General features: G+C 41.0%; 2 protein-coding genes across 2 annotated transcripts; one reads left to right on the forward strand and one right to left on the reverse strand.

The window, feature by feature from the left end:
* Window positions 1–5,392: 5,392 nt before the first annotated feature.
* KIAA1549L (KIAA1549 like) lies at window positions 5,393–117,913 on the forward strand. Its single transcript, XM_079310131.1, has 21 exons — window positions 5,393–5,492; window positions 47,617–47,949; window positions 51,089–51,223; window positions 53,350–53,462; window positions 54,811–55,030; window positions 57,013–57,146; window positions 59,094–59,256; window positions 61,918–61,977; window positions 64,108–64,259; window positions 65,716–65,887; window positions 69,010–69,173; window positions 74,405–74,595; window positions 78,226–78,353; window positions 86,375–86,550; window positions 88,064–88,281; window positions 92,687–92,816; window positions 98,484–98,837; window positions 105,115–105,212; window positions 105,975–106,120; window positions 110,438–110,586; window positions 114,464–117,913. The coding sequence occupies exons 2-21, from the start codon at window positions 47,775–47,777 to the stop codon at window positions 114,743–114,745; spliced, it is 3,360 nt and encodes a 1,119-aa protein (XP_079166257.1). The 5' UTR covers window positions 5,393–5,492; window positions 47,617–47,774; the 3' UTR covers window positions 114,746–117,913.
* Window positions 117,914–124,417: 6,504 nt separating this feature from the next.
* On the reverse strand, window positions 124,418–126,859 carry LOC306803979 (uncharacterized protein C11orf91 homolog; the record flags this gene model as incomplete). The annotated part of the gene is made up of 2 exons (XM_079310001.1): window positions 124,418–124,640; window positions 126,163–126,859. 2 exons carry the CDS (start codon window positions 126,857–126,859, stop codon window positions 124,573–124,575), a joined length of 765 nt encoding a protein of 254 aa, XP_079166127.1. The 3' UTR covers window positions 124,418–124,572.
* Window positions 126,860–144,179: the final 17,320 nt, after the last annotated feature.

Here is a 144,179-nt window from a genome sequence, read left to right on the forward strand (position 1 = left end):
TCTCTGTGCTAATCTCCCGGTGTACCTTAGAGCAATAAAGAGAGGAACCTGTCTTGGGGCTGCGCTTTGAGCCTGGATGCCTGAGCCCCATCCCAGCCAGAGAGAGAGTGATGGAGCAGAGCGGGGGAGCAGAGAAGATCTTTGCTGTGGTGCCAGCTTGGTCACCTCCTGCGGTAATACTCGAGCTTCTTTATTGTCAGAGCTGCTTCTGCACTTGCAGAAACGCTGCCAGCGCTGATGGGCGCTGTGGCTGATGCTTGGGATAACGAGGGACATCTTTGGAGATGTCCCGGCCCGGCAACTCTCAGGTCGGGACATCAGCCGGCAATGAAACGTTCCCACTGCGAGCAGAGAGGGAATTTAGCCTCGCCAGGTTTTTAGCGAGCGGGTTCACCTCAAAGGCAGTGCAGGGCTCCAAAATCACATCAGGGAGGTGACAGAGCCGCTGTCGCGCTGCTGCCATCTCCATCCCCGGCGGGCGAGCACCAAACCCGGCCCCGCTCCATCCCCGGGGGGCGAGCACCGAGCCCGGCCCCGCTCCCATCTCCATCCCCGGCGGGAGAGCACCGAGCCCGGCCCCGTTCTCATCTCCATCCCCGTTCCCATCTCCACCCCCGCTCCCATCTCCATCCCCATCCCCATCCCCGCTCCCTGCGGAGCCCGGGGAGCGGCGGAGGGTCCCCGCAGCCCCGGCAGCGCCGCCCCCGCTCCCGCCTCCCCGCGCTCGGAGGGCGGGGAGCGGGGCCGGGCGCTGGCAGCGCCCAGAGCCCTTTGTGGGCGAATCTCCGCTCCGAGCATCCCCGGCCGGGCGCCCCGAGCCTCGGGCAGCATGCGGGGCCCCCGCTCCGCCCCCTGGGCCGCCGCCCGCCCGCGGAGCCGGCGCTCCGGAGCGCGGCCGGGCTGGGGCAAGCGCTGCCCGCTGAGCGGGGCCGAGCGAGGATGCGGAGCGGGGCGCGCCCCGCGGGGCTGCGGGCGGCCAAAGGCGGCCCCGCCGAGCCCCCGCAGCGCGCCCGGGCCAGCGCCGGGGCCGTGCTGCCGCTGCTCGCCCTCGCCATCGCCCTGCTGGCCAGCCCTGCCCGCGCCGAGCCGGGTAAGACGCCGCCCTGCCCGCGGGGATGCGGGAGCATCGGGGGGACACCGGGAATGTGGTACCCGGGAGCGGGGAACGGCCCGGCACTTCTCTTTGTCTGCCGCATCCTTCCTCGCCGCTCCGTGCCAAGGGGGATGCTCGCGTTTTGTGCCCGCATTTCCTACGGGACGGGATAGTTGGGTTAGGTCTTGCTCCTTGCTTGTTTTTTTTTTTTTAGAGGATCAATTCTAGTGATTCTGTGTGTGTTTGTGTGTGCGGTGAGGAGGAGGGGAAGGTAAGGAGGGGTTAGGAGAGGGCAAGCTCTGCTGAGATCTCAAATGCAGCTGAACGCTCCGGCAATTTCTGGGCTGTGTTTTTTTTCCCCATCTCCCCGGACTTTGCGAGTCGGGCAGTGCCCTGTGCTCTCCAGGCTTCTCACAGCAGTGGATGTACTCGGTGACCTCAATGCAGAAATGGTTACTGTTGCTGGCAGTTATTGTATGTGCCAGATAGAGGTGCCAAATATAATTCTGAGGCTATGCTAAAAGAGGCTAAAATTCATATAGGGCTAGATTATTCCTATGGATTTAAGAAAGGGCTAGGGATGTGAGCCCACCTTTTGAAGCTGTTGACATGCATGTTCAGTAATTGTATGCAACTGATGCCAGTTTTACAGCCATAACATAATAAGGGTTTGTCTTCTGCAGGTTGTAGGTTGGTGGAACAGAGCCTCTTACTGCATTACTTGTGCTGGGCATGAACATACCACAGTCTGATTTACCTCTATAACACTAATGATCAGAGGAATGGCTGATTTTTTACCTTTGCTTGTCAAGTCAGCATGGATTTCACAGGACCTCTCTCACCACACCTGAATTATGTGTTCATTCACTTGGAGGTAGCCAGGCTCTCAGAACTCAGTTGCCAAAGCTGAGATATTTCTGACAATGCAACAAGACACCTCTTCATGCTCCAGGATGAGATTCAAGAGTAGGATGAAAAGTGTTAATATTCTGTTTCTTCCTTTGTGGTCCGCATGTATTTATGGCACAGCCATGATCTCATTTGCAAGTGAAGAAATCAAATAGAGTTAAAAAACATATTTGTAGGTATCTTATAGCCAACAGCTTGGAAAAGAGAAAAAGAGGTGAGAAGCAACAACAGCACCAAGTCAAAGGATATAATCACAGTGTACACAGCCCACACAGTGGAAAATACTGTCACTGATAGGCTTTGCCTGGGAATTTTAGATTATTGGGTAGTTATGGGGAGATACTAAACATAATTTGTTGTACTTGATAGCTTTGAGCTTTACAGCTGAAATTGCAAATAAAACTTTACTACTCCTGTGCTGTGCTGATCACTGGAAATGATTGCTGAGGTGCACAAATTGGATGTCAATTAACCTTAAAAGCTCTGCCTTCCAGAGGTGTAGAGCACATGCAGTGCTGCCTCCCTTTGGAGCCAGCAGCAAAACGTGGTGGAGCCAAATTTTCATTATTTTTCAATAATGTAATTTGTGTCTAAGAAAGAGCAGTCTAGGCCTGGATTTCTTTTAAGCAAATGTGCTTTTGCTCATTTTTGGTGATTACTAGAGGAATGTGTGTGATTAATAGAGCTGATCCACTGCCATGGAGTCCAAGTGGTGATACAGGATGAGTAAACACTGGGAACAGCACTTGCCACGCACCATTTTTACTACAGCTTCCTCCACTGGGCAATATTTGCCTCTCTGGGTAAATTGTATCTGCGCAGATGCACACACTCATGGATAAATGCTCCAGTCTTCTTCTGGGATTGTGGGCAACACGTGGCATTGCAGTGTGTGAAGATAAACAGGGAACCATGAGCATGGAGTGAAGAACCTGCTTTACTCTGGTGCTGCTACTTCAGAAGACAACTCAAAATTTTTCCTGATCCCTGAGATCAACCATATTTCCTTAGAGATCAACAGTTACATTGCCCACCATAACCAAGATTATAGAATGGTCAGTGCAGAAATTAGGTAAAACTGAGCAAATCTGTCATGAATGAAAATAAAGAAGCACCAGAAATCAAAGGAGGGGAAACTGAGGGTTTGGCTCAGGTAGAACTCATTTGTAACCCAGAGGTGTGAACTGTGGGCAGACATTTCTCCTGGGAGGAGAAGACAGACACAGTTTTGAAAGGCAGCTGCTGAAAGCTGCTCTGGTGTTGGTGGAGCATCTCTCAGCCAGACAATTCCTGTGTCACTGTTTGAGTAAAACAGAGGGAAGGGCACATTGCTGATGAGATTAATCTGCTAATCAGAGGGAGCCTGCAGAAATAAAGTTTCCAGAAACAATAAAATACATTTTCTACATTTTGAATCATCCTTTGTGCTGGCTTGTGCAGCCTGTTTGAATGATAGACTTGCCAGGGGAAAGGTCCATTTCTCCCTGTGTTGGCTGAACACCAGCACAGCGAGATCTCACCTTAATTAACAATGATTTCACAAACAATGAGGACACCTCCAGTGCTGTGGCTGCTTCTCACAGCTGGAGCTTTGGTTGAACAACTCAAGAGTGCTCCGTGCCAGCTGCTAAATTGTCAGTGCCACCTCCCACAGACCAGAGACCTGAGCACTGCCTCGGTGCCTCTCAGCTCCTGGAGCTCCCAAAAACCCCCAGAGCTGCATCTGGGAGTGAGCAGCTTGGTGTTCTCACTGCCAGAGGAGCTGCTGCAGGGCAGGAATCCTTCCCTATACAGCCCTGCATTGTGGAAGGGATGAGGATGTAGAAAAAGGCACCCTCCACCTCCTGTGGTTGCTCTCCACAATTACATTCCAGCATTTTGGAATAACAGTAGTTTCAGTGCTGCTCTTTCAGTGTTGCTAAATGCATGCAGAAATCTCAGGTACCCTGTGAAAGAACAGTGAAAAGTTCCAGTTCTGCCTCATTTTGGTCAAATCAGAACAGGGATGTGCAGCAAGGCTGGAAGAATGGGATACCAGGAGCACAAAGAAGGTGCTGCTTTGGTAGGATTTGAATTTTTGATGGATCCTCCAGCCAGGAGTTACCTTCCTCCACTGCATTCCTGAGTCTGAGCTGATCACAAATAATCAGCTGCCAGCAAATAACCTGGTTTTAATATCCATATGGACAGAGAATGCTCTGAATTCATCAGTACTGAAACCATTCTGATGAAGCTGTTCTCTGTAGATTAAGACAAGCAATAGCTCAGAGTAGGTTGAGGGGTATCCATGTTTATTTCTGTAGGGAATGCTGATGTCTGTTTAAGGCCTATGGTAAAATAACTTTTAAATCTTATTTTCTGACATGTTCACTCACTCACTGCATCCTCCTGGTCTTCACTGGGCTGTTTTTTTCACATCTTTCACACTTGCTTGAGGTCAGGCCAATGAACAAGAGAAGGGGGCTGTGAGTAATTTTCTGTTGATGTTCCCTTCTTAGTCATTTGGGAAAGGTTGTTTCTGTTGCAGTAAATATTGATAATGTTTGCAGATGAATTTAGGCTTTAATGTCCAAACATGTCAACATTTCATTGAAAAATAAATGAACATTTTGGTGCTTATTTACTGCTCTCTAAATCAACAAGGTGGGATAGCACTGAGGGGCTTTGGACAGGGCAATTCTCAGCTCAAACAGCACACAGAAAAAGTCACAGTGTTTATTTAATTACAAGTGAATAGATATGAACTAGATGCTAATCTAGAATATAGAATTGATTATACACTTTATTGTTTTATATAATATTTTATAATGCATAATTAATATGTATAATGTATTTAGGTAATGATTGCTTTTAAGAGGTATATACAGCACATACAGCAAAATGTAACACACATGTTTCTACTTGATCTGGAGGTTAAATCAGGTTTCTGCATTGTGGAAGCAGGAGGAAAAAAGGAAAAATGAAAGAATATTCAAAGATGAAAACAATAAAACCCCAGACTCATAGGACAGTGCCCATTTCTGTGTTTTCTCCACTGTGCATTGCTCTAGATATGAAACTGTCTCCAGCACCTTGTCTGTCATTTTAACACCTGTTAGCAACCTTTTTAGGGAAATGCTCCAGCTGATTCCTCCTGGCTCTGAATGGGAAGAATAACGTGGGAGAAATTACAGCAAAATCTGTGTCAGACTGTAAACACACAGTCAAAGTCTGGGCCTCCAATTTCCAGGTATTATCACCAGGTTTGGTGCATCAGCAGGGGAGCAGCTGCAGCTCCTCTTTTGCAATTTCTCCTGAATTGCCCTCATGTGTCTGCATTTCCCTCCCCATGGCTGCAAAGCCTCTGTGTTGACTGCAGAGGTTTTTTTTTTGCTCTCCAGGAAAGTCTTTGTGCATGAGGTCCCCACTGGGGTGTGATTTCCTGCAGATGGGTGGTGATAAAACCTTCCTGGAGGGAGCTGGTGCAAACTGCAATCCATCTGAATCCCAGGTAATAAAAAAACAAACCAGGTAGCAGAGCTGTCCTGCACCACTCTGCTGCTCAGTGATGTGATGATCTCACTGCAGTGTCTTCAGCTGGAAAGGTGGGAAAAGTCTTTAAACAAATTGGTGCCCTGTGTTTGAGAGGTATGGATTTGGTAAATTAAACCTGGTGTTATTCCTAGCTAGGCTAACACCAGGTTGATGCATAAATGCATGTCATTCACAAGGGGCTGCTTTTGCTAAGACAAGAAAAAGGCTCAGCATTCAGATGCATGGAAATAAAAATGTCAACCCCCCCCCCAGATTCCAAAGGAATGGGAAACAAAGATTGGTTTTCTCTGGTATTTCTTAAACAATGCAATAGCTGGCACCAGCAAAATATTTTGGCAACCAATGTAAAAATGGTAAAAAAAAGAATTGGAATATAGAGATTTGTCTGAGGAATCAGTTTTTTACCACATGGCTGTTCTTTGTTTTGGAAATAATGAAAATTATTTCACTTATATGATGTTCTTTTTCATTCAAGTTCTGAAAAACTGATTTAAAAGAGACTATTACAGACTTGACAAGTTCTTCCTTTGTGTAGTTTTCCTTTAATCTGATGAGTAGTTTTGGCAGATGAATGTGTCAGTAGTGAAAAATTGGAGTTTTATTGGGGTCATGGCTAATCAGAACAGTTTTCTGTCATTGTCTTCCATGAGAGGTCTTGAAGCTGAAATTCTTAGGACTAGTTTTCAAAAATTCTTAAAATTGATGGTTTTTGTTTTATTTAGCATATTCTGGTCTGGCCTTCCATGATACTGTAACTTTGGAAGTATTTTGTGACCTTGTGGTCTTGGCTGAATGTTTTGAAGACTGCTACAGGCTTGGCTGTTGTAGCTGTCCAGTGTTCTCTTGGTTTTTCTGAATTTCCTGGTGCTCATCAGCTCTGAAAGTCTCAAAACCTGATGTGTGGTTTTCTTTGTTTGTTTATTTGGCTGTTTTTAAAAAAAATTGTTTGTTTGTTTTTTTAGATTCACAAAAAGTAGACTTGGAAAAAAAACCAACTTGTCCACTGCTGTCTGTCAGTCCCTAAACAGACAAGAGCTCTTGTAGTGGGTACTACAGGGGTGTTTTCAGAGTTGCAGCCTCCTGAATTTATCAGTGTATTTCCCCATGCAAGGTTTGGCATCTAAAATGTTTGACTTTATTGGACTATTAGAGCTTGACCTCCAAATTGTCTACAGGCAGTGATCTCTTGCTGAATAAATGTGGGAGTGTTGATTAGATGTTTTATTAGATGTTCTTCGTGGCTCTCCTGCTGTTAAAACAAGCATTATGTTCTATGGGTACCTTTCTTTAGGCTGTTGAAACACCTCTGAAAAGATTATGGACTACTGTCACATAATTAACATGAATTATTGAGTTATTTTCTAAAGGAATTTCACCAGATTTTAACAAGACCCCTTTGTGTATTGAGTGAAGTAAAACATTTATATTTTACTGGGAGTCCATGCATAAAAGTGTTGTTGACCAGCTGGGGTTACTCCTGAGCACATGAAGATTTTCCTCCAGCAATCCCATATCCAAAAGAATGACCAAGTACAAGCTTAGAGAAGGGTTGGCCATAAGAAGGAGTAGAGAACATGGGAAAACCTTTTCTGGTAAAACATTTCCAGGCATTTAGGTGACAAAGGAGCCACTGGTGTCAAATTTGCCTTCTGAAAAACGTGAGCCACAAGTTTTCTTTGTTTTAGTGAGTGATGCACATGTGGCACAGCTGCTTTTGCTTTCAGTCTCAAATGGTTCCATCAAAGGTCCTTTCCCACATTTTTCTTCATCCTTGTGGGTCTTTGAGGTGTTTTCAGTCTGGTGTCCCTCTGTCCAAGCTGCTCTGGTGTTCCTGGTTCACCAGCAATGGCCATCAGCAGCAGTGTCAGATGTAATCCAAGTTTTTATTGTAGTGCTGGTCTTCCCAAATATAAAAGTTGAATTAAGGTTACCTCTGAAGTGCTGTCCATTGATCTGATTATTCACCTCTGCTTCCAAGACTTACTTTGTTTTGTTTTTTAGAACAAGCCTACTCTGCAGGCTGTGGTGTAATTGAGAGAAGCAAGATTAATGACCTTGCAGCTCAAGTGCTTCTCCTCCTTGTGGGAGTTGCTCAGTAGCCACAGCTCTCCACCACAGCTGCACATGGACACTCTGACCCTGTACAATATTTCCAGATGTGTGGTCTGGTGCTTGACTGCATCTGCTGGGGCTTCATTGTTCCTCACCTCCCCACTTGTCATCTCAGGAGGTTTGTCAGATAGTTTTGACTTCCTCCTGATAAAAATGTTGGCTGCAAGGCTGTGAATCAGTGCCCATGTGAGTCTATTAAAAGCACTGCTGCTCAATTTAATCATTTAAAGTCTGTTGCATAGGCACCCTATCAATTTTATGTTTTATTAATCAAAATGTGAGATTCAAAGTCAAATGTCTCGCTGAAATTTAAGAATACTAGATCAAAAATTTAGTCTGATAGAAATATAAAATGAATTTAAAGTGGCTCATTGTCCATAAAAATTCAATCCTGGGCATTAATTATTCCATCCTCTTTTTCTTCCATCATCAGTCAAATCCCTTCTCTGCTAATCCAGTCTATCATTGTCATCAATATCAAAATCTCTATTGGACAGTTCTCATTTGTCCTGTTTAAATGTCACAATACTGTGGAACAAAAGTAAATGCTGTTCTTTGTTTGATTTGTCTCCTAGCACTAGCAATAAGGAGACAATCAACAATTGAGGGGGGAAAACCCAACAAACCCTTATTCCAGGCCAGTCAGTGATGCTTCACTTTGCCTGTAGAATTCTTCTTTTGTGGTAGTTTTGGCTTCCTCTGCTTGGCAGCCTGGGCCTTGCTTCCCTAGGTAGGAGAAGGAAGGGAATCTTGATATTCACCTCCTTTTTGTCCTCTAAAGTCAGCCCCTGCAATTAATGGAACCCTTGAATGCTCCAAGGGAAGCACATCTAATGCTTATCTGAAATTACACTCCAGCCCTCCAACGTGCAGAGCATCATCCCTGCTGGAAAACCAACAGCTTGTTTGGAAAGAAAAAAAAAATCAGTGATGAATTAAAAGTAGTAGATAAAGGGAGCAGGACTGAGATAAACCTTGAATATTCCACACAGTATTATCAGATATTTCAATATAGCTAATATTTTCAGTTTAATTAATAGATAATTAAAATCACCCCAAAGAAATCATCTCACAGGAGTGCATTCTCACAGTGTGGTGTGTTTTCAGCAATATTAACTTTAGGCTACAATAAAGTAGCATATTGTGCAGAGTCTGTGTAGGACAGAGTTCTGCAGCTATTATTACAACTGTCCAATCAAAGAAGTCTCTCTGTATAATTTCTGCAATTATTTAACTGCTAATTTGATTCTAAAATTATCTTTCTAGGCAATTATTGCTGAAATCAATGCCATCTACTCGTGCAAGCAGAGCAAAATTCTTACCATTGTAGCCAGCCTAAATTCACTGAATTAATGGTGAATTGCTTGGTTAATTTCCATGGCTAATTAGGTCTAACCAGAATTATCTTGACTGTGAGGTCTGGGCTGGTCAGCGAAGGGATAAAAGGAATCCTGGGGACATCAGGGGGTGGGGACTGGGTCTCTGAGCAGTGAACTGGGTCTGAAATTTGGGCTGGTTCTCCACTATATTTGTAGGGACTCAGCTGGGAGAGGTTTTTCAGAAGGTTTTCTGGGTTTTGCTTGTTTGCTCTGCAATAACCAAAAAGGTGAAACTGCTACAGAGAGCATCAAGTATAGATGACACTGATGCTCTCCTAAAGTGCAGGCTTAAATAAACTCAATTTGCAATTTTAAAGTGCCCAGCAAGTTGTACTGCTCTTCTTGAGCCCTTCAGTGAGTGGGACAATGCAAATAAATAAAGATTTATCTGGAAGATAACTGTAGTGTGATATTTGAGTTATTTGTGCCTTCTTAAAATTGGTTTTCCCCCTTCAATAAAGGGCAGGTCTTTCCAGGAGATGTAATTGTTAGCCAGAAACAGAGTGTGAAGTCACCTGCATTGGTTAAACTGGTGTACCTGAGACATCTCTGCCTCTGCTCTGTGTGTGTGACATTTTCAGGAATGAAATGTGAACTATATTCCAGTTCAGAGTGATGCACAGTTATTGTTTTGATACTGTTGGTTTCTCTTTCCAGAAAGAGGAAAGAAATACAGTGATATGTTTATAAGTCTTCTCACTCTTTTTTACTTTTGTGTTTTGTTGGGTTTTTTCTTTTGTGCCTCTGCAAACAAAGATTTATTAGTCACAGACCTTCTTCCTCTTTTAGCAGACTTTTTAATATCAGAATAAGTCATTGTTTCTCTTCAATACTATTTAAACATGTGAAAAGTTACACAAAAATGATAGCAATTGCATAATGAAAATTTATGTCTTTTATTCCTCTATTTCTGAATGAAGAATTAGATCCATTCGAGTAACACTTAGAATTCTTTTGCTGTATCAGTACTTTTCCCAATGACAATATTGGCATTTGTTCTTGTAAATAACCAAAGGATTGTAACTTTAGCTCATGCCACAGTCTCCTTAGGGAAATGATTTTTTGTGACTATTAACATTGCACCTTTGATAATTTTCATGTCTAAAGGGGGAACTTAATCTCAATATGGATCACAGAAAGGTTTTCTGTTTAATACAAGTGGATTCTTAGGATTGAGGTGGCAATACAATTTGGGAAACTTAGAATAAATTGAGTTTTATGCAAGAATTCATTTTTTTATTCCTAAAATGTCTACTGACAGTGTTGATAGAGTGGCATTTAGATGAGGTTTCTGCTGTGGTTATTTTTAAGTACTTTCCAACCTGCACATATCCCATTGTGTGCTAAAAATTGTTCTTTGGAGTATTGGATAAACTGTCTGCTGGAGAAAACTCATAGTATTCAAGAGGGGAGAGACAGTGAGGTCTCTTAAGGAAATGTCTCCTGTGGGTGCCCCAGCAAGGAGTTTGTGCTCCTGATTTGTATTCTCTCAGCTGGAAAAGCAGGGGAAATTCTTCATCTTCTTGAGGAAACAGAGGGTTCACATCCCACAGTCCACACTGAGCCTGTCCCCACCAGGAGTGGTGCAGGGATCTTTGGGTTCATTGGGAGTTTTTCAGCTCTTTTCTGAGGTTTCCATGATAGGGATTGTGCTGCAAGTGCTGTGCCCTTGGTTTTGAGGGATTTCTGGGTAGCAGGTTGTCCTGGTGTGAAGGACAGGTGTCTGCCAATAAAGGCAGGAGCTTCTCTTTGAATGTAAACCCTCTCCCTCCAAATTATTATAAATTGAAATTAAGGGGCTCTCAGGCAAAGATATGGGAATACAAATAACAGTTCTTTAGTAGGAAAATTAAAATAAATGCAGTATTACACAGAACAATCCCAAACCCTGCCAGAGTCAGAATCCAAGCTGGCACAGTCAGTCAGTCAGGGTGGTGGCACAGTCCCATTCCATGGTGCTGCATCCTCCTGCAGTGGCAGATGTGGCTCAGCTGGAGCAGTGCTCCTGGAGAAGGGGCAGTTTCCTCTGAAGCTCCAGGGATGATGTGGAAGGGTCTGGTTTTCCTCTGGAATCCAGTGGAAAGAAGGTTCCTTGGTGTCCAAAATCTCAGTTTTTATCTGAGTAGGAAAGGCTTGGCTCCTGCCCTGGCTGGAGCATTTCCCAGTGGGATGATGGAATTTCATCAGCCATGCCCTGGGACTCAGTGGCCATGAACAGGAGATATCTCCTGGAGGGAGGATGGGCTGTGGGAAGATAAAGATGATTGCCCAGCTGGTATAAAGATGGCCCATTAGCAGATAATATGTGCCAGGAGATCAGGGGCACTGCCCCAGCTGGTTTCAGCAGATGGTGACAGAACACACATTTCTGGTCAATCCTGTATTGTCAAGACACAGGGGCTTCCTGCATTGACTCCAAGCTCTCTGTTCCTCAAGCACAGCATGGGCATGTCCAACACTCCTGATCCTCACTGGGGTGTGCAAGTGTCTGAAAGGTTTTAGTTAAACTCTGCCTGGGCCTCTCTGCACAGCTCCTGCTGGCAGAGCTGCCCAGAGATGGCATTATGTGCACTTATTCATGCCACCAGCTCCAGAGAATTAATGTGCTCTAATGAGCTCTGTGCTTGCCACACCGACAGCAGTATTTACATTCCTGAGCTCAGGCTTTTGCAATCCACACTGTTGCACTTTTTGCTTCCAAAATGTCATGAATTGCAGGAGCATCACCAGTGCAGAGTCAGTGATGCACTCATGGAGCTTGCTGTATTTAACCTTGTTTTTTCATGTGTTGGAACCCTGGGAATTTTGAACTTTCTGTGCTTTCTGGCACTGATCCCTCAAAAGAAGCCTTGGAGAGCGTTTCCAAAATTGAGTGATGGAGTTGAGATCACTGGTATGGGATTGAATAGAAGTGTGTGATATCACATGGTGAAGTGTTTGGAATTTGAGGTTTTAGAATATAGCAATAGGTATGGGACAAGATGGAGGTTTTGGGGCTTTGATTTTTCTTCCTTCTTGTTCTTCTTCTTGGGTTTAGGTGGTAGTTTTTAATTGCATAGAGGATGCTGCAGTGCAGGTCACAGGTGTTTGGTCATTGGGTCAAAAGTAAAAATAATGTCAGTGTTAGCTTTTAATTGGACCTTAAAAGGCCTTGCAATGAGCAAGATACAGCTCCTTTTTTTTCACTTTTAACTTGTTAGCTGGAAGTGCTCTAGAATTCACTGCACTGTAGATAAGAATTATTATAAAACTGAATCTGAACATGAAACTTTGTCCCTTGTGCTTTCAATCCCAACTCTGACTGAAGGCAGAGGAAAAAAAAGAAGATAAAATATGAGACTGTATTATGTATTAATGTATTTCTTGGGAAACAGTGGGCATGGGGTAGTTTCTAAATCCAGAGGAGAGGGCCCCAGTCTATTTTACTGTACATATTCCCTCACCTGTGGTTGCTTTTTCTGAGTTAATCTCAGATTAAAGCATCACATTTTCATCTTCACTCTTTTATGTCAGCCTGGGCTGACTCAGATCAGACAATCTGTGTGGTCCCAGTGCTGCATCCCTGCTCCAGGCTGACAGTGTTTGCCATCCCAGTGTGACAACACTCTTTGGGGAGCATTTGCAGCAAAGAGGCAGCTCAGATCTGAATGCATTTCTCCCCAGTGCCACCTGCCAGCCCTGACACCCTCTGAAGGCAGCAGGCCACCAACCTGCCACCAAACACCTCCACAACACCCTGAGAGGCTGCTCCTTTCCTGGCATCACAGCTCTCCATTTTGTCTTTGTGTTTGCTCTTTGCCTCAGTGCATTTCTAAATGGATGTTTTTATCTAATTGTTTTTAATAGTTGTTTCTTTCAGCCCAGCTGATTCATACACTTTCCCGAGCATTTAATTTGGTTTCTGCATTAATTCCATATCAGGCAGTAATTAGAATAGACAAAGAAAGAATAAGTAGGACTGAAGTTATGAAACAAAACCGCCATGTGAATTTATTGCCTGTGGTTCTTTGGGACCCAGTCATCTGCTACAACTCCTTTTAATAGCTCCCTCTGACTTTAATGTGATCAAAACAAATGTAGCATCTTGTTCTCGAGTTCCATTTGGATTCTGCTGCTCTGTGGTTGGCACAGAACCCACGGGAAGGGTGGAGCCCTGACCCTGAACTTGGGGTACCCAAAGCATCAGGGATGCAGGGCAGAGCCTGCCTGCAGCCCTGGGCTACAAGGTTCTCTTCCCTGCCTGGTGCTGCTGGCAGAAATCTTCTACAAACAACTGATTCTGACTTCTCTGGGATTTTGCAAATGCGTTGATTTTTGATAAAATTTGATAGTGCAAGAAACACGAGGTAACATTTGGAAATATTTTGGGGAACAAAACCAAAGCCCTGGATTTTACCTTTCTCCTCCCAGTCTGTTTGGAAGATTGACAAAGCACAACCTCTCTCAGTAACTTTTTAATCCTTTGGCCACTTTCCATCGAGTTTGTCAGAGATAGAGCTGTCTGCTGTCTCAGGTTCTTCCTGCTTTCATAACAGAGATGGAGGGGAGCTGATAACAAGTGCTGGGCTGTTATCTGCCATTTCCTGATGCTCCCAATGAACTCCCCCAGCATTCCTGTTTTATTGTGGCAGAGGGGCACTGATGTGTGCCCTGACACTGGCAAACAAATTTGAATTTGTCATGATGCTGGGTGAGGAGCCTGGAGCCACTTTTGGGTGTAGGGACAGTCTCCACTTCCCAGGAACCACCATAGGTGCAGCTGGGAAGATTCCTGGCACAGCTGTTGTTTCATTCCTCCAACAAGCAGTACCAAGAAATACAAATTGTTTCTTAAAAGGTCTGACCTATTTCTCCAGGCTTTTCTCATTTGAAACAAAACCCCTGTCAGCACTTGGTCTTGTTTACACAAACACATGTACACATGTAATAGTTCCTCTTTAACTCCATGAGCATCATCCTGCTGAGTGCTCCCTTGCAGTTCTGGGTCCTGCATTCATCACTGTGGCACTAATTTAAACTTTTCAGCACTTTTTTTACAGTGTGATTGTCAAAAAAATAACCCCAAACAAACTCCCTCATTGCATATTTCAAAAATACAAAATTATATTTTGTCTTCCAAGGCATCTTGCATTTAAGCTATCAAGTGTCAAGCACTGAAATTTCTCAAAATAAGCTTTTAATTTTTTTTTTCTTTTCCTCTGAGAGATTATTCAAGAATTGTTAGCTAACTGGTATCAAGTTTTTGGGTAATCCCATGAAGAGGTGATGCAAATGGTGCTCAGCCATTTCTTTGGGGAGAGAGAGAATAAAAAGAGTACATGCTGCAGTGGGGAGCTTTCAGATCAGTGATTACATTATCACAAAGTGTGATTTAAGCTTTTATGGTAAAACAAGATGAAATTAACATAAACTTTGGTTCAAAAATAGCAATATGTTCCAGTTGGAGCTTTCAGAAAATGCTCAGAAGTAAATAGCAAGTTGGGCTCTTGGAAGCTTCTCTTGCTCACCCCTGTTGCTGCCTCCTGGAATGAAAATAAAACCTGCTCCATCACTCCTTGGTAGCTGGGTCAGGGCTTGTGAAGGTGCTCCCATGGTTACAGGAGTGAAAAGGCAGGATCCCAGTAGGAAGCCATCCCTATTTTGAGTTTGCTGAACTCTTCCTGTGATTCTCTGGATGTGACAACCTAATGCAGCAACCTGTGTGGTTCCTCCTGTGTCCTGATATTCAGTGTTTTATCTACTGGAGCACTGCTCCTCGTTGGAGGGTGCAATATTACAGCTAAAATTGACATCAGGGCTTTCATCAGCCACGAGCTGAGTTTTACAGCATCCTATTTCTTATAATTTTCACCCTTTTTCCAATAAGAAAAAAAACCAAAACCAAGCCATTTTAAGTACCCAGGGGTTTCTAAAGGCTCAGTTTTAAGCCTAGGTAGCCCAGGCAGCAGGGCTCAGTAATTTTTAGTGAGTCAGTAGCACCAGAGCTGGCTGCTGAGAGCTACAGAGGCGTTTGGGTGCCTGCAGTTGCAGATGGGAGCCTGCAAGATCACTGGGGGAATTTAAACACTTTTTTAAAATTTTTTTTTTAAAAATTTCACTGCCTCTCCAAGGGGCTGGTGGCTTCTCAATGAGTAGGTGTGAGCTGGCAGCTCCTGCAAGTCTTACCAGGCACTTCCATGCCTGGTTTGTAAACCTGCCCCTGAGGCTCTTGTGATGAATTGTTCCAAGCCCTGCATTAGTTTCGTGTTTGTTTTGTCATGCGTGCAGGCACTGCCCTCTCTGGATTGTTTGCAAGGTGATGTATTGCAGGTCATCCTCTGCTCAAAGTCTCTTTACTTGCCTTTGGTGTTGAACATAAAGCACCAGCCCTTCGTGTTGCTAGCAGTTAAAGGATTAAAAATAGCTGGCACACATCTGTGTTAATTTTGCAGTTAACAGAGCTGCTGCAAGGTGCCTGGGCTATTCAGTGAGCAAAGGCTGCTGCTTACTCCTGACTCTGCCTTATGGCTCCCAAAATGCCCTTTTAAAGGTGAAAGAATCTCTGCCCTGTGCATGTGCTCACACGAGTTTCAGGCTCTTTTGTATGGGGTGTTTTGGTGGCTGTGCTAGACTGGAATATTAAGTAAATGTATTTCTGTGTGAATGTATGGCTTGCATGCAAATGTCTGTGCTTTTTTGAATTCCTGCTTTTTCCCCCATGTTTCTGCAAGACCAGCATGTGTTTATCTGAAGGTGTTATCTTTAGAGTTGCTGTTTTCATGAATATTTGATCCAATATAGGGTGCCCAGCTCCGTGATTTATGTTAATGAATTAACAATCGCTGCAATTTCAGAATATATGAAAGAAATGGAAACTAGCTCTCTCCCTGTATTTATTTCCTCCAATTTGTATTCCTGATTTGCATTTGAGCCACCCACACTGCTCCACAGAGGCTGGTGGAGCTGGGGAGGGCTCTGCAGTTTCCTCCTCACTGGTGCAGGTTTTTGGGGTGGTTCCCTGTGTCACTGCTCTGCCTGGAGCTCAGCAGTGGGTTGGTGGGACAGGGACATGGGGGCTGTGACATGTTTGTTACAGGAGATGGATGGGCACTCCTGCTCATCCTGCCTGGGCATCTCCATCACTGCCATCCCTGGCCTTTGCCTCATGAGGAATGAGCATTTTAAAATTCTTTAGCCTGAAAAAAAGATGAATGGAGTTTTTTTGCAGTCATGAATTACCATTCATGGAAGTGATCAAGGTGGTGACTAGAGACTCACTACTGGCTCTTTTCATTTATTTGTATTTATTTGCTGCATATCTCTCTAAGCCACTGGCTGCTGTACAAACACCAGGCTCAAAGGTCACCTCTCCCCAGCAGCTCAGGATGCTTCTGTCTGCTGATGGGCAAAACCTTCTGTGCTGCTTTGAGATTAATCTGGAGTAGTTTTCCTCCTCCATTCAACTTCCCAAATTATCTAGGGGTGCTTTATCCCATACAGTTCCTAGATCAGGTGCTCAGGAATGAAACATGGACATCTCCTGGCACCACAAAACTGGATTTTGCTCCCTCTCCCCAGACATGCATTCTTTGCTGATGAAAGCATTTACACATGAGAAAATGTCTGTCTTCCACTTTTCCCAGCTGAAAGTACAGCCAATTCACTTCAGGGAGCTACATGGGGCATTTTTTAATTAATCCTCCCCATAAATGTTGACATTGCATTACATGATTGGGATAATGGGTACTAAACTCAGTGGCTCAGGGTTGTTTTCCAATTATCATTTTGCAAACATAAAAGAGAGGGAGTAGAGTGAGGTTCTCCAAAAATGCCTTCTGTTATGCAAGGTAATATCTTTCAATCAAACCACTTCATTACCACCTTCTGGTTTTTGGCATTTGTAATTCTTAGGGAGCTACTGAATTCTACATGGTGATTGTAAAACATGAAGTTGAGGTAGGCTGCTACTTATCCTCAAATCTGCTGGATTAGGGTTTGCAGGATTTTCAAACATTTTAAATCTTGATAGTGAACAAGGTACATTGAGCAGAATCTGTCAGTCAGCAGTGAAAAGGAATCAGCACTTTATTATTTAGAGCACTGAAAGTAATTCAATGAAATTAACAGAAAAAGTCAATTATATCAAATTGCTATGGCAGATATTTGGACTGAAAGTGCAATGTAATATACTTATATCAAAATGGAAAAATCACATGTAGTGTAGGGCTGATCATTAATTTTTTTTGCATTTTTAATGAGCTCATTTCCAAATGAACCTAGTGATTTCACTGCAGTGTTGATTTTCCTCACCTGCAGTGCACTTACTGTGTTATTAATGTCATTTATGAGCAGTGCTACACTAATACCTCAAGGTGCACATTGGCAGTGCTCCTCTTATTAATGGTTTACTGCTGTTGATTCACACTTGGTAATTTTTTGTCACAGCACAGGATACCTCTTTTTGTACTCCCTTCTTTGAACCTCTCAGCTCATTTATCCTCTAAAGGGGCTCAGTGAGTGGAGGGAGAATGTGGAATGAGGCACCTGAAGCATCTTCCATGCAACTTCTCTCCAGCTACAGTGTGCTCATCATGGGGTAGTTTCTGCATTGCAAGCAGAATTCATTTGCTGTTAATTTATGGAAAATGGCTGAATGTTGATCATCAGGGTAAGAGAAGCCTCCATGTGAGTGTTTTTGTTGAATTGCTGCTGACAGCACTCCAGTGCTGCACCATGATCTACTCACTCTTATCTTTGCACGTTTAGCAGAGTTCCCTGTTCCAGCAATTAAATAAGTGAACTATTATTGTGCCATATATGTTGATAATTAAGAGATGAGGTGGCTGAATTTTAAGGTGCAAGTGTAACTACTACAATTTACACCTCATTAATTATAGCCAAAGTAAGGAGTTTTTAATAGTTGCTTGGATAAATCATCTTTTTTCTTGCTTGGGCAGTATTACCAGACTGTGGGATAAAATCACTTAATGACCTGCCCCTTTATGGTTATGTAATTGGAAAGAATTTTACCTCAATGAGCAACATCAGACCTGGGAACCCTTTGGTGGGGAGGGGAAGCTGCTGTTGGTTTTTATTGGTGTATAACCAGAGTAAATGCACTGGCACAGCAGTGATGCTGCAACGAGAGCACAGAAATCTGGAAATTGGGAAACATTGCTATTCAATACCTACAGAATAGTCTTTAATTTCATAGTCGCTTTTCTCACTTATTTTTAAAGCCTTTGGAAGTTTTTATCTGTTTCAGTAAATAATGGATTAAAAACTAGGAATGAAGCAGGGCTGTTATCAGCTGGAGGATTTGGAGGGTGATTTTTGCAGTGGAGAACAAATGCAGAAAGGGAAGGGGCTCCTGGGACAAGGCAGCTGCCATGGGCTTGGTGCTTTTGAGTGCAGAGAGTGAGCACAAGAGGGTTTGCTCACGATGCTCATGCAAAATGTTTCAAATCAAATTTGAGTTTACCCTTTTCCCTGAGCGTCTAGATTGAGAAATCTGGGGCCTGATTTAGAATATGTGTGTTGAGATGAGGGAGTTTTGACAATGCTGCCAAATTCTAACAGGTCTTTAGAATGAGTGAATTGTCATTTCTCAGAGGCTTGTATTGAGTAGATTTGGCTGGATAATCACAGGGACAGTAAATGACACATTTCTGTATTTCACACTCCTGCTCAGAAGAATTTGTATGCTTGTGTTTCTCAAAGAAGGAGCTGCAGGAATTTCTGTGAGGACAGAATAGCAAGTCTCATCCTGAATTTTCTTTTCTACAAAAAAAAAAAAAAAAAAAGAAACCATAATCTATTTTATTGAAAACCCACATCCCTTTAGGTCTGATTTAAAGATCATCTCTACATACAACCTCCTCTTGAATATTCCAGTTTAGAGAGCAGAAAGAAGTGAAAATAGGGCATTGTGGAAAGAATTCAGCTGCAGGAGTCCCTGCCAGGGATGCCTCTGACACAGCCCCTCCTGTCACATCCAGAGAGCCACAATCAAAGCTGCAGATGAGATCTGGGGACTGAACTCACCTGCACCAGTCCAGAACATCAGCACTGGGGGATTTCTTGCCTTCCCTCCTTTTTAAGTCTTCAGTGGGCTGTGATTTGTGGTGCTTTGTTAAGAGGGTTTCACAGTGTTAGCTCTGGTTTCAGAGGGAAATTCTCATTTTCCCCTAAAGGAGCTGCCAAGACAGGTACCTGGCAGGATGCAACCTGGCAAAACTACTTCACTGTTGGAATGGTGATTTACATATAAATATTTAAATATTTACAGCTATTTCTCCAGAGCTCCTTAGTATTGATAAAATGAACAAGTCTGATTAAGGAATGTCTGTTGAGTCTGTGGTGACTTAGAACAATGAACAGGGGAACAGTGAAATTTTCCTTTCTTGCTTGGAAATGCTCCTCATGTGGTTTTGTGGCAGGAGTGATTGGAGTTGGCACCAAAAACTTGCATCAGCCCTTTTTGAACCCCCCCATTAACTTGCAGCCAGAATTAAGTACCAATTGCTTTTATGATATTTTATTTTGATAATGTCTAGCTCATAGTGAACAATTCTCCAGTGGCAGTTTGCTGTGCTCAGATTAGATAATTTTGATTCATTATTGAAAGAAAAATGTGAACATCACCTGCAGCCCTTGCAGGGGGAGCAGTGGAGCTGCAGAATGTGCTGTGCAGTCCCAGCCCCTGTTAGTCTGAGTTTTGGAGTGAGTGGTAGCTGAACACTGCTCTTGACCTGGATTTCTGGGATGACAAACCCCAGGAGAACAAGCCTATGGAATTTTAGATGGGTGTAATTGGTAGGTTTTATAGAAATGAGACTTCCTTTTAAAATCTCTACAGCTCAGCAGAGAGCACTCTGTGAATTGCTACAGGGTCATTCAAGAGCTCCACTGAAATTTGTTGAATTTCATAGTATTTCACCATAAAAAAATTAGTTTATAACCTCAGCTTACTCATTGGCAGAAAAACCTCTTTTACTGTGAGGGTGGTCAAATATATCCAACAATATATTAGGAAGATATGAGTCAAATACAAGAAGCAAGGTTTCCACTGAAGGGATACACCTGTGGGAAACAGGCTGTGAAGTTGTGAGATCATGCAGATTTTTTTATAAACAGCATTATAAATTGCAATTTGAGTTTAGATGTCTCTGTTGCAGCTGTGAGAAATCAGGAGCCTTTGGCACAAAAAAATAAAATAAAAAAAAACCCTGAAGCACTGAATTGTTCCATTAAACTCTATGGGCATCCTAAATTAAGCAGGTCAGCTCATTTCAGACATAAATTTATAACACCACACCTGAAAGCCTTTGCAGAATTGGAGGTCACCCACCAAACAAAGTGACACAGGGTGTGGAATTTAAAAAATCACTGAATCAGTGCAGGAGCTAAGCTGGAAAATCAGGGTACCATGATGGGTATTCTGAATGTGGAGCAGGCTGCAGGTGTGTTTTTAGAACTCCTGGAGTGAAACAGAGATCTGAAACTGGGCATATCTGATTTTATTATGATGGGCCCAGCTTTTATCTGTGATTACACCAAAGAAAGGAAGAATTTTATAGTACAGCTCCAAATATCCTCAGTGTTTGCATTCAAATTCATCCATTCAACACCCTTCCTAATGGTTTAATTCAACTCGCCTTGCATCCTATGCAGTTCCATGGAAGCAAAATTTGGCCTTGCAGCTTCATTTTCACCATCCATACACATACAGGAATTATTCCACAGGGTTTCTAATTTACACTGGAAGCATCCCTGTGTGATTTGGCTGAGACCATTAGAAAGAAAGGTGGTGAAAAATTAAGTCTGAAACGAGCTGACCTGCTTAACTCTGATGTGCTATATTTATAAGCTGTGACAATTGAACAGTTAAATAAGACACAGTTTATTCTACCAATCACTAATGAGCTGTTTCCTGATTTCAGCATGGGTCCAGTATGGCACTTTAAAAACTAGCATCAGCAAAACTGGGCAGGGAGGGGAGGAGATGTCAGTGCTGCTGCCTGGCAGCAAATTGGCTCTGCTCAGTGAGTGATGCTGCTCACAGGATCCTGCCCACAGCCTGCTCTCAAAGGCCTCCAAAGGTTCAGTTTAGTGCAGAAATGGGCAGCTAAAGCACCTGTGTTTAGGGGTTTGGTTTTTTTTGTGTTTTGTTTTGTTTTTTTGTTGGGTTGTTGTTTCTGCTATTGCCAGCAGCAGCAGTGAGCTCACGTTGGTTTGTCAGTGCCACAGATCCTCCTGCTCTGGGTGCTCTCCCCCACACAGCAGTGGTCTGCTTAATCAAAATCTAATCTTTGCTGATTCAGCACACTTGGCCTGACTGAAGGCCTGCATTTCCTTTTTTCTTGGCTTCCACATCCCTTTCTGTCCTGCTGTTGTCCTTCGGATGTCAAGTGGTATCAAGGGTTCTGCTCTCCCAGCTCCAGGGGCCTCCCTCTGGTATCTTGCTCCCTGGTTTGACATCCCTCAAGAGGCAAATGCTTTTTGACAAGATAAAATATGCCAGCTGTAATTCTTAAATCAGCTGAAACATGGGATCAGTTGGTGTTCAGGAGCAAAATCACAAGAATGGGCAGAAGAACTCCAGCAGATGACAGAGGAAACATGAGACAATGTTGACCATCACATGCAATCCTGCAGCCTGATCAGGATGTCCTTTTCAAGCTGCACCAAGAACTTCTCCAGCTAGACTTGTTTTGAAGAGGCCTCATAATTCTCAGGTGGATAAGGCAACACAATACCTGAGATTCATCTCAAAGGGCTTTTCATGGGGAAAATTCCACAGAGATCAAGAAGAAGTAATGGAACAAACCCCAGCCATTGTGTATGACTGAAAGGTTGCAATTTCAGTTTAGAAATGAAGCTGAGCTATTTGCCAGTGAGAGGTGATGGCATTATTGCAGCCAGGCACAGTGTGCATTCCTTGCCCTACTCTGTCTCTTCCAAACACATCCCTGTGCTGCCACAGCCCCTCTGTGGGTCAGACCAGCCAATCTGCTGACTCTGGAAATGTCCCTTGGACTCCTAAGCTCAGACCATCACCAGAACTCTCCTTTTTCCCACTTTTCCCCCCTCAATCTTCCAATAGCTCCTTCACTTTCAGTCAGAGCTGAGTCACACCTGTCACTTGTTATTTGCTTGTTCCAAACCCCAGTGTTCTCAGATGAGCTGTGAGCAGCAGGGCTATGGGAAAAGCACAGAAAGTTTCAGTGCACTCAACAAAATGTTCTCTGAAAAGACTGGTCTGGCTTGTTAATTGTTTCATGCAGCCCAAAATGGCATTTTCCCCAGGTGACTCGCAGGTTATTGCACAGTATTTGCTGACTTAAATCTGAGTGTGGGGATGAGGGGCAATCAATTTATAGCTTATGGAGATCTTGAGAAATGCTTGTCTGTCTTTGCCTAGTGGTGGAAAAATCTTTTTTTCCACCTCAGCTATGTTTGGGTTGATATCTTCTGGCAGTAAATCAGTACAGAACCTCAAATCTCCTTCTCCAGGATATGTAAAAGTTGTGATTATTCCTCACTTTTTGTGAAATGTCCTATAGACACTAGTCTGATTCAGTTACTCTGAGAGCTTTATAGAGGATGTAGCAGCTACTCCTTACTGACAAAGAAAATCCTCATTTAATAATTTGATATTTCTCATAACATCCCTTCCCATTAGTGGATACATTTATACATTGATGCCAACTGTTTCTAGATTTTATTAAAAGTAAATAGCAAGGGAACCTGATGCATTCAAAGGAGAAATGGAAAAATATGGCACATAAACTGTAGGGTCATTGTGGATGAGCAGGGAACTCCTAAGAAATTCTGTGCTGCAAATGTTTTACATGAAAATTAAAAACTCCAGTGCTGGAAATGGAACAGGAAAAATGGATGAAACTTGGACCTGCAAGATCAACCTGAACTGTGTTTAGTAATCCCACAAAACCAGACTATAAAAACAGTGTGTTATAATCTTAGCTTATGTTGTTGGTTCTATTTAAATACTTGTACCATGGAATAACTCAGCTGTTAAGTTTCCTGGCCTTGTTTTATGTTTTATTTTATATTTGTTTTCATTGTGTTCTGCTCTGTGTGTCAATGGAGACACTCAGTGCATCCATTCAAAGCACTTGGAGTCCCAAGCTTTGTCTAGGTAGGAAAAAATATTGTTGTGTCCTATCTGCTGCCTTTTTTTTTGGGGAGATTAGCTTTACTAAAAATCCTTTGCCATTGAGAGAACCATTTCCTACACTTGCTGTGCTCATACCTCACGAGCTGACAGGAGCAGTGCATCTTCTGGAGGTTAACTCAGAAATTATGGGGAAACAGCATCCAACAGCAGACCCTGTTAAATCAGACATGAAAAAAATACAGATATGTATTTTAAAAATTCTTATATGCATATATGAAAAAAATACAAAATAAATTTGAATGTAATAGAGGGGGAGCCAATGGAACTGCTGTAAAGAAAAACACAAAGCTGCAGATACATTTCTGTTTGGACAGTGGGACAAATTCCCTGGATTTTCTGATCAAAAACCCCAGAGCTTCTCCTGCTGCCAACATATGATGAGAAAGATGTATTATTATTATTATTATTATTATTATTATTATTATTATTATTATTATTATTATTATTACTATTATTATGATGATGTCTGAGAGGGTGTTACCTAAAGCTGCTCCTGCACTTGTTGCCCATATTAGTAATTTTGATCATGTAGACAGGTTAGAAGAATGAATCAGTGTTTGGTAACAGAAGAAGCATTTTATTTATTGCTCCTAACTCCTGAGCCCTTTCTCAGCTTCCTTTGATCTCAGGGCTGCATTTTCCATGCTGTGACTAACAGGCTCCTCCATCCCACTGTGGAGACATGCCAGTGCACCACAGAATGCAGATTTCTGCCTGGGTGGTGATTATGTTCTAGCCTGGGGACAGGAGCAGAGCTATAAATCCTTTGGGGAAGCCTGACAAAATGTAACCAGTATCTAATCTTTGCATTACACAGCTGCTGATGGAGCTCTAGTGACACATCTACCAACTCACTTGCTGCTGCCCATTAGGCAACTTCCCACTCACCAGCTACTCTAGGTGTTAATCTGTGCTCCTGGGAAGCAGTAAAGCCTCTGGTAGCACAATTTTCTGCCTTTAATGCCTTCTATTGCTGTAGAATAATTTTTTTTTCCTGCACAGAATGGATAAATACAAATTTGATCTACCTATTACCAAGGTATTGTTTTGTGATGTACGTACAGCTGGAATTTTTCAGACAATATTTGCCTATGGGGAGTCCTTATGAGTAGAAAGGCAGCCAAAACCACCTCAGTGGTGTCATAAAACTTCCATCAATCCATGGACTGGGATTCCCTGGCTTTGCTTCCTTACTCACCACTTTGAAATAATGCCATGTAAGTGTTGTGGCAGAATGGCTGAAAGCACAGGTGAGTTATGGCTCTGAGCAGGAGAATCCTGCTGATCTTAGAGTTTCTGGGGTCCAGGTTAATTTCTTCTTATTGCCATCTGCAAGGCTGGATTGTGCTGAAAGGGCTGAAAATTCCCCCAGAATGGCTTACTCTATAAAAATATTTCCTTAGCCATGGGAAGAAGACATGAAGATCTGCATCTCCTTAGCAGGGATGTTCACTCCTCTTTATAGTAGCAACTCTCATTCAGTAAAAATTCCATTAGAGCAAACCCCCAAAAATAGACATTTCAGAGTTACATTGAAAATGAAAACTAAAAAGGGTTTGTTTCTTTATTTATTCAATATATATTTGTTTTAGGCCATAAAATAAATAATTGCAGTGCTGGTTGGATCTTGCATGCTGCAAAATTAATCCTTTTGTGCCTCCCAATACTAAATTTTTACTCTCTTTCATCCAGAGCATGGAATATTGCTGCCTCAGTCACAGCACCAAGGGCTCAACTAAAAAGTGATTTTTACAATTTCTGTGTGTTGCAGTTTCTATACCCTTTGGTTAAAAAGCAGTGAGGTTCATTACAGGAAGACCACTTCAAAGACCAAATTTACATTTTTTGACGATGGAAATGTTCTGAGCACAGACCTAGGCTGTTAATCCCATCAGGACAGACCTCCTATAACCTCCTGCAAGTTTTAGATGCTTTGGGCAGGTTCTTTTTTGGCTGATTTGGGAGCTTTGACTGCTTGCAGTGGGTTTATGACAGCAGCTCTAAATCTGTGTGTGATGAGAGTGAATTTCCCAGAAGATGTGTTTGCTTTGTGCCTTATTCATCACCATGAGCTGTTTTCCAGGGAACTGGAAGTGTTTGCTATACTAACTGATCATCTGGGTCACTCTGCTAAGCAGAAACCTTCTGGAATAAACAGATCACAATCTGGGTGTCGTGCTGCTGCATTTTTATGGTACAGTAACTTTGAGAACAAATTATTTTAAAGATTTCGGATTTTTTTTTTTTTCTCTTTCTCATTTGGTGTGTCCCCCTGTCCCAGCCCTGATGGGCAGATCCCTCTCCTAATGAACCCCCACTCCTCTCAGCTCTGAAATACCTCACTCTTCCACCTTAGGTGCAGGTTTGCCATGAGGATGTCTGGCATCCTTTATTCATCCCTGAATTCACTGAACTTCTGTAAACATTAAAATAATTCCAATGAGACCACTGCCTCTCACATGGTCACTCTTTACCCCTCCTGCAAGTGGGGGCACAAAATCATGAAGAGATTAAACACTGTCCAGAGGCTCACACAAGGAATTATTGTCCAAAATCCATTCCAGATTTGCAGGAATCCCTCACACCATTCCCTTGGGTGCTGAGTATGCAGGATACACGAAATGAAAGTACCTTTGATCTCTTGATTTAACTGCTACACATGCTTAATTAAAGCCTGTTTGTATTTCCTAGAAAAGGTATCAGAGTTTTGCTTTGTGAGTCTCAGATTTGAAGGAGCTGGTACAAGAGGCTGTTGCAGTGCTGAAGCCTCCTGTGGCTTTGATGCAGGAAAGTGAATTTCTAAGACATTTAGAAAACACCTTTTGAAGTGGAATATAATTGCAGCACTTGCACTTTTAGCTGGTAACATGCAGGTGAGTATCTGCTTGCTCTGACTATCAAAATGTTGCCCTGAAAATCTCCATCTCACCTCATTTCCCCTCATCTGAGGGGAAAATCTGAGTCTCTTCACATTCTGATTTAGCCTGTATTTCTCTAATGAATATTTTAAGAGTTTTATTTTTTTGGTATTGTGTCTGCATTTTGTGAAAATGTCTGCTTCCCTCTGAGAAAGACTAAGAGTTTGTTGGTTTTTTTTTAAGAGTTTCTCACGTGCTCTGTCACCTGCTTTTTAAAGGTGCATCCAATTCAACCCTTTCATTTAACAATAAATCTATCATCCAGTCAGGGAGCACTCTAGTTCTTTTTCAGCTTGCTGTTTTAAGCCTAAATCTTTATTTTAATGTCACTGTTGTCCTCAGAGTGAGATTGATTTTAGGGCTTTGCTGTCACAGGAATGTTACTTCAGCTTATGCTGGGAAAGGATTTGGATAAAATGTGTGGATGATAATTTCTGATCCCACTACACAAGTTCTTTTCTCACACTTTCCCTGCCTGCACACCCCACCATGTGCTCCCCATCTCCTTCTGGCCAACCTGTCCCACCTCCTTTCCCCCTGCCCTGGCTCAGGAAAATTCCCTTTTCCTGGAAAATAGAAAAGGGATCACAACCTCACTGGCCATGCCATCAGTGCTGCTCAAGTACCACAGCCAGGATTGGCTCCAAAGGAATCCCCCTTTCCTCTTTTCCAAGCATTTAAATAAATTCCAAAGAGAAATCACAATTTATTCTCTTAAAATTAACACTTTCCAAGCAAGGTGATCACAAGTAGCAGCATCATTAAAGCACTAAATAACTGCACCAGCACACTTGTTTCCATGAAGAATATGCACTTCTTAAAGTGGTTATGAAACAATATTGAAGTGGACAGGTCTTTTCTTGGCACACTTTAACCACCAGTGGATTTATACTGATTTATGACAGATAAAACCTGCAGCTTTGACCCTGCTTTGATCCCACCTCTCCTGATACCAGTGTGTGGAGCAGAGGTAGCTCCACATTTAATTTAACAATTATTTAATAATGTGCTGCTGGCTTGAATTCTGCTTGCTTACTTCACAGGCATTGAAATGAAAGAATTGCTTGGGCATGTGAAAGTCTTTTGAAGAGAGGGATGCCAATCACACCTGCTGGTTTAAGGCTCACTGGTATCAAAAATGAAGCACACACCTCAAGCCAGACTCTTCTAGGAAAACACTGATTTCTGTAACTGTGGGCAGGCCAGAAATATGATTATTCAGAGGCACATCAAAACCCACTCTGGAAATTAATAGCATTTCCTAAAAATATGCCATTTGTCTCACTTTCTTCTGCAAAGAAATCATCTCTTAACCATGAACATTTCTGCTAAATGAGATATTTGTTGCATTCAACAAGAACAAAGGCAAACACAAATACTAATGATTTTTTAAATCACTTGGCTTAGCTATTTTTAACCCCTTGCAATCAATAGCTGACTTTTCCCTAATTCAGCAGAAATGTTTGCACCTTCCCATGTAGCACCAGCTTCACTGGAAATAACTGTGGGGAATATTGCACCCCATATTTACAATTTTCAAGGTTTTTTTTTTTTTTTTTTTTTTTTTTTTTTTTTTTTTTTTAAGGATACAAACCCTAGTATCATTTTCAATAAGAGTCTGGAGTTTTGTAATTCACAGACCAAGTGTGAAATTTATTTTTCTTAGCTGTCTGTACAGATCTGGTAAGGGTGAGTTTGTACATCCCTTCCCTGTGCCTTTGGCTTATTAGGGGTCAGGGTTTGTACATATTCTGCTGATGCTTTTGTCCATAAAATATGTGGAAAACCTCTGATGGGGATAAAAGGATGGAGGGTGATAAGGATAATATAGATTAAATATTTTATTGGGAACAATTTGCAGAATTCCTGTTTTAGATGCACAGATCTTTCTGCATCTTTTAGGTCTGAAAGGAAAGCAGCAGCTGCTAAATGTATGAATAGAGGTGCTCATAGTATAGAGAGGTATGAATTAGAACATGTTTGTGGATCTTATGAGAAAGGGGTGGATTGCTCTTTAAGGCATGAAAAATGTGCAGGGTTGAGTCCTTTCAGTTTCCTGAGACCATGTACTCACAGATATGTCAGTTATATTTTTGTTCACATTTTCCTGTGTAAAAGAAATTATTATTTAGTGTCTGTTTTGGACTCTGACACCCCAAGAGCAACAGGCTTAGAAAAATCAGGTTCTTGGGATTCCAACTTCATATCCAAAAGCAGTGAGAAGATGAATTTTAGAATTAATTTTCATGTACCTCAGATTTTTTATGTTTTCCATTTTTTGTTTTCATTTAGGGAATGGATGAGACAATTTTGTTAGGGGTAGCATCCTCAGTGATAAACAGGAACTCATAAGTGAAATGTGGTGCAAATGTGGCAAATGTATGGTGTGAAGGGGATGATTAAAAAAACCCCATGAACTGATATCTTAATTCCTGATTGCTATCCAGTCCCTCTGCTGAATGAGGCAAGGATTTGGAGGAAAGGGTCTGCAATCAAAGGCTGTTGTAAGAGGAACATTTTCTAATTTTGGAACACTCGACTTTCCAATTTGAGGAACATTCACCACTCTGTGTTTTTCTTTGGGAATTATCATTACAGGATGTGTAAGAAAATAAAGGAACATTTATGCATGAATTATGGAACCATTTCTATAAGGATACTGAAGCTTCACTCATTTTTTTTTTTTTACATATCTTAAATGTCACTGATTTTGTTGTTTATGAGGAACACAATATATTTTTGCTGTGTTTCAGTGATTTTTTTTTTAATGTTGAAATTAAACATGTTGCTGCTGTAGTCTAATGCTGGTATTACAAGTTCAGATTTGACTGGAGAGTGCTTTGCTCTCCTTCAGGCTTTCTCTATATCAAAATAACATCAGATGTATCTTTGTGAGAAGCCCTTCAGACTTATCAATACTTTTTATTTCCATTCATTTCATTTTAATCAAAATCCCTGGTTTTTAGTGTTTATAATTGTTTTGAAGCCACCAGATGAGATTTAAAGTCCTGTTTTTATCAGTGAGGGGAAGGCTGTTGCTAGCAATACATTGTGTTTCAAAATCTTGGGCTTTTCACTAAAAACCTGTCTTTGTGTGACCTCTGAGTCTGTCAGGCCATTAAATGAGTGGTAATGAGGAAAATCTCTATATTTCACCATTTGTAAGATTATCATCACATCATCCTTCCCCAATTAATTCTCCTTGAGTTGCTCACTCACCATCAGTTTTCCTCCATGCTGATCTCTCTGGCTGCTGTAGGTGAAACTCCTACTAGAAAGCTCCCACTTGTTTGGTATTTTCAGGATTTGGGTTGGAAAAAGCACGGAGTGAGCTCAAGCAGAATGTGTTGTGGGATGCAAATGTAAATATGTAAATCTGGAGGTGTTTTTGTGGTTACAGGGAGGTTGGTGTGAGAGTGGGGGTGTCTAGGGGCAAAGGGATGGCAGGAAAAAGAATGGAACACATCTCAGGACGTGCCATTAATTAATTAACTTGTGTGCAGTTTCTTCTGTTTTTACTCAGAGTCAGGATTAAAAACACAAAGGAGATGGATATTCTCGTGTTCAGGTTTGGTTGTTTATTAATCTTATCTAAAGTACAGAGTTCTGCCACACTCCCAGCTACCAGCTAAAAGTGAGCAAAATGGAGATGAAACTAGTTAATTAAAAGGTCTTTTAGAGCTAAACAGTCCAGTAGAGAATTAACACCTGCATAATTTATACTTTTGACCCAATAACTAAATTCCTGTGACTCTCAATGCAACATTGTCCAAGCAGAAATTACTGCCTGAAACAATGGAGAAGAAGGAAGAAAACAGAAAAAAGACACCTAAATTTCTCCATTTTGTCCCATACCTATTACTATAGTATACAAACCTCAAATTCCAAACTCTTCACCATGTGAAATCACACACTTTTATTTATCCACACACCTGTGATTTTAACTCCATCACTCAAATTTGGAAGCTTCTTCAAAATCTCAGGTCAAAAGCAGTGTTCTGCTGGGAGTCAGTGCCAGAAAGCTCAGAAATCCCAGATTTCAGAGACACACTGCAAGCAGGGAGCTCTTGGTCTAAAGATCTTCATCACACTCCTCTGGGCACCTGTGGGTTGGGGGGTGAACATGAGTGAAAAAAGTTTTGTTTTAAAATAAAATCATCTTGAAGATTTGCTCTGTTGATGTGTCATCCAGGTTTGTAATAATTATATCCTGAAGTCAAATCAGCATTCCACCTCACCTTATTTAGGAAGTTTGTCTACATTGGAATAACTACAAATTTAAAAGGTGAAGAAATAATATTTAAAAGAGCAAACTATGGTTTTTTTTTTTGTATTTAGCTCAATCAAGCATTAAACAGACCATTCCTGCCATGACTGAGAGCTCCAGGCTGTCTGAAATGTGAGTGATTCTGCCACACTCCAAACTCTCAGTGACATTGCAGCACTTCTGGGGTCATTGGTCTGAGCACAGAAAATATTTGAATTTCCCATTTTTTGTTTGAATTAGTGAAAACTCTTCCTGGCATTATGAAAAAAGACACCTGTGCTCTGTTCAGACTATATAACCCCTTCAGCTGAGGGTTTTTTGGGTTACTTTGGCCTTAAATTGTTGAGAAAAATGTAAACAATGTACAAGATGTATTTGTGCTTCAGAGAATAATGTTCTCAGGCCTTTGTGTGTGCACAGCAGTCACTCACTGTGCCCAAAATGAAATTACTTCTCTCCAGAAAAGCAGTTTCTGAAGTATTTCCTACATTCTTGTATTTTGCCAGTATGAGTGGCAGATGATTTTTAAAGTTGCTTTTAATTTGCTAAGGGTTCATGAAGATGTGTTAATGATGGTGGGAAAACAATCTGTCTTCTGCCTAATGGATGTGCTTTATGCCTGGTAAACTGAAAAGAAAGAACCAAGTTTTAATAATTTCAATTTTAATTTTTTTTTTGCATGCTTTACTTATTTTCTTGAGGAATTTGGGGTGGTTTTTCAGGACCTATCAATCTGCAGTTGTCTGTGGATCTGCAGTAATATGAGCAAGAAACACGTGAATTATGTTTGCTTTGGAATATGTTAAAAAATTGTACTGCCACTTAGGAGAAAATACAATGTTGTAATTGGTATATTTTGCTCTTTGATACAAGCAACACCCAACTTTGATGAGCAAACAAGGAATGGGAGGTGATAAATATAAATGTACTTTTCCTTCTCAGTACCTAGAGGTTTGACCTGTGAGTTTTCTTTTTGTCTTGAATCAGAGCAAAATTTTCCCCACGTGGTTCTGTGTAAAATAATTATTAATTTAAGGAGAAAAAAAAATTTGTTTGGTTAGGCAGGAAGGGAAATTGTTCTTCCCCTGCTGAATGGTCAGAAACTTGGTCTTAGTCATTTAAACCAACTCAGGACTTGGGCTCCAAATTCAAACTAAGAATCCAGGATGATGCAAGGTCATTTGGGGTCAGCAGAGTGAAAATAAATCCTCTCCTATTTGTGTTCCAGCTGTAACTCCTTTCATTTCAGTGAGATCCTCAGAGGCATTTCTTCATCTTGCTGGCATTTGAAGAATTTAGGAAAACTTGTATTTTATGCCCTCTCTATTGGTGCTATGATATTTTAATGAGCAGCCCCTGGGAATTGGGGCTGTGACATTAGTTCTGGGTGAATACTTTGTAAGAACTTGCCCCTCTCTGGGTGGAAAAGGTTGTTCTTGGCCCATTGGAAATGCAGCAGATTGGTTACATTTACTGACAGGAGAAAATATTTGTTTTCTCCCAGCCTTTTTGAAGAATGATCTGCTTTTATTTCTGGTGTACAAACACATCTGTTTTCATGGATTGTGGGTTTTTAATAAATTGTGTCTGGAATGAGCATCCCAGTCAGAGTTTAAATACAGAAATAAGTGTTTGCCCTTGTGTGGAGGAAGGAGGGAAGGTCTTTTTAAAATTTATTTTACTTCTCATTATCCTGCTATGGTCAGTAATAAATTCAGTTGATACCTCTAATTGTGGTGATATTTTGTGAGTGATCTCCCTTATCTCAACCCTTAGAGAGGCTTTAGTGGGTGCCTGGCCACATTCCTTGGTAGTTCCAAAGCAGGAGGTTTGTCACCTTTCAGGGTGACATCCATTATTTACATTAAGATTACTTATTCTCTAAGCAGGTCTAAAAAAAATGTTTTACTTGAAAATGAAATTTTATTTCCTGTATTTTCAGGAATATTTCCTTGGTTTTTTTATTGTTTTTGTTTTTTACTTAACATCAAAATGCTTTATTGGCTTAGAGAATTTACCTGCCTTTCATTTAATTTTAAATAGTTAAATTTAAAATTCTTTCTTATTTTCTTCACCTGGATTGGAATAATTCTCTGGGTTTTTTTCTGCCCTTATTTTAATTCCAGTACCAGTCAGAGCAGCAAGTGTAAATCAGGTGGATTTATTTCCACAAACTCAGTGTTAAATTTCATGTTCCTTAAAAATACTCACTTATTTACCCAAAGTAGCAACATACCCAAGACTTTTTTTTTTTTTTTTTTTTTTTTTTTTTTTTTAAGGGTAAAAACCCCCATAAAATCACCTTGAAAAGAAGAGCACAATACATAATTTTTATACCTATAATTTATTTTTAATTTACTTTCACTTTTTGAGAGGGCAAATCACAGAGGGCAGATGTCCAGGCTCTGCATGAAAATGTTGATTGCTGTGTGCCTGGCAGCTTGTAAATGCCAAAGTGCTTATTAGATGTTCATGAAATTATTTTCAGGCACTTCAGCTGATGAGTAGCTTGCAAACTGAACCTCTTTATTGAGAAATATGCATAGATATGTGTGTGTGTGTGTTTGTGCACTTATACAAAATCCAAAAAGAACTTCCAAAGCTCCTAGAACTGTGGCAAATCTCTGAGGATCCTTCACACTGGGTTAAAATGTTTATGTATTCTGTATTTCAGGACCTGAAGACCAAGCTACCATATAAATCTGTAATGCATAGAATTTTAAATTACTCTTCAGTGAACTCATTGTAGAGGGATGGTGTGAAGAAACCCCACAGGAATGGAATACTGCTAATTCCAGCTTGTATTTTCATTTTCTTAGAAATTAATGTGTCTCTGCTTAGCAACAAATGTACTTTAGGCCACATAGCTGAATTGCATATATCTGGGGGTCTTTTTGGGGACAGGAATGACAAATTTGACTGTCTTTGTAAACGATCCTTGAAATTTTTGGTCACTGGGTAATGAGCAGATTTACAGCTCAGGAAAACAGGTTGCTCTGTTTTGGTGACTGAGTCTGGAATTGAGTCCACCAAGTTTGTCAGTGTTGCTATAAAGAAATAAAACTGCTGAAGGGGAAAGTTTTGGGCAATTTCCCTCTGACAGGTCGCAAAACACAGTCACTTTTTCCCAGCTTGGTCCCTACAGCCTTGGGAATCAGGAAGGGAGGAAGGGTGGGCACAGAATTCAGTGATGCTTCTGTATAACCCCCTCCTTCCCACAGAGAGAATAAATATCTTCATGGAAAACACTGCACATCCCTTCTGAGGGAATGTGCTCATGAGTCAGGAGCTGTGGGTGAGCATGGAGATGGGATTTGCACATCTCTGGAGATGATTTACAGCAAGAGTGGGTTTGGTGGAAGTGTCCAAAGCACCACTCCAAACTTGTGCCTTGGGGAGGTTTGTGGCTCAGAGCAGCTTTCCTTGGCAAAGCTGGCTCTGAAACCCTTCCAGACAGAGCAGAGGAAGTAAAAAGGGAAAATCAGTGGCCACAGGAAAGTAATATTTGGGTGCTCAGTTAAAGAAGACACTCAATATTTTGGATAGAAACTTTGTCATGGTGCTTTGATTCACCTGGATGTTGATGAGTTTACCTAAGCAACTCTATCTGTATTATTCACTAATAATAAAAAATCAAGAGAAACATTATTAGTTATCTACCTAAAAATGCAATGTGGTTTTTTTTCCCCTCTTTTCTTTTTTAAAGAAATGGCTTTTCTGCAGAGAAGCCTGCTTGTTTAATTGTAGCCAAGCAGCAGGTCACTGATCACTGAACACACATTCCTCCCCTGCCTGTTTTTTTAAAGGAATGGTGTTATCTTCAGGATACTTGTTAAAATGGCATTTATAATTTATTTATTTATTTATTTATTTATTGTATTATATTTTGCAAGGAGGGAGCAACATTATTCTCAGCACTGGTTGCAAACCTTACCCCAAGATTTATTTGTCTCTGGCTTAAAAAAACCCCACATTTTCCTGTAGAAACAGTGGACCAGCAAGGACTAATTCATTAATTAAATCACTGGTGGCTCTTCCTCCAAATCCCTCAGCAGACATGGCTTGGCTCAGGCCAGCTCAGAATCACTGCAGAATGCCTGATCTCTTACAGAAGTCTAAATATACCAATTTATTTTTAACCTTGGAGCCCTTTGCCACATTGAGGGGAACCACTGGAAGGTATTTTTTGCCTCCCAAATGTTTTCACTTATCTGGCTGTGGTTTTTCTTGGATAGCTGGAATGCATTGCCTCAAGGCACATTGTGTGGTACCAAGAGTGACTAATGTGCATCCACAATTAAATAAAGTTCCTGAAGATTTATTTTTTCATAGGATAGTGCCAGGAGATCTCAAAGGCTTTGATGTTGACAGTTACAGTAATTGCACTGCTTCCATTCTGGTGTTCCTGGTAAATTGGATTTCCTGAATTTAGCAGAGGTTCAGTCTCCTGTTTTAACATGCTGTCTGTAATTTACTCAGTTTTGATCTACTGAGAATTAAATTTGGGATTGTTTTTGTCTGATCAGATTACTTGCAGATATATAGTTCACTTCCTTACTGATTCTTCACATATTTCATAGGTGCCTGAGAATGAAGGTGATTAACAGAATAGCTTACAAAAAAGCTCTCAAAAATGAGGGGAAAAAAGCTACAGACAGGAATTTAAAGTAAAATTACTTTATTTCTCATTGGAGTTCAGAAATTAAGACTTGCCTGTAGGATTATCCATTTCTTTTGCTTTTACAGCTGCTCTGACTGGGTGTGCTGCTGGGTGATTTCCCAGAAATTTCTCATTTGTGTTTTCCTTTTCTCAACAGCCTTGAGTCCCTGGGAAAACTGGGCACCAAAATAAAGAGAAAAAACAAAACAAGAAGAGTAACAATAATAATAAAATAGAAATAATTGGTGATTTCTGGCATATTTTTGTGGGATTTTAAAGAATACTCTGGATTTTCCAGAGCTCTCTGGATCTGAGTGCTGGAGCAGCAGGTGTGATTCATCCCTGCCCTGCTGCTCCTGCAGCTGCTTGCAGCTGTGAAAAGCAAGATCAAAATGCTGCCAGATCAACAGATGATTCTTGGAAGGGGTAGGTTTTAAAAACAGGAGCTGAGATATCTTAGGCACTTGCAGTCCCTTCCTTGAGATGTGATGGTATTAAGTGACCCCAGTTAAGATGAGCTTTACTAAAACTCAAGGGGTTCAGGGCAATGGGGATTAAATTTGCCATGTTTTGCAGTAGGTTGGAATGTATTTATGTAAATAACTAAAAAAAAAAAAAAAAAAGTTGAGTGAGAAGAAAGCTGGCTGTGTTCCCATTTAAAGAGTTCTCTCCTAAACAAATGGAGCCAATATTTGGGAATTGTGCTTTCATGGTGGAACACAGCAAGTCAGAGTTTAATCCCACCCTGGCTCACCCTGCAGTGTGAGCTCTCCTTCTAATCCACATTATTTCTTTGTGATGGGGATAAATGCATGGCATTAATTTTTTTAGCTCCTAGCTAAATTTTGCACTGCCAATGAGCCATCTTATTTCATAACAGTGCAGCCTCATTGTGATAGCTGCAAACTGAGGTCCTGTGATTGATGCTATTAAGCCATGTAATATATTGCCTTCTGTTGTCAAAATGTATTTTTGTTATTGTCAGCATTTTAATGTTCCCAGGCAGAGTTTTAAATAACTGGTGCAGCAAAAGAAGCTTTTGGTTGAGAAATATGGTGGCCCATGGTTTACAGGAAAGGGGGGTGTGACTGAAACATGTTTATGACTTTGAAATGACAATTCCTGAGATGACAAATATTTGCAGAAAATTGTTATTTAGTTTTTTAATTGGAATTCTGGGAACATTGCTTGTGCTCTTTTAAGCATCACCTGCTAATGAAAAAACAGTAGCCAGTGAAGAATGAAATTAATTGTTAGTCTTTTCTTAAGATTCAGCTTTTGGTAAAACCATGAAAATGAAATTAATGGGAAAGCCAACAAGACAAATCTCTAGACTATGACCAGAATTTCCAATCTCATTTCTGCACTTTTCTGCAAATAAAGCATTTGGCTCCAGCTGAAGGTAATTCAGAATGGCACCTGTCTTTAAGCCCAGATATTGGGGTGGGGGTCTAGTGTGTCCCTGTCTCTTTTGGGCTCATTTTGGGCTTTCCTTCTGCTGCTCAGCTCAGACCATGGATAATTGTGAAACCAGAAGCTGTCTTGATTTTTCAGCTGCTTTTCTCTGCTCTTTCAAGGCACTGTGCAAACCAGACTTTCTCTGTGGCTAACTTAACCCCAAGGAACTGTAATTCTTTATAAACTCATGATCCTGGGACTTTTGGAGAGTTACAGGAGGACAGGAAAGCAGACAGAGCTGCAATAGGTGTGGTGTGAGAGCTTCTGGGCAGGTGCCACAGCTCATGTTCATAATGGGGCTTGCAGGGAAAGAGAACAAGGAAAATGGCAAAGAAGCAACTGGGAGAATTTTAAAAATCATGAGGCAAATAAATATTTGGAAAAAAAAAAATTTAGGCACTTTTTTTTTTTTTTTTCCTGCGTGTGAAATTGTCATGAGCATCTTTCCATGTTCTGCATCCACACTGTAACTCTGTACTGCACTCACAGCTTTAGTTCATGCTCACCCATGAAGTCACCAGCTTTCTGTGCCACTGTCCTGGCTGATGACAACTTTTGGATGAAAATCCCCTCTCCTGAGTGTGGTGTGTCACCTCTGTGTCTGCACTCACACTTCCTGAGATGTTTTCCTGACATCCAGGCCAGGAAATCTGCTCAAAGAGTACCTGAGGTGGCACAAATCTGACTTGGGAAGTTTGCTGTGCCCTGGTTTGTGCCATATGCCACATGTCAGGAAGGTTGGGGGTTCACCTTCTTCACCTGATCTTCCTGGAGCATTGGATGGTCAGGGTTGCTTTTTGTAGCATCAGGTGCTTGGATCTTGATGCTGATCCCTTGACACCTGAGAAACTCTTAACTGAGTAAAATCAGTAATAAATGACTGCATGACCTGAAAATTTTAGCACCTTCTTCTTTCCTGCCTTTTCTCTTCATATATCTTTATTTGATTTTTAAGAAATATCCCCTATTCATTAGTTTCCCCTGGTTATCCCTGTCTCATTTGAATTAGCTCATTTAAATAACAATACCAGCATAGAGCAGATTAAAGGAAAACCTTCTTAAATACTATATAGTGCATGTGTTTGACAGTGTAGCAGTAAAGCTCCTAAAATCCTGGCTAGGCTGAGGGCTTGAAAATCCAGATATTCAGTTATACTGACATGAATGCAAAATGTTTCCACAGTGTGTGTACAAAGGAAAAGCCTGTCTGAGTATGGCATTGCCTTTCTCCTTTTGTTAGAAGTGACTGTGCATGTCCCTAAAGATTAACTGAGTGGCTGGAAAGAAATTAGGGTCTGTTTTTGTTGGAGGCTGTTTTTAGAAATAGCTCCCAGAAATTTTTGGAGAGCAGAGTCTCATGAAACTTTAGCAAAAAGAGCAGCAATCAAGAGGCAAGAAATATCGTGGCAGTGCCCAAAGTGGGTCACAGAGATGAGATTTTGGGGGTTTAGTTCTGAGTTAAGATGGAAGTGGGGAAGGTGGGGTTCAGCTGGGGATCCAGGGGGGGAGAATTTTCAGTTTCTGTCCTAGCAGAGCCATGCTGGCCATTCTGTGATGGAGCATGGGACTTCCATGAGCAAGCACAGCAGAAGACAGCCAAGAAAATCATGTTGCTGTGGAGGAAAAAATACATTTTATTTGGCTTTTTTTCAAACTTTCCAGAGGCAATCTTTTACTTACTATCTATTCAAGAGCCCCATATCTTTCTCCTGTACCTTGGATATTTAAACTGGGAGATCCACCAAGATCTGCAAGAAATGACATCATCTTTTCTTTCTAATAATGCCCTTTCTTCCAGGCAGTGTCATATTTTTGAGAAATCAGCTGGTCACTTGATAATCATTAACCATTTACAATTAAAAGTGACTTCAGCTATTAGTGCAGAATATTGTTGTCCCTGTAGAAGTGATCCTGCTTTTTAAAATTATTTTTTTGGGGCACCTGTCATTTCACAGGGAAGATGTTGTCCAGTGATTTGACAGAAAATGCTAATGCCTTTATCTTAGAGAGAAGAATCAACTTTTTCACACCACATCTCTGATTATTAGTGACATTTTTTGTGCTTGGGCAGCCAATGTGAGCACAGAGCTGTGGCCTTTGGGTGCACCCACCTGCTTTATCCCTGTGTTTGGGTCTTCCTCAGTTGAGGGTTTGCTGCTTAGATCCCTGAAAATTAAATTCAGACAGATCCATCACTTTTGCAGGAAAATAGGTGAGGAGCAGGTGCAGCACCTTGTCCTGGTGGTGGTTTGAGTGTTCATTGTTTCATTTTCATTTCTCATATATTTGCATCAGTTCAGGACTGAAAAGTGTGATTTGACTGGGCAGTTTTTGAACCTTTTTGCCACCAGTGACCAGGATCCCCCTTGCTGCTTTTAGCCTCTTGTCCTCTGTCCATGAGTGTGGCTGATTTTTTTTTTTTTTTTTTGTTATGGACAGCACAGAAAAATATTTGCATCAGTTTCCAAGAAGTGAGAAAGGGGAATGAGGCAACATATTGTCACAAATTTGAGCTATTGACACTTTTAAGCAGCAAAAGCCCTGAAAATAAGTACTAATGACTATGCAAGACATAGAAAATGGAAATAACTTTTAAACAATTTCATGATAGTTTGTAGCCTGAGCCAAGTCTTCATTTGCTGTAGAACAGACAAGGAGTTTAAAATTAATTTCCTGGTTGATATGCATAGTTCATGAATATGTAATGGATATTGCACTTGGTGCTGAGTGCACACAGCAGGTCACAGCAAAGTTGCAGAGTGATTTGCTGTTCAGAAGAATTTAATTGTTGCCTGTCATCCTGACTTGTCCTGGAAGTTGGAAGTTTGCTCCATAGGAAAGTGTTTTCCCCTTTTTTGAGCCATTTGTAAAAGGTAAGAATCAAAGGGCAATATTGAACTAAAAAAGAAAAAAAATCAGATTTTTATTTAAAAGAGATTTCCTTTAAATTGGTAATTTCCAAAGAGCCTATATGTAAGGAAGAACAAGGTGGTCTGTATAAGACCTTTTCTCTAGATTCTGTCCTCAATATTTCAATGTTTCAAGTCAATATTTGTCTAGTGGCTCATTGATATATTAAATATTTTAATCTTTCTGCATTTTGGGACTGTGTAATAGATTGCACTTTTTTTGGGTTCAGAAATTACATTGTATACCAGGATGGATAAACATTGGTTGTTTGGGGCAAATCTTGAAGAGAAAATAGAATTTGGATTTGATTATTTTTGTTGCATTTTTTTTTTAAAGGAATGGCTTTTGCTCCTTTCTTCAGTATGACCTGAAATCTTTCTAATCTAAAAATCAATGTAATTTAATTTTTTTTTAAGAGCAGAGATTTTTATACTTTGAAAGCATTGTCAGTGGGGCTATGTTGAGCAGTCTGATACTTCTGTGTGTGACCCACATTTCTTTCCTGGTCTTCACCTCTTTATCCTTCACCACAAGAGCTGGAAAGCAGCAAAAGATTGTGAATTTAAAAAAATAATAAAATTGTGGCTGTATTGATCCTGTGCACTTGGCACCTCTGAGATTGCATCTCTCCTTAGGGAGGATTAAATTCTCTCCTGTTTATCTGGCTGGAGCAGAATCCAAGCAGGATCTGCCTGCAGGGCAAGCACAGGGATGCCCAAGGCACATCCTCCCTGCCTGCCCTTGGTGGCTTGGCCTGAAATCATCACTGAAAATCACACAGAGTCCTCTCCCAGCCCTGTGTGTGTGTTTTACCTTCACAAACTGAAACTCCAGAGCTCTGAGACAAACTGAAATTAGTAAATATGAGGATGCAAACACTTGAGGATGCTGGTGCTGCCAACCTGTTTGTCAGCCTTGTTTTGGTGTCCTGGCTGCAGCTCCAGTTTTGGGCTGAGCTGCACATGGTCCATAAGGTCTTCCCTGCTCCTGGGTTGTGGCCTCAAATATTCTCTGAAGGATGTGCTTGGGTGGGTGAGCAGAAAGCTTTTTGGCTCAAGGGAACACACACAATTGCTCAACAAGCATGTCAGAATATATTGTATTATGTAATTTGGCCCACAGCTCAACCTTTTGCAGGCACTGTCGTTTCTTTAGGAAAGTTCTGCAAACAATAGTAGTTTTTTTATTTACTTTTGGAGGATAAATTAAATGGCTTTTAGCAGGAGCTCTCTGTGGTCTCCTCTTGTGTTGATTTTGCTGGGGAGTTTAAACTCGGAAATCCTTTATTAAAGGAGTTGTTTCTAGTTAGGAAAATACTCATTTTTGTTGCATATAATAATAGAGCTGTACTACTATTGCTATTATTGAGTACTCAGATACTGACAGTAGCAAAACTGCTACATGCTTCCTGTATTTTGCTGCCTAACTCCAGAAAATCACAGTTTGCAGCCCAAACTCTTCTCATACTTCTTAAGAATTTGATGCCACCCTTAGAGTCTATCCTAGCTCTGGAAATTTAAAATAAGTAAATAACATTAATGTAGTTTAAAATTAGTTAAATTTTCTTTTTTTCCCACAATCTCAAGAATTCAGAATTTTTATGTAAAAACTGAAAGATCAGCTCCTTATACAGTGTGTTTTACTTAAGATTTTTTTTGGGGGTGTTTCTTTTGTTTGTTGCATAAAGAGCCCTTCAAATATTGTAAAATTCAAAGTAAAAGCAGGAGAAATGGCAGCTTTGCTGTTGCAAGTTCCAAAATGACCTTGAGTTTTTTTGCTACATTGCTCATGAAATCATTTAGGCTGATGCAAGCAGTGTCTACAGAAACTTTCCTGAATAAACACAATTCCTTTGCAAAGGTTTCTGCAGATGTCTGTTTACAAATAAATACATAAGTGGCATGTTAAAGCAGCCTGTCAGGTTCACAAAGGTATTTATCCTGAAAGTGCTGCTGAAAAAGCTCCAAAAGATTAATTAAAATAATAGCAAATACATAAAATAATAACAAATACATAAATATACATATCATTCATTCACTTAAACTCTGTGACGAGCCAGATCAGCTCAGGCAGGGATGGCAAAGGGGGTGTTCAGCAGGCTCAAGGGCAGAGCCCCTGCAGCAAGTTCTGGTTTCTGAGTGATTAAGTGCAATTATCCCGTGGTGATGAACCCTCCTGTGCCAGGCTCTTCCCAGTGATCCCACCCAGCATCTGCTCCCTGCATCCTGCATGCTCAGGAGGCAGAGGATGCTGAGGATGCAGATAATGCAGAGTGTGCAGAGGATATAGATTATGCAGATGTTGCAGATGCTGCAGAGGATGCAGATGTTGCAGGTGCTGCAGAGGATGTAGATGATGCAGGGGATGCAGAGGATGCAGATGCTGCAGATGCTGGAGAGGATACAGATGATGCAGATATTGCAGATGCTTCAGATGTTGCAGAGGATGCAGATATTGCAGAGGTTGCAGAGGTTGCAGAGAATGAAGATGCTGCAGAGGATGCAGATGTTGCAGGTGATGCAGAGGATGCAGATGATGCACAGGATGTAGAGGATGAAGATTATGCAGATATTGAAGATTATACAGATGCTGCAGGGGATGCAGATGTTGCAGATATTGCAGAGGATGCAGATGTTGCATGTGCTGCAGTTACTGCAGATTATGTAGAGGATGAAGATGATGCAGATATTGCAGATGCTGCAGAGGATCCAGCTGATGCAGATATTGCAGATGCTGCAGTTCTGCAGAGGATACAGATGTTGCAGATGCTGTAGATACTGCAGAGGATACAGATGCTGCAGATATTGCAGATGCTGGAGAGGATGCAGATGTTGCAGATGTTGCAGGTGCTGCAGGCGCTGCAGATGCTGCCTCTGGGCTGGCTGCTGGCAGGTTTTCCCCCTGGCCCCCAGAGTGTGTTTTTCTCACCCTGGCTGCCCCTTTGTCTCTTGTCCTGCTCTTCAGCTCCCTCCCAGCTGCTGGAGCCTATCAAGGGCTCCCAGCAGAGCTGGCACTGGGAGCCCCAGGCCAGGCTGACACTGGGATGTGTCACAGCCTCCTGTCACCTCCCAGAGCAGGGCTGGTGACATTTGGGCTGGGAGAGCCAGGGAGGCAGGCTGTGCCAAAAGCAGGGGAAAAGTGAATTTTTGCTGCTGTCAGGTTGTTGTGGGTTTAGGTCTTCAAAGAACACAGCAGCTGTTGGTTGCTGTAAAGTTGTTTGCTGTAAAAGCACATCAGTCTCAACAGGCAAAGAGTCCCAAGTGTTAAAGTCTGTGCTAAAAACTTTTGCAATAAATTCCTGATTAAAGCAGGAGCAGCTCCCTGGAGCAAGAGTGTGAAGCTCTGGCCTGGTGCAGAGTCTCCAGAGGCAGGTGATCCCTGGCCTTTCTTCTGCTGTTCTTTTCTTCTTCTTCTTCTTCCTCTTCCATGTGGTGGAAGTGGTGATGATGATGATGGTGGTGGAGGAAGCTATCACTCCAATACACTGATTTTTATTTACAAATTTATTTAGTTATTTATTTATTATTTTTTATTTACAAATTACCCAATGAGCTGAAAACAGGAACCTGAAGCATTTCCTCTAAACCTATTTAGAACCTATAGAATTATTCTCTAATGCAAATGTTTATGTATAACTTGTGCACACAGCCTACCTGTTCTATCTGAAGAATGTAAGCAATATCCTTACTGTACTTTTATTCTGTCTAGAACTATGTTTTTGAGCTCTCACTGCAGCTTGTTTTTTACACTTTTACTATTTATGGCACTTAAAATGCATTCTTACTCACTTGAAACTAAGATTTATACTTCTACTTCATATCTATGCACCTGAATAATATTCCTACTTAAAATTAAAGCTTACACCTCTATTTCATGTCTGTGTGGCTTAATAGATTTTAATTTCTCTCAAGGCTTTAATTCACACCCTGCATACTGTTCTCAAATGTTTTTCTATTATTTGTTATAAAGTCCAAACTTTTGTTTGTTGAGAAGGAAACCTTGAGCAATGTGGTACCTCCTCACAGAGTTTTTCTCTCACAGTAAAACCCTTTCATTTCAACAGAATTCTGATGGTATTAGGACAAAATATTTTTATCCTGGTTGTCAAAAATAAATTAATAATAGTATTCAGTTTTAATTTTCTAAGATCATTTGAAAAAGGGGTTTTTTGGGATGTAATGGTGCTTTTTTACTGTCTGCCTCTTGTAGACATTGACAAATAGAGGCTAGGCTGTAAACAACGTCAGCTGTTGGTAAAATAATCTGAGTTAAAATTAATCAGGACAGAATTTTGAAAAGTCAAGACCTAATGTGGGAAAAGTTACAGCTGAAACAAATGTAAGAAGGTGTCTGAACCACTCATCTTTTCCTAGAATCTGCCTGAAAATAAGGATATTATTGAGATACCTGTGAAGAACAGGATTAATTCTCTGGTTTCTTTACCTTCTGCAGTTTTCTCTGTCTCTCCACCATCCATTCCTGCTGTAGTAACTGTGGGTTTGGCAGCTGCCAAAAACACCAGTGTTCTCCCTTCCAGTATGATCCTGGTGACTCCTCCAGGCAGATTCCTTGGGGATGAACACAAAACACACTGACCAGAAAAGAGGGCTCAGGACAGGTTGGATTGTTGGCAGGGCTAGAAAACATCAATTGTTTTGCAAAATGTGTGTAAATTAAGCTGCAAATGGAATGATGCCAAAAAGATGTAATGATCTCCTCAATGTATAATTGGGATAACATATGATGAAGGCAGAGTTTTTGCCATTCTGCACAGTGAGCAAAATTTTGGATATGCTACATAGCTATTTTTACAAATGCTTTGCTGAGCATTTGTATTTTCACTGGTAGTGTATTTCACATCCTTTGGCTCATGAAATCTGTGTTTTTGTGCCATTTCTCCCATTGTAAACTCTTAATGAATAATGAAATTAAAAAAAAAAAAGATAACATTAGGAAAACTCTGAAGTGGTGCTATCATCATACAGTGTAGGGTTAATGCTCTTTAATGGAAGCAAATTGCAGAACCCTGTGATTAGGGTGTGCATTTTTTTTCCACTGGTGTAATAGAGATTACTGTTAATTTCTGTTAATTCTGTTAATTTTCTTATTGTATCCCCTACCAGTCACATCTGACCTTTGATCACTCAATCTCTCATGGTAAAACAATAGTGAGAGGGAAGCATTGTACTTTTGAGAAGAAAAAAATTGCTTTTTTTGGATTTGTTAGTGGCAGTGTTTTAAAGAGGAGATGCAGGAGAATGTTTTCAGGAGAATGTTTGGGAGACATTATCAAAGGCTTTGCTGAAGTGTTTGTTTGCAAGTAATTGTGTTTCTCACAATCTGATTTTTTTTAATAAAGTGTCTTTGGAGTTACTCTCCCTTAGGGCTGATGGATTTAGAGCTGTATAAAATCCAGATTGTTTATGCAATATAATGTTTGGATTTCTACTGTGCTTTCTATGGCTACAATTAGTCTTATATAGGTATTATTGTATTCCTAAAATTTAGCCTTTACAACACTTAATAGGGGTTTTTTTTGGTTTTTTTTTTTTTTTGTTTTTTTTTTTTTTTTGTCTCAAAAATGAATAATTAAAGCAACTTGATTGGAAAATTGAAATTGTATCTTCAGTATGCTGCAGGTTATGAAAAGATACATACTTGAGATATAATGGGGAAGATGTCTTTGTCAGTCATGCAATAAAATTTCTGAACATCCTCTTTATCAGCTTTACTTTTCAGTGTTATTAATCCAGATTATCTGTGAATAATGCAACCAAAGTTGAGACAACAAAAATCTTCTGTTGTTGAAGATGCCTTTGTGTTGATATTTTGTATTGGCTCAGAAGTGGCAGGAGGATATTGTTAGAGTGTCTGAAGAAAAGAGAGAAGAGAAGAGAGAAGAGAGAAGAGAGAAGAGAAGAGAAGAGAAGAGAAGAGAAGAGAAGAGAAGAGAAGAGAAGAGAAGAGAAGAGAAGAGAAGAGAAGAGAAGAGAAGAGAAGAGAAAAGAGAAGAGAATAGAAGAGAAGAGAAGAGAAGAGAAGAGAAGAGAAGAGAAGAGAAGAGAAGAGAAGAGAAGAGAAGAGAAGAGAAGAGAAGAGAAGAGAAGAGAAGAGAAGAGAAGAGAAGAGAAGAGAAGAGCTTTTGGTAGGGAGCTGCAGTGGTTGATGCCATCTTAACAATTCTCAAGCAAAGAGTTTGTCCTTCAGTGAAAACCCCATGCACTGTGTGTGTCTGGTTACTACCAGGATGTTGAATTTGTGGCAGCTTGAAGCTGACAGTCAGTATCTTTCCATAGGCATAGAATAAAAGAAAATCTGCTGCAGTGGAATGCCAGCATCATAGCTAGGTTGCAGATTGTTGTGTAATTTTCTTAATGCTTCAGTAACTCGAGAGCTTTACTTCATTAACAGGCATGAACAGAGAAATTGGCAGTTTGTAGGGAATGGAAGCAACAAGAACTGAAGGACTGGAATGAAGCAGTGGCTAGAGGATATTTTTATTCAGTGTTTTATCTTCTTTGCACTATTTGAACTTTTCTTCACTTCTTGTCAACATCACTGCTTCTTCCAGGTTTATGTTGTCTCTGCTCATAATTGTTCTCATTAAACCAATGTGTGAAGAAATGCATGAGGAATGGTGCAATCTGTGAGAGGATTGATGTTGACAAGTTTTGCTGTTTTAGAAAAGGAGAAAACATTGGCTTGCTTAATTCCCCTTTAGGATTTGTGCTAGACTGGTTCTAGGACTAAGTGCTAGAAGAAATCCCACGTGAAGGGTTTGCAGTCACTTTTCATTTCTGAGGTGAAACAGGACAGTTAGAGGTTGGATAATGATGACTTCACCAGAGATATTTAAACTGCAGGTTGCCTAAAGCTTGGTTTTGCAAAGCACATCAGCTGGTTCTTAATTTCAAGCACATGCTTGAATCCATTCTAGCTGACCAAAATTCATCTCATCTTCTTTCCTACCTATTGTTAAAAATCTGCCAGATTCACAGGAAGGAAAAGCCACCAAAACCTTTTTCCACCATGGCTTAATAAAACTTTTAAATACAGGCACAAAATGGAAGATCTCTCACTGGTTTGGGTTTTCCTTTTTGGTTTTCTTGGGGGTTTTTTGTGTGGCTGGGGCCAATGTCCAGCCCATTTTATGTGTCTCAAGACCTGCTCTGCCTGCTCTCCCACACCATTGTGCTGAGTTGTTCAAGGGGCTGTGGAGGAGGTTGGCATCCCCTGAGTCTGATCCAGATGTGCTGCAGCTGGAGGGCAGGATTTGGCTCTGTGTTTTCCCTCCACTTGGCTATGCAAGACTGGCCTGGTACCAAGTGCCAGAGCTCAGTTTTGATCTATTGTCTTGATATGGGGGAAAGGGAAAAAAAACCAACACCCACCACCTTAAATTTTACTCTTGAGTGAATCCTAATCTTTAAATTAGTACAAATGTGAGTGTGCCCATTCTGTGATTTTAGAATAATTGTAGTCATTGCAAGAAAACAAAGCCTGAGGACACTGTGGTGTTGAATGCAGAGTAAACTGGTGCTTGAAATGATGTGTTGTGCATCTGCACATGTCAAAAAAAGAGAGATAATGTCCTAATTTGTTTTGGATCTTGCCCCCCTCTCCTCTTGTTCATCCCTGTTTTATTTTCCTCCTTTTGTGCCCATAATTGTGTGTTATTGGAGCTGGCAGGATGAGCACCTCCAGATGCATCCTGCAGGAACACAGCCAGGCTGACTATTCCCATGTCACACTGCCTGCCAGGGCACTGGAGCTTGCTTGTCAAAACCCATATCCTTTCTGCACTGCTCCCAAACCCATCTTCTCTCACAGTATTTTGTCACAGGGTGACTCATGATGACCTCAAGAATTGTCCCAGGCTGAAGAATGTGTCTTTTAGTTTGTTGAGGCATCCCTGGTAAAAGTAGAATTTTGGAATAGTGTGGCCTAGGCAGCTTTCCTTATTCTTCTGTCAGATGAAATGAACTGAAGGTTTAAAATCTATTGTGTTGAACCTTTTGCTGGGTTTCATGTTTGTGATTTTTTTTTGTAAACTTTCTGTGAATTTTTATGCACTATGAAGACAACAACAAAAAAATTCTGCTTGTTTTACCAAACTTGGTGCATTTTGTGTTGGGATTTGTAACAACAACTTTTCATTCTGGGGAAGAATATGCTCATTTCCCTTATTATTTTACAGGTATCAGGCAACAGCATATCAGTGATGCTCCTTCCACAGGAAGTTTTCCTAACTGGAGATCTATACTATCACCAACACGGCCTTCCACAGAAACTAAGACTCCCTCAGTGGCTGATATTTCTCTGGGGCAGACTTTGGAGAATGCAGACCTGCTGCAGATGATCAGGACAACACTGACTGGAGCACGTGCCAGGACTTTGGAGCAGATGCACCTGTCCCCCTCCCTGTACCAGGGCAGTGGCAGCAGTGCACCCCAGGATCCTGCAGAGCTCTCAGCTGAGTCCCCTCTGAGGCCATCCTCTCCAGATGCAGAGGACACAGCTGCTCTAACAGGTTTGCCCCAGCTTGGTATGTTTGCCACACTGCCCAGCACACCAGCAGGGACACATCTGGGCACAGCTGTGCCATCCCAGCCAGTGCCATTAGCAACCACCCTCCATTTCCAGAGAGAGCCCATGAGGATCAGACATGCTTGCTGCTCTTCCATCACCATCATTCTGCTCATTGGTTATTCAGTCACCTCATGCCATTAACTCTTCTAAACCAGCTGCACTGCCCATCCAAGTGCCTTTGCCTGCAGATCCTGAAGGTTTCTTCAGCACAGATTCAGCTAGCTCACAGGTTAGTGGAAGCAGGAATAGTGCTCTGAGCATGGTGCATTCCAGTGTGGTGAATCACAGGAGGGGCCCCAGCTCCTTTTTGGGGGCCATGCTTTTCACTGGATCAACAACAGTGCATTTCACAGAGTTGGTGGGAAAAGGGTTTCTTTAGGAAAGGACCTCTTTGTCATCTGTATATTCTGATATTCCTGGGTCAAAAATGCATCAGTCTCCCCCAGCAGTAACTTCCCAAAAGTTTGTCATGGTTCCTTAATGAGAGTATGTAAAATGTCTCTTCTGCTGGAGCCATTTAGGGCACTCACCTGTCAGCATCAGTTTTTCAGGATAAAGCAGAGGTTCCCACATCAGTCTCCCATGCTGTGGGTACATCTAATACTGCCAGTGAGTCACCCTCAGTCCTTCACAGCACTGACTAATGGCACTGCAGGCTCTAACCCTGCACCTTGCATGTCACCAGCCTCCAAGAGCCTGGCTGAGGTCTGCAGCCCAGCACAGAGCACATCCTCCCTTTCTCTGCCATTATCACACATCTCAGATGCAGAGCACGCCTGCAGCACAGTGCTGCCAGCACAGGAATTTAGAAACACAACAGATTTTCTCTTTAGAAATGCAACACACTCCTCTCCATCAAGCCCAAGGTCTCTCTGGCTAACTGAGACAAACGAGGTGTTTACTGGGGCAGCACACACAGCCAGCCCCAGTCCCAGGCTGCAAATCCCTCCTGCTGCTGCCTCTAAATCAGACTTTTTGCAGAAGGTCAGGCTGTTGGAACTCAGCAGGCAAACAGCATCAGACTCCCAGCTCCCTGCTCTCCCAAATCCTGGTGGCTTTCCTGTGGCATGGACAGCTCAACAGCCTTTCATAGAGGAGTGACAGCAAAGATGTCTGTGGACTTTTAATGCTAATAATGTTGTGCATCATGGAACTCAGAGTTTCTCCAGAAATCCAGATCTGGACACTCCTCATGGGATCAAGGACACAGACACTGTTTTGGAGATGGCCATGATGACTCTTGCTCTAGCTCCACTGCCATTAATTACTTCCACTGTACACCTTTCAAAACCTGAACCTGCTACCACAAATTCTTCTGCCACCACTGCTTTTGTGACTGCACATCCTCCACCTGGAGGTGCAGAAAGTTCAGATGTAGCTCTAAATGAAGACAGAAAGACAAAGTACCCACTCTTGTTACCCCCATGCAGAATATTAATCTCCAAGAGCTTTAAATCATTTAACCTCTGGTCAGATTTTGCATTCAGTTGATTAAAAGCCACTTGCCAATGTCATGCCTCCAGTGTGGAGTACCTCCCATCACTTGTTCCCATGACAGCAGTGATGGGCAGCCACAGTTCTGGCTCTTCCAGGATTTTGAATGCAGACTCTGAAAGCAATTTAGATCCTGTCAGCCTTCCTGAAGTTGTAACTTCAGCTTCTACGTGGACCAGTAAAGCATTTGCTGCCTGCAGCTGGCATTAGTATTCCTTTGGCAAAACCTCCAGTCCAAATGGAAATAAGGGAAGTTGCTCCAAGTACTTTTCCACTGGAAGATGAGCACCATGTACCATACTTGGTTGTGTCAGGTCTGCAAAACAAAATTAATACAAATCAGCAGCCACTCTTCTCCACCCCTTCAGCAAACTATACATACACATTGTATAGTCAAAACATTTCAAATTTACCCTTTGCTGAAAAGAGTAATTTTTCAGAATTTGATGTAGATGCATTTGCACTGAAAACATCTCCTGTTCAGTATTCATCCATTGCTACTGCACTGACAATGCCTCTGCAAAAAAAGCATGGACACATGGCTGAAAACATTGCTGATTTCTTCTGTGTTGGAGATGCTTCTATCAGCACACATGGGAAAAGCACCTCTCCATTTAAATGTGCCTCCTGTTAATGCTGCAGGTGCTTTCCCCAGCTCTCCAGAATCCCAAACAAGTGATTCTGGAAGGATTACTGCCCAAAACATTAGGCACAGCACCAGTGCTGGCTTTTCAGCTCACTGACAGCTTGAATGTCTCAAACAGCAGCAGTGTCACCCTCAGCACACTGCTAGCCCAGTCCCCCTGCCCTGTAGCCAAGCCTTCTGGCTCTACTCTCTTGAGTAGTTTTGTCTGTTCTGGAAGATTTCCAGAATTTGCAGACAGCCAGGTGGAATCCCTTGGTTATTTGGTTATGGCTGATAAATCCCCAGCCACGTTCAGTGAGGAGGAGTGGGACACAAGTGCTATGAGTCATAGTCTAGCTCCCAGTAAGATATCAAATAAAGCTTCCAGGGCATCCCATTGCAAACCCCTCCCACCAGTGCTCTGCAGTGCAGTCATCATAACTTCTGTCCATGCATCACCAACAGATAGAGTCTCCTTTTTTGCCAACAACCAACTTTACCCATTCTGTTCTTACAGTGTTATCTGGAGTATCTTCTGGTGCAATACCTACAGTAGAAACTTCAGAAGCAAAACCACTAACGAGAAAACCATCTCCAGCTTCACCAGTGCCAGCTTCTCCCTTCTTTTCTCTAGGCACTGCAAACACACCTTTGCCATCCGTGATGGCTTTAAGCACACAGACACTAACAAAAGACATCACTGCCACCCAAGTGACACCAGATGTGAGCTCAGCAGGAGCCCAGGCAGATGTTGCTTTTGCAATGAGGAACATGAGTGCCTCACCTCTGGACATGCCAGCTCTGCTCACAACCCGCAGGAGCAGCGCGCCCACACTCGCACCCACGAGGCAGATAGAAACAGCATCAGAGCCTGACACCCAGAGCCCCCCGAGCTCAGACATCACCCCAAGGCCACCCCCATACCCACTGACAATGACAGCAGCTTTGGCATCTATTACAGCATCAGCGAAAACAACTAGGCTTCCCCCTCCTGCAGCGGGACCCAGCCCTGCTCCTGCCGGCACCGCCTTCGCCAACATGACGGCAGCTCCCGCCCTGGACTGCAGGCTCTCTGCCAACATGATGGTGAAAACAGGTACGTGCAGCCTGGCCTGGGGGCTCTCCTGCTCTGGGGGGCTGTGACAACACACCCCAGTGCCAAGGGATGGGAGGCAGCAGTGGTGGATCTCAGCAGGATGGGTACGAGCAGCGGTGTTGGATGGAAACGGTGTTGGCTTTGCTTGTGGCTTGGCTTTCATGTGTCAAAGCAGCTAATAGTTAAAAAGATTATTTATTACAAAGCACATTTTATAGCAAAGCACATTGGTTTTAAAAGGCAATGGCAAAAAGCAATGGTAAAGCAGCTAGCAAAGCAATAAGTGAATGTCTAGAAGCCTTGGCAAAAGCTGGTGGCTAAAAGCTGAATGGCTAAAAGCAACAACTCTTTTTAATACATACTTTTACATGGAATTTTTCTAACAAGCTAAGGCACAAGCTCGGACCGCTGCTTTTTAACCTATTAGGATTTTAGTTTTTTATCACACCAGGTTACGTATAGAACTACGCATACAACCTATTTTGTTTTATGTGAAAAATGTAAATAATATTTTTACTACAGCTTTATCATGTTTAAGTCTTGTTTACAACCGTGTGCCTAACTCACTGGCTCCAACATCAAATGGAGTGGTGAGATGAGGTGCTGTGAAGCTCAGGGACAGCCCTGTAAGCCAGGGTGCTTTGGTGCCTGCTTTGCAGTGAGGAGTCAGTGCTGCTGAAGAGGACAGTGCAATAACCTGCCTTGGTCAATGCTCAATGCACAAAACCATCATTCTGTTCTAATATTACAATCACCCAATTCTATCATTGCAGGAGAAATAGGACTTTTGGACAGCAAATCAATATGATTATGCAGAATTATGTTTACTTTTTAGCCCTAATTATACATTCTAAGACTACTGTCCGTGCATTTCTTGATTAGTGCCTCTCTGCTGTTCACACACTGCATGAGCCCTTTCAGAATTTCACTGCCCACATTTATCTTGAGTCTTCTAATTTCTGTATTCTGTTTTTCAGCTTCTTCTTTCCTGATTTAGCACAATTTATGTTTCAGTGGTCTTGGAGGGTCTTAACAAGTTGCAGAAAAATACTTAAAAATGGCTTGTGCTGTGCACTTGTTATAAACATTGGTTTAAAATATGCAGAAAAACAACTAGGCAGCAAAATATGGACAAAACCAGCTAAATATGGTTTGGCTGGTGCACACAATACAGAGCAAGGCTTGGACTTGTTCAGAGATGTCACTGTGGCCCGAACTTGTTCAGTATTATAGCATCACACCTAATTCTATCATTACAGATCCATTTGAAAATTGCCCACTTCAAAATGGGAGGATTTTGAGTTTTCTGTGTGAACAGTGCCACTTCTGGCTCTGGCTGTTTTTTTTTTTTTTTTTTCATGGACAGCTTCTCCTCAGCTGTAAGAATTATAAACTCAAGGGGCCTGGAGAGGTGCCCTGCCCAGGTTTTTATGGGCTCCTTGTGGCAGCACGGTACAGGTGTGTGTGTGTGTCAAAGATCTAAAGAATAGGTACAGAAAAGAGTCTGTGACCTTGATACAGGCTACAGTGGAATAAGCAGCTTTTGGACCTAATGTGTGTTTGTTAGCTGCTGAATATCCCCATCAGTAGTGTGATGAGTACAACAGCTATTTCTAAAGATAGAAGTAGCTTGTGTAGAGTTTATGATTGAAAGGACTTGAGCACAGCTATAAAAGTCTGTCTGCAAATTGCAAGAGAAAAAGAAGAAGATAGCAATAGGTTTATTGAAGAAAGTATACAGATGCTTCCTAAATAGAAAATAATTATGACAGTGGAGCAGCAGATTTCTTTTAGATAGCTGTGGCCATGAGGATGTGGAGCCCTGGGAATGCTGTGCCAGCCTGTCCCCAGGCAGTGAGTAAGGCAGCAGGGCAAAGGCTTGCTGCTGCTGCTAAAGAAATTGCATTTGTTAGACCTTGCTCTGGAAACAATGGGCTATTGCCATGGGATGAATAGGGAATTCAGGAGCTGCTGATCCCCTCAGTTGTTGTCTTTGGAGCTGCTGCTAATCCAGGCTGCAGCTTTGATGATCCCTGCACAGCCAGCACGATGTAAAACAATTAAAGAAAGCAAACAGGAGCACGGTGATGTCTCAAACCACCCCTGTGGCTTCTGTTGCTCCACAGTTCTGTTTCTGAACACAAGGAGGATGATGATCAGCAATGCCTTCAGGGAGAGTGTGAGAAAAGGCCTCAACCAAGTGCTGAGACAAGCTTTCCACCAGAATGTCAGTGCTCAGGTAGGTGTGCCTGCCTTCTCCTGCTTGATTTCACCAAAACAGCTCTCCCACCAAAGAGCTGCAGCTCCAGGGCTGTCTGGATGCAGGAAGCCTCTTGGAAGGGAGCACTGAGATTTTCCTATGGAGAGCAGCCAGAGGTAGCACTCTGGTCTCTGAAAATATAAGGAATACTTCAAAATTTTTAGCAGTTAATTTGATGAAGAGAGAGATGCAAACTTCTTTTTTGGGAAAATGATTAGTGGCAGCAGTTTCCTGTTCCCCCTGCAGCTCAGGAGTGATTTCTGCTCAGGGTGCTGCTGTGCTCTCCTGGATCAATGGCAGGAGCATGGCTGGTAAATGGGGTGTCACTGCTGTCAGGTCCCTGCCCTGGAAACCCAGCACCTGACAGGTGCAATTTCACAGGGACAACAATCCAAGCAGGGAGAGAGCCTGTTTTATTGGAAATAAATGGAGGTGATGTGTTCTGCAGGTAAATTGCACAAACCTCTGCACTGCTGTGGGTGAGAGCAGGCTCGGGTGGGCTGCCAGAGATCTTTTCCTTGGGACACAGCTTCCCTCAGGGTGGGATTTGTGGGGGTCCAAGTTGCTAGGAGCCACACTAACCAAGCCTCTGGGAAGGAAAAAAGCAGTTTTTCTCAAAACAGAGGTTGTTTACTTTGGTCCTGGTGCTTTATTGGTGCAGGTGTCAGCTGGTTTGGGAATTGTGTGCTCCTTGGCAGCAGCAATAAAAACTGCCAGGTTTAGTCCCCTTCCCACCTTTTTGCAAACTTCTAACAGAGGAAACCAGCTCAAACTTAGTGAGGAGGACCAGTTCCAGGGGTTAAAACTGTTTTTGAAAATGCAGAATTTTGAGGTAAAACTGAGTTCATGTTTGGATTCACAGTGTGTCTATTCTTGAGTTTTGGTATTTCCACTCATATAGGTCCACTCACAGACTTGTGTGGGACAGTACAGGAGATATGAGATAGCTTGATTAAATATTGGAAACATGTCTTTCAAAAATTTATCTGCAAACCTGTAATGACAGAAACACACTTCAGGCATGGAGTAGGAGCTGGAAGTTCTCTGTGTTTTTCCATGCATATGTAAAATGTCCCAGTATCTGTGCATGAATGAAGGCCCAGCCTAACCTGAAGATTGGCAGCTCTGCACTCCTTCATTCTGCATGAGCTGAGCCTAAAACTCTCTGAGCAGTTTTGCTGATAGACACTAAGTGATCCCACAGGGTTTGTAGGGATTACAGGATTAAATCCCTGCAAGGCACACACACTCAAGCTGAAAAACCCCACCAAACAGTGGCTGAACTGCAAGTAAAATAACCCCAAACCTGCTTGCCTGTGTCTTTTAGGTTGAAGTGCTGGAGCAGTCCAGTAACCTCACTGTTGGGTACTATGTCACACGGGGCAGGCTGGTTTTCACCCCTGCTGCTGTCACAGAAAAGCTGCTGGCCTATGGCATTGGCAATGCCACTGCAGACATGAGGCAGCACGTGCCACACCTGCAGGCTCTGGTGGCCCTGGCCCTGCCCTGGCAGCCCCAGCCTGCCTACCACTTCCAGCTGAAGACAGGTGAGTGAGGGATGGGATAGCCTCTGTGGGATGGGATAGCCTGTCTGGGATGGGATAGCCTCTGTGGGATGGGATAGCCTGTCTGGGATGGGATAGCCTCTGTGGGATGGGATAGCCTCTGTGGGATGGGATAGCCTGTCTGGGATGGGATAGCCTGTCTGGGATGGGATAGCCTCTGTGGGATGGGATAGCCTGTCTGAGATGGGATAGGCTGTGTGGGATGGGATAGCCTGTGTGGGATGGGATAGCCTGTCTGGGATGGGATGGGATGGGATAGGCTGTGTGGGATGGGATAGGCTGTGTGGGATGGGATAGCCTGTCTGGGATGGGATGGGATAGGCTGTGTGGGATGGGATAGCCTGTGTGGGATGGGATAGCCTGTGTGGGATGGGATAGCCTGTCTGGGATGGGATGGGATAGGATAGGCTGTGTGGGATGGGATAGCCTGTGTGGGATGGGATAGCCTGTCTGAGATGGGATAGCCTGTGTGGGATGGGATAGCCTGTGTGGGATGGGATAGCCTGTCTGAGATGGGATAGCCTGTGTGGGATGGGATAGCCTGTGTGGGATGGGATAGCCTGTGTGGGATTGGATGGGATGGGATAGGCTGTGTGGGATGGGATAGCCTGTGTGGGATTGGATGGGATGGGATAGCCTGTCTGGGATGGGATAGCCTGTCTGGGATGGGATAGCCTGTCTGGGATGGGATAGCCTGACTGGAATACCCTGATGGTGCTGGAATAGCCTGATTGGGCTGGGATAGCCTGATTGGGCTGGGATACCGTGTTTGTGCTGGGATATCTGTCTGGGATGCCCTGATTGGGCTGGGATACCTGTCTGGGATGGGATACCTGTCTGGGATGCCCTGTCTGGGCTGGGTTACCTGTCTGGGATACCCTGATTGTGCTGGGATGTCCTGCCAGGGTGGGTGTGTGGCCATGGAGCCGTGCCCAGGGCTCTCTGGGGCAGTGGTGTGCAGCAGGGCAGGCTCTGCTTGGGTTCAGGTTCTGCTTTCCTGTGGGCACTTTCCCAGTGCCAGGGCCATGGACACTGCTCTGACAGTGATGCCTTGTAGTTTCAGCTTTTACACATTCCAAATATTTCTAATCCTGCAATTCTTCAGTGCACAACTCTAAACTCTATACAGAGTGTTAGCTACTGCTCTCCCAGTTTGCTCAGAACCAACAATTCCTCTCCAGGCCTGGGAATCAAGGACACCTCACTGCCTCAGGCCCCAGAAATGTAAACAAAAGAGAGTTGGGGGAGAGCAAACTTGGGGTAAATAACTTCATTACCTGAACCTGTAACTGGGAGATCAACCCCCAATATTCCCCCAAATTTATAAAAGCGCAGAAACCCCTGTCCTGGTGTCCATTTTTGGGGTATAGCCCCGGGGGGTTTTGTCTGCTCAAAATGTACCTGAAGACCCTGCAATAAATATAACTGCTTTTTATTCCCTTAATTCTGTCTGGCCTCTGTTTTTTAGGTAGTCCCAAAAAAGACATCAAGGGGAGGTGGCAGCAAACATCGGTACAGAGTAATTTCAGTGCTCTGAAATGATGTATTAAATGATAGAAAATATTTCTCACATGTGTTCTTACAATGTTTGTGTACACATACTTTTGGAAGTTAAGTACACTTTTCCTAGAGTGAAAATAAAACAGAATGATAATCAATTGATTATAATTTGCAGGACCAAATGACCTGCAGGATTTAGGATCATAACTTGTCTTTTAGAATGACTTTGCTTACTGCCTGGTGAGCAGTAAGCAGGCCCTACCATCTTATATATCATTGCAGTGGCAACCTCCATTTGTTTGTGGAAAGAATCACTTCTAATAATGCAATTTAATTCCTACATTTTGTCTTAATTAAGGCTAATTTAGTGCAGTTCCTGAAGTGGCATTATTTTCACCTGCTTAATGTGTAAATTGATCATTTTGTTCTTGGTGCTGCACATGCTAATGCCTTCCTTTTTCCAGAGCTGCAGTTTGTGGGTCAAACAGACAATATTCAGTCATGCAAATTTGTTCAGACCATGGAACAGAGGCTCCAGAGAGCATTTCAGGATGCTGAAAGAAAGGTCCTAAACACCAGCAACAACTTAACTGTTCAGGTACAGTGTTGGGTTCTTTCAGTGCCTGTTGGCAAACCCTCCTGGTTATTCTTTGCCATGTGTATGTTTTTATTCCAACACACTGTCACTCTGGAAGGAAGTTTGTGTTTTCATCTGCAGTAAGATTGTTTTATGCATTGCAGGAAAACTTGTAAGTGCATGATTTATAGAAGGCTGTTGCTTTTCATGAATTGGAGTTTTACTGTTTGCAGTTCAGTCATATAAATGAAATTCCAAGTATAAAAAACACAGTCTTCCAGATTTATGTCTTTACTGAACATGTTATTCTGACACATCAGTGGCTTTCAGTGAGGCTATTCAGGTATAAAGATGAAATAATGGAATAGATTTCCTTCTCCTGGTGTGCATATCAGTTTCATACTCACAGGCACAAATTCACCACTAAGAGTCTGATTTTCACACACCTTTTCAATAGCTGGACACTGAGGGGAATTTCATGGTGGCTAATTTGCTTGTGGTGGAAGTGGGAGATCTCACAAAGCACCTGAGCAATTTTGGAAGGAGCCCTAGAAGAAGGTGGTGGGTGTTTTTATGGCTATTGCCAATTTAGGAAGAGATAGGATGGAGATCCTGGAGGCAACATATAAGCTGGGAAGCAAGAGGCTCAGGGGTGTGATCTTCATGATCAATTTTTCTGAAGTTATACCAGCACCACACAAAAGACTAAATCTTACAAAACACTGCAGGAGGGCTTTAGATTAATTGAAAACTGGGGAACAGTTCTGGAGCAGACAGAGCCAGTTCAGAAAAGGCATTGCTGCCCTAGGAGAGTAGAGGGGAGGTGAGGAAAAGGCAGAAAAAGGAAAAGGAGAAATGAAATTGGCCTTGGCTCTCCAGCCATGAGTGCTGTAGTGAATCAGGAGTGGTCACTTGGAGGTTCCCATAACAGAACTACCCAAATTTAAATAAAAAGAAGCATCCTTTCACTCACTATGTGATAAAGATGTCCAGTTGTAACTGGAGAAAAAAACCCAAGGAAATGACAAAAAACATTTGGGCAAAGATACAGAATAAAAAGTCATCAACCCTTTTTAAACCCAGCCATGATCTATGGCTCTGACATAGCTGTGGGATAATCTTACACTGTTGAAAGCCATTTATTCCTCTTGTCCTGTGCTGATTGTCCAACCCTCTCTCCAGCCATTTGTAAGTAGATATCTTGGTCTGACCTTGGGCTATTCTGATTTTTTTTTTAATACAATGTTTTTTTCTTTCGACTTGGTGATCCAAACCATAAAAATGGGATATTTAAATAACATTCATGAATGCTGTCAGCCCTACCTATCAGTAGATAAATAACCCCATTGCCCTTGTCCCTGGGCATAAGTTTTCCAGGAAAACGTGGGGTTTTGTTCCTGTTGTTTCAGAATTTCATCCAGTACTTGCCAAATAGAATTGGTCCTCAAAATGTAATATTCAAATTTGGGGTCAGGAAGAGACAGGCACTGAGCTAGAGTGGGGAGGAGAGCAGGCATTCATATGATGTTAGGAACAGAAGGACATGATATCCCTTAATTTCATATGGAAAATGTGTGGGTATAGAAACCAACAGTAGGAAGGCAGCAGAGACAGCAGAACAATTTCTCTGCATCAAGCACTGAATGATTTTTCTGATAAGAATCCTCTCCTCATCCCACATTTCCTGGTAAAAACAGGGGAAAACATTTTCAATCCTGACTGCATCATTTCTGCCTCTGTCCTCAAGGAACCCTGCAAGTGCTAAAGCAGGGATTAAAGTATCACACAAGTAGAGTTGAATGAGATGCAGCAAATCCATTCTTCAGGTTAACATCTCCTCAGTTTCTTTGCACTGTCTTGGTGTTTTTCCTTTTTTCTTTTTATTTTTTTTCTTGTGTGTGTTTTTTTTTTTTTTTTTAATGAGCTGAACCACAACAACATATTATTTTTTTCCCCCCTCTGTTTCAGATTTTGAACACCTCCAATGTCTCCCAAGCTGTCACTCTGTTTTATGTAGTGAAAAATCAAAGCACAACTCTAAATGGCACTATTTCCAGCAACCTTCTTAATCAGCTGTCAGCTGAGCTGGTGGGTTTCTACCTCACCTACCCACCTCTCACCATTGCTGAATGTAAGTATGTGCTTCCCAGCATCAAGAACAGCCAGAATTTGGCTTTGTTGTCAGCCTCAGGGTAGATTTTCTAGCTACTTTTTAAACTGTATTTTGTTAAACAAAAAGGAGGGGAGGGGGGAATGAAATTATTATTTTTAACCCTGGGTTCAGTGTTAATCTTGGCTGCTGGCAAAAAACTAAGGAAAAACATATATACTCTGTCATTAATAAAAAAAAAATTCCCATGCCAGCTTTCAAACAAAATCATAGTTTTGTGAAAATCAAAGCACAAGAGGTCCCAAAGTCTTAATTTCAGGAGTGCTTAGCACAGCACTGAATGAAATTTAATTTCAGCCCTGTGCTTCAGTGACATCCTCAGCCCAGGGGCTGGGCTGGGCTCAGGCAGTGAGTGTGTGTTTGGGTAGTGGGTGAGCTCCATCTGTTCTTCTGTTTTAAAGAGATGTTGGTGCATTTTTTGGACTGTATCCTCAATTTGTGTGTGGTCTGAGTGCTTTGGCATCCATGGTTTTCTTGCACTCCAGTTGCTGTGAAAGCTCTGAGGTACAATTGTGGGCAGCCCATGTGGTGCTCTCTGACTCTGCATGCTAATTTATTTAAAATGATTAAAGGGACGAGGCACCTGATTATGGGGATTTCTGCTTAATCAGCTTGTTAATGTGATATGTGAAATTAAGCTTGATGAAGACTGAAGTTCTGTGTTTGCTGGGAGTGACAAGAGACAGGGACATGCTGGGTGCATCAGTGCAGAAGCAGACTCTTGGAAAGTGTGCACAGAGGAAAACAAAAACTATCTTTTTTTTTTTTTTTTTTTTTTTTTTTTTTTTTGTTGTTGTTGTTGTCAGTCCATTTTGTTTGCAAACAGCCCAACAGCAGAGAAATGACATGGTGCAATTCTTCATCTTGCTTTCTCTGGGGTCAGTGGTTTCTCTCTGCTGTGAGGCAGGAATCACAGCTGACTTAGGTGGCTGTGCAAACCTTTGGGAAAGGAGGTTTGTGTGCTGTTTTGAGGCATTGCCTATCAAATGATGATGTTTGGAAACAAATGGGTGGCACTGCCCTAAAGGTTCTTGCACTTTGTTGGTGCACTTTTGAATCAGAGTTTCCATCACAGGGTAAGAGACACATCTCAAGGTGGGCTTGTGTTACCATGAAGACTTTCCACAGGTAAGGGGAGGCAGAGAGAGATGCTGTTGATAGAGGATGTGGTCCTGGACCTAGAAGGGATGTGTCTCCCATTCCTCATCAGACAGGTTCTTTTTGATGGCTGCTGGCTGCCCTCTGCTTAGGACATGTCTTCATGGGCCATCCAGGAGCACAGGGGGAAAGCTGGAGGAAGTTTTGATGCTGGCTGTGCTCAGTTCAAGTCTTTGGCCTCCAAAATACTCCTGTTGCACAGGGAGAGGGCTGTGGTTCCTCTCACAAAGGCAGAGCAGGCATGTGCTTGGTAGTCAGGAGCTGTTCAAGCCATTCGTCACACAGCCAGTCTCTTGTGGTACTGCAGCTCTCTGCTGATCCCCACACATGATGAACAAACATGATAAAGCCTTTAGCTAGTGTTTCTTTAACAACTAATGGCTTATATTTCATTTTGGAGCTCTTGGTTTTACTCCCAGTGCAGCAGCTGTACTGCAGACTCATGGACTTAATGCACGCACAGTGTTTACAGCTCCAGACTGAAAATGTTTCCTTTGAAGGGTGTTTGATGCTGATTCACGTGGCAGTGGAGTTGTCTCAGTTTATCAAACAAATATTGAGGTTGTTCTCTGAGCATGTTATTTCCCAGTAGGCTCCAGTGGCTCCTCCAGAGCCTTTCCATGTCGTGGAAATGCAGAGCTCTGGGCACGCCGTGAAATCCTCCTCAAAAGCAGCTGCTGTGCATAATTAAATCCTTTACCATGTTTACTATTCTCAGCCACTTCGGGGTTTAAAAATCAAGGTGACTCAGTAGCAGCCTATCAATGTGCAGAGCATGGTGGTTTTCTGAATTAAGTTCCCAGCATTGATCCATTGAAGAAACTCTGAGCTGTGTAATGAATTAGCAGCACATTGAGCTTTACAGCCTGGTGCACTTTGGGGATGGAGGAGCTAACAAAAGGCATCACAACAGCAAATACCAGTTTGTCACAGATGCAGACACATATGGCAGTAATGCCTTGAACTGTGCACAGTCAGAGAGCACCACACTCCAAGGTGTGCTCACAGTTTTGTTAGTCTTGTTTGCAATCCATGTAGAATCTGGTCCTGGAATATTTTCATATTTTAGGCTAAAACTATGGTCTGGGCTATGTAAGGATTAATCACAGAATCATCACGGAGCCTGGTTTTCTGCAGGGGAGAAAGCAACAGAGATGAATACAGCACCTATTACTTATCCTTCTTGGTTCTGGGTATTCCTGGGCTTCATCCCAGACTCTGTCCCAGCCAGTATTTTGGCAACAGGAGATAGATGTTCTACTTTGTATGGCAGAGCTGCTTCTGCTTACACTTGGTGTTCTTTTTCAGACAGAAGAGAAATTGTCGCCCTGAAAATGATGCTCTGGATCTCCTCTTGGGCCATAGTTCAATTTTATTTATTGCTGTCTGGGTAGCCAGTTTTGGGATGCATAATGTGTAGGATGCTGAAATATTTTGACATAATTTAATCTTCTATTTTTAAAGCTTTGGAGTATCCAAACCTTGATGTCTCGGAATCAACTAGAGACTACTGGGTGATAACAGGTACTTTCTAATGTCCTTCCCTCCTCCAGGCACTCCAGGCAATAATTTTTAGTGCTCATTTATGTGAACACAGAAATTTTACACAGAAATAAGTGGCTGCCCAGTGAACCTGCCTGAACAGCTGGACAAATGTCCTTACAGTCACTCTGGGGCATAAGTGATTGCTCATCTTGAACAGTGACATCTCCAGGACCAGCATCCACCTCAGAATTTGGAGCACTTTGGTTGAAACAATTCTGAGAGCAGCATTATCTTCTGAGAGTTTTGTGACACAAATAGACCTTTTATTTTTTCTTCTCCTCTCTCTCTCTTTTTTTTCTTTTTTTTTTTTTTCTTTTTTCTTTTTCTTTTTTCTTTCTTTTTTTTTCCTTTTTTTTTTTTTTTTTTTTTCTTTTTTTTTTCTTCTTTTTTTAAACCCTGGGACACGGATTTAAATCTGAAACCAAAGAGGCAGGTAGACATAACTCAGGAGAAAGGTGAAGCTGTTACACCAAGGAACTTTATTGTGATTTGCTGACTGTCTGGGTGCAGGGATTTTTGCAATTTTCACTTGAAACTCTTAGGCTTCAAAATTCTCCTTTTATCAAGTCATTTCACAGGTGCAACATTTTCATGCACAATCATTTTGACTTCAGAACTGATAACTGGGCAAGAAAGAGACCCTTTCCCTCAGACATCTTTGAGTGATACCAAAGCCTTTCTAGTTGGTGTGTCTGTACCTGGAATTGTTTAATTCTCAGGAGAGCAAGAGCAAAGGGCTCTGCCATGAAATAGACTTGGTAGCAGTTCCATCTTTTCATAAATTTGAAATAAAACATAAGTTTATGCAGAGATTATGATCCTCTGAAGGGAGTGGTACAGCTCCTCCCAGTATGAACCCTGTGAACCTGATACTCCATTTCTCACCTCTGTGCACTTGCTGGGATGGATTATTATTGATATTACAATGGAAAAATCTGTTTTCAAAAAGATCCTGGTGGTCCCAAAAGACTTTTTCAAAATAATACTGAAAAAAAGCATACATATGTATCAATTGAATCAGCATGTCATATGACTTTTTTTGAACTTTAGAATCCAGTGTCTTTTAAATTCTGCATTCATGTATACTTCAGATGCCTTCATTCATACTTCAGAAATGTTTATTCAGGTTTCAGTGCTCTCAAACAGGGTATTTTGTTTGAGGCTGTACAAAGTCCAGACTTCAGAGTTCAAATCCTCAGGATAGAAACTGGTTAACAGGAACATCTGGCAATAAGCATAAACCCAGCAGCTCTCAAATAGGTTTGAATCTAATTTTTACATTGAAGATCATAAGAGTAGATGCTCCCCTGGGCCAGAAATGGTATTTTGATATTTTTACTCTGTGAAACATCACTGATATTATTTGAGATGAGAAAAGAAGTTGTACTGGTTTGAAAGCAAAACCAGTGAGAGACTCCAAGTAAAAAATACAATTCATTAGGAAAAAAAAATTTAAAAAATAAAAAAAAGAAAATTAAAATACATGCAGTACTACAAAAGAAAAACCACTGACAGTCAGAATACAACCTGACACCCTGCTAGTCAGGGTGGTGATAGTAGCGCACATGAAGTGCTCTTGTTGTAGCGGGGATCCCATAGAAAGGTCTGGTAGCTCTTGTCCTCTGGAAACCTGAGGGTAATGCCTGCTCTGGTGCTCCAAATCTCAGTTTTTATCTGGGTAGGAAAGGCTTGGCTCCTCCCCTGGCTGGAGCATCTCCCAGTGGGATGATGGAATTTTATCAGCCATGCACTGGGACTCAGTGGCCATGAACAGGAGATATCTCCTGGAGGGAGGATGGGCTGTGGGAAGATAAAGATGATTGCCCAGCTGGTTTAAAGATGGCCCATTAGCAGAGGGTATCTCCACAGAGATCAGGGTCACTGCCCCACCTGGTTTCAGCAGATGGTGACAGAATACAAATTTTGGGCACATCCTTACATTGTAACCTAGCACAGAAGTGTGTTATATCCCCACAGGGCTTTACTGAGAGGTGATAAGTGTCCAGGTATTTTTATTCTGAGTCAGCCTGCACCTCCCTGTCCCAAACTGCCCCACTCTACCTGCTTGTGCATGAAGGGCTGATACGTGTTTTTTCTCCTTTCCCATAGTCATCCAAGGGGTTGATATTGCCCTGCTGGGGCTGAACAACCAGAGCTTTGCCAGGCTGATGGAGCAGCGCCTGGCCCCGCTGTTCATGATGTCCCACCAGCAGGGAAGGCGATTCCGCCGCGCCACCACCGTGGGCAGCTACACCGTGCAGGTGCTCCAAGGACCTGTGCTCAAAGAAGGGCTCTGCTTGCACGTGCCCTGCTTCTGTTCCTGCAAAACACATGCCTAACTGAATTTCCTGGGCTGAAATTTCCTGTGTTTCTCATGGATGTCAAGGCAGGGAGGGCAGAATGCCTGGCATTGCTGATCGTGCCTTTTTCTCCATGTTGGCATGCCTGTCATCCTCGAGAAATCATCATTAGTTAATCAGTGTTCATAAATATTTTCTCTCTGGTTGCTATGAGGATTGGTGCAAAGTACATATTTTAGTGTATTCAGCATAATGAAGAGTTCCAAGTTTTTTGCTTCATGATAAAAGTTTCCTAGGTAACTCAAAGCTAGAACTCCTTTTTTTTCCTCCTTTTTGTTCAGAAAAAAGTGTGAGAAGCAGCCTTAATTTATACAGGGTTAGTCATCAAATCATGTGACCCCAGATCATGCTATGAAGTAGAGACTTCAGACCTGAGTAATTTATTAATCATCTTCCTCTTATTTTCAGCAGTTTACATTCAGTATTTTGAACTGATCGTGTTTTGTTTTCTCACCAATTAAGCCAACTATGGGCAGTTAAAAGATTTCTTCTTTAATCTCCAAAAATTAGTTATTTAAAAAAAATTTAAATTATGTTTTTCAATTATTGTTTGTTGTAAGGTATAAACCCAAGTTATTTTCTTTCCCATTTGCCCACAGTTCTTTGTATACAATACAGTTCTTTGTATTGAACTGTATACAATACAGTTCTTTGTATTGTTCCACTGAAATAATTTAAAAGAAGGAACACATCTTACTTGCCAAAAGTAAATTTTTTAAAATTTTACTCCATAACATAATGGAGAAGAATCACAAAACTCCTTTTTCTTCTAATCATTAAAAGTGTTTGGCACTCTCAGGAAATGTAGAGGTACAATGGAAAAATTCTGCCAGTGTTCTGCAGAGTGAAATGGAAAAAGCATGATTCCTTTGTTATCAACCTGGGACCAAAAAATAATGAGTATAGAAGTGAAATGTGAGGCTGTTTTTCAACTGCAATATTCCAGAAAAGTAGAGTTTTCAGTATTAGAACAGATTATAAGAATTCCCATTTACAGAGGACTGCAATGTCAAAAATTTTGATCCTTTCCTCCTTACTGCATGCTTTTCTTAGTGTAGAGTTTTACCTTAGGATTATGTTTGAATATTTTTAAAGAAAAATTTTAGTCAATTCTCTGACTGACTGATTTAATAGCCTGGGCTCTGAAGGGGAGAAGCTCTGATCCTATGAGAGTATTTGCATGGAGCTTATGCTTGTAGGAGCTCTTGAAGGAGTTCCCTGTGAGAACTGCCTCCAAATAGCTCCTGGCAAGTTTTTGCAGTGGTTTAACATGAACACACTTTATTTCTCTTTCTCTCCTTATTTATTTAATTTCATTTATTTATTTATTTATTTATTTATTTTATTTCCCCTGAAGATGGTAAAAATTCAACGTATTCCAGGACCCAAGGAGCCAGCTGAACTGACATATTACACTTTATACAACGGGAAGCCTTTGCTGGGCACTGCAGCTGCCAAAATTTTGAGTACAGTGGACTCCCAGAGGATGGCCTTGACACTGGGCTATGTCATCCAAGTTCAAGCTGATCGTAAGAGTCCTTTTAAAAATTCCATTCTTAATCCCTTTTTTATTCCATTAACTGAACACTAGGGAAAGTCAGAATTAATTCTGATGTTCACAAAACCATTACAACCTCAGACTGGGGCAAAATTGCTTTTTATATAACTTGGCCAAAAAAAGTAAAATGTGGTGGCTATTAAGATGTCCCTTATTTTTGTTTTGGTCAGAATAGTGTAGATTCCTTCTATCTCAAAGGGATTATTATTTTTTAAAATAATAATTTTTACCAAGAAAACTACCTGTTTGTTGGAGATATTGTTTTGACACAGATCAGAAAAGTGAAGTTGAAAAGAGCTACTTGTGCTTATGGGCAGTTTTCAGATTCAAGGTATGATAGTATCATTCAGGATAACGTGGCCAAAACCAATTCATTCTTGAAAAGTCAAGTGTTTTCAAATTTCTCTTTCAAGACCTTCATCAGGTACTGAATGATTGTGGACACAGGTTTATTTCATTTTATTTAAATTTTGATTTTACCATATACTTGGCCCATAGTGATAAACTTGGAGTGTTTTTTCATGCACTTAACAGCTCAGTCTACAAATCCATGCCTTTTGTTAACTGGAATTCTCCACTTTGCCAAAGTATTTCTTTAGAAGGAGTCAAAATTATATAGTGGACTTCTGCACTGGATCTCCTTATAGGTGAAACAGCACATAAAATGGTGCAATTATATCTGCATGGAGGAGCAGTGAAATTACTGAAATAATTATGTGAAATGGTGACAGGAAAAGAAGAGACCACTATAATTAGTAATGTATATATCATCCATAAACATGGGATTGAGTAAAAAGACTGAAATATATTATTTCCAGAGAATGTACCATGTACTGTCTGATCCTTGACTTGATCATGGTCTGCTACTAAATTTAACTCAGCTGAACCTGAGGATCTCCATTCCAGCATTTAAATTCCAAGTAATTTTGTTTTCCATGAGAATATTTCTTTAATGTGTTTTTTTGCTGAAGAAGATATAGATATAGCAGTTTCCTAGCTCTTTGTGCAGTGATGAGATTTATATTTATGCAGGTATTTAGGCAATTATGAAATCATCATCTAACTTTGCATTTCCATGGTCTGCTAAGCCTTGTTCATCTGTAGATTTTCATACCAGCCACATATGCATAGAACACTGTAAAAAGAGAATATAAAGAAATTGAAATTGTGACCTGAGGTACCTGAGATTTTGAAGGTGAAGTATTTGAAATGTAGGAAGTAATTCCATCTTTATACCTTATTATGGAAAAAAACCCCAATTTCTTTCCTTTTGGAAAGAAATTTATTTGCAGCCTGTTTTTGTATTGCCACAGAAAATTCTTTGTGTGGATTTCATTTTTTGCTCATTATAATTTCTGTTCTAGCAGAATGAAAAGTTCTGTCCCAGAATACTGTAAGAAAAGATATGTACCCTCAGGAGCTAATAGCTGGGTTAGATGAGACAGACAAATAATAACACAAAAAAAAAAAAGGATTTTTATGTGTTATGAGCCAGAAACTGAGTTACAACAGAATGAAAGGCTTGTTTCAAATTCCACTGAAGTCTTACTGAGTGGAATGAACCATGGGTTGACTTTAGGTCACATTGGAGACTGATAACTGAATTGAAGATGTAAATTAGGACTCCTAAATGTCTATCCTATTAGTTATAAGGTCATCATTTCCTCTGCATCCCTAAGAAGGAATGAATATAATTGTTCAACCATTGTTTGCTGCTTCCACAGCAGCAGTCTATAATTAAAGTTTCTGTTATTTGTTAAAATTCAGGTTCTTTTTCCTTCCCCACAGCCCTTTCATCCCTGAACTAAATGTCAAAGTCAATAATTAAAAATTCTGTGAGTCTGTTGAAAAGTGAACCCTGGAAGTCTCCAACCTTGCTTTTTGCAGTCTTGTGCTCAAGCTCTGATCCTAAAGATGCTGTTCCTACATCACCCCACAAACTTCACTTTCCAAAAAGTTGCAAATCAGCAAAGAAAACAGGCTCAGGCTCCAGCCAGGCTTTCATCTGGAGAGCTGGGAAGTTCCTAATGACAGAACAAGCTGGTTTGCATCTGAGGTCTGATCCTGGGAGATGCTGAGTGCCTCTGACAGCTCATAAGCTCAATGACATTTGAAAGCACCAGTCCCCCAGGAAATGGGAACTGCTCTGTGCTGGTGCTCTCACCATTGCCTGCCCACACCAGCAGCCAGTGCCAAGCAAAATAAACAGGGATATCATGGGGAAATCCACTAAATATTTCACAAATACAGCAAAGTTCAGCTTTATAGGGAGGTTGTCTGGTTGTTCTTCCAGCAAGGAACAAAATGAAGTGAGAGAAGTGGGAATGTGCCACAGGAGAGTCTCTTATGTGTGAACAAGCTGAAGGTTCATACTAAGAGAGATTATTCTGATGAAATGGAATCTAAAATGCTTTTGCATCACTGCATTTCTGAAATGTACCCTTTTCCTGTGCCATCATTAATATATCTGCAAGTAGCTCTTTCCAACCTTGTTATTTCCACTCCTTTAGAAATGATGAATTTTCTGACCTTAACTATGATAAATTCTTTCTAGAGCACAAGAGAAGCATCTTCTTATTGCCTTATTGATATAGACAATAATTATTTGAGCTAGTTTCATTGTTTTTTTAAAAAAGCTCTGCCAGTCAGCTCCTGCTGAGCCAGCCAAACTTTGACACCATGTATGTTCTTTTGACACACATGCTATGCTACTTTACTCTAGGCTGGGTTTGAGTTTGAAAAATAGTTAAGGATGCATTTCTTGCACCTTTGTTTGTTTATTGTGTAAATGAATCATTGGAGTGATATATTGCATTGACTTTGGAGTGGATGTTTGCTTTTGCATATAACCAGGTTATATAAAACTAAGAGAAGAGAGCCCAGGGATTTCTGAATTCAGTGTTGCTGATTTTCCCCCTTTTCTTTTTTCCTTAGTAAAGTAATACAGAAGGTATTGTTTTATACATCCTTGTATAGGAAGCTAGATCACTTACAGTGTTTTTACACTAATTTCTACTAATTTTTCCTCTAAATGGAGGCCACTGAAGGCTGGAAGCAGCAGGAAGTGAAGCTTACCAATGCCTTTTTCTGCAGCTGTGGTGAAGAACCCCCCAAACAACCTGTGGATCATTGCAGCTGTGCTGGCCCCCATTGCTGTGGTCACTGTCATCATCATCATCATCACTGCAGTGCTGTGCAGGAAGAACAAGAATGACTTCAAGCCAGACACCATGATGAACCTGCCCCAGAGAGCCAAGGTCAGTGGCCCAGCTCCAGACCCAAAACCCATTTCCCTGCTGGGGCTGTGACTCTTGCATAGATGCAGCTGATTGGGTTCAAACAATTATGTTTTTCTTAAAGTCCATATCAATTGCAAGATTTTTTTTTTCCCCAAATCAAATGCACTTCCAGGTTAATCTTCTGACAGAAACATGTCACAGAACTCTGTTTCATCTCCACAGTGCCCTCTCAGTGTTGCTATTCAATGGTTCTTGATCAGGTTCACCCAAAAATAGGAGTTTTTAGCCTATGGAGCCTGTGTGTAAGTCAGACTGTTCCTTTGCCCTTTTAGCTGGCTTTGTTCTTTCCCACTGGCATGAGATTGAGATGATGAATTTTTTCTTTGGTTTCTTAATGCTACAGACAGCAGGATTATTGAGATTTCAGCTCTGTTGCTTGTGCTGAAAAATGTATATTGGAAGAAGAGTTAAGGAAGGCATGATGCATTTGACAGCTCTTTTCTCCTTATCTTAGGTTTGTTGCAGATGGGTGCAGCTGGTGCCAGTTGGAAACCAGACATTTGTATCAAAAATGATGCAGAAAAGACATTTCCATTCTGGTGCCAGTTTGCTTGTCTATTTATCCATTATTATCCTTTCAGTGTTAAGACCAGACCTGCAAAAGTGAAACACACAATATCACAAACACAGACAAGAATTAATATCACTGCAGTGCTATGAGACTCCCCATTGAAGCCTCTAAAATGCAAATTATGCTTTACTTGGGGCTGTTGCAAGTGCTATGCACCATTTGATTAATTTTACTTATTATCTTGGTCCCAACTAAAGAAAAAATGATAAAAAACTTGTACATTCTTTTGACCTCCCCATCATTATGGGATGCTCTCCAGCTGAAGAAAGTTGCTATTAAAAAAAGAACAACCACCCTACTGCTGGTTGAGGCTAGAGCACAGGAAAAAACTTGAAAGTATTTTCATATTTTAATCCATAGTTTTCATTCCAAAAAGAAAGACAAAATTGGATTTTTACTGTTCCTGAGAAACCAGATTTAATCAGGCTGCAAGATACAGACTCAGGTTAAAGCCTGAGTGAGGTCAGGTCATATTTGCATCAGATGGGATCTGCAATTGCTGGAACAAAACAATTGGTGCTGAGCTGCCAGCACCCACACCAGATCCTTTCAGGAGCTTTTCCTGCAGGCTGGAGTGCAGAAAGTCCCTTCCAGAGTGCATTTCCCCTTTCTGGTTTATTTTGAGACTCCATAAAATTTAATTTAATTCATTACCTGAAAAGTGATGCTTTTCCAAATGAGAGCTGAGTGACTTTCCATCTAGTTTCACAGTGATGGCTCCATCAGAAAGGTTCTGCCAGGTCTAGTTCAGGATCTAAGCTGGTGTATGGACTGTGGAAAATAAATCCTGCAGGGGACTGGGACTGGTTTGGTCAATCCTGATTTCAGCATCTTTACTTAAAACAAGGCTAAGGAATATGTTTTGAGAAGAAAATGAAAAAAGAGTTTTATTATTAATTCCAGTGTTAGGGATAGTGGTAATTGCTTGAACTGTAATTGCTGTACTTCATGCAGTTTGGGAGCACATATCCATGCCATTTAAAATGAGTCTGTTGTATCTCATGGCTGAGAGTGCTGATTAATGCTGACTGTGCTGGAGGGGAGTCCCACTGGAGTGATTTGTTGAAGCAGCAGTTTCAGGGTTTGCTCTGTTCATCCGAGCTGTGCTGCAGCATCACCAGAGAGATCCTGTGATGCCTTTGGAGCACCAGCAGCAGGGAGGAGAGGAGGATCCCAGTCATCCCTGCCTGTTGGGATCCCTGGTGTGGCTTTTTTTTTGCTGTGTTTGGGCTGCAGAAGCCTTGCTCTAAGGGGGCTGATGCTGCATTCCTGCAGGAGGGAGTGGAGCTGCCACATCCAGCATCAAACATCTCTGGAACAGCAGCAGGAGCTGCTGCCTGAGCCTGGCAGTCAAGGCAAGACTTTGGTGTCCTGGCAGGCTGAAGGGTAAATAAATGAGCTTTGCAGAGTGACCTCTCAGTTACAAACTCGTGTTTACAGCATGTCTCTTAGGAATTGTGTTGCTGTTTCTAATTTCCTCAGCACTCAGGGACATCTAGATGCAGTCACAGGGAAAAGGAAAATTGAAAAATACCTTTTTCTTTATTTTGATTTTTTTTTCCAATTTTCTCTCTAGCTGTAAAGTGAAAGAAGTATAAATTCAAATGGGCGAAATTCTGATGGGATTGTATTTTAATGTTATTTTAATGCTGTTTTTATTTTAAGCAACTGTTTTTGCTTTGAGGTTTTGGATGGATGTTAACTTTTGACCCCCTTGCTTTCTAATTCACAGCATGCTTTTTAAAAGTCTAGAATCTCATTTGTCCCTTCACCTTTTTTTTTAAGACCATGAAAGAATAATTTTGCAGGTAAATAGAGATAAGATCTATAGTCTAAGACTCACAAGCAAAAGCAAGTGCTGCAGGCCATGGGAAAACAAACCTTATCAGTTTGATAAAGGGCACAGAGAAAAAGTCAGTGAAACTGTACTGACTATACAAATAGAGGGGAGAGGCCCTTTCCTTTCCTTTCCTTTCCTTTCCTTTCCTTTCCTTTCCTTTCCTTTCCTTTCCTTTCCTTTTCCTTTCCTTTCCTCCCTTTCCTTTCCTTTCCTTTCCCTTTCCCTTTCCCTTTCCCTTTCCCTTTCCCTTTCCCTTTCCCTTTCCCTTTTCCCTTTCCCTTTTCCCTTTCCCTTTCCCTTTCCCTTTCCCTTTCCCTTTCCCTTTCCCTTTCCCTTTCCCTTTCCCTTTCCCTTTCCCTTTCCCTTTCCCTTTCCCTTCCCTTTCCCTTTCCCTTTCCCTTTCCCTTTCCCTTTCCCTTTCCCTTTCCCTTTCCCTTTCCCTTTCCCTTTCCCTTTCCCTTTCCTTCTCCCCTCGTTTTTTTTACACCTTTACTGTCTTTTTCACAAAATTACAAGGGAAGAGAGTCCCAGGAACAACTCTCTATACTCAGCCTGCCCTCCACCAGGCAGTGTAATCACAGCTCTCTCTCTATCCATGCATTATTTCCAAAGCAATATTAGAATCTCAGCCCTTGTCAGTATTTTGGATCTATTGGACATTTACATTTGCAGTGTTTCAGGTTGTGATTTAGCCTTGCCAGTTCCCTCCAGGGGTGGCAGAGCCATCTGCTCCTGTGGGCTTTTACAGAGCAGGGATCCAAGAGCAAATTTTATTTAATGCAATATGTCTGCTGATGAGGATGACTTTCTCAGCTCTCCTTTTATTGCAGTTTGTTGCTGGACATGGTGGTAAGTAGAACTCTGATTAAAATAATCCTTCATTTTCTTCCTGTGGCAGATCTGAGCTGGGACACTGCAGAATTCTTTAGTAATTCTCATGTCCTGCTGTTTCTGGTTTGGTTTGGGTTTTGTTTGGAGAGGTTTTTGTTTGTTTGCTTGTTTTTTGGTTTTCATTTTTTTTGAAATAAGATATGAAGTTGAAACTTATTTTACTCTTTCAAAGGCATGGAGGGAGAAATAACTGATTTAATCATCTCTTCTCTCTTGTTACCTTTTTAAGAATATCTAAGGATGTCTTAATTGACACTTAATATTTACAATAAGGCTGAAAACCATTATTTTTGTCACCAATATTATTATGTAGGATGTTGTGCAGTATTTGTCCCTAGCTTTGTTTGCTGCCTGGCTGTGTTGTGGTACCCTGCTTGCCATGGAGGGGTGATGGTGAATTGGCATTTCCCTGACATATTGCAAGTTCCATGGGGGTGATTTGTGGAGTTGTCTGCTCTCCCTTATCAGCATTACCCTGCTCCTTAATGCACTGAAGCTTCTTATCAGAGGAATGAAGTGTGGGAACACATTAGGAACCATTAGCCTCAGTCTGAGCAGGAGTTTGGGAATGCCATGCAGGTCCACATAAAGGAAATGCATTTTTTTATGTTTCAAAAAGTGAAAAACAACCCCATTCTTTTCAGACTGAGATCACATGTGAAATGTATCTGAATTTAGAGCTGCAGCCCAGATTTAGTAAGGGGCACAACAAAAGAAAATGCTTTTCAGAGCTCATCCTTTTTCTGTGCCAACAGCAATTTTTTTTCTCCTGCTGATTTTCTTTTGGAGCTAAACTATTCAGTGATGACATGACAGGAACCTGGAGTGACCAATCAGTCATGAACTAATTCCAAAGTATTTCCCAAAGCACGAGTGAGGTTTAAAATCACCTCTTTCTCAACTTTGAAGTGTTTTCTGATCCTTTCTTAACATTTTGTCAATAAGCTTTTTACTTCAGAAAGAGCAACCTTCCTGTTTTTGGCAAGTTAGTTTTATTTAGTGTAGCAAGAACTCATTTTCCAGAGGTGGTCAGGAATTTCTTTGAGTGATTTATTTTTCTTTTTTTTTTTCTCCAACAGATAATGCAGGTTAGTTTTGTTCTGTGTTTCTTCTTCTTCTTCTTTTTTTTTTTAATTTATTTTTTTTTAATTCTGTTTTTCTTCCAATCAAAAATGCAGTTTGAAAAGTCAAGTTTTGTCTGAATGTTTAATTTTTCCATTGAGAGAATCCACCTTTCCTTGGCTGCTTTGCCCAGAAGGCATGTGTTAATTCTGCTGGGCAAGAATTGCCTGGCTGCAGGGCTCTGGTAAAATGCCACTTCCCAAGAGAAACAGGTGAAATCAGGAATATTCTTCCCAGTAGACAACTGGCAAGCCAGGGGAAATAAAATTTCACTGATCTGAAAAAGGTTTTTTTTCTGGAAAATGTTGCCCATGAAACTTTCTGATGTGTGCCATTTTCACTTTGGCTTGACTGGGAATAAATTACTCCCACCCTCTTTGGAAACACAAGGGTTTTGTCAGAGAAAGTTTTCTATATGGTTTTTTTTTTTTTTTTTTTTTTTTTACTCCTAATTTTTTCTTCCACATCCTCATTCTGTCACTGCCTGTCAAAGTAAATTCTGGGGGTGTTGCAGCAGGGTAAGAAAGGTTAGCCAAGATCAATTTTACTCTTACTAATCATGTTTAAAATGTGTGGAATGGAGGTCTCTTCAGAAAACTGGTTTCCTGTTGAGCATTCACATGTAATCTATGTATTTTTACCTGCCACTTAAGTAATTAAAAAAGTTAAGGAATAGTGAAAAATTTTACATTGGACTTGAGAATTTAGATGAAGTCTAATACAGGCTGGAAATTTCTGTTGTTTCTCCTGTGGTTTTTTTTGCAGCCAGTACAAGGCTTTGACTATGCCAAGCAGCACTTGGGTCAGCAGGGAGCAGAGGATGAGGTTCTACCTGTGACTCAGGAGACTGTCATCCTTCCACTTCCAGTCAGAGATGCTCCTGCCTCCCAGGACAGAGAAACCACCCAGGATGGGAGCACCATCAAAACTGCCAAATCCAATGAAACCAGGAAAAGGTATGGGCTGGGTCTGCTGCCTTTCCAGAGGGGTTTTCATATATGTGCTGCTGGTTGCTCTAAGGTTTGGCACCTGGGCTCTGTGTGTGGCAGATGGCTCCTCTCCATGATGGATCCTTGGCACAACACTGGTCTGTGCTGGATTTCTCTCACAATATGAGAGAAAAACAAGTGAAGTCCAATGAAATGTCAGACCTGCAGCATGAACACTGGTAATTCCTCAAGGAACCTAAGGACAGGTCCTCAGCCACTGTAAATTGCTGTCACTCCAGAATTGGACCCAATGCCCAGAAGGGGGAACTTTAAACACCCACCAAATTATGGAAGACCTCTAGATCCAAAGCATCTACAGCAGGATAAAACTTTTGAAGTGTAAGAATAGATTAGACAATGTCATTATCTAAGGTAAAGTGTCCCAGGTTTGCACTCTCTTCATATGAAGCCTCCAGGCTTGTAGGATCATGGATTCAAGATCCCCAGGGAGCTATATGGCTCCTCTTCTCTGCTGCAGGGTCCAACACCCCCCTAACTCAACTTTATCCACCTTATTTTAAAACCTTCCACTGGTGGGATGATCACAACCTCCTCCAGCAATCTGTTCTCTCCTGCCTTTCCTGTTAGGAAGTTTTACCTCATGTCTGCCCTCAACCACCAACAGAATAGCTGAAAATTTCTTGGTTTTGGTCCTTGCAGGTGAGGAAATGAGATTATCCCTTTATCCCAGCTGTTTTGAATGCTTTGAGGCCAGTTTTTCCTTGACCCACTCTCCTTGGTATTAGATGAGAGGGGAGCTGAGGATGGATACTGAAGGGAAGAGAGGAAAATAAACCTGTTAGGCAGACAGCCTGGATAGAGTTAACTATTGTTGTGTAGCTCCCAGGAATTACACAGAATGGATTTGATAACATACAAGAAAAGCAGCTGACTAATGCAGAGAAATTCTAGAAAAAAGTTCTAGAGAAAACCAAGTTTTTCTAGCTGAGCTGGTGCCTGGTTTGTCATATTCCTTTGGCTGTGTAGTAAATTCCCTGGGATGTGGAAGGAGCTGCCTGCAGGGTGTGCCAGTAGAGAAGAGCCAGCTGCAATTGGATGTAAACCATTAAAATTGAATGGATTCTGCCATTTAATGCCAGGGAAGTGTTGTCCATGCTACAAATTGAAGTGTGAGGGGTAGGTCCTACAGTGCATGTGAACCAAACAGCACCTGTGCCTTTAAAAGTGTTCCATCCTTTGGAAAAATGACAAATGGAAGATGACCATGGCACCCACAGTGGTTGCTGGTTCTGGGCAGGTCAGGTCTTTGCAGGGATTGTTGTTTAAAATATTCTGAAGCCTCTCCAAAGCCATGTGTAAATACACATAAAAATTGGAAACCAGCCCTGTTAATTAATCCTCTAACCAAAGTGATTAAGCACTTCACTCAGTCCTTTGACTGAATGCAGAAATCCCCCACTTAATTTGCACCATTTGAAACAAATGCTGATAAACAAACTTGATCCAGTAAAGTGTGCTGAACCTTGGTGCCCCTCTAAGCAAATAACTGAGTTAGTTTTCCCTCTTTCAGGGTGATTACTTGAGTAAGTGAGAACATGTAGAATTTCAGTATTTTCCATTCCCAGGAGCTGTGTCTGGAAATGGAATTTAATGGTTGCTGAAGATGAAGAAATATTTCTTGACCTTTCTGTGTTTGCTCTTTCATTCAGGGTACTTTACAGCCTGGAAAGGTCAATTCAAACCAGACAGCCATGAAGTGGCTGGTAACTGATCAGAGCATCTTTTCTGCTACCACCACTGAAAGAAACTTCTCAGTTAATAATGTGAGGGCCACTTAAAAATGAATATTTGGATGAATATTTGGATTAGTGTACCACAGAAATAGTTGATCACTTCTTTTCTGTGTTTCCAAGTTGAGCAAATTTTCTTCAGGTGTTGGTCTGTCCCTGGATGGATTTTTTTTTACTGGGCTGGGATTATTCATTTAGCAGTGACAGACATCTTTATAGGGAGGAATGCTGCTCCTCAAAAATTCTTATTTTCAGTGGAATTTCCCAAGGAAACCCACTGGCTGGACCAAGCTGGATTGTATGCTGGGTTCTTCTAGAGCCCTGTAGCTGGAAGGAGCCTGTCTCAAATTTTACATATTTCCACCTAGGCTATCTTCAAAATGGAATCCCCAAGAATTGCTTTTCTCGTATTTGTCCCTTGCTGTTCTGAGCAGGCAGGGTGGTCAGACCTGGAGGTAAATGAAGGTTTCAAGCTGATGATGCAGTACTGGCAATGATTTACAGGATGGTTTTGACAGTTGTTTTGTCTTATCATTTTCTGGTGATAAAATCACTGTGACAGCAATAGAATTTGATTTGATTCTTTTTCTCTGTAAATGGAAGCCTCTGTGGCTAGGCCCATTTTTTCCCCTCTAATGTAACCTCTCTACATCACCCTGTCACTGCCCATGACAACCCAGTGGTAGATTGCAGGTAGGTTTGTGCACAACTACATAGGTCTGTGGAGAGTTTTCATTCCCTTTGTGGCAAGACATGTGAAAAAAAAAAAAAAAAATGTGACTGTGCCTGGATGTGGCCTAGCACCAAATGTACAATTTTCTACTGTGGCCTGCATTAGGATTTGAGTAACATGTCCACCCCAAAGAGCAGAGAGGCTGTGGTGGGCCCATTCCTGTCCCTGCTCTTTGCTGGGAGGGAATGCACAGCAGCTCTGCTCTCCCTCCTCACCCTGGGCAGGGATAAGTTTCAGGACAAGGAATGCAATGGCTGATTAAAAAGAAGCATTTCCTGAGGGGTTTCAGCCTATGAGGGTGCTAGTTAAACCAGGGTATGTGCCAAAAGGAGAAAAGGAGAATTTTCTCATCAAGTTGTGTGTGTATATGTGCAAAGTGAGCAAGGGTATTTTGCATTGTGGCTGGCAACAGCTGACTGCAAATGAAGGCTAAATAATAAAGGAATCAGTTCAGCTATGCATCCTAAAACAAAGGTCTACTTTATTTTGTCTGGGTTAATGCCACTGAATTGACAATGGGGTTTTTTGTCCTTGGTGGTGGCACTTTTTATCATTGTGGGGCTTATACATGAGGAGCAGGTGCATCCTGAGCCACCAAGATGCCCATCAGTCCTGAACTAATCGATAAAATTGTGCTCACCTCCCATCACTCTGTGGTTGGATGCTGCTGGGAACCAGGGAAAAAGCAAGCCTTGAGTTTCTCAGGATGCACAAGGGCAAGAAATTATAACAATGATTAACACCTGCAGGGTGGGTGAGAGATGTGTGTCTCATGAAGTTTTGCACAAAGCATGATTTCAAAGAGGTGTTGCCTTCTTGGACACATGAGCCTTTTCTATTCTGTTTTGCACAAACTACCCTGTATAAATGTGGTGTTTCTTTAAAGAAAGCTCTCTCTTTTTGCACGAGGAACTATGTTCCATTATCCTTTCCTCCTCTCCTATAGCTGAAAATGCAACAGCAAAGCTCCTACCTTTGCTGTGCCGCTGTTTCTATTCTGTCTCTTTTTGGTACCAGAGTTGAAAACTCAGTGATGCAAACTGTGAAATGACCTTGAGGGGAAGTTTGGGAGGAGAAACTCATGTCCTGCCTTGTTGCTGTGGTTCCTTGCAGCCCATCCCCAAGCCAGAGTGGCTCCATCCTCAGCAATGGCTCGGGGAAGCCCAGCTCGGGCAGGAGCTCCCTGCAGAAAGTGATGGCACCTCAGAAAGCGGCGAAAGAAGAGGGCAGGAAGAGGAATGGTGAGAAATGTTCTCTGTGTCACACCCACACAGACAACAGGGACCTTGGAGCCAACTGCTGGTCCCCTCAGCAGCCCCTGGGCGCTCTGTGTGCAGCTCATTTTTGGGTTTTCTCCTTCCCCTTCACTGCTTCTCCAGATCCCATGAAACATCACCATCTTTGCTCTTTTTTGTTCTTCCTTTTTTTGTTCTTCCCTCCTTTTTTCTTTTTTTCTTGGAACACCAGTAAACTAACGAAGATGTGATGCTTCTTAGTAGGGTTTGCACCTTTTTCTGTTGTGTAGATCCCTAAGATATTAATTTCCTCTTCTGCTGCTGCCAAGCTGACCCAGGTCTAATGAAGATGAATTAATTAGATAAAAATTAATTTGAGAAAGTGTGAAACACCCAGTGCTTTGTCTTTCCTTGCATCGGTGGCACACCTGTTTGTCATTAACACCTGCTGTTAGCTTTTTCTGATGCACCTGGGATGTCACACTGGATATTTCTTATAAGACCTTGGTTAATGGTGGTGACCTTGTGACTTGAGATGGATCAGGAATATCTTATGAGAGAACTACCCAATCCCCTTTAGTTACTACCCAAAGTTACAGCTTTGTTCCCATAGCTATGTTTTCTTTATGAATAGAGAACTGGCTAACAGGTTCTAAGTTTCAAGGGGGTTAATCATTTTTTCACATGTAGCTCATTTTACAGGACAACAACATTTGTGTTTTCCACAGTTAAAAGCTGTAATTTATGAATTCTTCCTCCTTACCCATCCAGGAAAGTCAGTATTCAAACCAGTGCTGAGTGCTCTTTACATGGCTAGACAAAATAATGTAGTGAAGATATTTTTTGTCTTGTTAGGTTTTACATCTTCAAAGAAAATTGGTAAGAATTCAGTTTTGTTTGGTTTTTTTTTAAAGAATTGACTAGCCACCTTTCTTCTGATCCGGGCTGGAGTGCATTTCTAGAACATCCACATGCTACCTAAATAAGTCTCTGAATGTAGTGGAAGGAAATGGTGATTATTTTAAATCTTAATTTCATTAGAGTTTAGGAGGGACCTGTGCATGAGGCTGCAGAGCCCTCCTGGTAGAGGCTTCAGCTCCTTTTGGAGGAACTCTCTCCACTCCACTGCCATGGCACTAAAAAGGCTCACTTGGCCATCTGGCAAGGGTGGGAAAGGGAATAAATACCTTGTTCCCTAGTAAAGAGAGGGGAAGTTTTCAGCTGTAGGCATATCTTTATTGTATGTTTAGGAGAGTTTCCTCAAACAACCCTTTCAGAACAGCTTCTGAGAAGGAGAACATGGTTATGGCAGATGAAATGACCTCCCCTCATCAGATTTAATGGAGTTCAGTTTGGAGTTGTGTGATCCCAAATACCTGATGAAGTTGAAATTAAAACCCAAAACCTCAAGGTCCCCATCACTTCTCATCCCAGAACCCGCACTTTGCTCCCCTGTGTTGTGTTTACCAACGCTGCTGTCACCTCTGAAAATTTGTGCTTTCTGCAGGGTTTTACCTTCACCCAGAGTGTTTGGCACCCACAGAAGGTGCTGATTTTCCTTCCAGTCTCAGCAGGAAGCTGCTTTTCTCCCAGCTGTTTGCCTGAGCCTGCTCCAGCTCCCCAGCCTGGCTGCTGGCTCTCGCACACGCGCCTCGGCAAAAGCAGCAGCAGATTTTCTCCTCTGAGCAGCAGCATCTCCAGACTGGAATGAATCCCTTGATGGTCACATGTTGGATTTGGGGACTCCAAGTCAGAGTGGCTCATTAGTTGCCATAGCTACAGGCCAATTTTAGATTCTATTTCTTGCTGACATTTAGTTACAGGGAGGAATGGCAGCGCTGGATGTTACCTCAGTACGTAAATTCTGTATATCAAAATTGGCTCCACATGGAGTGTGTCAGGGCTGTGAGTGAACAATGTGAAAGCAGCACAGACTGACAGGCTTGGCTTCAGGACCTGATGCTTTAAAGGATCAGGAGAACTCTCCAGCTGAGCATTATTTCTACAGAAAACCCAACGTATCTGCTTTAGTCAAACAGTGATTAAGATTTTGCAAGATAACACCATGTTTTTTCTTGAAGAACACTTATTATTACACAATTAGAAAGTTTTCTTTCTATAAGGTGATTTCTACATTTGTTTACTTTAGGCACTCAAAAAAAAAAAAAAAAAGCAACATTTTTTAAAAAGTGCCCAGTTATGTAATGAATCAGCCAACAGAGGTACTGGCAGTTTCTGAGATGGGTTTGTAAGAAAATGTGGAAGAGAAGAACAGGATATTAGTAGCTCTGCCCTGGGCTGAACCCACCCAGACCTAGAGAACTAAACCAGCCCACAGTGCAACCTTTCCTTTCCCCAGCTCCTCACTAAATGAAGCCAATGAAATTCATATAGGTTGTTTTTCAACCATTAAGTGCTTGATCTTGCAACCTTCCCAATAACATCTTTGGAAGAGTGTGAGTGCTTGTTCCTTTTTTTTTTAAAGAAAACCAAAAGCTTTGATTTGCTATCAATTCTTAATGTAGCATGGGACTCCCCAATTTTTGGGCTAAGAACTTGTGTGGTTGAGCTCAGGTTTATACTTAAACCTCATCACCACAGGTGGAGATGCACAAGCAGCATTCCCAAAGAGTCAAACTTCTTTGTGTAAGAAACTTTCCCCAGCTGGACCAATTTCTCATTTTCCAATCATTTGGACATTATCTTTGAAAACAGATGTAACTTTTCAAAAGTCATTCAGTCAAGTGCCTCACTCCTTTTTAAAATATCAGTCTCTAAGACTATCATTTCCTTTGTCCAGGCAAGAGTTGTCTACAGGAGCAAAGTGACAGGGGAAAAAGCCTGTCTGTATTATTGGTTTAGCTAAAATCAAAGGGATTTTTGTAAGTCAGCCAAGCTTTGATACATTGCCTCCTTTATTCTACTAAAGCGTGGGCCACCACTTTTCACTCTGTCTGATGTGGCAGCTCAGCAGCAGAGCTGTTTTTCTGAATTTCTGAGCAGTTGTCTGTGGTGACTCAAAATAAAGTGAATTATGGCTACAGCAGCATTGCCTAGTGGCAGTGATGCAGCAGCTTGGACACAGAGTTAGTATGCATTCCCTCATCCTGAAGAATTATTTTCATTTGCTCCCCAAATGGGAGTTAATTAGGGATGTTGTCTAGCTCTTCACCTCCTCACAGCAAGCTCCTAGACTTTTTGAAGTAATTTACTATATTTAACCACAGGGGGGTAAAAACCCCCAAGAATAAACAAAATCCACCTGTTTAGCTGAAATCCTTTGTGTTGGCACCAGTTGCTATTTAACTTCCAGAAGTTTCACACACTGATTTCCTTTCCTCCCAAGATTTCAGCTTGTGTGACACAGACTAACTCTTCCCCTTACTGTTTCCATTTCTTCCACTTCCCTTTTTTTTTTGTTGTTATTTGCTTTAAATAGGGAGAGCACTGTGACCCTGCTAACATCCTGCTGGTGACTGTGAATCCTTTTTTTCTTCAGACTTACTCAATATAATTTCTTCTCTTTTTTTGGACCCTTTTTGGTTGCTGTTCTCATGACAAGAAAATACTGCATGCTGTGTTGCTAAGGCTGTGTTGCAGCAGATCCCTGAGGGATCTGGGATCTGCAAGTGGTCACACAATTAAATAATTCTTCATTCACCTTTGCCTTCCCCTCTGGATGACTTTTGCTGTGCCACTGATGCAGTCTGGCAGGAGTTTTCACCCAAGCAGTAGTGAAAAGAGCATGTAGATGTTCCTGCCCTCAGACCCAGTCTGGATGGCTGAGATTTTTCACTAATATGTCAGCACTGAAGAAGACAAATGTACAGTTTTATTGTGCAAACAGAAAACTCTTTCTGCAAAGGTTTTTAAAACCCCTGGGACACCATTTCCTTAAAGAATATTCTGTTGTAGGCTCTCATGTCTTTCCTGTCTTTTGTGTGTTCATCATCCCTGTCAGTTAAATAATTTTCTTTTAATTAGTGAACATACCTACTTATTACAGAAGTGCCAGCCAAGAAAAGGGGCAGGTGGATTCACTGGAAATATTATGAAATATGTGATCTCTTTTTGAGAGACTTTGATGTTTAGAAAGATGAGGCAGATGTGGTTGGAGAAGAAGACATAACCACACAGAGAGATCCTTGCTCCTGCTTATGAGGACAGGAAACCTTCACAAAAAAGGGAACAGAACAAGCAGCTAAGGAGCAAGTAGTCACCCTGTGCACACAGTTTCACTGGAAACCTGCAAATGCCACTTTGGAGATCTCAAAGGACCTGCCCAGGTCCCTGCTTCAGGATCCCAGGCAAACCCAGGCTGCAGCATCACCAAGATTTAGCAGAATTTTACACCTAAGGAAATACTGTCCAGGAGGAGCCATGAGCTGCTTCCATTGGTCTGTGAGCTGTCTGAAAATACAGTATTGGTGCTGTTTGTGGGAGGTTTAGCACTGCACTGTCTCAGAGCTGGGTGTGATTGTCACAGGGTGTGTGTGTACACAAGTGTGTAACACTGCAATATCTTACAGAGAGTGCTTCTGTCCAGGACAGGTTCAAATACTAATGTTGGCAAACTTGTATTTTACTTAGAGGCCTATAAATTCCTTCAGAAACAGATTTTTTTTTATTACTCAAAGCTCATATTTGTATCTTTCTGGAGATAATAATCTTACCAAAGCAATGACTTGGACGATATAGAAAAAAGTATATATTTTTTTCTTTATATAGAAATTCTTTCTAAAATGAAAATTAGTTCCCCATTATTAAATCATGTTCAGAAGTCAGGATTTCTGTTTGAAGTACTGATACCTGGGCTTTTTCCTAAGGAGCTATTTTAGGTAGGTGACATTGCAGGTATATTCTGAGGTATGGTTACAATTTTTGCCTTCCCTTCATGTAAGATAAATCTTCAAAAATGCTTCATTGAGTGATGTAAGAAAAGGCAGAGCATGTCCACCTGCTTGTAGGTGTTTTCCACGTTTTGGCTTTATGAGTTTTTTCCCTGTCTGAGGGCTTCCAAAATATTTCAAATGGTTGTTTCTGAGCAGGACAGCACAAATTTTTGTTTCAGGTGTCTGGCTGGAAGCTTGCCTGATTCACAGGCAATTTAAGTGTCCTTAATTTTTTTTTTTTTTTTTTTTTTTTTTTTTTTTTTTTTTTTTTTAGGTGAAAGTATTTTAGTCCTTTTTTTTTTCTTCATTCCAGCTGACAAAAAGCATCACTTTTTTTTTTTTTACTCTAAATCATTAACTAGATAAAAATAGAATAGCTCACGTGTCTAATTGTCTTTTAAGCATCCAGAGCTGCAGTCCCAGAGCCCCTTTTCCTTGGGACCAGCTGGTCACGGGTGGGCAGCACCACCTGCTGGCATTCCTGGCTGGAATGCATCAGTCTGAAAACAGAAATTTCAAACACCACTTTTAAACCATGCTGAGAACTACAACAAGCAACTTGTGAGTGACAAGTGCTGGGATGGACTGGCCCAGGGCAGGGATACACTGCAGAAACAAACACTCCAGGACTTCTCCAGAGTTTCTCTGAACTTCCTTTGGTTTGTTTTTCAGAGTTTGGAGGTTGTTGGGGCTCAGTCATGTCATAAAAGGTTGCTGGAAATTCTCTAGGAGCAAATGAAATTCCCAGTTCTTGCTACAGCTGTTATAGCAGTGTGCCAGTGGCTTCAGACCACAGACTCTGTCACCTTCCCTAAGTGGGGAAAAAACCTTTTAGATTATAAGTGAACAAATGGTAAGACAAGTGTAATAAAACCCCAAATTCCAAATCCAGTGCACTGCAGTGGGTGCAGGAGTTGTGTGCTCACCTTTGAGAGGGCTGATGCTGAGGGTGCTCTGTGGTGTTAGTGCTGCCCATCAGAATTAGCTCTCAGCTGTGGTTTCTGATTCTTTCCACCCTTAATTTTTCTTTCCTTTCATGAGTCCTAGAGGAATTCTGTTTCATTAAGAAAAGCTCTTGGTTTCTGCTCCTGAAAGGAGGTCTGAGGGGATACCCCATGCATCTGCAGGTAGCTGAGCTCTCTGTGGTTTCAAAATCCCTCCAGGGAAGAGCATCCACACTTCGCCTTTATTCTCACTGTAAGGAGAATTCCTCCCTGCTCACCTGTGCTCAGTGCCAGGTGAGGATCCCCTCATTCTCTGGTCCTGCTGTGCTGTCCTGGTGGTCCCTGGCAGTGGCTACCACCCAGCTGGGCTCATGAGCCACTCATTCTGCTGAGCAAACACCTCTGGAGAGTCTGAAGCCCAGGAGGGACAGGAGCATCCAACACTCACTAAAGCTTCTGCTGTGTTTGGACAGCTCTGTGGAGCTGCAGGGACAATATTTAATTGTTGCACAATGATTTAACCCCCATCTATTGCTCAAGTGGTGCCCACTCCAGCCACCCTGAGCACAGACAGGGATAATGAGCTTACTCAGTGGGTTCATAATTTATGTTACTGCTGTCAAATATTTCCTTAGCAAAGTCACTGGCTGTCTAAACTGCTGAGTTTATACAAGTCCATTGTAATTTGTGCAGTGATTAAATATTAAACCAGAGTGTATTTTCAGAGGAAATAAATTTGGAGCAGACCACTTTGTTCTTTAGCAGAGGATCTCTGCTCCTGTCAGTTAGGAGATGGAATAAGCATTCTTCCCTCTAATAGCATAATTATTCAAAAATGTTTGCAAGGATCTCTTTGTAGAATTTGTGCTCATGCTTTAGTGTCACTCTTTCATTTCAAAATGTGGGTTAGAGTTTTCAGATTCAACAGCTGACAAAGTGATGCAGGTTTGCAAAAAAGTTTGGAGGAGAAAGTGCCCAATTGCATGTGGAAGAGTTACCCATTTTTATAGAAATCGAAAACTAAAGATGCTTTGCCATGCCATTTAATTTTAAAGATTTACAGAAGCCTTTTTTCTGGCTCTTAATAAATTTTAACAGCTTAACTTCACAGAGACCTGAGGTACTGCTTACAAAGCAAGAAATTAACATAAGATTAGATACCATCAGTTTCTTAAGCATTTTTAACACACAGTAGAAAATGCTTTTATTTTAATAAATCATGATTTTTGCATTAATAAGTTTTGAAAAAGAAAACTACTTATTTTAGCAAATTTTGAGTCTTGCAGCATAAGACAGAAAAAAATAAAACCCTTGGGTTTGATCAGGTGTAGCTACAGGTGCCTTGGCACTTGGGCACTTGTGTGTGCATTTCCATGTGAAACCTAGGAAATCAGTCTCAATCTCATCATCTGAAGGTCCTGAGTTTGATCCTCACATGGGGCACCACTTTATTGCTTTTTAATCTTCTTTTTCTCTTCTTGATTGAATTGAATTGCACAGCAGATGGTATTTTGTGTTTGGACTCACATGCTTATTCTTACCTATGTTACACTTAGTGCTACAGCCTTTCTATCTAACAAGCTAAAAATGGTGAAATGGCAATGTATCTCTCTCATTACAAGGTCTTTTAAGACTTAACTTGTCCCATTAAGAACTAACACCTAATTTTTTTTACTTTTAACCCAATGACCAAACACCTGTGACCCGCAGTGCAACATTTTTTATCCAATCACAAAAGCACCACACAGACCCATGAAGAGGAAGGTGAAGAAGAAAGAAACCTCTGCCCCAAAACCTTCATCTTGCCCTCCATATACTGCTGTATTCTAAAACCTCAAATTCTATTTTCCCCATGTGATATTACACACTTCTAGTCAAACTACACACCAGTGATTCTACCACTCAATTTTGGAAGCATTCTCTAAGGGTTCAGGTTAATAGCAGTGTTCTTTTGGGGGGTCAGAGCCTGACAGCACAGAAAATTCAAAACTCCCAGTTTCCAGGGCTCTAACAACATCTACATTAACTTCCACTGTCATTTCCTGTGTCATTCTCCTTTTTTCCATGAACACACAAAGTGACCCAACGGGATGTTTTTCCCAGTGTCTCCCAGCACACCACCAACCCAAACTCCCCCTAGAGCAGGCAGGGATGTCAGTGTCCTTGTGCTGAGTGGTTTGCTGTTCTCTAGTGGCTGTGAGTGATGAAGAGGAAGGAGGGATCCTGTTTGATAATGCCAAGGCTGCTGCAGATCCCTTTGACACCTCCTCGGGCTCGGTGCAGCTCATCGCCGTCAAACCCGTGCCCCTGCCTGCTGCCCACGCTGCCTCAGAGAGGAGCCACCACTCTGCCATCACCAATGGGGAGGTAAGACCTGCCTGAGAGGCCTTCCAGGTGTTTTCTTGGCTGCAGCCACGAGTGGGATGATGTCAAGCCTGTTAGAGCTGAGGGCAGCTAGGGGTGTCTCACCTTTGTGCTGTATGAAGTTCCATCAGCGCTGTGGGCTCAGAAATCTGACAGTTTAAGATCTGCTCTTTCACAGTTCACCTGTGAATGCCTGCAGCCTTGGAAGAGGTGATTTTCTATATTCCTGCCCACCCAGTGTCCCTCTCTCCTATTTAAAAAAGCGAGTCATGAAGGCAGAAAGCAGAATAAGAGCTTTTCCTACATGAATTCTGTGGCTGGGGAGGAAAATATGTATAGATCGTCTGGGTGCCAAGCTGATCTTTCTATACTGGGCAATTATCTCAACTGATTGAGTGGAGTTTTTGTTTTGTTGGGGTTTTTTTGTTCTGTTTTTTTAAAATTTTGATTGAGTGAGAAGAGGTGCACTGTGACCACAGCCTTGCTCTGTGCTCCAGGTGCAGTTGTTTTGAAGGCAAAAATTGGGGTGGCACAAATGTCTGCTCCAGGTGCTGGCCAATTATCATACTTTGACTGCAATACTCATGTTTTGATGTAAACTTAATCAAGACTAATCCATTTACAAAGGACTGAAGCTTTTAGGAAGTTGTTGAACATGATGGGAACAAGACACAGAGGTGCCTTGTTTACAAACTCAAACTGCAACAGTCATTTAAACAGCTAAAACCAGTTTAAAAGCAGCAGGGAAGGCTGCTGCCAGCGACACTGAAAAAGACTGTCATCAGAGGCCCCTTGTGGGATTGGATTGTTGCAGCCTGTTGTGCTCCATTTCATACTTGTATTCTAAATCCTGATGTGCCATGGAGCTTCCAAGCTTGGGGAAAGGCTTATTTAGCTTTCAGCATCTTTTCTGTAAGGCAGCAGGATGGCACTGCTGGTGCTGTGTGCTGCCTTACACACACAATTCCTGTAGTGTGAGAAGACTGTGGAATTTGCCTCTGGAAGCACAAAGCTCAAGGAAATTCCTGATTTCCAATGAACTTGCAGCTTGAAGCAGGAGAGAAATTCTCTCAGTGCTTAGGAGAAACCGTGGGACTAAACTGTGCCAGGACAGACCAAAAATAAGAGATGTGTAAAGAAGCATATAAACAAAATAAACATTTGATGGCATTTCACTGGAGCTCTTCCCAGCCACCAGAGGTGACTTCTTTAGGGTTTTGTGCAGCCAGGGGTGATGTCCTGTACCCCAGCAGGGTTTCCAGGGGGGATCTGTGCCCGTGGGTCACAGCAGTTGGCTGACACCACCCGTGTTTTTCCCTCAGTGGGTGTCTCTGAGTCACTGTTGTAATGGCACACAGCTTTCTCAGGCTAAAATTATTTAACCATCTGCCAAGCCATAAAAATGCAGCGGCTCTGTTCACTTGCAGCTCCTTGCTGCTTGCAGATGGCACAGGGGGATGATCCTCTGCAGGTAGCCAGCCCACCAGCAGCCCTGAAACTTCTTCTTGCCTTTTAGGTGAACAAGGCTTTGAAGCAGAAGTCGGACATAGAGCACTACCGCAACAAGCTGCGCCTGAAAGCCAAGAGGAAAGGCTACTATGATTTCCCACAGGCTGAGAGCAACAAGGCACTGACAGACAGGAAGAGGATGTATGAGAAAAACCAGAAAGAGCTTGACCACATTTTGGATCCAGATGCAGATGTCTCGTCTCCATTTGCTGAGCCTAAGAACAGGTGAGGCTTTTTATTTGCAGTGCTTCGTCTGGGAGGTGAGTTGAGCCAGAGGGGCTGATTTAATGAGCCAAGTGTTTTTGGGTGCTCTCTGGTCCCTTCTTTATAAGGAAAAAGGTGCTGTGTGGTTAACACACAATTGGAAAGAAACAAAAATAAGGGAGGGGACTGTTGCAAGTTCTTGTGAGTCATTCTCAAAGGTAAACAGAAAAAGTGGTAGTAATGTTGTTGGTAATAGAGCAGGCTTTATGCAGGAAGTTAGCATCTGAATTGGTTTTTTTTTTTTTTCCAAAATACAGTGCTGTTGGTGTTTTGTCATTATTTTAAGCTGAGTGTCACTATTGCAGTGGTCATGAGCCAGCAGAGCCAGTGTGCTGTCCATGTAAGCCCTGCAGTGACAATATCTGTGTGTGCCTGTCATTGGTGAATTCCTGTGCCTTTAACAGAGAAATTCACCATTGGCTCATCTGTCACGTGCAGCTGGCACATTGTATAACACTGCCAATGTTTGATTAACACTTGCCTGTCTCCTGGCACAGGAGTAGCATCCAAAACCCTGTTTTAGCAATGAGGGGGCAGTGCAGGTGCTGGTTGTGCCTGAGCTGCTGCCGTGGGTGGATGCTCTCTGAAACACAAACTGGGACCTTGGAAAGAGGAGATCACACCAGTCCTGCCCCAGGAGCTGCACAGGGCACAGATTCCTCTTCCTTGGATGGTGTGAAGGGTGATAAGAGAGGGTGTTTGCACACCTTGCACAGGAGGGCTCTGGCTCTGTAATAAGGGACTGAAATCAGCTGATCCTCGAGAGAAAAAGGGACACTGAAGCACCTTTCCCTTGGAAATGGCCCTCAGGCCTGGAGGTGCAACCTTGCAGCTCATCTCCTGGAAAGCTCAGACCAAAACTTTCCTCTGAGGGTAAAGAGTCTGCAGTCAAAGCATGGCTGGAGACACAGGCACTGCACAGAGTGCAGCTGCAGCAATCACCCTCAGGGCACAGGATGAAAGAGGCTGTGATGGGAACTACAGGAGCACTGTGGGCTGAGCTGAGATCAGATGTGTGTCTGTAGGTCTAGGGCTCAGTGGCTGAGGGATGCTGCTCTGGAAGAGCTGTTTGCCAGAGCTGCACTGGTCAGTGAAGAGAAAAGGTGCTGACCCAGCTGTATCTTATATTCTGGATGTCCTGGGCACTATTTCCTTGTGCAGTTTTGCAGTTTGTTGTGCACTGAGAAGGTAAGAAATGGAGCTTTCCCACCATGTGCTCTGCACACTCTGTCCAGGAGGTACAGACAGAGCACTGGGAACCTTGGCTGAGGAATTAATTTAGTCCAGGGAGCTGGAAAGTTCCCCCAACCCATTGGTGTGGCTGTGACTGATTGAGGCATTCATTTGGATACTCATTAATGTCACAGATGTTGAAAACCTTCACCTGAAGCTTTAACACAACCACACTTTGGTTTTTTGTTGGATTTTTTTTTTTTTTTGTTCACGTGCCAGGGTGTGGGAAGATCCCAGACATTTTTTTCCTGAGTGTTTTCCAGTGTGTTGTGTAAATCTGTCACAGGCTATTTGGGACAGTGGTCCCTGGCATGATGGAAAGTGTTGGGAGGCAGGTAAACCCCTGATTTCAATGTGTAGCTACACCATAAAAGGCTGGACTTGTTAAATATATTATCTGTATCCCTACATGAGGAGAGACAACCACTTCTGATGCATTTTCTGTGAAGACACAGAACACTTAATGAACTCCACAGATGCTGCAGATGTTTAAAAACAAACCAGTTCTGAATTCTGTGCTAAAATTTCCATTTTAAGACTTGGAACTGAATTTGATATGCTGCAACACACATGACAATTATTGCCCTTATTTTTCTAAGAAAAATAAAATGGCTAAAATGCTATCCTATAAGATGGCTAAAATGTGTCCACTGCTGGAGGAAAACCTTGAAAAATACTGCAAGGTAATGTGGAATTTGGCTATTGATAGATGAATATATACAATTGCATTTATGTAATGAAACAATATTGTTTTAAAAGCAATCTGGTTAAGCATACAATTAAAAAAAATATTTCTTTTCTGATCTGAATCATTGTTACAACAATTAAAACTTGAAAAATTGCAATTTTTAAAATGACATCACTAAAAACAAAGCCAAAGATTTCAAAGTTTCTAGGGAAAAGGTCTATTCTACTCTTTCCTGTTTTGTATATATTCCTCTCACTTAAGTCACATTGTTACAGCACTTCCAAAACACATTAAAAAATAGGGATTGTTGATTACCCAAAGTTACCTTTATATTTTGAATTAATTTTAAATTGTATTTGAAAGTGATTTACAAAAACTTGCTGCTAAATGATTTGATTTTTTTCCAGAACAAAGAGCTTGTGCTCTAGGTACCTTTCATTCATCAGTCCCATAATTTTCATGTTTTAAAACATTCCAGCTGTGCTCCCAGAGGGCACCTAACCCATTTGAATGCCAGTTGTTCCTGTTCATACCTCCTTTCTCATTAGCAAAGCTCCTTTAAATGAGGTGATTGGCAATCTCAAGGTAATTTTTAAGAGCCTACTGATGATATGCACTATTCTTGGATTTTCTTTAATGGTTTGTAATCAGGTCAAGAATCTGCCTGTTTTACAGGGCTGTATATTTGAATCCCTTAGAAAATATATCACAATTGCCTCAACTAAGTATTTATGGATGCATTGTAAAACAGATGAAATTTTAGAGACCTTTGATGTAAGAAGATGAAGATTGTCAGATCTGATTACCCTGTGCATAACCCTGTTTTCTGGTAATATCAATGGTACAGTCAGAGAAAGATCCAGAGGAAGAAAGAATTTCTTCAATATTATTTTTGGAGGGGAAACTTATTCCAAAATCTCTGCTTGTGTTCTTGGGACTTTCAAACACGAGCATGGTGATTTGGGAGCAAAGGTCACACAGAAGTTTTGGAAAGTTGCCTTAAAACTAAATAAATGCCTGAGTAATTTTTAAAATCAGAAGCATAAAATTGATTTTTCCCCCCCTACCTTTTATCCTGTCTGATCATGTAAATGTCCTACTTTCTGGATTTCTGCAAATCAGTTTCGGCTGCTCTAATCTGTCAAGGCAAAAACTGCTGTTAACAAGATCTGGAATAACAGGAGAATTATTTATCAGTGAATTAATTTGGGCTGTCTTGTCTGTTCTTTTCATTGATGGCTCTTGGGACATTAAACCATGAAGTGACTTGAAAGTGACTTCAGACATAACAGTGCAACTTGTCGACTTCACTATGAGCATTGGCAGGTCCCCTGTGTAAAACACTCAGCACAGGGATGTGTTAGGTGACCTGATCTAATTTTAATATTCTGAATGGAGTAATTGCAGAAAAATAGCAAGGCTGGGCAGAGATAACTTTGTATCAGGCTCTAGCAGTGTAATTCTGTGTTAATAAATGAAGCTGGCATGCCATTATTTCATCTGGTCTCCTTCAGAACTTCTCTGGAGTGTGCAACAGAATGAGTAATGGCCAGACACAGTGTGAGAACAACTCATAGACTCTGCTGGTGTAGAATTTGCCTTCCTAAAAGATGCAGCTTGATGGAGCATGAAGCTCCTGTGCCAGCATTTGGCAAACCCTCCTGCAGATATTCACAGACACGCTCTGCATTTCACAGAGGGATGCTGCATTTGTTCTTTGTATAACCAGCAACAGAAATGGTTTTGCTGGGGAGATTACTGGGTATTTTGGATATTCAGTTTTATTCTGCTTTTCCATTGAGTTTGCTTCCCCTTGGTTTGGACTCCCAGCAATGGAAGCCCCAGTGCCCAGGGATGAGCAGCACTTTGTCTCAGTGGAGCAGCTGAATCCCAGGAATCACAGCTCCCTGAGAAAGCAGTGGACAGTCACCAATGTGGTTATTTAAAACCAGCATCTTGCAAGCAGCTTCCTCCCACTGCTGTGTTCTCCCTGTTCCCTTTGCTGGGGGTTTGGTTCAGTGGAGTGTTTTTCTGCTTCTCTCTCCTTGCTCAGGATCAGCAATCAAAATCTCTGCTTCCCATCTGTGTGTGTGGGAGATCTGTTATTTTTTTTTTATATGTTTTTTTAAATGGATTTGAATCATATCAGCTGAAGTTAAAAGGGTCCTGATATCTCCTTGGGACATATTTAATCTGATAAGCTCCTACCATCAATATCCATGTCTACCACATGACTTTTATTTTTCTTAAACCATAAAAAAATTTAATCATCTCTTAATAAGGTTACAGATTTCTAGTACTTCATATATGTAGAAGGAATATCCTGTAACAAAGTGGCATTTTCATTTCATCATAATTTCAGAATAAAGGTGAGTATTGACAGCTACTTCCTGTCATTAATTTTTTAAATTTAATGTAACTGTTTTCTCGTTTCATGCTTTCTAGGCAGCCACTGAAGAACTCAGTGTACAGAAGCAGGCAGTCCCTGAACAGCCCCAGCCCAGGGGAAACTGAGATGGATCTCCTGGTGACTCGGGAAAGGCCTCGACGAGGCATCCGGAACAGTGGATATGATGTGAGTTCACTGGGAAACTTTTCACCTCCCCCTAAACCCAGGGAGCTGCTGATAAACCACAGGACAGACTGCCATGGGATATTTGGTGTTACAGGGGTAAATGTGCACTCAGCATCCTGAAAAGCTCAGACTCTTTAATGTACTTTATCACTCTACATCATTTCACAGTCTGAAAAACCAAAACCCCCCAAAGTATTAAATCTTGAATTTAGATAATTCTTCTAAGAGTGTGGCTACTTGACAGTGAGCTTTTTTCATTGCAATTAAAATCCTCTGTCTGTTCTGAAGAACAGCCTGGAGCTGCTTTCTTGATGCAAAGAATGAACTTCTGGGATTTTCACCCAAGTCCCCATGTCAGATTTGTGGAAATCCCCCAGGGACAGGTGTTGTCCTCTTGCTCCCATCAGAACTGGGAGAGTTTTGTGCAGGTAAATGTCAAACCCAGCCAGAGGAGATGCTGCTTTATGGTCCAAGGAGTTGTCTTGTGCAGTCTGAACAAACACTGGGTGCAAGCTGACACTGTGTGAACCCAGGAGGAGAATTAAAAATAGCCCCACACTGGGGCAATGTTGAGTTTTTCAATCCTTTGTCATGTGCAAACTACTGTAGCTCAGCCAGCCCTGAAAATCAGTCCCTAGAGAGGGTCTAAACCATTCTGGAAAACAAGGAAGCTCACCTGTGGTTGCCCATCCTTTAAACATTCTGGGTGAAAAACATTTTTTTGGGGGGTGGTGCTTCATTGTCAGCCCTCTCTCTGCCAGAAATGTGATTTTAGCAAGGTGGAAGAAAGTACCAAAGTTGGGGGGATGTGTTCAGGAATGTTTAAACCTTTTAAAAAATTATTCAGGGCATTTTGTAGTTGTCAGATTTCTGAAATGATTCTCTGAGTTTGGACACTTTCCATCATTCAGGAGTCATGTGGGGCTGTGTGAGTGGGCTGGCTGGTACACTGCTTTCTGAGGAATTAGAAATACTATGCTAATAAAAACTGGTTTTTCACAGGGGATATTTCCCTGGAAATCAATGTTGAAAACATCCTGGGAGCAGGCACAGCAGCAGATTTTAAAAATATATTTCAATATATTGTGTATGCTATATATAAAACATATTTTAAAGTAAATTTGTTAAATACCTTAAAAGCAGATTAATGACATTATGCAGATTCTGAAGTGTCCACAGAGTAATTACAAACTCAGTGTGCACATCACAGAAAAAATTCCTTTTGCCTTGCCTTTGGCTTTACTGATGAGTTACATAAAATCCCACTGCAGATTCACTGCAGTGCACCTCTCCCAGCTCTGAATGCATTCCCCCTCTGAAAAACACAGAAATGCCACCAGCAAAATGGGGCAGGATATTGAGATTTAGCTGCCCAGGGTGGGCACTGATGGATGCAGCCATGGGATTCATGGATCTCACCAACTAAATCCTTCTGGGAATGGGTGAGAAAGGGTTGGTTTGATGCTTTGTGCCCTTTCTGTTTCATGCAGCAGCACCTGGTACCTGTTTTTGGCATCTGATTTGTCACTCTGAATGTTCTAGTCTTCTCAGACTGCTGCTAACCTCTTCCTCCCAGCATGTTATTCAGCATGCCAAAGAATAGTGAAGTTTGCATTTCGTAAGCAGTGCCAAAAAATTCGATTTATGAATCAAATAGTTGGTGTTGCCTTCCTGTGGTGAGATTTTTAAAGCTTAAAAAAAATTGTGGGGGGAGTGTGAGGTGTTACCAGGACACCCAGGTTATGTGTTGAGGTTTTTCTTCCCAACAATAATAATGCTTTTATTTTTAAAGAAAAGAGATTGAGATCTCCCAGATTATTTAAGAAAACTCCTTAAGAATTCCTCAGTCATGCACACAACCACAAGGCTTCCTTTCAATACCAAATTTCTAAGTGGTTTTCTAAAATGCTTCATTCATACTTTTCTAAAATTACTTCATTCTCTATAATTGCTTTTTCTGTAATATTTCTCTCAAACATGATTCTATTTCTCAAGGCTAAAAACTGGTAAGGATAAGAGGATAAAGATACAATATTCTATATTTGTCCATATGGAATATGTATATATTCTTTTGGAGTGTACATTCTACTGTTTGATGTTCTCAGTGTATTATTTGCCTTTAAAGTGCCTTTTATAAATGAATTATTATTGCACAGTACCTAGCTTTCAATTTTAAAGACTCCCAACAGGTTTTGCTATCATCACCTTCAACTAGGAATTAGATTAAGGAGACTTTATTAACATGTTTATTATTTTTAACAAGTTAGTGAATAACTGTGTGTAGAGTAAATGCCATAATGAAAGGCTCTAGAACCTCTAGACTGCAGTAATGAAATTTATACCAGAGCAGAAAATATTTAGGCTGTTTTTGGTATAAAAGGAAGTAAATAACCTTATAATACATGTCTAAGAAATCAGTATACAAAATAATTCATGGGCATAATTTTGTTGATATGGCTAAATTAATGCAAAGCTTATAGAATAATGTTCACATAACTGATAAAGCTGCAGCAGAAGAATTGTTCAAAGGTGTATAAAGCCAGCCTCTCACTGCAGGGTTTTTTTCCCTCTTCATGTTCCTCTAGCTTTTTCTATTACACAGGAACTGTGTATGATTTTATGTAATGGTTGCATTAAGGAGTAGTGGCCTCTATTTAGTTTCAGTTGATAGGATAGCAAATGGCACACCTCAGAAAGTGATAGGAAGAATTGAAATAGATTTTAAAATATGGGAAAAATAAATTATTATTACTCTCCTCCAAAATCTTCATGTCAGCTTTTACAATGATAAATTAAAGCTGCCTTAATGTTGGCTGGGAATATGCATTTTGTGTAAATTGATATATTTTAAACATTCTGTGGGGGTCTAATGGCTTCACCAGTGAGTTGTAGTAGAAAACCTGATTTATTTCAGTACTGGGTACTAATAGGTCTGTGTGGGATTCCACTCACATTTTTGCAGGCATGAGCAAATAGAAGAACCATGGTTATTAATCATCCAGTCAGGATATTATGATTTCAGAGGCTCTTTGGCTGCACTTACACAAACTACCTTTGCATTTTATAGTCAGCCCTTCTCAAATGTGTCTGATTTTTATTTATTGTAGCATCAAAAACAACAATGGAATCAAAAAGGAGGAATGAAATTAAGGAAGAGCATTTAGTTAAAGTTTTTTCATTTGAGATCATATGGTGTGGTTGCATTCTTCCTCCCACAATCTGATGTGTGTGCCACTTGGGAAACTTGAATTTGATTTTTTGGTTTTGACCTAGATATTATCTGTATAACCATGACTATGTAAATTATGGTTAAATTCTAATGTGCAAATGTTTAATTTTTATCTTAATTTTTATCTTTTTCAAAAGAGAAATACTTTGCCATATTTTCCTTAAATACAAAATATATCTATACTTACATCAGAGATAGAAAATTAATATTTTACTTATATTTATTATCAGTTTTCACTAGCAGTGTAACTTTTTTTCTGAGTGGATGATAACAGAAAAGGAAAACCAGTATGACATTTCTGTCTAAAAAGGAATAAATATATTTTATGATTGTCCTTTAGCTTGCAAAAGCTTGAGGGCACAGTCACTTATCTATTCAGGTGCAGAAAAACAGTGTTACAGGAAAAAAATTGCCACATTAGGAGCTGCAGAACCCTGAAATGATCAGAATAGTGCTGGGATTTTTAACAAAAACATCCTGTTGTATTCTTTTATTTATGGCTATTTTAAACACTAGCTCATGCTAGAATATAGAATATAGAATATATATATATATATAGAATATAGAATATAGAAGGAGGCACATATCTTATTGCTCATCCCAGTTATCCTGGCATAGTCAATGCATTTTAAAGAATTTTTAAAAATTAAAGAATTATAAAGAATCAGTTGATGGTTTAACACATATATTTAAAAAACTCTGGGCTGTAAAACTTATTTTAAAAAGTACAGGTGAAGTGTGGTATTCCACTTTCCACTTCTTGCAATGTGATGGGGTTTTTTATGAGTTTTCTGAGTTTCGGAGTTACAGCCAAAAAAATCAGGAAGGTGATTTCTGTTTGTACAGCAGGAATCACTGAGGAGTGACCCTTCAAGCCAAACACTGTCTTCTCTTTGGAGAATGTGCATCATTCCCTGTTCCCAGTTTAACTTTGCACAAACCTGCAGCTCCTCTTTGGGCTCTGGGTAAAACCCCTGAGCTGGCCCAGGGTGTTCTCTCCAAGGGGCAGGATTTGGGGTGACATTGTCAGAAAAACTCCTAAAATTTAGTTCTAGAATGCTGAAGCAGCACAAATGCTGTTGATGTACTAAAATATGAGTATTTATCTAATACTGATATCCAACTGTGACAGACAAAAAGCTCTCTAACAGTTTAGAGTTAGAAAGTGAATGTTTAATCCAGCTCCCAGCAGCTGCATGGGATAATCCCCTAAAACTGCGAAATCACAAGTGATTCCAAAGTCTATTTATTTACAGAAATTTTGAATGATTGCATATTCATAACACAAGCACCTCCCATTCTCCACTTCCTATGGTAATTAGCTTGAATGGCTATTTAGCATGAATGGTTTGTTTTCTCAATTGGGTCTGTGGTCTTTTTTATAGGGAGGGCTCATGAAAAGAGAAAGTAAGGTGAGTCTTCCTCACCCTGATCTTTAAACCTCAAAGGTGACAACACAAATGATCTCTGGGAGATCTCCAGTTTATTCCCTTCAGGACTTTTGAACTAGTTTCAAGATATAAAAGATTTAAGATTGTTTGTGTTTCTCTAGATCTATTTATCAGTTTTTCCTTTTCTCATTGCAAAACCCAGCTGAGCAAACACAGACATGATAAGCAATTGGTCTATAACTATCTCAAGTCCAGTTTCTTTTAACCAACAACTAACTCCTAATTATTCACAGCAATGCCTATATATATCTGCTTTAATTAATTCTAAGGAATATATCTGTTATAAATAACAAAAATATCAAGATTAATAAAGTATGATCAAAAAAGTGATCCCTCTGCAGCTTACGTTCTAAAGTTTCCTTATTATTTTCTTTACTTACGCAAACATGATTTATTTCACATTAATTACAAACCAACATGAATTATTTTGCAACACATATTACATGTCTTTTAATCTAAAACCCCTAACTTAGTGTCTTGTAAAGCCTTTGACTGTTGGGAAGGAAATAGAAAAAATCTTACGAGTGCCTAGCAAGTAGTTCTGAGATGATAGATGAAATAGAGATGTTAGCATATTTTGATATAGAGGGTGAAAACACTCATGTGAAGGTTCAAGGCCTCTTCCTTTGTTTAGATGATGCCAAATGCCACAAACACCAAAGAACCAACAGACATCCTGTCCCAAGCCAGGCAGGAAAGAAAGATAAGACAGATGTGCAAATATTAGAAAATCAGTACATTGTATTAAATTGGTTAATGGGAATTAGAATGTTCATCATAAAAGAATATTATATTGTATTGCAAATGGAAAATTGCTCTCTTGCTCTTACTCTCCATGCTCTACACTCTCTCTTACACCCGCACCCTTATAACAAACTACAAACCTAAAGAACAAAACCCAAAAAACCCCTAAACCTGTCCAGCAACCACCCAACCACCACCATACCCTCAATATCTCCCACATTTGACCTGTATTTCCCTTCCCAGACGGAGCCCGAGCTCATAGAAGAAACCAACGTGGACCGCGTGGCCGAGCCGCGCGGGTACGGCCGCGCCCGCCACGGCGCCAAGGGCCACTCGGAGACCTCCACGCTGAGCTCGCAGCCCTCCATCGACGAGGTGCGCCAGCAGATGCACATGCTGCTGGAGGAGGCCTTCAGCCTGGCCAGTGCTGGCCACGGGGGCCAGCCCAGGCAGCAGGACGCCTACGGCTCGGCCCCTCACCTGCCCTACTCGGAGGTGGTGACCAGCGCGCCGGGCACCATGAGCCGGCCGCGGGCGGGCGTGCAGTGGGTGCCCACCTACCGGCCAGAGGTGTACCAGTACAGCCTGCCACGGCCTGTAAGTGCTGCTGGAAGGTGATTCTGTTACCAGCCTCTTTTCTTTTTTTATTAAATAGTTTTGTTGATGTGTTTATCACGGTTAGATGCTTGCGGGGAATACGCATGTGTAGGTTATATATGGTTATACATCTGTGCTTGCTGTGAAAACAAAGTTCGCTTTCCTGGTAAAATTTAAAAAGTTTAGTAAAAGACAATAAGAGGCAAACAATAAAGCAAAAGGTTATAATGGCTGGGTGCTTGACACCTTAAATTCATCAGCCTGTTGCATGTTCATAGACCCATCAGACATTTTTAAACTTTTCTACAGATTATTTGCCATATTCCAAGAACCGCTTTACATTACTCCTTGAGTCCACCTTCTCAGAGCATGTGTGTTTCTTGGTTGTGGTTTTAATTTATTTTTTTTGTTATCAGTCTTAATTTGAGCTGTGGTCTAATTTTTGCAGATGGTCAGTGCTGGTAGCTGTGTATCAGTAGCATGTGTCTTCACTGGGTGTTACCCAAGAAGCAGGCAGTTCACTTACTATAAAGACACTTTATCAGCTTATGTCACTCCTAAAGAAAAACATATCTTGAAAACCATTTCATCACCACAAATACAGTATCCACCCTAACATTTGTGAAAAGCCAATACCATAATATGTATTTATAACATTGCCTAGACACCAGCCTTGACTTAGCACTTGGATGAGCAAGCCACACACACCATGAAAGACTCAGTGTCTATCTCAGCAGCAAGGTTGTCATTGTCTGAGCTGTACTAAGAATTAAACTTATAACTCCCTTTATCCTTCAATTTCTAGCCTCAAGCAGCAGCTAAGGCATCCTCACCTCACAGAAGTAATATGTGGATTAGGAACTTAAACCCAAGGGTGGAAATTGCTAATTTTGTAGGAATTTTGTAGGTGCCTAGACAGCAGTGGCGCTAGCACTGTGCACACCCTCATGTGTGAAACTGCCCCTGAATTCCCATACATGGTAATATGAAACTCAATCATATATATATTTTTAATGTCAGATAGAAATCTTAACCAGAGGTGATTACTTTCAGATAAGAAATAGTCCATCTAACAATACCACTGTGATAAATTATTCATTTTAAGGCCTTTTTTGGTCAGATTTTTTTTTTTTTTAAAGAATACATTTCAAATTGAGTCCCTAACAGTGGCTAGAATAAGAAGATGATGCAGAAAAATGTTCTCAGTTCAACATAACCATTACCATGACTTCCTTCCATGACAGTAAAAAATACGTTAAGGGATGCTGCTTCTGAACTATTCTGAACATAGCTGAAAGCCAGTGGCACTGCTTGCAAAGGTTCAGGTTGATGCTATTTAAATCATGCTAAAGGTTATTTCTGGCACTTTGAAATTGGTCTGATGAAATTGGTACGCCATATAATCATATTTTATGCTTAGAATTCAATTAAAAGCTTAAGAGACAGCTAATGGGGAGTCAAATTACCTCAAAACTTCAAAGAATCTCTCTAAAATGAAATTAAAAATATTTTATGGGGAGAGGTTTTTTTAAAAAAATATAATAGCCACTCATTTTATGGTGAATTATTCACTGTTGTATTTCTAAGACTTATTACTCTCCTAAATCATCAGCATTTTTGGCACCTCTTGCTTATCTTTCTGGCATTCTGAAGACAGAGTTAAATTCCCTGAAGATAGTTGATTGCCACAGATTAGGATAGGCACAGACTGCTGGGGGTTGGATATAGGCTGGTAATTCATAGTTTTATGCATATCAATTTCATGAATGTGCACTGTGCTTCAACCATCCCATTTGCTGGTTTGTTCTCATGGGGATGGAGGGTTGGAATTGAAAATATTCCCAACTTTGGGGATGTCCCTGAGATGATTGTTACCTCTGTAAGCCAAGAATTATTTATTTTTTGCCCTTTCTTAAAATTAAATTCTTAATGGCAATTAAAAGTCAATGTCAGCAATGCTGCTGCAATTCAAAACACTGAGCATTTTGAGAATGAAAATTTCATCTTTGAAGATTCATAGCATTTTATCTGCTTAGATGGAACAAGAGCAGAGAGGTCCAGAGCCATTCTAGCTCTGTGTCTCTTCAGATGTCCTCCAAATTGTGGATCTTTAATTTTTTGTATTTGACTTCTTGGCTAGTCCCACCATCAAACATTTGTGTATCTCTCCAGAGTGTGCATGTGTCTTTTTTTTTCCCTTTTCCATTTTCTTCTCCCTTTTGAGGCTTTCTGTGTGTTTTTGATTGGTTTGGTTGGGTTTTTTATAATACTGAAATTATCTGTAGCTGTTGTGAGGGAATGCCAAACCTGCCTGTTGGGTGACCTGTGAAAAGACAATTCCTCCACACTGGGCTCCCATGGTTTTTGAGCTTCCAAACCCATGATGAGTGACACTTGGCTGAGCCCTTGGCACCCAGCTGTGACTGGAGGATGGAGTTAAAGAGTTGAATGTGTGACACCAGCCTGACCATGAGCTTAGTGCCTTGCTTGATCACATTGCAACTTTGGAAATTTGCTCAGCTGAGTCAAGTGAGAGCTGGGACCAGAGAGGAAAACTCTCTCCATCACAAGGCTGGACCAGTTTCCATCTCTCCTCTTCAGTGCTCTGGAAAGAGGAGTGAGAGTATCAGAGCTCTGGGTCCCAGGGTGAGACCCAAAACAGGCACTGATGGCCAGCACTGACAGCCTGAGTGACTGGGACAGCATTCCCATCCTCAGGGCTCCCCTTTATTTAGCAGAGGTAAAATGGGAGTATTTTATCAAAATCCAGCCACTTTTCATTAACAGCTGCTTAGAATAAAAGAGGACAGCTGTAAATGCAAAGCCAAATTAAAAAACTTGCATTATTCCTGAATTGCAATTTAATAATCATTAAGTTTAGTTATTCAATGAGTTAACAAGGACACTGACCTTTTAATTCCTCTGGTGAGATGTAAGGAGATGGATATTTCTGTAATTAGAAGGCAACACAGAATACTTTCATCCAATACCAACCTGTAAGTGGAAGGTGGTAAAAATATTTTAATATTACAACCAGGGAAATGTAGCTTTAAAACTGACTGCAAAATTTCTGTTTGACTATAGTTATTGTGTGCAGACCTGGGATTGTTGCAAAGAGCCTAGATAATCTCTATGCTCCCTTCCAAACCTTCTGTGATTTTTATTTTCTAGATCCTGACAGGTCCTTGGGCTGTCATGGGATGTAGGACACAATGGTGCAGGTGTCTGCTGGTGGCTGGGCTTTATCCTCCAGAGGATTTATTGTCCTTGGCCCCATGGCTGCTAAAATGAACTTCCTACTTGTTAGAATAATTTATTGGTTTGCTTTTTGAATTGTCAGTGTTTTAGCTGCAGCAGACTCCTTCACTGGCATTTCTGTCTGGAAGGGGTCTGCACCCTGCTACCTGTGCAGTCTGTCCTGCATCTCAACTTCTGCCAGTGATGGTCACAGCCTTTGTATTATACATGTTCTCATTTTTCAAAAAATAGAGTTTGGAACCCATGCAGAATGTTTTCCATAAGATTTTTTTCTTTTGCTCTTTTTGGGCTTTTGTTTAGTTAGTTTTTCTTTGGTTGATTTTTTTTTTCCCTAAAACCCAACAGATCATTTTAAAAGGATAAATACATTTTGAAGTGTAAAACCAGGCAAATTTTTGAAATCAGCTGAGTTGGTTTTTTTTGACTGCTGTTTTCCTCCCTGACTCGTTTCACAATGGTGAAGTGACTTTAATTCTACAATCATTCCAGTTGGCCCAGAGCCTAAGGGTTTATAAAAAACCTTTAACATGCCTCTGTGGTAAAACTTGGATTTCATTTAGCTTCTGAACACTTTTTTTTTTTTCCCATTTAAATGTTGCCTGCAGGAAAACCCATTGGAGAAACTCTAGAAATTTCACTGGGTTCCCTCCCAGAGCAATGTTGGTGTGTGGCAGCTCAGGTCCCCTCTGGATGTTCCTCAGCATGGTGTAGCAGATCTTTTTACAGGATTTTTCACTCTGACAGGATTCTCTCTGCCCAGCCATTAGCAAAATATTGCCACTCACTCAAAATTGTGTAATTGTGTAAGCAGCAAAATGAAGGCTTAGATTTTCTATTTTACTTATTTCCCCCGAAATTTCCAGTGCAAGTCTCAGCATATTTGTGAAATGTGATCCCTTAAAATACCAAATACCTCCTTTGATGCCCATATTCCAGAGCACAACACACCAGAGCAAACCCAGAGCTGCCTCTGGGTCTCTGCCTACCCTGCTGAACAGGATCTGGAGTGGCTTTCCACTCCAAAACATCATCTCAGTGCTGTTCCTTAAAAATGGGGGAAAAAGATTTCAGCACAAAAAGGATTTTTTGCTTGCCACTGAGAGCAAGATATGGGATGAAAGAGCCAGGAGGGAGTGCTCAGTCAGCCTGTGAGGACACTGCCAGTGTTTGAGATGCAGATGAGGCATTGCAGACCATTTCACTTTTTTTTTTTTTTTTCATTCCCAGCACAATCAGGAGAAGTATAATTGGAATTTTCTTTGATGCAAATGGTATTTGTTTTTTTCCTTACTGTTCTTTCATTAAAAATCAGTGTTTTTAACCCCTGGCTAAGTAAACGTAGAAGAGTCTTTTTAGATTTTTTTTTTTCCCTCCCACTCAAATGTAGAAATTCTTTAAATATCATGGTAGAGTGGTGAAAGTAAATATTAGGAGACTTTGTAGGTGGCATGAAAGAAAAAATTATTTTAAGAAACATGCCTTTGAGGGTTTCTAACCTGTTTTAAAAGGGATAGCAGTGAGAGGACAGAGAAATATGCTGTGTCTGTACTGCTTTTCCCTTGGAGACACATCAAAAATCAGTTTGATAATTTACCTTTCCTTTTTTTTGACCTAGTTTTGCAGGTATTTGTGAACAAAGGTATTTGAAATATGGTCTAAATGTAATTCTAAAAGATGATTACTGAAAGACAGTGTTTTCTGATATATAGTGTGGGATTTATATTGCAAAAATTCTAACTTAAATGTGGGTGGAAAGTCTGAAATAATCATGTAAATCCTGTAGGCTCTTCCTCTGGGCAGGAGATGGAGTGTGACTCATCCTATGTGTTTTAATGTGTTTTTAACTTTCACTGCTGTTTGTGGGGGAGATTCTCTGGCTAATCCAGATGCTTCTTGTTTAGGGGGCCAAAGTTCCATCACTGGACTCCACTTGGTTTTTTTTGTTGTCTTTGTTGTTGGTTTTTTTTTGTTGTTGTTGTTGTTTTGGTTTGGTTTGGATTTTTTGTTGTTGTTTGGGTTTTTTTGTTTTTTTTTTTTCCAAAATGCCCTCGTCTTGATAGTGGTCAGCCTTTCCAAAATTTGTTATTTGTTATTCCTCTGATTTAATTTTTATTCCTGTGCATTGCTCTGAAGCATCATCATGAAAACCACAGCTGAAAAAAACCCCCACAACCTAACAATAAACCAAAAAACCAATAGGAAAACAAAAACCCTCAATAATGATGTGTTGAAGAAAAATTCAGTGAAGCATCTAGTGAGATATTCCTCTAAGTTTATTTGGAAAAATGGTGGCCTCTATAATAATCTATAGCAGTGCAAAGCATTTAGGAGGAAAATTTTGTCCAGCATGTCATTTCTTGGGTGCACATAATTACTCCTCCTTCACATGTATTGGTGATGAAATTCAGAATTACTGCAGGCAAGCTGCTTAATTTTGTGATTTTGTGGGTTGGATCAATCTGACTTTTCAGGACTGTTTGAGGCCTTTGTGGATGTGTTGGAAAATTACAGAATTTGGGGGTTTTGTGGGAAATTTCCTTTTCATCTCTTGAAGGCTGAAAGGTTGAAATATGGATTGCTGACTGAAGGCTTCACCATGGTACACACTGCTCTGAGGATTCTTTCTGAATCTTTGAAATACTTTTTTTCCTGCAGAAAGTGAAAATATTCAGGTCTTTTCCCCATGATCCAAAGCAGCTGTTGAGTCTCACATAATCACAGCAGATCTGCTTTGCCAGCAGATTACAAATGTCACAGAGACAGTGTTTAATACATTTTATTTTAATTAGACTTCATCTTGTCTCTGGGCTCATTTTCAGGTTTTCTTCTACATTCAAAAAGTCACCAAAGCACTGTAAATTCTCTAATAAATGCAATTACTGCTGAAGCCACAAAAAACTAACTTCCTGTTGTCTGGCACACAGAGAAAGGATTCAATTTCTGATTTTGTTTTGTTTTTTTCCAATTTTACTGAGATCTACTGTTGTTTCAGAAAAATATTTATTTTTCTCTTTTACAGGCTTATAGATTTTCTCAGCTTCCTGAGATGGTAATGGGTTCTCCTCCCCCTCCTGTCCCTCCCAGAACAGGTCCTGTGGCTGTTGCCTCTCTCAGGAGGTATTTATCTCTTATTTTATTTTAGGCATGATCTCTAAAACCCACTGTTGTAAGAAGAACCAGGGCAAACCCTGAGGGGGCACTTACAAGGCACTTAAAAAAACACATCAATGAAATTAGAAACATGCTGGTTTTATTTCATTTAAACACAAAACAAAATAACAATGAATTTCCTGTTAGCTAGCCTGTGTCAATAAAATTAGGAAATGCAGGCTCCTGTTTCTTTTAAAGCATCCTTTGCCCCAGCTCAGATAATGATGTACTGGATTGAGGCAGATAATTCACAGCATCATTCTCCTGCTTTCCTGTGTTGGAAGGGATATTGCTGCAAAATTTCTAAAGATATTAGCATTTCCCAAGTGCATTTAATGGTATTTACCACAGTAATCTCCTACTGCATGTATGATACCATGTCATGTACACTGTTGGGGCTGTTTGTGGATTGTGCTGGTTAATTATGGTGAATCTTTGGTGAATTATGGTAAATCTGTTGCATTTCACAGGAATTCGAAGCAGCAAGCAAAGCCCCTGTACAATGGTAATAACACACTCTGGTACAATAGCAACCAGAATTGCAAAATTCTCCAGACTTCCCCTGCTGTCCAGCTGTTCTCCAGACTCCTGTCATGCCAGAGCAAAGTTGGACTGATTGTTCCTCACTGTCTTGCCCTGCTGTGGCTCAGAGCTGTGTATGTGGCTACAAACCTCATCTGTAGGTCAAAATGACAAACATTTCTATTTTCTCTCTTCCCTAACGAGCAGGTCTACATCAGATATTGGCAGCAAAGTGAGAATACCTGAGTCCAGTGGAGCAGATCAGGCCCAGCACCATGACCAGGCTCCTTTTGCAGCAGGATCAAGAGCTCCCATGTCTGTTGGTCCACTTGATCAATCAGCTTTTCACTCAGGTGAAGAAATAATGCAGATTGAACTTGGAGATTTGAGAGCCTCATTAGTTGTTTTGGATAGAAATTAATGTATGGGATACAGCAAATAAGGATGATTGTAAGTGGGTTAGTTGTACCACATAATTTTTTTTTTTTGGTCTTCACGAAGAGTCAGGATTAAAAACACGAAGGAGATGAATTTCTCATGTTCAGACTTGGTTGTTATTAAATCATATTTAAAGTACAGAGTTCTGCAACACTTCCAGCTGCCAGCTAAAAACAAGTACAATGGAGCTGAACCTAACTAGTTACAAGGTCTTTAAAAGCTACACAGTCCAACAGAGAATTAACAGCTATATTATTTATACTTTTGACCCAATAACCAAACTCCTGTACCCACAGTGCAGAACTAACTCTCCAACCAGAAACTACTGCCTGAAACCATGAAGGAGAAGGAAGAAGACAGAAAGAGACAACGCCCAAAATCCTTCATCTTGTCCCATACTTATTACTATATTTTAAAAACCTCAAATTTCAAACCCTTCACCATGTGAACTCACACACTTCTATTTATCCACACACCCGTGATTTTAATTCCATCACTCAAATTTGGAAGCTTCTCCAAGGTCTCAGGTCCAAAACAGTGTTCTGCTGGGAGTCAGTGCCAGAAAGCACAGAAAGCTCAAAACTCCCAGGTATCAGTGTTCCAACAGATGATTATTTGGAGAAAAACTGTATTAGGTGAGGTTTTTTATGCTACAGAGCCCTCCAGAGGATGGCCTGTGCCTTTGAAAGTGCAGCACCAGCTGCATCCTAAAATACTCATCCTGCAGTAGCACCAGGAATTGGCCTTTTTCTGAAGGAAGGATCCAGCACTAATGTCCCAGATGTTCTGTGTTCAAGCATGGCATTCTGCAGGCACACTAATTAAACTCTGAATTGATAAAACTCAGTCAATCTCAGTTCACCAGTACTACAAAATGCAGTAGAATTTTTTAGGGAGGGTGTAGATGGTGCTGGTGGCAAAATAAGTTGCAGTTTTGGGACTTCTGTGTGACTCCTTTGTGTTGCACCTTGTACCAACCAAGCAAAGTAGGAGAGACAGGAAATTAATGGGGGAGAAAGGAGTTGGATCCTTCCAATATTTTGTCAGTCAAGAATATCGATCCAAGTGCTTGAAAACTTCTTGAAGATTCCCTAATTCCTCTTGAGAAACTTTACCCCTGCTCTTGTCACAACAGTGGGCTGCTGAGGAGGGCAAATTGTCCCCTTCCCTTCAAAACAGAGGCAGTGATGCTATGGCACAGTCAAAGGAAATCTGTTAGCTCTTCACCCCTCCTCTTCTGGAGAGTATAGTTTCTGCCCAGAACTTGTTTTGGGTCTAAAACTCCCAGTTTTAAAAGCCTAATCAATTAATGATCCTCTTGATATGAGTTGTATTTACAAATTAATTTATTTAATCATGAGATGAAGCTGATGTACTGTTTTGATGTTACATGGGTAGCATTTAGCTGGAACAATATTTGAAATGGTTTCTTATTGGCAGAATATGTTTTCATGAAGAGTTATGGGAAAGAGCTTACAATATTCAAAAGAATTTTCCATTAGTTCAAAGCTTTGAAATTAGTAGGTTTGTTATACATTACTCTGTTAATCTGCCAGAAAAAAAAAAATTATCTTCTCAAAAGTAATAGAGAGTTATCTGCATTATCTTTGAGATCATCAACTGTGACTGAGCAATAGTGTGGCCAAGCAAATGTTCTGTCAATTAATTAAATACAATGGGTTTGAAGGATCCATTCTACTCTCAGTTATTGTCATACCTTCTGCAAATGCTGCAGAACCTGGAAGGAGCAGATGCTCAGCCTCCCATTTCAAAACATTTCAAACCATAAAACATGCCACACTAGCTAGAACTCTCCTTTATGAGTGCAGCAATGGGATCCGTGGGGTACATTTTCTTATTGGATCCAGTGATGGGGAAATTTTATTGCTGTGTGCTGCTGAAGGTGACTGCAGTTCAGAAGAGACAAAATTACCTTCCTGTACCTTGTGGAGCTTGCCAGAATAATTCTGGGAGTAGCTGAAGGAAACTTTCATATATAATAGGTGCTACAAAAGGCTGTAATACAGGCAAGCAGAGACAAGGACAACTGTGAGAAATGTGCAATTGTAATACAAGGTTTCTAGCATTCTGATATGAAAATAAGTTTTTACAGCCTCAACACATGAAGAGACATTGCAGCAGGTGCTGATTTGGAATGTTAATGACTAATGTCACTGTCATGCAGCCCTGCATCAGCTTTAAGATAAAGATGTTGCAATGATAATTTAGGCTAAGGTATTACAGCCAGTTGAATATTCATTTTGAGTAGTACCTCCTTTTGCTGTGATTAGATTAGGAGTGCTTTGGTGTAGAAGCCATGTGCCATGTACAGGAGCAGCACTTTCTTCTCTGTACAATTATGAAGAATGTTCATTTTCAGCCTTGCTAACTCGTTTAAAATGAAAAAACAACCCCTGTGCTGTTTATGACCTGGAAGAACCAGGCTGACCACACCTCTTCTCTTAGCCCACCCTCTTCCAAACCATGGAGGAATTGGGACATAGGTGGTTTGTTTTTTCTCTGGAGTGTGCTGCAAACCAGATTTTACTCCTCTTCTCATGCCCTGATTGCACCCATAGCAATTCTGGCCTGGGACTGTGTGGGAGATCATTGAGAAACTGTAAATATCTGGGTTTATGGAGACTGGAGTCTTTCTATCTCTGTGCATGTGCCCAGCATCTGCCAGAGTAGGCAGCAGAACCCTCCTGAGGATTGTTCAGGAGCAAAAAATATGCCAGGGCTGTAAATGAGATTCTGGAGGAGGGATATTTGAAGCAGCCAGTAATTGATGGTAATTCAATTATACTCCAGATGAATTTCAGGAGAAAGCCCATGTCTTTGTGATTTTGTCAGCATATCATAGCTACTGAGAGCAATTAGTAGCATTATTCAAATCATGTGCAGTTGGAAGGGGAAGAAATTTTATTTTCTCTGCATTGATTCTAGTACAGGGAATCTGCCCAGCTGTGTAATGTTACTGTGCTTCCATTCCTCAGAGTTGTACTTTGTTGTGTTTTTAAAGAGTTTACTGCCCTTCTGCTTTCATGTTATTTTTGCTCTATTCTGTGAACCTGGAAAGTAAAAGACACGTCCATGTAGTATAACTGAACAAACTAAAATTAATAACTAATAACTAATATAATAAAAATAATAAAAATGAAATCCTAATAACTGATATTGATGATATGCAGCTTTCCCTGTGCTTTCAGTGTGATGCTGATTCACAGCTGGATTCTGTCTTTGTAAATAGGCTCTAGAGGAAGGAAGACTTAACTGTTTGACTTAAGTTGTTTGTATTCTATTTTTAACTGGCAAATGCATGGAGTTATGATAGCAAATCTCAAGGCAAATATGCACATTAGGATGCTGGTCTTCCAGATAGTCCAGTTATAGCCTGTGGATAATCTCTGTACCAAATTGTTCTCTGCATCTCAGTGAGCCAGAAATAAACCTTCCCTGAAAGCAGGTGTGGCCATATCCAGAGATTTGACTGAAATCTATGCCAGCATGGCTGGCTCCCTCCACAAAAACTGGAGTGTGATAGTGGGATTTTAATCCAGGAGGATTCATGGATATTCCTATGCATACATGTTAATTAAGAGGTGATAACCCAGGTTTGGAATTGGCAAATATTTATTTACGTTGTAGCTAGTTGTAGCTAGACAAATATTTAGTTAAGTTGTAATTTATGGCAGTCATAGACTATTCTTATGAAAGGAACTGAGCAGGTAGAACCTTGGTATTTTTGGCAGAAGCACTGAGGTTTTATGATTGAATTGTTGAGAGTGCAGACTGTTAAACATACCAGTCACTTGTTTCTGTAGGTTTTTTGCCAAGAGATATTAAGAAAGAGTGGGTAAACTGTGAAGAACAAGGTGCATTACACTGAAACCCATGGTAGCAACAACTGAAAATTGAATAGAAGGAAGAAAATTTAAGGGGAAAAAAGCTTTTTCTCTAATGAGTCAAAGTTTTGACAAGGATCAAGTCCTAGGGACCCTTTACCTGAAGGCTGTACATGGTTATGAGGACAACTGCAAATCTTTCCTCCTCCAGTATTTCCCAGCATCATGAAGATGCTCTAGTCAGATGGTGGGACAGAAAAAAGAAACAACAACCCAAAGCCCCAAACAAGAAACCTCACCAAACAAAATATTTCCTAAGCGCTATCTTCTGGTTTACAACTGAAAATCTCAGCTATTAATGATGCCTACTCTCTTTTTATTTGGCAGGAAATACAGTCCCAGCAGTGTTTGCCATTCCAGCAAACAGACCTGGCTTCACTGGCTATTTTATCCCAACTCCTCCCACTGCCTACAGGAACCAAGCCTGGATGCCCTATGCTGGAGAGAACGAGTTGCCAGGGCAGTGGGCAGACTCTGTAAGCTTGCTTTTCTAACCATCTGTGTTCCCGTGTTTTGCACAGGAGGGGTTGTCAGCAATCCCTCACTGCTCTACAAGGAAGCTGAAAAGGATAATTTTAAAATTTTTTCCTTGAGTGGGAATAATCTCTGCCATGAGAGATGGCATAGAGACTTCAGATGTTCATAGCATGAACTGTAAGCTAGGTCTTTAGAGGGTGGAATCATTCACCTGTTTAAAGCTGGTGGGTTAGATGTCTTTCTTTCCCAAGAAAGATCAAATTTTTGGCTAGACATGTGTCAGGAGAAGGGGATGCTGCCTCTCAAAGCAGCTGTTTGAAAGTTGGGGAAGCATCTTACCCTCCTGGAGGCTTCTCTCCAGACAGCCTGGCTCCCAAATCTGCTGTGCAGTGTTTCAAATCCTCCCCAAGGCTGGAGTGACACATCATGAATTAAATAATTAATTGCACAATCCCAGACTGGAACAGATGTAATTTTTAGCCCAAAGTAAACCTACATTTCAAAGAATTGAAGTTGAAACATCCTAAAATGAATGGCAGTAGTTTATCACGTTTGAAACAATTCCTTAAATGTAGAGCTTTTTATTTTTACACTAGGGAAGAAAAGATCAATTATTCTGCTTGAGCTCACATCTGGCATTTCTGCAGAACCACTCTGGCTAAAAAACCTGGGAGATAGATTCAATTTCCTTGTGCAAATCATCAACAGAACATTTTAATGAATTGCAGTAGAAATCTAAGTTGGCTTTGAGCAGCTAAGCAAGAGACAACACAGTCATATAAATGTTCCTGGGGGCAGCTTTTTGTTGTTCACTCTTTATTGCTGCTCCCAATGCCTGTGAGAAGAAGAATTCAGTATGACTTTGAATTCAAATTCAAGTCTGAATTTGAAGGCTAAACTGTCAGAAAAAGTCCTGTTCATTTGTAAGCTGAGCACACTTGCTGATGTGCCCCTGGCACCTGAAGTCTTGTGATGCTCTGGTATAAATTTTCTTCTCAGAGCTGCCTTTTAAAGCATGAAAAGCTTTATTTTCCTTTATTGTTGTTGTTTTGGTGTTTGTTTTTTCTTTATTTATTTGTTTTTTTGTGCATTTTTAACCCTTCTAAATCCAGGAGTCCATTGTATCTTTGTAATGATTTTAAACTTTTTCTATAAGAAGGAAAAAAGCCACGAAACAAATAAGGAAATTGAATTGTCTTCCATTCATTCTCTCTTTTGTGTCCCTACTCTTGACTGCAGTCCTGTGGAAAGAGAGTCAGGTATCACTTGCCAAAATTGGAGACTGAAATAAATGAGCCAAAACTGCAAATCCAAGTCTCCAGCCCCCAGCTCCTTCTTCTGGAAGGAGAAAAGTATAACCCTGTTGTGGGTTTCCTTGTCTTCAAAAAGAGGAATGGAGAGGAATGTAAAAATCTGAAAAACAACCATGGCAATATAGGATTCAAAGGAAACAAATGTCCCTTTTAACTTCACTTACCCATGGCAGAGCTTTAACAACTCCTTGTTACTCAGATTTTCAGCCCTCCAGTGCCTTTGCAGAAGAGGTAAAAATGTAGAAACTACTGCAGTTTCTAGAATGAATTTGCAAATCTGTCAAGGAACTGTCTTTATTTATTGCTAGAGGAGCTAGCAATATCATTAGCAACACAGCACAGTGAGAAATCCTGAATAAAAGTGAATAGCATAAAGATCTAAAGTAGCACTCAGGTTTTCTCAGTAATACTCAGGGCTTAAAATTCTGGATGTGTCTTGGTTTCTGAGCCTCTAGGTTATAGCCTGATCACACTTCCAAGATTTTCCTACAGTTATTGAAAACAGAGTCTTAATGTCTGTAAGATTGTTTATTTTTCACACATTTCTTCTAGCCTAGACTGTAAACAAGGCAGTAGAGGAAAGAGGAGATTTGACAACAAGGAATTATTTCATAAGCTCCATTACTGTAATGTATTATTCTCTGAGACAAATGGCAGGTATTGAAACACTAAGTTTTGTGGGACAAGGCAGCTGTATCCACAAAACCCTTATTTTCCAAACTGCTGGACGCTGCTGAGTGAAACCAGTAACTTGGTGGCCTCTAGTGGCCTGTTCATGTGTTGTTCTAGTAAAATCACCTTTTGAGCAGCCTGTTTAAACTAAACAGAGGGGCCTGCATCTAATGATCACTTTCATATCATACCTGCTTCCTACATTTGTCTCATCACACCACAGTGAACATGCTTGACATTCTCTTCAGCATTTGATGGTACTCCAGGCTGTGTAGAGGATGTGGAAATCCTAATGGTCAGGCTTCAGGCATAAAAGCTTCTTCAAAATTAAGGTCTGTCGATTCTTGTTTTATAGACATTTGGAAGTCATAAATGCTATTTTTTATTTGGTGCATTATAGTCTCCAGAAAGGCTGGTATCTTGGTTCATGGATTTGGAAAGTAATTTAATCTCTCACCATGACTAAAGGGCCTATATAATTGTTTTAGTTTTAGCTGGTGTAACATGAGGTTGAAATCTGTGAAGTTACAAAAAATGATGAATCCCTCATGTAATCCTGTTAAATATGGCCAGAAATTCTGTCACTTTTTAGCAGTCGAGCATCCTTTGAGTCTTGAGTTTCCAAGCTAGTGCACCTGTGCTTATCCCTGTTGTCTGGATCTAGTGAGTTGCTGTCAGGAGCACTGAGACCAGACACTGGCTGATTTGGATCAGACAGTGGCTGCAAATCAGAAAACACTGCTTTTCTGTTCTGGGCTATTTGATGTACTAAAATAATCAAAAATTATACTAAAAATCATCTGTTTAAAACTGAAGGGTTTACTAAGCAGAGAGCACATTTTCAGAAAATCCTTATTCTTTGGTAGGAGTTTATCATGTTTGAAACAATTCCTCAAATGTAGGGCTTTTCATTTTACACTAGAAAAAAAGATCAATTCTTCTGCTTGAGCTCACATCTGGCATTTGGAGGTGATGATAAATGAGGACAAGCAGATGTTTTTGCTGCCACAGCTGGGACATTGTCTTGGTTTGAAAGACAGGTGTCTGCTGAGAGAGGCAGGAGCCTCTCTTTGAAATGGAGAATGTAACAATTTCCTCCCCCCCCCCCCCCAATTATTATGATTTTGAAATTAAAGGGCTCTCAGGAAAAGATATGAGAATTAGGAATAACAGTTCTTTACTAGGAAAATTAAAATAGAAATACTTTATTACAAAGAACAATCCCAAACAGTGCCAGAGTCAGAATCCAAGCTGGCACAGTCAGTCAGTCAGGGTGGTGGCACAGTCCCATTCCATGGTGCTGCATCCTCCTGCAGTGGCAGATGTGGATCAGCTGGAGCAGTGCTACTGGAGAAGGTGCAGTTTCCTCTGAAAGTCCAGAGATGATGTGGAAAGGTCTGGCTTTCCTCTGGAATCCAGTGAAAAAGACTGCCCTGATGTTCCAAATCTCATTTTTTATCTAGGTAGGAAAGGCTTGGCTCCTCCTCTGGCTGGAGCATCTCCCAGTGAGATGATGTAATTTTATCAGTCATGCAGTGGGATTTAATGACCCATTAACAGAAGATATCTCCTGGAGGGAGGATGAGCTGTGGGAAGATCAAGATGATTGCCCCAGCTGTTTAAAGATGGCCCATTAGCAGAGGATATCTCCCACAGAGATAAGAGTTTCAATAGATGATGATAGATACACACTTCTGGCCACATCCTGTATTGCAACCTAAGACAGACATCGACACGTGCATTAATGGCACGTGCCAGGATTTGTAAGTAGAAGCTGGCAATGCTGAGGTGTGCATCCCCCCATCTGTGCCCCTCAGTCCCATCTGGGCGGGTGCGTGGTCGCTCCGGGTCGGTCGTTCCGTGTAATTCCGAGCGGTTCCGATCCCCGCAGGTGCCGCTGCCCGGCTACATCGAGGCGTACCCGCGGCCCCGGTACCAGCACAGCTCCCCGAGCCGCCTGCCCCGGCAGTACAGCCAGCAGGGCAGCCTGCACCCCAGCCTGGAGCAGCCTCCCCTGGCCTCCGCCGCCGCCTCCCAGCACAGCCTGGCCGACACCGACCCCGCCGACGCGCCGCTCACCAACATCTCCACCGCCGCCCTCGTCAAGGCCATACGAGAGGAGGTGGCCAAGCTGGCCAAGAAGCAAACAGATATGTTTGAGTTCCAGGTCTAACTCGACTTCTGTGTGCAGTGTTTGTGTCTTGCCCGCCTGGGGTAGTCGAGGAAGCAACTCCTTTGATTTTCAGCTACAAAATTCCTGTGAATTGTGCCAAAGCGATGGCATTTTAATCTGTCTGAAAAGTCAACACCATGCAATGACTTCCAGCAGAGCACCGGGACTCTGAAGATGTGAAATTCCGCTTCCCAGCTAAGGAAAAGCTGCCAGGAAACTGTTTCATACTGATGAGATCAACCATATGCAATCCTTTGTCACTTTGCTCTCGTATTATGACCCATCTTCACTAAAGATGCTGCTGAACGTGTCTGTGCCACAAGAAGTTTCATTTGCAGGCCCAGAGGTAGAAAATAACTCCTGCATGCCTAAACTTCGATTCAAGAAGAAAAAACCTGCAGAGCAGGTTTTGCTGAAGGCCACGGCTGGCGTGGCAGTGGCCATGTTAATTGTTTGCTGTGGGACGTTGTGTAAGTGGTGCTGATTTCAGCAATGCAGCCATTCCAGCCCTTTCATCCCAGAGGCTGTATTCACACCAAAAGAACTCAAGATGATTAGGTAATACAAATAGAAGCCCTGTAAATAGCTCCGTGTCTCTTCATCCTATTAACAGGACAAGGAGGTGAAAAAAGGGAGGGCTGTGAAGAAGGTGAATGGCATTTTGATAATTGGTGGCTACGTTGTCCCTCAGTGCCACTGATGAGTTATGGAGGAGATTTTTTTTTTCAGCCTGAGAGAATACAATGCATGAAGAGCCAGCAAAGGATATTGGTGCTAAAAGCTTCCAAGAAAAATGAAAAAAGGTTTTTTGTGTTCCCTCTATAATCGGGCTTTTCACTCTGAATGCATGTGAAGCTGGTAAACCTGAGACCTTTAAATCCTTCCAACCTGGAAAAATAAATCCACCTGCTTGGACAAGGAAATGCCTGTTCAACACAGTGCTTTTTTTCTCTTTCTTGAACAATGCTATTTACTAAAGTGATGCCAGAAAGTGCTACCTGAAGCTGCAGTGGGTTTTGATTACGCTGGCACGGTGAATGCACACCCAGGAAGTTCTGAATGTAGAGGACCTAATTACTATGTTAAAATGTAAATAAGCTAACAGTTACACGGATTAACAAAAATGCTAATGTTCTGTGAAAAAGACAGCATTGCCAGAAATGATGTTGACTTTGTATTGTGCAAGATAAAGGTCACTGATTGTTACACTGCGTTGTGGTAGGAATCCAATCCCAAAAGGAAATCAAACCACTTGGATGGGACAGTAGTTAATATTTTGCAGTTGTACAAACTAGTTGGAGATCATGAACAATTGTTTTCAGTTCCTTCAGCAGTTAGCTTCAGGAACTGAAGTTGTTGCAGAATTTGTTGTGTTGGGCGTGTTTGATGTCAACTGGAGTTCAAGGTAATGTCCTTCATTTCAGTGGGTTATTTAGTTATCCTCAATTACTATTTTGTCTGATCATTTCATTTCTCTGAGTTTCTTTGGTCTTAACTGATGTGGGAAAGGGAACTTGGTTTAGCTTTTTGACCACCAGTAAATTGAGAGGAGAGAGAAGACTAGAATAGGGGATAGAAGAAGAAATAGATGAAGCACAAACTTTTAAAGCAGAGCTATTTTCCCCCCCAATAATTACATTATAAATCCTGACTGAGACTGTGATGCATAATTATCCTAGAATATACAGACAACTTCTGCTCCAGTACCTTGAATATTGCAGAAGCATTTGGAATGCTAGTTAATCTTTCAATAAATGTGAAATTTCGTTTTTATTATTTAAAATCAGATATAAATAAAATGTATTTTTGTAATTTCTATGTATATATGTGCTGTATATTTATATAAGTGACTAGTCTGCTATAGAAAGAAAATTTCCATAAACTAAGCGGAAAAAGAAAAAAAAGAAAGAAAGAAAAAAACCCTGGTGATTTTACTGATCAATATAAAAGTGCTGTGTCTGGAGAACACAAATATACAATTGGGTGACTCGGATACTAAACAACCAAAGAAACTCAACTTTTCATGTAAATGCAATTCTAGTAAAGGCTGACTGCTGTCTCACTTACCTGTCAGCCAGATAATACTGATATAACTAATGTAATACAACACAGCCAAATTGGGTCGAATTAATAGCTGGCTAAGAGCATCACACTTTAGAATAACAACTGAAAAAAATACTCAAACTCAGTGTGCCACAGAAAGACTGGTTCTGGTTGGCTTCAGTGGGAATTCCACTCACTGAGAGCAAGGCTGAGTTTTGCATCAGCTTTTTAATCTCATTTTGGAATGATTCTTCTACACAGTCCAGTGAAATTTTGCAAGTAATTGGGCCCTTCTAAGCAATGAGGGTGAAATGTGCTGTATAATAAATTTTCATAGTTTATACTCCAGTTTTGCAGAGTTATCCTGGGGCTGAAATGATGGAAGCAGCCACGATCCCATGGATGGGCTTGTTGAAGCCATGGAGGAAGGGTAATGTAACAATATATTGCCAAAAAAGTCACAGGAAACAGGGCATTCCAGTTTTAAATAGCATCTTTTGGACACTTAACTCTGTCTGTAGGTCTGTTCCCATTCTTAAATTTTAGCAATTTAATAGCTCTACTGAAAAATGTGTGAGGGTAAAGTCTCATATATCTTAACATGATGAATCTTGTATCTTGCCATACTGGAAACTAAAAATTTTGGAAAATACAGAGATGTCCAGGGTTTGGATGTCTGTAAAAAGTGGAAAACCCCCAAACAAAAGCATTTAAATAGCCTTCAAGAAAGAAAAAAAAAAACATTTCAGTAAAGTTAAACAAAGTACTCTTCATACTTCTGAGGAAGACCTGTTTAGAGTTTCAAAATTAATTTTGTTTGGTATTATTATGGATGATGTGCAGTCTATTGACTATTTCCTGAACCATCACTCTGAAACCATTGTGGTGCACTTTATTGAGAAAACCATCTTACATTCTTCATTCATGATGCCTTTTTATCCTGTTTGTAATATGTTTCTGTATTTTTTTTTAAGTATAAAGTATGATTATATCAAGACAGTTAGGACATTCCTGAGAAAGAAAAATCATGCTGTAATATTTATACTGTCTGAGCACAAAGCAATGATAAAGTGAAAATATAGTGTACAAATAATTTGTAATATAATAAACATTTTGTATGGCTACAATTACAATATAGTTTTTCAATACTGATTTCAAAGAAGAAAGTATTTGTGTTTAAGGTCATAACCTCATCCAGATATATCCATGCCATTTTTACTGAGAACAAAGTAGTAATTAACTTTTTCTACTCAATGCCCCAATTTTCTTTGAAGATATGTTAAATGTGTAGGTGAAAGTGCTGTTTACTGTGTACATAAAATGTTGGTGTTCTGACCACTGTCTGTCTTCAATTTTAGAAAAGTTGCAAATGAAACAACGTAAAATTCCATCTTGGTACATGTGTGCTGACCACCTTCAGCTGGAAAACCACGTGTGACATTTATTAGTATCAGTAGAACAGTAACTTTAAAAGGATAAAAGGGAACTTGGCAGTCATTTCTTGACATATTATTTGTATTGGAGAGAAACTCTAGCACTCAGTCTAGAAATATGAGTAATATTTGAATGTCATAATATTAAGGGTAGAGCTCAATAGAAGTGCATGCAAACCCTATATATAGAAACGAGGATATTGTCTTAAGCAGTGATCATTTCTTTTTCAGACTCTCTTTGAAGGATGAGAAGTGTAAGATAAAAATGAGAGGCAGGTAGAAAATACAACACTGGGTTGAGTGGGAGAATTGTTTTGTTTAAGTCATAAAGGCAAAGCTGGTGAATATTGCAGTATCTCTCCTGGGAATAACTGCATTGCATAATGTCCAGATTTTAAAAACAGCTGAAATGCCCCCAAATAATACAATATTTCATGTTTTTAAAATCACCTTAAAACCATGTTCTTATGAATATTGTATCATATTCATGTATGTATATATATGTGTGTGTGTCAAAAAATATTTTTCCAAAACTGGTTCTATTTGTCTATTAATTTGTCCTAATTCATTTCAGGTTCATTAAGGGGTGCAGAGGTAGTAATGAAAAGATAAATCTCAGAGTTGTTCTGTTATGAAGGTCATGATGGATGAGAAATGACCTTAAGTAGTTAGGTGGTCAAATTATATCTTCAAAATAATTAAAGTTATCATTAAGAGGTGTTTCAGGCATTTGATTTTTTTTTTTTTTAATTTGTTAAAAAATAATTCTCTTTTTAAGAAGTCTGACTTCATGAATTTTCCACGTACCCAAGGAATAAGTTGTTACTATAATTTTGTAAATAATTTTGTAACTTTATAAATGCACATTTACCTACTGAGCAATAATGGGTGCTAAGGGCTGTAAATCGCAAAGAAAGGTGATTCCACTTAGTACAATATTTAGAGAGCAGGTGAATTTCTCTTCCAAAATATTCCCTCTTCACTGGAGCCCAGAGCATTTCTGTGCTGTGTAAACCAGTCTAAACTCCATAACCAACAGTGGCATCAGTTAAGGTCTTGTGTATCTGCCAAGGACATCTGGATGTAAGTAAACTTGAAGTTTATTCTTGATCCCTTTCTTTATCTAATACTCTCCACGCTGAAATGATGAAAAACCCAAACACTTTATCCTACACCAAACAAACTTTAGTATTTCCATGACAAAAAAAACAACTGGGAAGGCTTTTTCATTTCATCCTGGTGTTGACTTCTGCAAGCTGTTTTCAACATCATACTTGATAGGAAAAAAAACCAAAACAAGTATGAAGCCAAGAATTTGGGAAAATATTATAGAACCCATCTTGCCCAGGCATAAATTTTGATGCAGGATTTAGAAACACAAAAGAAGCAGCTCAGGCCCAACAAAAATTCTGGGCAGTCCTTTGGGTCTCATCAGAAAACATGTTTGCCCAGCATAGATGTTCCTATGCTTCTTGACTTTTTATTTTCATTTAATGTCTGTCCTGCCATCACTGTGCATTCTGAATGTGAGTTTTACATTGTGTAGACAAAGAAGTGCACTCTGCCTCACTGACAGGCTACTGGTGTGACAGGAGCAGTGACCAACATGTGACAGAATTTTTAAATAGCCATGTGTCTTGGTTTGAAGGACAGGTGTCTGCTAAGAAAGGCAGGAGCCTCTCTTGAAATGGAAAATATAAATCCCCACCCTCCAAATTATTTTAATTTTGAAATGAAGGCGCTCTCAGGCAAAGATACGGGAATAGGAATAACAGTTCTTTACTAGGAAAATTAAAATAGAAATACAGTATTACGAAGAACAATTTCAACCCTGACAGAGTCAGAGTCCAGAATGTAATTTTATCAGTCATGCACTGGGACTCAATGGCCCATTAACAGGAGATATCACCTGGAGGGAGGATGGGCTGTGGGAAAGATAAAGATGATTGCCCCAGCTGGTTTTACATCCTTCTTTGCAAGCCAAAACACCATGGCATTGCATGGCTTCAGCCCATCTTGTGCTTTGTGTGTTCTCCTGTTCTTGTTAAGGGAAAACACATCTGTAGGTAACATTTTCCACTGAAATTACTGCCAAGACACCTGCTGAGGACTGAGCCAGCACCCACCCAGTAAATTAGCCATCACAAGTGTCTTGACATTGTGCCAAGAGAGGAGGGATGCTGTCTGGTTGTGGGTGACTGGAAACTGGGGGATGGAAGGTCAGTTTGCTGTTCTTCAGGATTTTGGGTTGGTCCAAAATGTGACTGCCTCAGTGTCCCATCTGTTGGGCAGGGTGAAGGGACTGCCTCTCCTCACTGAAACTCCAACCCTGGACTGCGGTGGATACTTTAGTAAGAAGCATTATTTATTACTTCATGGAGCTTTGGGAATTGATCAGGACTCTAAATTACCTGTTCCTATGGTAGCATTTTAATAGATGTGAGTTTACAAGTGAAAAACACCTCTTGATAATATTTCAGTATATTCTAGGAAACCTTTCCAATAACAGCCTCTACACTTTTTTACAGAGATTTACAGAATTTATATCAATAAAACCATCTCACTTCCCAGGTAACAGATCTCACTTACCAAGGAAATGAACTTTTCTTACATCTTTGAATTATGGAAAGGACTAGCTCTGCATGATTACAAATATCCATGTTATCTTTGGTGTTCACAGCTTTATCCAACTGAGTTGTAATGGCTGTGCCTGTGAAACTTGCTCAAAACTTACAAGTGTTTCAGCTGTAAGTGGGAAAATTAATTTTCTGAAGCTGCAAAATTGAGAGCAAATTTAAATCTGAGTCTAGATAAATAGAGAGAATAAGAAAGTAAATAATTAAAATTTTATACTATGCAATCAGAAGGAAAATCTCCAAGAACTGTTCTGTAAAACTACATGCCGATGGTAGAACTTTACATATGACTGAAAAGGAGGGATTCAAAATGTTCTGGGTCATTACCAAATGACTATGTTTTTACTCTGAGCCATAGGGTGATTCTAGAAATAAAGTTTATGAGTACATAGAATAGCTTCTTTCATGTTAGTGGCTGTAGCTTAGCTGAAGTTGTACACGTGTTTTCCTTGGCAATTTTGCACATGAAATAAAATATGTCTTAAAATCTGTGTTGCTACTTATAGTGCTGTGCCCTCCTCTTTAGGTTTTGTGGGTTATAACATCATTTACTCAGGCCTAAGTTTAGCCCTGTCAGTCTGAAGTAAAATAAAGAGGAAAATGCAGCTTTTGACAGGGCTGCTTTTGAATAATTTGCGATAATTTGGAATAATGTTTGTAGTTTCGGAGAAAAAAAAACAACAGGAAAGGATTTTCCAGGAATGGAAGATAAATGAACTTCCTAGTGTATGTATCACTACATCAGTTCTAGACAGATGGCCCTGTTGAGATATAACGTTTTAAATGTGTGTATGTATTTATATATTTTATGTACATGCTGTGACTGTGAGTACTTAAACCGCCTCAAGGGGTTGTTCTGGCTTTCCTCAAGACACACTGAAATCTGAGCCTATTTCACAAATGTATGTTTTTAGTATGTAACAGAACTCAGCTGACTCATGTTACTGATAATTTTATGTTTCCTTGGAAAAAACAAATGCAACACTCATGGAATGCTTCCTGACTGGCAACTCCTTGATTCAACATCTACATGTCTTAAAAAACTCTACCTGCCAAACAAACAAACAAACAAGGACAAGTTTCCCAGAGTTAAGTGCTGCTCAATTTCCCTACTTCACATTGAGATTTTAGCTCTGAACTTTTAGGGCAGGTGGATCTAAAATGCAGCATAAGCTGCTGAAAACAGAAAAATCATTTCATGATGGCTTACTGCTTTTGGAGTTTCTTTCTAATCTCCCCCTGAACTAATTAAGGCAGCTTGACTTGAAGATTAATTTAAATTCTAATGATCCATTGTAATAAGGCTGAATATCTGTTTGGAGAATTTTAATGTGGCAAACTCAAACACAGCAGTCTGAAATCTAATGGACCCAACTGTTTGGTATAAAATAATCTGAAATTGAAAAGCATTCTGGTTTTTGAAAAGCTTTGTATCTCATTTTTCCCATCATAAAGCAGCCAAGGCCATTTGAGGTTTCAGGAGTGAGGCCTGGGGGCTCTCCTTGGGGAGCACCTGGGTGTCCCTGCAGGTGCCCATGAATCAAATTTGTAGCCTAAAATCTCTTTCTTGAATGCAACAGGGATAGATTTGTTGACTTGCAGGGCAGCTACACTGAGATTCTGAACTGTGCCAGCATCTAAATGTCAAGTTTAGAGTCCCTTGAACAATCTAAAAGAACATAAACAATTTTAAAAAATGAATGACACGTTCTTTGTGAATAAAACGCAGTGAGTGCTGTTCTATTTTGTCTAATACATGGCTTAATTTTTACAAAAGAAACAACAGACAGATCAGCTTTGAGATGAAGCCATGAGCCCTCAGATGAGAGCAAATTAGTGTGTTTAACAAGGTGGAAAGAGAGCAGAAAAGTAAAGGTAAGTAAAATGTTTAAGGGCAAATGAAAATCAGCATATGTGACATTATGTATCAATAGCCTGGGGGTTGTTTGTTTGTTTTTTAGAGGAAGGGTTTTAACCAAAGCATCCTGATGGATCCAGATGATTTTTCCAGGAGATGTGTCTGCCCAGGCAACTCTAGCTGAGATTACATATCAACTGATGTCATTCCTTGTGTTATCAGCCAGTAATTAAACACCAAGTGCTGTTTCAACATAAAGGCCATATGAAAATCAGAACAACAGATGGAAAATGTTTCAACTCTGTGCCATGAAGAGCAGCTCTGTTTAAGCCCAGAAAACCTGAGTGAATAATGGTTGATGAGAGATGGATGTAAAGTGAAGGACTTGGCAAAAACTGAGAAATAATTTTCAGGAAGCAGCAATTGCATGGAATAGAAACCTTTGTAGGTCCTTGCAATAACCTTGGAAAATATGGGGTGGTTTAGAAATTAAATTGATTTGGAGAGTGGGAAAATGAAGATACTTTCTCTGTTACTTGATTTTAAAGCTCTCACTTCTCCACAAAGCCTTTGAAGCTCTCTGTGTATTGGCCCTTTTTGTCCAATCCAAATTTCTTTTCCAATATTTAGTTTGGGCACTAGCAAAATTCTCATTTTCACAGTAACCAACAATTTCACTTTAACCATTCACATGTTCACAACAATTAACCATTTCTGCTTAAGCCTTAAACGCCCTTGAGAGACTTTTTATCCTTTTTCTGCAGAGGGAGCAGTGAAACACTGCAGCCCAGATTTCTGAAGTGTTCTGGTGCTCGTTTGTAATCACATTAAAATGTGAATGCTATAGTCTAATGATTGACAAACTAGATTTCTTTTTTTTTTTTTTTTTTTTTTTTTTAAATATAAACTGTGTACAGTAGATCAAAATCTGGCTGGAAAGATTGAGGCAGTATTAGGATGAATGCTGCAATAAGCAGTAAGAAGAAATAAAATTTTGGTATTGTATTGTGTTAAAACAATTCACAGCCAAGCAATTTGAACACAGTTAAAAAAGAACAGAGATAAAAATATTACTCTTCAAAATAAAGCTCTTTGCCAGAATATTGCAGCTTCAGGGTTGGGAACTTTATTATTTCATGCTGCCACCTACTGCTCTGGAAATGGAATGGGAAAAAATAATTGGAGTTTTTTTTTTAATCAGTCTGATGAGCCCATTTACTACTTTGTGGTATTATCAATGTGTGGCATTTTTTTGAATGCTAAATGCTGCCCAGGTCTTCAGTCTTCCATCCCTGCCTCTAAAAAACCAGCTTAAGCACAACTTCTGTAATTTTGCTGTACACCATAGCTGTAATAGCAACAAAGATTTTTATGCTAATGTGAAAGTATTTTTTAAAGCTGGTTATAGGCTTAGGACTCTTGGCCATACCTATTTATTTAGCTATTATTAATTAATTTTATTTAATTATTTATTTACACTTAATATACTTAGCATTAAAACAAAACTCAACCATATTTTATATTGCCATTTCTGTGTTTTCCAGCTACACATATAGACTGCTGGGAATCCTGACAAAAACAGTGTTGATTTCTTAGTGTTTTTAAAGAAAATATTCTATACTTCCTGCATCTAGTAATTGGAGGGGGAAAAAAAGGTTAAAATACGCAGTAGTGTTACCAGTACCTAGTACCAGACAAATAATACACAAAAGAAATCAACAATATGCTATATTTTTGATTTGTCAGGAGAACACATAGTGAGTAGAAACAAAATATTGAAAACCCATTAAAACACTCCACAAATTTGTGATAGTGGCAAACAACCAGCTGAAATAATCCTCAATATGCTGGTGGGCATTACTTCAGGTTCTGCATGGCTTTCATGCTCTGTATCTTCTTTTCTTCCAGTGCCTTCAGAATTTTATCTAAACAGGAATGAAACATAATATGTCGTTAATGATGTCATTAACAACTTACAATACTTTTAAGTAAATTCAATAATGTATTAGGCAAACTAATAATCCTTACAATGCCTTGGCTAGCAAATATCTGAAAAAATATCTGAAAAATAACAGGTATTAAAAACGGAAAGAGGTATGTATTGCTATAATGAAGGGAAAAATATGTGCAAACTAATGCTAATGCTGATTGGAATTTCTTTGAGACCATATTTTGAATGCATATTTCTGATGGATAATTTTCCTGTATTCTTATAACCTTTGCTTTCCTGAAAATTTCCTGTGGCCTTGCAGGAAATTATGAGCATCAAATCCTTACAGCTGTTGGCCTCACCACTGGAATTCTCAGTACCATCATCACCTGCTGAACTATTTTATTCCCTGCACTTCCTTAATGGCCAGAAGATTGCAAAATTAAAATGCCAAGCTCACTTATAATTTAAGTGGAGGTGTTTTTGTTTGGTGGGTGGTTTCTTTTAGTGTGGGTTGTTTGGGGCTCTTTTTTTGGGGGGGGGGTGGGAGCGGGTGTGTTTTGGTATTTGAATTTTTTTTTATTCCTCCGATTATCTGTGGCTTTTATTTTACATCAGAGCTGATGTACAACCTCGGGGTTTTGACACATTTTGCATGTACGAGCTGCCTCTCGCTCGAATGGTGGTTTATTTGCGGTGGTTTATTTGTTGCCATTGAATGACTTTGGGGGTTTTGGGGCTACACACGCAGATTTTGTGACTCCTCGCTCTCAGCAGCGAGAGAAGTGAGAACAGTGAGCAGTGTCGGGCTGGCTGACCCGGGACAAAGCCTTTTCTGCTGAGAGCAGTGAGCAGTGCCGGGCTGGCTGACCCGGGACAAAGCCTTTCCTGCCTGCAGCAGTGAGCAGTGCCGGGCTAGCTGACCCGGGACAAAGCCTCTCCTGCTGAGAACAGTGAGCAGTGCCGGGCTGGCTGACCCGGGACAAAACCTTTTCTGCCTGTAGCAGTGAGAACAGTGAGCAGTGCCGGGCTGGGTGACCCGGGACAAAGCCTTTTCTACTGCAGCAGTGAGCAGTGTCGGGCTGGCTGACCCGGGACAAAGCCTCTCCTGCCTGCAGCAGTGAGCAGTGCCGGGCTGGCTGACCCGGGATAAAGCTTTTTCTGCATGTAGCAGTGAAAACAGTGAGCAGTGCCGGGCTGGCTGACCCGGGACAAAGCCTTTTCTACTGCAGCAGTGAGCAGTGTCGGGCTGGCTGACCCGGGACAAAGCCTTTTCTGCTGAGAGCAGTGAGCAGTGCCGGGCTGGCTGACCCGGGACAAAGCCTTTCCTGCCTGCAGCGCTCCTGCACGCACCTGGAACCCCAAACCCGCCCCACGCTCCTCCCGCTCTAGGGCTCAGTGCCGGGGGGCGCCGCGGCCGGGCTGTGCGGGGCGGAACCGCTGCCGGTGCCGGTACCGGTGCCGGTACCGGGTGCCCGCATCTCCCCGCGCAGCGCCGGGCCGGGCGCTTCACGCACACTGCCTGGCGTCGAAGCCGTCGCCGATGAGCGCCGCCAGCTCCAGCTCCTTAAGGCGGATGCCCAGCTCGCACATCTCCTCCTGCAGCCGCAGCTGGGCCAGCTCCGGGGGCCGCCGCGCCAGCTCCCCGGGCCGCGGCGCTCCCGGCGGGCAGCAGAGGCGCGGCGGCTCCGGCACCACGGCAGCGGGCAGCGCGGCGTAGCGGGCCGGCAGCGGCTGCCACGGCCAGCACAGCGCGGCCAGCGGCGCCCAGGCCCCGCCGGCGGCCCGCGGCACGGGCTCGGAGCCGTGGAAATGCGGGAAGTACAGCGGCGGCCAGGACGGGCGTTGCACGGTCATGCTGCCGGGGCCGCTGCTGCCGTTGTGCCCCGCAGCGCCCGCCGGCACCGGCGGTTGTGCCCGAGCCCGCCCGGCACAGCCCCGCCGTTGTCCCCGAGCCTCCCCCGGGTCAGCCCCCGCCCTTGTCCCCGCGGTTGTGCCCGAGGATTTCCCCCGGCTCAGCCCCGAGGTTTTCCCCGAGTTTTTCCCCGGGACAGCCCCCGAGGATTTTCCTCTGAGGTTTTCCCCGGGATAGTCCCGCCTTTGTCTCCGAGTTTTTCCCTGCGGTTTTCCCTGAATTTTATCCCGGGTCAACCCCGCCGTTGTCCCCAGCAGCGTTCCGCCCCTCTGTTCCAGCTCCTCTCCTACCCCATCCATTCCCCTCTGTTTTAAATACATCTTTGATGGTACTGGTTTTTTTGCAACCCGTTAAGGCATGTCATCCCGCTTTTTGGTACAGCTCCATCCGTGAATCTGATGAAATGATGCTGACGCTTTTCTTGCTTGAGAAATAAGCAATGAAATCTAGGTAGTAAAAGAGAATAATCTCCATCATCCTTGGGTTTGACTGGTGGATCCTGTATGTGTGCTGTTGAAATGGCTTTTAATATACAGTTTTCTTTAGGAGTGACATAGGATGATAAAGTATCTTTGTAATAAATAAATTACCTGCTTAATCGGATAATACCAGTCACCAGCACAGACCATATGCAGAAATTAAAGACCACAGCCCAAATTAAGACTGATAAAAATAAGTTAAAACCAGGGCCAAGAAACCCGCATGCTCTGAGAAGGTGGACTCAGGGAGTAATGTAAAATTGTTCTTGGAATATGGAAAATAGCTTGTAGAAAAGTTTGAAAATGTATGACGAGTCTATGCAACAGGCTGATGAATTTAAGGGGCGTCTCCAAAAGAGCAGATGTGCTCTCAGCTGAACGCCAAGCACCAGGCTGTTATAACCTTTTGCTTTATTGGTTGTCTCTTATTGTCTTTTACTAAACTTTTTAAAATCCACCAGGAAAGTGAAGCTCGTTTTTCACACCCCCTTTGTTCCAGAGCGCCTCCGGAGGAGGCACCGAGGCTGGTCAGGGGCTTGGAACACAAACCTGTGAGGAACTGAGGGAGCTGGGGATGTTTATCCTGGAGAAAAGGAGACTCAGGGGTGACTTTATCACTCCCCACACTCCCTGAAAGGTGGCTGTGCCCAGGTGGGCTTGGTCTCTTTTTCCAGGCAGCACTGACAGAATGAGAGTCTTAATCTGCACCAAGGGAAATATAGGTTAGGAAAAGGTTTTTCACATTAAGAGTGATCAAGTACTGGAATTGTCTGCCCAGGGAGGTGATGGTGTAGTATTTTTTAAATACATCCAAGGATTTTTAAAATGCACCATCCCTGGATATGCTAAAAGCCACAAACAAACTGGATGTGGCACTCACTGCCATAGTTTAGTTGAGGTTTTAGGGCATGGGTTGGATTCAGTGATCTTGGAGGTCTTTTCCAACCCAGTCATTCTGTGAATTCTGTGATTCCTTCTCTCCCTGACCTCTCCCCAGCCTCTTCCCAGTTTTCCTGTGGAAGGGCAGGAGTTTCACCTGGCAGTTTTATTTCTGGGTGTTTGAAAATGTGCACTGACCTCTGGAAGTAGCATTGGTTAAAAGAAGTGAGGAAGGTTCTGTCCTAAAAGTCTTAGTTTTCAGAGGTTTGTCTTGAAGGCTGTGTGTGAAATAAGCCAGGTACTGACCATGGAAGGGTGTTGGTGATGAAATGAGGGAAAATTCATCCTCAGGTGGCTGCTCACAGATAGCTGATACTCTGCATATCTGGTGTTCAGGATTGTGAGGTTGTGAGGGTTTTGGTGGGTGGGGATAGGTGTTCCCCTACTCCCTAGAATTTTTTGTTTGTTTTTATTTGAGGATGAGACCTGTTATTAATACTGATTGGTGAGTATTTATTTAGCCTTTTTTTGGACTATTTCTTCTTTTTATTTAATTCCATTAAACATGACAGCCCTTCTCCAGCCCTAGGCAGCAAGTGAGGGCATTGCTGATTGCTTCTGAGGCTGAAAAGTTCCCCTAGGCTTCCAGCAGGAAGACTTTTGGGATGGATTTGAACTGATTTGAGGTATTTTGGAGAACCCTAGCAAGAGAGGTGCTGTGCCAGTACTGTTTGATAAAGTATTGATGACTGCAGGGGCTGTAGAGTTTAGTCAGGATCAGTAAGCTCACTTAAAACAAGCTGAAAATCCCACTGCACCACTAATGCAGCCTTGAGCAAACCTCAACAGTACACAGACCCTAAGGGACTGCTACATGCTCTGGAGTGAATTCCATTTTTCAAGCCTTCCCTTGAATAAAACAGAATTATTTTCTAGAAGCAGAACTTCTGTGTACTTTTAAGTGCAGTGCTCTGAGCTGTGGGCTAATGCTGATGTGAATGTTTTGAAACTTGCCAGATCTGCAGATGCCAGCTGTCACCAGAGTGTCACAGTCTGTGCCCTGAAAAGTGGTGGGGACAGAAAAACAGTGGCAGGAGTCACCCAGTATTTTATTTTAATGTGCAATGTTAAGGGAGTGTGCTCTGAGTTAATGCATGTTGTGTTGCATGCAGTGTGCTTGCCTAATTAAAATTCCAGTACCACTTGCATGTTCTGCAAAGGGAGCACAGATATTTGAAATAAACACTGCTCAGATGAGTTCTCTCTGGGCAGCCTGTTCCAGTGCTTGGTCACCTGCACAGTAAATAAGTTTTCCCTGATGTTCAGGGGAAGGATCATGTCCCTGATGTTCTGGCAATATTTGGGGGAAGAAGTGCTGGGCAAATTTTTGTCCACCAAGACCCCCAGATGCTTCTCCACAGAGCTGCTCTCCAGCAGCTGAATTTTTGAATGAATTGCTGAATTTCAGACAGTTCTTTTCTGCTCATCAAGACTGTGAGTTGTGAGAAAAATTCTGCTTTTAGAAAAGATACATGTATAGTGTAACACACAGGTCACACACCTGCCTTCACCTTTGGCATTAGAAATTTGTTACCAAAGCTGGGAGCATTTGCTCCTGGGCTCTGCATAGAGACAGGCTGACCATAAATGATACAAAGAACAGAGATTTGGGATAAAAAGTGTCTATTTGTGGGTTTTTTTGGCCAATAGCTACACAGATGAGATCCGGCAGAGGGAGGCAAACACATGCTTGTTGCTGTGTCCCAGTTTGTCACATTTAGCACATTTAACACTCTGTCCATCTCTGTGTGCCTAAATGCTTATGAGAATGTTTGTCTTGGAGAAGCAAATCTTTTGCTCCACTACTTCATTAAATACAGACACAATAGCTCTTTGAAAGGCTTTGCAAGGACAGTGAATTTAAATGATGGAGTTTGAGGGCAGCTGAAATATTCTCATATTACTGGCAGTGGTTAAGCTGCAGTGTTAATGACAATAACTAATGATACTCAGAAACACAGAATGTGTGTGTGAATTGATGTTTGCACACAGGTTGCTCCAAGTATCTGTAAAAGCCACAAAAGCTACAGCTCTTCCCCTTTTATGAGCAATTTTGATGTCAGTTTTGACCCTCAGAATGTTGCCAGTGATGTATCATGAAAGGTTAGAGCAAAAAGTTGGATTTAACATCTAATGTGTTGGTTATAATGTAAAAATCACATTGTTGAACAGAGTTGAGGATTGTGTTGGTGCTCAAGCATGAATATTCTGCTATCTCTTCTTTATAGTTTAGGGGTTTTTTTAAGCTGAGTTGTCTTTTTTTCCTGCCCTTTAAAGTCAATTTCATTGTACTGGAGATCCTGGTTGGTCCAATAAAATATTTTATATCAACTTCCCATTTTCAGCTCCCAAATTCCCAGCGATCTTTTTCCCCCTGTCATTCATTCAGATTCTCCAGCAAAAATTGCTGTATTTTCTCCGTTCTAGGGGAAAAGCATCTAAAAATCTCTCTGGGAGCTGTGGTGCTGTAAAAAAGCAAAGCTTGTGTTTGCTGTGACCCTTCTGCTCTCACCTTGATCCTTTGTGCTCCTTGTCTCTCACATTTGGGGCATTTCTGTAATAATTTTATTAATCATTAATTATTCATTACAAATAGAAGTTTCATTTGCTGTTAATAACCTGCAATTGTTTTTCCTGAGTTCCCCCTGGTTTCAGTCTATATATAGGAAAAATATATTTATAGTTAGATGGTTTTCTCAGTGGAATTGGTTCCAGAAGGATGCCACTCCCTTCCCTGATGTGTGCCTGGCCTGCCACAGGTGTCACATCCCAGCAATGCAACCCAAATATGAAGTGGGCTATTTATAAAGTCTCAGAGCACTTTGCCAGCAAACTTAAAATTAACAGAGAGCAACTAATTAACAATTATACGACTCGAAAGAAGTGCTAATTAAAAAGTTTTTTGAGAGATGAATTTTCAATTGAAATACAAAATTAACCAGAGACTTGGTGCCTGAAATAGAAATTTGGACTGATTAACAGAAATGCAACAACAAAAAAAAAAAGCTAGCTTTGTAAGAAATGAATTTTTATTTTCTCTTCAGGTGAGTCTGTGCCATGTTTAGCACCTGAAGAAGACATGCAGTTTTAGCTAGAAGGTATAAATTTAACTTTTTCAGTAGTGTTGTTTTAGTCTTACAGTGTTTGTGGTTGTGTTCAATCACAAAAATCAGAGATTTTGGCAGAGGAGCTGTGACTGCCCCTCTCTGAGGATTTCTGAGTTCAAAATGCCTGCCTTATTTGAGGAACACAACATGAAGTAAGAAACAAGAAATTTCTGGTAGACAGGAGTTGCTTAAAGTCACTCCAGTCTGGTAACTGGGGAGCCTTTTTATGTTTTTGAGGTTTTTCTCCTCTGTGCCATTCTCTCCTGTTCTATGCAGTGTTGGGAATCTGGTGGCTTCAGGAGTGGCTTAGATGTTGCATTTTTGCCAAAGTGGAGCAGGGTGCATAAAGAGAATAAAAGCAGCATTAGAAACTGGTCTGCCTGCAGGCTCTCTGAAAATTTTCTCTTGAAATTCCTTGGGTTTATGCATTTTATCTTCTGCAGGAATATGTGTAGGGTGATGGAGAAGAAATGAAGTTATTTTGATAGAGCAATATCTGCATGTTAATATCTGCAGGTAAATACTTTGATTAGCTCTGTTTGCATCTGAGTTAACCATGGGTGCTTTTTCCCTAAACATGAATCTCTGTCAAACCCTGATGGTTCTCTCCAAATTTATGTCCAGGATGACCTCATTTCTGAAATGTAATTTTTCACAGTCTGTCTCTTTTTTGGGAAACTACATTGTTTTAGTTGTGTACCTGGCAATTTAAAGGAAATAATGAGAGATGCTGTGAGATGAGAAAACTGAATTCCACTGAGCTTTGGGCAAGAGATCTGGGTTCATTGCTGCTGAAATGAGTCATCACAGCAGGTGAGGTGGCTCAAAAATTCACAGTTCACCACACAAAGAATTAAAGAGATGCAATCCACACCAGCTGTGAAATAATAGAACTCCTGGATAGCCCTGAAGCAGACTCACATCTTGCTCCTGGCTGCTGTTATGCCACACTCCCAACATTTTCTGAAATTCTTATTGTAGAACCATTTAATCTTACGGGTTGACAATATTATTATTAATTACTTATCTATAATTAATATTAATTAAATATGTATTATTATAATTTATAATTTACTTAGAAGCGTTCAAATGGGTTGCATATTTTGGGTTTTTTTCCTGTTTTGAATTGAGAGGTGTTGGGAGAGAATCTACATGTGAGAGCCAAATGTATTTTTGTGTGTTTTGGGAATTGACACTGCCATAGATCTGTGCATTTTCAGGTGATGTTGTGATCTACAGGTCTCAGAATTTAATTGGGAGGCTTCATGCATCTAAAATTCACATGGATTTCACTGTGAATATACACATGCTCATAACCTAATTCAAATAGGCATTAGCAAAAAAGCCTTTTCATGGGTTTGTAAGATTTTTTCTTCAATAATTTACCCTATAATTAGAGACTAAGCATTGTGCTAAAAGCTTACCACATCTTCAAGGGTCAGCACTGTGAAATGTTTTTCAGAACTGTGTAAGTATCACTGTCATGTAAAGTGATTTTTTCTCCACACTTTGCAGTAGTTTCTGTGAAAGACAGTTTATCCTGGTTATCCTCAGGATTAGGAGTGCTGCAGTTTGGAGATTAAGATGGTTTCTAATTATAGGATCAGAGGAATGTGAGTGGTCTCTTCAGAGCTGCATCCTGCCCTACCAAGGAGTGTGGAATCCTACTAAGGAATGTGAAATCCTATCAAAAAATGTGAAATCCTATCAGCAAGTGCAATCTTTGCCACTCACATTAACTAGGAATAATGGAGACTGCCTCGTGCCAAACATAAAAACACAGTGACTGCAGTTGAGACTGTGCTATAATGGTACAAGGGGTTTCATTAGGAGTCATTTTCATCACACAGCCCAGCAGATTCAGAGCAGAAATGTCGTTCCAGTATTTCAGGGCAATATGCCTCTGCTCACTCTTACTGGTGCCATGCACCAATGAAAAGAAATTACGAGAAAATCAGCATTTTTTTTTTTTTGAGCCTATTAAGGCTGCTTTATTAAAGTGTCCAGACAAGATGTGTGGCTCATAAACAGAAATAGCAACTGGTGTCTGCTGACGGATTGTTTAGCTTTCCTCTGTTATTAGCATAACTTTGTTTAAAATATATTTTCCCTGAAGCATTAGTATTTCTCGGGCTTTTTACTGTTTAGGCAGGTGTGCTACTGTAAATTTTCTGCTGCCTCTTGTAAAATTGTTTTCCTCTCCCTGCAATTGACTCATTTGGACAACAATTCAATGGCCTGATCCAACAAAAGATGAGCTTTCAATTAAACCTGAGCCACCTCTGCTGTTTTCTTACTTTCAGTACTAAATTACAGCAAAAATGTGAACAGGTCATCTCATTTAGGTACCTATGGGAGTAGAGGGAGCTGTGCCAATGATCACACCTCCTTTGGTCACTGACATTGCCCTGGGTGATGTTAGTTAAGGTATCAGCAAAGCTGGATGGTTTACAATTAATTGCTGTGCACTAATTGGTTAATGGATGGCATCCTGTTGTTAATTTGCTAAAATTACAGGAGTCATATTTATCAAATACTGTCTTGGGTTGCAATACAGGATGTGGCCAGAAATGTGGATTCTGTCACCATCTGTTGAGGTTGGGTGTGGCAGTGACCCTGATCTCCTGGCACATATTATCTGCTAATGGGCCAGCTTTAAACCAGCTGGGCAATCATCTTTATCTTCCCACAGCCCATCCTCCCTCGAGGAGATATCTCCTGCTCATGGCCACTGAATCCCAGGGCATGGCTGATAAAATTCCATCATCCCACTGGGAGATGCTCCAGCCAGGGCAGGAGCCAAGCCTTTCCTACCCAGAGAAAAACTGAGATTTTGGACACCAAGGCACCTTCTTTCCACTGGATTCCAGAGGAAAACCAGACCCTTGCACATCATCCCTGGAGCTTCAGAGGAAACTGCCCCTTCTCCAGGAGCACTGCTCCAGCTGAACCACATCTGCCCCTGCAGGAGGATGCAGCACCATGGAATGGGACTGTGCCACCACCCTGACTGACTGACTGTGCCAGCTTGGATTCTGACTCTGGCAGGGTTGGGATTGTTCTGTGTAATACTGCATTGCTATTTTAATTTTCCTAGTAAAGAACTGTTTTTCCTAATTCCCCTGGAGTAAAGCAGCAAACCGCATCCAACAAAACCAGAGGAAATGCATCACAAATGAAACAGGATGCACCTGGGAGAGGGTGTCCTGAAAAAAAGGTGTGGGTTCAGCAGATTGGGTATTTTTAATTAGCCTTAAAAGATTAATTTTCATGGCTAGGTGTATATCCACATAGGTAAATAGGATAACCAGCTTTGATGGTGCTGGTTCTTTGTTGTTATTGCCAGCAGATGTCTCTCTTGATTATTGCACAGCACTGAGTTGAAATCTGATTTACTGTCCATGGACAGCAGGAAAATTCCCCATTCCTGCCCTCCCCAAAGATGTGCAACCCTGCTCTGTGCAGGAATGTATCCAGGTAAGAGAAAATGTGCAAAAAAAAAATGTGTCAGTGCCATGAAAAATAACAATGGGGTGATGTACTCCAGGATGGACCATTTGAGAAATATATCTTTTGATTTGTCTGCTGAAGATTATCACAGAAAAAAGTGAGGGCTCAGACAAAGCTTGAATAATCTAGCTGAAAGGAAAATCTCTTACCTAAAGCTGAGAGAAACCATCTCTGCCAAAATAATGAAATTACTCAAGTGCCATTTTAGGTAATTTTCCCCAGTTCCTATTCTGAGGTGAAATAATAAAGTAATCTGAGTAGGGGTGGCAAATAGATATTATAACCTTTTATATTTCTGACCTTTGCTAAGACTGAAATAAGTTTTTGAAACAGAAAGTGAAATTTGAGGAGAAGTTTGAACCAAGTGGAATTTACTCAGTTTGAGGCTGGTGTACAGGAGTGGCTGCTGAGAAGATGAAGGCAAAGCTAAAGTTGGTCTTTAGCAGTGATGTGTTTGAAATTCCAGCTGCCCTGATGAGTGGCAGAAATTCTGCCATGCTGAAAAGGATTTTAGAGAGAAAAGGAAAGAATCCACAGTGGAAAGTAAATAATTAGTGTATGTTGCAGAAGAAATGGTCTGAAAATAAAGATTAAACCAGACAAGGATTCACTGGGGATTTTCTCCTTGTTAGCAGAGCCTGGTGCTCCAGCCTGCTGCTGAGATAAATGTTCACAGGAAGGATAAGGAACTTTGGAAATAGGAGGGATTACTGAGAGGGGAAAACAGGGAAAATGGAAAGGGTCCAATTTTACCATGCCAGTTGAAAATGGGGGTGGTGTGTACAAGAAAGCATGGGCAGCATTAGCAGGCACTTAAAAATAATAAAAATAAAATAATAAAAATAAAATAATAAAAATACATCTTGCTGAAATGCAAATGCATTTTACACCCAGCTCCCTCAATAATGGTCGAGGTGGGGGGTGGTGAGGACTTAATTTTTCTAATTAATTTTGGTGAGAGATTAATTTTTCTGGAGTTGGAACAAGGAATTCTCTGCACTGAGTCCTCTTGAGGTGCAACATGAGCACAGTGCTGGGGTGGAGGATCCCCTCTGCCACCTGGCATCAGTGTTTAGAGTAGCAGAATTTGATTCTTTTCAGAGAATCAGTTAGAATTGAAGCCTGATAGAATCCCTGAAGAAACCCGAGTGTGTTTTTATAGTGTTTTTTAAAAATACAAACCCTTTAGGAAACTCTTGACACATCTCCAAAAGGATAGACACTTCAGAAAAGCTCTGCTAGAAATAAATTCCTTTATTGTGTTTTGTATCACTTTTCAAGTTCTTTTGGTTTCCTTTATGAAAAGCTATTTCTCTTTCTTTGTGAGAGTGTTTCTGAGGGAAATGTGAATCTGATATCAGCAGATTCCATGTAGGGTTGTTTCAGGGATATTTGTAGTTTCTGAAGGCACAAATTCCATTATGGGGAAAATGAAAGTTCTTCTTTTTTAATGAACCACACAAGAACAAAGAGGCCCTTGATAACTTTGCAACAAAGAAGAGGGAAGAGAGTTTTATTTCCAAGCCTGTAAGCAGAGATTTTTTTTTAGTGTAGAATCCCAGATATGCAAAAGGAAGAAGAATCCTGGATTTTCAGGTAAATCACCTTGAAGATGAAGGCAAAATGGGTGTCCATTTTCCTGTCTGGCTTTGAAAATGTCACTTGTGGGTTTTTCCTTGAAAAATCTAACCTTTGAGCTGCTCTGCATACCACAGGAAACAGTGGAGCATCTCTCTCCAAACACAAATTGATTTGTTGGAAGGTTTTTCTGCACAGCTGCTCAGACCTTGTTCCCCTTGTGGAGTGGACATTGCACAAAATTCTGGCTGTGGGCTCTGGTGGTAGAAAAGGATAAATAATTGCTGATAAATAATTGGGTCAAATTGCTGATCATGACATTAAAATGGATTTACTGAATTTCCATGCTTTGCTGGAAAGGGAGAAACTTCTTGCTTTCAACCATGTTCTGTGGAAAATCCAAGTAATTTGCTTTAAGTGGCAACCCACCTCTGGAATTAGGACAAGAGAAACAAAACAGTTCTGTGAGCATTTTCTGTGGCAAGAAGCAATTCTCTCATTTCTAGTGATGGCAGCTAACTGAGTTGTGCAGCACTGGTGGTCCTTTGCTGCTTTGTTTGTTGGTAAATTGAACTTTGAAACCAATTTAGATAGTCTAAATATTATATTGCATTTGAAGAGAGGGGGAATGTTTTTATTGGCAGCGAAAACATTTAGGTCAGACTTTCTGGACTTATTGTAAACATTGTAAAAATCTCTTGATTTTTATGTAATTGCACTTAGAAAGATTTCCTCTACTAAGATTGCCTTCTTTTAGTGGGGAAAAACCCTGCTGGAAAGTAGTATAAACCTCGTATTTCATATTTCATATTTCATGTGAAACATCTAATAAAATCAGCTTTAAAAGCTACTTAGATGGCTTAGGTAATTTATGCTGATTGATATTAGAAATCAGTAAGCTTTTCACCATCTGAGATTTTGTTTATGTTTTATATTTCATTTATGAAGTTAAATATGCATCTGGATATAAGCACTTTCATTTATATTATTTTAAGACCCCAATCTATTTTTTTATTTCAGTGCTGCACAAAAATATCAAGTTAAAATAAGCCTTGTAGTATTATTTATGCCATGTCCTTAGAGAGATAATTTCAGTAATGTTTTGTCAAATGTTTTATGTAGTATCTAAAATATTAACTTTTGAATTATTTGATTATATGATTCCTAAATGGTACCAGAGGGGGTGATATAAAGCAAGACACAAGAAATGCTAAACTAAGGATGCCATTTTTCAAGGTTTAATTCATATTAAGATGTATCTAAGTAAATATTATTTCTTTGACCTTCATAATTCTGTGTTCCATGCTCATTTATTATTTTTATATTATTTTTATCAGTGCATATGAACTTTGTGTGATACTATATTCCAGTAACTTTTTTCTGAATACTTCTGCCAAATGTAATAAATGTATGCTGCAGTCACAGTTTATCCTGATTTGTAATTATTCATCTGAACTTTCTTTGTCATTTTAAAGTACCCAAAGCTCCTTGTTAAAAAACTTTTTTTTTTTTTTAAAGTGAGTATGAAAATTAGTTGGGTAATTGCAAAAAGATTGAAATACACACAATGGCACATGGTGTCTGCCTATAGAGTTAATTCAGTATTTAGAATTTACAGCTGTTATGAAGATCAAAGCAAACAAGCTGGCTGTAATGAGAAACACTAAAGGGAAATGCATTTTGAGGTTGCTGCTTCCCATAGGAAACAACACAGCACTTGTAATGAAGTCTTTCCAGGTGGAAAAAAAAATAAATGAGTTTTCCTTTCAGTCCACAGCAAGTCCATCAAAGGGAAGTTGGGGATGCAGTGGGAGCTGAGTGATTTGAAGGTGTGAGGATGGCACAGGGCCCCGCTGTTCCTCAAATACTTATTATTATTATTATTATTATTATTATTATTATTATTATTATTATTATTATTATTATATTGGCTTTTTGCAAATACTAGCTGTTGAAATAGCTTTTAAAGTATAGTTTTCTTTAGGAGCAACATAAGCTAATAATAAAATGTCTTTATAGTAACTGAACTACTTGCTTGGTTGAATAACACCCAATGAAAACACCTGCTGCTGATACACCAGTTACCAACACCGTCTATGAAAACTAAAAACCAAAACCCAAATTAAAATTAATACAAAAAAATAAATTAAAACCACAGCAAAAAAATACACATGCTCTAAAAAGACAAAGTCAAAAAGCAGCCATGTAAAACAGTTCTTAGAATATAGAAACGTTTATAAAAAAAATTTTAAAATGCATGATAGGTCTATGAATATGCAACAGGCTAATAATTGTTTTTCATTTAAAATTTTAATAAATTTTAAAAATTCTCCAAAGCTGAAAGTGTTGTTTTGGCTAAATACAAGCACCCAGCCATTATAACCTTTTGCTTTATTGTTTGTCTCTTATTATCTTCTATTAAACTTTTTAAAATCTACCAAAAATGTAAACCTTGTTTTTCACAGGCTGGATGTGAACAGGATAAGAAAGAACTCATTTTGCTTTTTAGAGCAGCACTATGGCAGGAATGGCCTTGGAATATGAGGATTTTGATTCATGTTTTTTTTTCCCTGAGCATTTTTAAAGTGAGAAATCAATTGTCTTTTTTTTTTTAATTTTAATTTTTTTTTTTCTCTTGCAATTAGGATCAAATGAGGCAACTGAATTCAGCAGCCTAGTGCTGCTCTGTTTTGATGTGACACAGGCATGTTTCATTTGAAAATCAATTGTTAAAATGTGCTAAATTTTCAAGAGCAGAGCCAAGGCACATCCCTCTCACAATGCAGCTACCTTGGCTCCTTGCCTGGCTGGAGCTGGAATCTATAGTCATTTCACAGCATGCCAAGTTGCTAAATCAGAATTTAACCCTGAAGGAATTTACAAGAATCAAAAGCAAAGGGTGGCATGGCACCAGCAACCATTTTCCATCAGGAAAACATGATCTGAAAAACTGCAGAAAAAGATGAGAGATGGGAAGGAGACAAAATTCCTGCCCTGTGCTACAAATTTCACTCTAGTGCAGCCTCTGCACACACAGCCTCTGCTGAATGGGGATAACACAGGTGAAAATAGAGAATACAGCCATTGTCATCCTCTGCTGCCAGCACTGCTCCCTTCTTCCTGAGCAGAACTGAGCTCTGATTGACACCCTGAGGAGCATTTTATCCCCTGCCCTTTTGTGAGCCCCCTGGGCTGTGACCCCCAGGGCTCAGGGGGTCCCTGCCTGCAGCCCTGGAATGCTGGGGGGGAGGAATGGGTGGTGTTTGCACCACTTAACTGGGGGCTTGTCTTCATTTCCTTCTGTCTTCATTTCCTTCTGTCTTCATTTTCTTCTGTTTTCATTTTTCTTCTGTCTTAATTTTCTTCTGCCTTCACTCAGAGCCAGGATTAAAAACACAAAGGAGACGAATTTTCATGTGTTGGGACTTGGTTGTTTATTAAATCTTATCTAAAGAAGAGAGTTCTGCAACACTTCCAGCTACCAGCTAAAAATGAGCAAAATGGATGTGAACCTAGCTGGCTACAAGGTCTTTAAAAGCTAAACAGTCTAATAGAGAATTAACACCTGTATTATTTATACTTTTAACCCAATAACCAAACTCCTGTGACCCTCAGTGCAGCACTGACTGTCCAACCAAAAACCACCTGAAACCATGAAGAAGGAGACAACACCCAAAATTCTCCACCTGGTCCCATACTTGTTACTGTATTATAAAAACCCTCAAAAACCCTTCACCATGTGAACTCACACACTTCTATTAACCACACACTTGTGATTTTAACTCCATCACCCAAATTTGGAAGCTTCTCCAAAGCCTCAGGTCCAAAGCAGTGTTCTGCTGGGGGCCAGTGCCAGAAAGCTCAAAAATCTCAGGTGTTTTCCATCCTCCCCAAGCAGAATTTCTGGACCTTTTGGGACCTGAGGCCACTCTGTGTGAGAATCACCTTGGATTAAAAAGGGACTCACACCTTTATTTCCCAGCTGATTTTCAGGAGGGGCTGCTGGAGTGTTCCTGTGCTGGGACATCTCTTCCCCATTTCCAGCTCTGCAGCTGACTTGGGCTCAGTGCAATGAGGATTATGAGCAGTGCTGGAGCACATGGAGTTCTGCACCCTCCTCTATTTCTGCTCCAGTTTTCCATGCATGATGTAGTGCCCTGTGTGTTTTGGAACAAGCAGCTCTGCCCTGGTTCCCAGCTGGGATGTCCAGTGCTCCTCTCACAGCCCAATTTTCTGTGCAAAATGGCCCTAAGTGGTGCAATTGCTTCTTCTAATGTTTAATTTCTCTCTGGTTTTGAGAAGGTTTTCTCCCTGGTCTTTTAAAATATCTGTTTCCTTGAATTATTTCTAGATTACTCCTGTGCTGTGAGAGGTTTCCCCAAGTTTGTTTATTAATTTATGAGCTACCTCCCACTGAGAGTGTTTCCTGCAGAGTCAGAACTCTTTTTTTCCTCTACAAGAGACTGAAAACCTTAAATGAAGCTCTGATAAAATGAGAGCTATAAACTAAGTTTTATTTTTAAAGAGAAGAATTATTTCCCCTGTCTTCTGCCATCAGAATGCTCAATGCCTGATTTCCAAAACACAGGGAGTTTGCAATCTCTAGCACTTCCTAACAACTGCAGGTCCCAAAAGATCAATAATAAACAATCATTTATAGTCAAATCTGACAGTTTCATTTTTAGAAGGAGCTCTTTGTGTGTAGAGAATGAATCTCTGCTGTTTAATTTAATATTCATTGTCTGGCTGCCTGTCTTCCTTTGCTTTATTGATGCCAAGAGCAGCGAGGTTAGCTGATATTCTTGCCTTTTCTCTGTTTCTGATGCTTTAAAAATAACAAAATAATGAACTAAACATGGAAGGTTGAGCACTGGGCTGTGTTACAGGTGTGTTGCTTGTTACTTGTTTATTTTCAGCAGCCTAAACATAAATGAAATTGTATTTCACCAGACCAAGGAAGGTACAGTTAATTAAAAATTCCAGGGAACAGAGTTATCATCATCCACTCTAGATTTATCTAAAAATAAGTGATTTCTGAGAAAAAAAAAAAAAAAAGGATATTTGTTGAATCATAAACTGAATAAAGAACAAACCTTTGCAATACCTACAATGTAGCTCTAGATGTACAATTGTTAGGACTTTACCAAAATGTACACTTTATGTGGATTCTTTCTGTTCAATGAAGATAATAAATTAATGTTTTTCAGCAGGTCTCTGCTGAAATAAAACTTGAAACAGCAATTTTGCCTGGTGACAAAATCAGCTACTTACACCAATCCTGAGCATGTTTCCATGACTTTAGCAGTACCAAGCCATTGCTAGAAAAGTGCTCTTCATGCTGAAGTCCCCAGAGATAAATGTTTTTTCTGGGTGGGAACTGTGCTCCCACAGTTACATTTGGATATTTTTGAATTCTCTGAAGGTGTATGACAAATGTGCCCTGTGTATAAATGACCCAGGGGAATAATGGTTGTCTGAGAAGACTTTCCATTTCAGAATCTAACCACTGATATGATGGTGAATGATGCTGTAGAAATGCTCAAAAATAGAGTCAAGAGCTAAAAATTATTTTTCTTTCCAGTTGTCTCTGTGAAATGTGAGTCACCCTTGCTGTCATGTGGTCACAGACACTGTCCCAAACCATCAGTAATTATTGCTCCTCTTCCACCAGGTGCCACCCAGAAATCCAAGGATGATGGGGTTTATACTCTTACTTAGATTTTCCTGCTTATTTCTCAAGCACACTGATGGATTTGTACCAAAAAATGGGATGAAATGCCTCCTTCTGCCATTTGCTTTGCTGGAGGCAGGGTTTGAACCTTTTAAGGGAGGTATTTTGTGTTATTTGTGCAAGCACTGGTTTTGTTCAGTTTCTGCCATCAACTCCTCTTTGTACTCCTTCATTTGTAATTCATACTCGTGCCTGATAACACAGAAAGAATTAAGAGATAGCACATAAAGTATTGAGAGATATTTCCAAAGCAGAGGACAAGCAAATAATTGACAGACAGCTGGTGGCAGGAGCAGTGCAGAAAGTGGAATAGTCACCCCAGGTATCTTAAAAAAGATCAGAGAATCCTCTCATCCTTTCAGGCTGATATTTATAGACTTTGCCTCTTGACTTAGGACACAGGTTACTCTGGGGATTGTCTTCCTTTTTTCAGTTCATCTGAAGCCTTTTTTTTGCCAGCAAAGAATAAAGTTCAAGTAAAACATGACTTTGTACATGACCTTTTCACTACAGAGAATTGTACCAGGTTTGGAGGATGCCTGGTATTCTCCCTGGGAGATAAGCCTGGCTCACACAGGGATTTTTTATTTTTTTTTTCTGAGTGAGCTTTTAAATCTGCTGGACAAGAAGGTCCATGAAATTTTAGTAATGACAGAATGGCTGAAGCCAGGACAATACACTCAAAACCTTTTTTTTTATTGCCCTAGTCACATCCACATTGATGCTTGCAATTAGTTTTTATAGGGGAGCATAAAAGTGGCTCAAACAGAAAGAATGCCAACTCCAAAACTGCATTGCATGGAAAACAGAGTTAATTAATTTTACTGAATATTGGTTCACAAATCTTCTTTCTGGTTACCCAGTTATTGGTTTTTTTTTTTTATAAATCTTCTTTCTGGTTACTCAGTTATTATTTTTTTTCAGTCAAGATTGTCAGAAAAGAAGATGTGTAGGTGTGGCAAACCTTTTCCCCTGCTCTATGGGTGCTACTCACCTTTTTGTCTCTCTGTATAGGAGAAAAAGTTTTTATATGTCCCAAATTTAAATTTATGTCTTCTTTATTTTTTTCTGAAATTTATTTGGGCCATAATCACATGTAGCAGGCTGGATTATGGATAGTGCTAAATCCTGTACAAAAATTCATGAAAAAGTCAGTTCTTCCCTAAAAACTCTTTTGTCCAAGTGATTATCACTTGTGTGACAAGAATTACTCTACCAGAAGTTATTTTTCCTGTTGTGTTAGAGCTCACTGCTCTGCACCAGAATAATTTTGTGTATTACACATAATTTATTCCTACCCCAGCACATTATTAATAATTAGCATAATCTGCATCACAGTAATGCCCAGAATTATCAGTTGTAGGCCAGAAAGCTCTTGTGCTCAGTGCTGTTAAAACACATCACAGCAAGAAAGGTTTTCATGGGAAATCCTCATGGCTGAATGGATAATAGGTAGGGTTGGAAGCCAATAATTCCTATTTTCTGGTTCTGCTTCTGCCACTGATTCCCTGTGTGGTGAGTGCCACACAGAGTCTGTGTGTGTCTGTTTTCCTTGGCATAAAATGGGATTAATTCTGGGAGAAGAAGAGCAGATCATGCATTGTCTGTGTAAGCATTTCATGAGGTTTTTGATGGCTTTACCTCCAGAGTTCCACCTGAATATTTGCTTTGCCTCCCAGCTCCCCCCTTTTTGGTGTCCATCCCAATGATGGTACAAAGTGGCCCCACAGGACAAATTTAATCTGAGAAAAGCAGCACTGGGCAATGCCCATGGTGTGCTTGTGTCTACAAGAGTAGAAGGGTGATTTTAGAGAGGAGGGCAGTTTCCTTCACCTTGTTAACAGCCTGTCTGCACCAGTCCAAAGGTGATTTATCCAGGGCTACAGAGTGAGAAGCACCAGAACTCTCAGTGGTGGCACTTTGCTCTAAGTGTTAGCCATGCTAAAATGAAGTAAAATTTGATTATACCAACAGAGGCATAGGAAATGCATAATCACATACAGCATGTCTCATCCTCCCTCCCTCCTTTGTGCTCAGAGGTGATTTTTTATTTAAATATGTTTGAGGGGGAGAAGGGAAAGAGGGAAATTGTGAGAGTTCCTGTCTGCACACAATGGGGAGATTTAGAAATCAGGTTGCTGCCTTAACTCTGCCAGTTTAAGCCAAAGCCACAGGGATATTATTTTTGACACTGCACAGTGGATTATAACTTCAGCTCCCATTACCTCTAATGGGATCTTTGCTTGCAGTCTGCCACTGCTACAGCAATGAAAAT

The sequence above is a fragment of the Erithacus rubecula genome, assembly GCF_903797595.1.
Source record: "Erithacus rubecula genome assembly, chromosome: 6".
NCBI lineage: Eukaryota > Metazoa > Chordata > Aves > Passeriformes > Muscicapidae > Erithacus > Erithacus rubecula.

What these genes read in the sequence shown, in the direction of transcription:
- KIAA1549L (XM_079310131.1), top strand. Translation starts at nt 47,775, where the DNA reads ATGATCAGGACAACACTGACTGGAGCACGTGCCAGGACTTTGGAGCAG. An exon ending in ACCTGCCCCAGAGAGCCAAG is followed by an intron (nt 69,174 to 74,404) that starts GTCAGTGGCCCA and finishes TTTTTTTTGCAG; the next exon opens with CCAGTACAAGGCTTTGACTA. An exon ending in TTTGCTGAGCCTAAGAACAG is followed by an intron (nt 88,282 to 92,686) that starts GTGAGGCTTTTT and finishes CATGCTTTCTAG; the next exon opens with GCAGCCACTGAAGAACTCAG.